At 35.5% G+C, this 131521-nt stretch overlaps 1 protein-coding gene across 1 annotated transcript; it reads right to left on the bottom strand.

Moving 5' to 3' along the window:
* Positions 1-25275: 25275 nt before the first annotated feature.
* On the bottom strand, positions 25276-111122 carry TRAPPC8 (trafficking protein particle complex subunit 8). Its single transcript, XM_008691010.2, has 29 exons — positions 110510-111122; positions 103247-103441; positions 94226-94315; positions 93244-93418; positions 90640-90793; positions 88446-88539; positions 87548-87807; positions 86863-86978; positions 85786-85936; positions 81507-81607; positions 77173-77278; positions 68048-68179; positions 64139-64363; positions 63077-63185; positions 61103-61297; positions 60365-60495; positions 58101-58175; positions 57487-57613; positions 56922-57076; positions 50575-51017; positions 46887-47034; positions 44903-44999; positions 43622-43690; positions 43473-43531; positions 40795-40968; positions 37622-37723; positions 33950-34095; positions 27293-27382; positions 25276-26320 (listed from the first exon to the last, which is right to left on the bottom strand). Exons 1-29 carry the CDS (start codon positions 110664-110666, stop codon positions 26086-26088), a joined length of 4311 nt encoding a protein of 1436 aa, XP_008689232.1. The 5' UTR covers positions 110667-111122; the 3' UTR covers positions 25276-26085.
* Positions 111123-131521: the final 20399 nt, after the last annotated feature.

Genomic DNA, 131521 nt, shown 5'->3' with positions numbered 1-131521 from the left:
ATGCTTCCTCGTAATAAACTTGTTACCATTACCATTTTAGAAAATTTAACATTTACAATACCTCTGTTTAAATGTATTTAAATATGCTATGCAGTTTTGGTCATAATTATTTTAATAGTGTAGCTAAATCTTCCAGTCATTTACTTTTTTTCTAAAAACATGTATCCTACACCCTTCGGGCTGCTAGAATAAAATGCCATGGGCAAGGTGGCCCATTTATTTCTCACAGTTACAGAGGCTGGCAAGTCCAGGATCAAGGTGCCAGTGGATTTGGAGTCCAGTGAGAGCCCACTTCCCTTCTCACAGACAGCATCTTTTCTTCGTGGCCTCTGTGTGGAAGGGGCTGGGGAGTTCTCTGTGATCTCTCTTGTAAGAGCACAAATTCCATTCACAAGGGCTCCCCCCTCACGACCTAACCACTTCCCAAAGGGTCCACCTTCTGACACCATCACACTGGGCCTTAGGATTCAACATGTGAATTTTATGGAAATGCAAACATTCAGATCACAGCACTGGTGTGAGGAATTTTTCATTTTCTAATGAGGAAACATCAGAAGGATCTGAACATCACATCAAGGTCACCAACTGGTGGAGATTAAGGCAGGACGTGTTTCATATAATTTGTTTTTCCCCTGACTAAATTACAATCCCTTTCCTGTCCTTTGTTCCAGAGTAATCTAGATTGGAAGACTGCATATTTGTAAACTTTTCAAACATTGAATGTACTTAGAGTTCGCTCCCAAATTTTCTATCCAAGATATAACTTCTTCATGAGACAGGTCAGTGCCGTTGAAGATTTAAATTAAAAAATAAAAAAATAACTCTTTGTGCTCTGACTCTATACTCTTCAAACAACATTTGGGTTGGAATTTGGCCTCTGTAGTAGCTTGCCTGCAAGAAGCCAAAGGACAGCTCTGACAGTGTGAGCATTCCGATCCACCTGTCGGTCCTACTGCTTTACATTAATTAGTAATGGGCATACATTATACACTCATCTCAGCGTGTGTGTGTGTGTGTGTGTGTGTGTGCATGTGCACATCCCTCAGTCTATACACATAATACATCTCTTCCTAGCTTTCTGTCAAAGCCTAATTTCTGAGAATTCCCGGCTTTGGAACAGTCCCTTGAAAGCAGTGAACTGGTTGAGGCAAATACAACTTTGTGGAGAAGACCTCTGGGAGTAGCAGCCAGTCCTGGCCCAGCAGCAGACAGCCTCTGCAACTCCTGGGCTCCTACCTTAATGGTCAAAATGGCAGCAGTATAATATCAGGTGTTTTAAGAGAATTTAACAGGTGAATATTTGAAATGAATTTAAATAAACAAATTAGAGAGCTTCTTTGTATAAAACCTCAGCGTCGGTTCCAATCACATAGGGACGTAGTTTTGATCATTGCAAATATTTTAATTTTCAAAACAGCTATTTCTATGAACCACTAAATAAATGTACACATATATGTATTTTAATGTTACAAACTAGGAAGTGTGTATCACACCCACATGTTTTTTAATTCACAAAGTGAAGGACATAGAATTTTAATTCCCAAAGCCATAGTCACTTAAAAGTTGACATAAAATTCAGAATTCAGCTTATTCAATTAGGATGGCTTGTCTCTTTCTTTCTTTTAAAAACTGTATCTTTCCCATCATATTATTCCATCCCAGAAAAAATATGAAAGAACTAAAAATAGTATAAATTATGAGAGTTGTGGTATTTCCACCATAAATAAGGGGCTAAAGGTAAAGTTACTTCAGCTGGCAAGAATTAAAAATTCTCTATAACATCACACCATTTCACATGGGGGAAGAGTCACACTAAATACAGAACATTTTGAATGCATACAAAGCCTAAATAGGAAACAAGAAAAAGGAAATAACAAGCTGCAGACCAGGTGTGAGCCTCCCCAAATGCAAAGGTTCGTGTGAACTCTGGGAAGCCTGGAATTGCATTATCTGTCATTTGAGCACATACAGACTACAGAACAATTGTCTTCATCTGCAGAGAACGTCTGATTATCATCAATCGCATTGTGATGCCAAGAAATAAATGTCTAGCACAGATGTTACGATGGAAAACGAGAGGTTACAAATATGGTTACTAAGGCTATCCATATTTCCAGGTTCTTGTCTAGCAATCCTAACAATTTCTTGATATAACACTTCCTCTTTTCTTTAAGACTATATGCTATGGATAATTTTCCAGGTGGAGTACATTCTAGAAGTGTTTTGCTGCGCTTAATATGACTCAAGAAAGTGTCTTAAATGTCCCACAAGGGACATAATGGCCTTCTGTTGGGAGGCAGTTCTCCGTGGGTCCCTCATTTCTGCATATCCTGTGAGCTGTTCTAGTCATCACAGAAGCCCGGAGTCTGGGAATAGCCATGGAAAAGGAGAAAAGTAGACAAATTCATGTGATCAGAGATAGTATTAACAAGACGTGACAGTTTATTGGCTGTGGACAATGAGGGAGAGGAAGAAGTTAGGGACAAGTCTCTGCGTCTTGGCTTTGGTGTGTGGCTGAAGCATAGTCCCATATACGAGATAAGAAAGTTGGTAGGAGCATCAAGGTAGGGGAAGTGGGATAGTTTGGAACATGCTGAGTTTGAATGTCTAGGGCTAAAGCTCAGAGAGAAATTTTGGTTGGACATATAAATTTGTAATTGATCATCGTGTTCAAAATGGTGGATCTAAGCTCACCTATAAAAATAATTATAACTGGGGCACCTGGGTGACTCAGTTGGTTAAGCATCCGACTCTTGATTTTGGCTCAGGTTATGATCTTAGGGTTGTGGGATCAAGCCCCGCATCGGGCTCTGTGCTCAAATGGGGAATCTGCTGGAGATTTCTCTCTCTGTCTCTCTCTTCCCCGCTGCCCCTCCCCCTGCTGGTGCTGGCGCTCTCTCTCTAAAATAAATAAATAAATCTTAAAAAAAACAAAATAAAAATAATTGTAACTGACAAACGTGAGTTTGTGGAAAGTGTCCAATTCCAAATTCCTATTTGGTAGATCTAAATTCACACTTAAAAATAATTATAATAGGCAGATGAGTGTTTGTGTAAAGTAGCCATTTCCAACTTCCTATATATAAGAACATAAGAATTATTACATTACATTAGTTACATTATATTATTATATTAGCAATAATTATTTATTATAATGTGATAATACCTGACTTGCAATTACCCATTTTCTGATTGGTTCAATACATTAATGTGAAATATGCAGCATAAAAAATTTACTAAGCAGATAGTCCCAATTTTTAAAATATTAAACTTAACAAGGACTTTTGAATCTCCCCAAACTACAATTCATTTTAGGCTAACAGACATTTCCTAGATTTTAATTAACTTTCCCTGAGTCGACAATTCTATTTTTCATAACAGAGGAATAGCTTTCTAAAGAATAGCATCAGGCTTACCTCTCACTTATTATATAAGAATTTTTTTTTAAGATTTTGTTTATTTATTTGACAGAGAGAGAGACAGCCAGCAAGACAGGGAACACAAACAGGGGGAGTGGGAGAGGAAGAAGCAGGCTCCCAGCGGAGGAGGGAGTCTGATGCAGGGCTCGATCCCAGAACCCTGGGATCAGGCCCGGAGCCAAAGGCAGACACTAAATGGCTGAGCCACCCAGGCACCCCCATAAGAATATTTTAAAAATTTATTTTATCTTGTTACTCTGGAACTTTTTTTATTATAAAGCTATTCCTGTGTTGTCTTTTTATTAATTCATCTAGTCTTGAGCACTGTTAATTTTTAAGTGCTTAATTATGCATCCTAAAAATTCAGGAGAAAAGTCACTTTCCCTGTGATTGTCTATGATTACTAACCCGGGATTCCATGCAAACATGGAAATTAAAAATAGGAGTAGAGCAAAGCCTCTCCTTTTAATTGAAACCTCATTTTGTGCCCAAACCAGTCCACTCTTTAACAATTAGACCCAACTGCTGATGGTTGAGTAAAGAAAAATGAGCTTAAAAAGGTGTCTCATAAGGAGCATCAAAAGTATTGAAGGAAAACCATAAGGGTGTTCTGCCATGAAAGTCAAGATGAGAGTCCCTCTTTGAGTTTGAATCTAATAAAAATAGAGAAGGTAGGGCTGGACAAGAAATTACACTGACAAGTCTTTCCTGTAAGAAATAAAAATCTTGCAATGCGGCAGAGTGGAGGCAAAATATTCACAAGGAATTTCCACAGCTATTAATCTCGGCTACAAAATCGCCAAGGAAAATGACTGGAACATACACACATGCACACAAAATTACTGCAACACAGCATTAACAACATAACCATCTCTCCATGAACCTCTTGCAACCTAGTTGGTCAAGGAACTCATTTCTTTTGAGGATGACTTTAGAAACCAGACTAGAATATATATAAAAAATACCAGAAGGAAAAAGGAAAACAAGAAAAAGTACCTGAATAATGTTTCCATAGAGCAGACAGAATATGTGACTGAAGATATACCCATCAAATTTTTAGAAACACTTAATGAAGCAATCCCCTCTACATAACAAGAGCATGAGGCCAAGAGATATAAGATCACAAGAACAAGACGAGAATGACATGAAAAAAAGTGGGAAATAAAAATACACAAGTGAAGTCTATAAAATGAGATTTTGCTGAAAATACAGGGATATTGAGAACAAAATTGAAAAAATCAGGAGAAATGAAACAGAAGTGAACAGAGTAAAATTCCTTATGAAGAGCACAGTAGCCTCAAAAATTCTGCTGGGTCATTTTGGTTGTATTACCTTTAGGAAATGGCCAATATACAGTAATAATGACATGAAGAAACTTAAATTGTTCTGTATAATGAATGAAATGGGACTCCTCCTGTTTTCATTTTCACTGATATGCCAAATTCCAAAAATAACACAAATGGAGGAAAGTACTCCCATATTCCACAGGAAGGCACTAAATAGTGTGTGCAGGATACACAGAGAAGGTCAACATCTAGTTGACTCAACACGCCCCTCAAGGGTATAAAAAAACGGTATGTCTAGAGGGCTTTGGTGGAACTTCTCAGACAGTGTGACCTGGATCTCGTGGAGAATGGTAGGGAAAAGAGTTGAAGGTCAGGCCCATGGACAGAAAAGCCTAAAGGCAAGAAACGGCTAGTTCCTCCAATAGAAGAACAAGGAGAGAGGTGACTGCATTGGGAAGAGTCTGCATTTGCAGTTTGCTGGCCCTGAGTACCAGACACTGTGGGCCATGTACAAGACAGAGACAACTGACAGCTGGATTTAAAAGGGGTTCACCTAGGGGCGCCTGGGTGGCTCGGCTGGTGAAGCGTCTGCCTTCGGCTCAGGTCATGATCTCAGGGTCCTGGGATGAATTGCGCATAGGGCTCTCTGCTGAGCAGGGAGCCCACTTCTCCTTCTCCCTCTGCCTGCCGCTCCCCCTGCTTGTACTCTCTCTCCCTCTCTCAGTGTCAAATAAATAAATAAAATCTTTTTTTAAAGAAAGGAATTCACCTAGAGGGAAGTGGGAGCCATCAACAGCCACCCAAGGAGGTACGCCCACATTAGGTGAGAAATCTCTACCAATGACAGTTCTCCCCAAAACACAAAACATTCCCTGATAGAATCAATGTGAAACAATTGCCAAGACCAGAGAACCCAGAGAACATCAATGCCAGATTGCCACATGCCACGGTACCAGTGAGGTGAGAATTTTCTTAACCCTTGCTTCTACTACTCTTAGTTCTCTCACCAAATTCTGGAAGATTTGGAGGCAGCCAGGTATACCAAGACAGAAGGGGAGTAGACACAATAGAAAAAGGGACAAGTTGGCCATGCTCCTCCCCAGTTTAAGGCTTCTTAGTAGAGAAACAAAGGCCTAACTTTATGAAATTCAGAATGCTGGTTGTTAAAGCGCTTGGAATAGAAGTGTTGAATCACCCACCATATTGCACATCTGAAACTAATATAACACTAGGTTAATTATACTGGAATTAAAATTAAAAACTTAAATAGAATAAATAAATAAGGTACTTGGAAACTTTAATTATTTGTTTAAGGCTGGGTTTACCAAGACAGTTGTGTGATTCTTTTTTTTTTTTTTAATTTTAAGTAGGTTCTATACCCAAAGTAGAGCTCGAACTCACTACCCTGAGATCAAGAGCCACAAGCTGAGTCAGCCGGGTGCCCTGGAAATTTTAATTATTGAAATTGAGGCTGTTCTTGAAATTTAAGGTGACTGGAGGACATTGACTGAAGGCGTTATGGTGCCGAATTTTGTTCAATTCCCCTGGGTGGGTTTCGGTGTGTGTCCTGGGGAGGGGAAGGAAAAGAAACAGAATTGTTTTCTGCAGCATCTTACGGTGTCCATGAGTCTGTAAGACATGAATGTTGCATTTCAGGAGGCAGACGGAAAGGGAGAGAGTAAGGTTTGGTAGCCAGGTGATGAGATGGAAACTGGGAAAGCAGGTCAGTGGAAAATGATGCCTGGGGTAAAGGTGGTCAACGGACTGCTGCCTGGATGGCAGTTGCTGTCGTGTTGTGCTCCAATATAACAACCCTCCATTACCACACGTCTTCGAGTGTCCGTGAAACATAGAGTTTGGGTCATTGGCACTTCAGAAAGTGAAACAATTGGTCATTGCATGAAGAAATGAGGCATGTTTTGTCCATAAGTTTTATATGAGTGATGTAAAATAATTCCTGAGAAACAGAACTCACAGAGAACAGCTTGGTGGTTTCCAGAAGAGCGGAGGTGAGGATGGGTGAAATGAGTGAAGAGGATCAAGAGATACAAGCTTTCAGTTATCAAATAAATAAGCCATGGGGATGTAATATACAGCATGGTGACATAGTCAGTAATATTGCATAGCATATTCGAAAGTTGCTAAAAAGGTACATCTTAAAAGTTCTCATCCCCCCCAAAATTTTTTTATAACTTTGTGTGGTGACAGATTGTAACTAGACTTACTGTGGTAATCATTTCACAATGTATATAATTTTTTTAATTGAAATATAGTTGCCACACAATGTTACATTAATTTCAGGTGTACAACATAATGATTTGACAGACAAGTCTCTACATTATGCTGCACTCACCACAAGTGTAGGTAGCTACCATCTGTCACCATACAACTCTATTCCAATATCATCGACTATATTCCTTTTGCTATACCTTTCATCCCTGTAACTTACTCATTCCTTAACTGGAAACCTGTAACTCCCACTCTCCAATGTATACAAATATTGAATCAATATGTTGTATACATGTCAGTTATATTTCACTTAATTAATTAAATCCTGAGAATCTCTGTGAGAATACTCCAGTTCCTTGTTATCAAGGGGAATGGATCCAAAAATGTCATTTAGAGGCAAAAACTAGATTGTTGATCTAGTTAATGTGAAGACTATGGTAATTATCAGTGATGAATGGTAAATATTGATACCACGCATTCATTCAGGAGATAATTTTAAATTCTATCATACATTCATAAAAATGTCACATTCCTGAGGAAACCTAAGAAATGAACATTTTTATTGTTAAATATGTACATTCATGATTCCCTACTCAGATCTGCTTAATTAAAATATGTGGCATAGGGGGTGGAAATTAGCTTTTGTTTTTAATTATTGTAATTTAAAAAATAAAGATATTTGCATGGATTGATATATAAATGGTAACAAAGAATATAGAGTAAAAGGAAGTCTCCCTTCACCCTCTCTTCCTGTCCCACAAGTATCCCCTCCCCTTTCCAGTCCAGAGGCAACCACCATTACCAAGTTCTCCTCTAACCTTCCAGAAATACAGCCTAAAAAGCATGCATTTTTCCAAATATGTATTTAAATAGCTGCTACAGTCAACTCCTGTTGGCTTGGAGGTTATAATTCATTCAAATTTTAGAGAGCAAACCTAATTTAACATTTGCCATGGTTTGGGGGAATTTTTTTTTTTTTTTTTTTTTTACAAAATAAGGTTGTTATATTGTTTTAAGATAAAATACATTTTGGTGCAAGAAACCAAGAAATAATAAAAGCTCATAATAATAAAGGCTCAAATAATAAAAGCATGACGTCACATTCTCCTTGATATATATTACAACCCTTAAGCATCTAATGAAGACAAAATTATTTTCCTTATAAGCAAAAACATCCAGAGAGCCCTCAAATATCAAGAGATGACTGGATTCACACACATAATAACAATTAGAGTACAAAGGGTGGGTACCCACCACATTAACAAAAAAAATTTTGGAGGAGTCCAAGATGGCGAAGAAGATCTTAGTTTTGTCTGGTCCCAGGAATTCAGCCAGACAGCTATCAAATCGTTCTGAACACCTGCAAACTCAAACCGAAAACTAAGAAAAGAATTGCTGCAATTCTACAAATAGAAAAGGTAGGAGGTGAGGGGAAGTGACTCTGAGGTGATATATAGGAAAATAAACTCCGGGGGAGGGCGGGGAAGGGAGCCTCCGGCGGGTATGCACCTCAGGAGTCTGCAGGGTTTGGAGACTCCAAATGGGGTCGTGTGCCTGAGATAGGAATGCTGGGTCATAGGCTGGGTGAGCATGGAGGGCAGATGGAGAAAAGGGAGACAGGAGTGATTGACAGCTTTTCCCTAAGGGCTCACTGAGGAGTGGGGCCCCGAGCTCTTGGCTCTGGGGTTGGAGACAGGGAGGCCACCATTTTCATTCTCAACCTCTAAAGCTGCACAGAACTCCGTCAGGGAACAAAAGCCACATAGAAGAAACCAAAGCAAATTACTTAGCCTGGCCCTATGGCAAGGGTGGTGCAATGCCGGGCAGGGCAAAGACACCTGATAATCAGTGCAACAGGTCCCTCCCCCAGAAGATCAGCAATAACACCCGGCTAAGACCAAGTTTACCAATGCAAAACTCCAGTGCTAGGGGAAAATAGTATATAGAATTCATGGGTTTTTTTCCCCACAATTCTTTACTTTTTCTATTTTAATTTTTTTTCTATTTCCTTTTCCAACCAATTTATTTTACCAACTCTTTTTTCCCCAAGTCTTTTAATTTTCATTTTTACAGTTACAGGCTATCCTTTTCATTATATTTAAATTTTATTTCTGTACATATATGTTTTTCTTTCTTTACAATTTTGGGATCTAGTTTTCTAACAAACAGAACAAAATACACACAGGATCCAGTCTATTACTCTGTTCCTGTCACCTGCCTGATTATATTCTTTTTTTTTAATATTGTTTTTAAAAATTTAATTAATTTATTCATTTATTCATTTATTCATTTTGGTTTCGGGTCTCTTCTAATTTGTTTAGTGTATATTTCTCTGGGGTTGTTGTTGCCATTTCAGTATTTTATTCTCTCGTTCATCTATTCTTCTCTGGATAAAATGACAAGACAGAAAAAATCACCTCAAAAAAGAACAAGAGGCAGTACTTACTGCCAGGGACCTAATCAGTATGAATATAAGTAAGATGTCAGAACTAGAGTTCAAATAATGATCATTAAGATACTAGCTAGGCTTGAAAAAAGCATAGAAGACAATAGAGAGTCCCTTTCTGGAGAAATAAAGAACTAAAATCTAATCAAGTCAAAATCAAAAAGGCTATTAATGAGATGCAATAGAAAATGGAGGCTCTAACTACTAGGATAAATGAGGCAGAAGAGAGAATTAGTGATATAGAAGACAAAATGATGGAGAATAAAGAAGCTGAGAAAAAGAGAGATAAACAACTACTAGATCATGAGGGGAGAATTTGAGAGATAAGTGATACCATAAAGTGAAACAGTATCAGAATAATGGGGATCCCAGAAGAGGAAAGACAGAGAGGGGCAGAAGGTATATTGGAGCAAATTATAGCAGAGAACTTCCCTCATCTGAGGAAGGAAACGGGCTTTCATGTCCAAGAGGCACGGAGAACCCACCTCAAAATCAATAAAAATAGGTCAACACCCCAACATATAATAGTGAAACTTGCAAATCTCAGAGAGAAAGAGAAAATCCTGAAAGCAGCTCGGGACAAGGACTCCTTAACCTATAGGGGTAGGAACATTAGATTAGCAGCAGACCTAGCCACAGAGAGCTGGCAGGCCAGAAAGAACTAGCATGACATATTCAGGGTGCTAAATGAGAAAAATATGCAGACAAGAATACTTTATCCAGCTAGGATGTCATTCAAAGTAGGAGAGATAAAAAGCTTCCAGAACAAACAGAAACTAAAAGAATTTGTGATCACTAAACTAGCCCTACAAGAAATATTAAAAGGGATCTTTTAAGCAAAGAGAGAGCCCAAAGATAACACAGACCAGAAAGGAACAGAGACAATATACAGAAACAGTGATTTTACAGGTAATACAATGGCACTAAATTCCTATCTTTCAATAGTTACTCTTAATGTAAATGGACTAAATGCCTCAATCAAAAGACACAGGGTATCAGACTGGATAAAAAAGCAAGACCCACTGATATGCTGTCTGCAAGAGACTCATTTGAGACACAACGACACCTCCAGATTTAAAATGAGTGGGTGGAAAAACCATTTATCATGCTAATGGACATCAAAAGAAAGCTGGGGTGGCAATCCTTACATCAAACCAATTAGATTTTAAACCAAAGTCTATAATAAGAGATGAGGAAGGACACTATATTATAATTAAAGGGTCTATCCAACTAAGATCTAAGAACTGTAAATATTTATGCCCCTGACATGGTAGCAGCCAATTATATAAACCAATTAATAACAAAATTAAAGAAATACATTGATAATAATACAATAATAGTTGGGGACTTTAACACCCCACTCACTGCAATGAAGAGATCGTCTAAGGAGAAGATTAGCAAGGAAACAGGGCTTTGAACACACAGGACCAGATGGACTTCACAGATATATTCAGAACATTCCATCCTAAAACAACAGAATACACATTCTTCTCTAGTGCACATGGAATATTCTCCAGAATAGATCATATCCTGGCTCACAAATCAGGTCTCAACCAGTACCAAAAGATTGGGATCATTCCCTGCCTATTTTCAGACCACATACTTTTAGACTTGAACTCAATCACAAGAGGAAATTTGGAAAGCACTCAAATACATTGAGGCTAAAGAGCATCCTACTAAAGAATGAATGGGTCAACCAAGAAATTAAAGAAAAAATTTAAAAATTCATGGAAACAAATGAATATGAAAACACAACTGTTCAAAACCTTTGGGATGCAGCAAAGGCGGTCCTAAGAGGGAGGTATACAGCAATACATGCCTATCTGAAGAAACAAGAAAGGTCTCAAATACACAACCTAATCTTACAACTAAAGGAGCTGGAGAAAGAACAGCAAATAAAGCCTAAACCAAGCAGGAGAAGAGAATTAATAAAGATTGGAGCAGAAATCAATGAAACAGAAACCAAAAGAACAGTAGAACAGATCAACAAAACTATGAGCTGGTTCTTTGAAAAAATTAATAAGATTGATAAACCTCTGTCCAGACTTACCAAAAAGAAAAGAGAAAGGACCCAAATAAATAAAATCATGAATGAAAGAGGAAAGATCACAGCCAACACCGAAGAAATACAATTATAAGAACATATTATGAGCAACTGTATGTCAACAAATTAGGCAATCTGGAAGAAATGGATGCATTCCTAGAGATGTATGAACTACCAAAACTGAACCAGGAAGAAACAGAAAACCTGAACAGACTCATAATCAGAAAGGAAATTGAAGCAGTAATCAAAAATCTCCCAAAAGTCCAGGGCCGGATAGCTTCCCAGAGAAATTCTACTATACATTTAAAGAAGAATTAATACCTATTCTTCTGAAGCTATTTCAAAAAATAGAAATGAAAGGAAAACTTCCAAACTAATTTTATGAGGCCAGCATTCCCTTGATCTCAAAACCAGACAAATACCCCACCAAAAAGGAGAATTATAGACCAATATCCTTGGTGAACATGGATGCCAAAAGCCTCACCAAGATATTAGCCAATAGGATCCAACAGAACATTAAAAGGATTATTCACCTCAACTAAGTGGGATTTATTCCTGGGCTGCAAGGGTGGTTCAACATCCACAAATCAATCAATGTGATACACCACATTAATGAAAAAAGGGCAAGAACCATATGATCCTCTCAATAGATGCAGAAAAAGCATTTGACAAAGTACAGCACCCTTTCTTGATTAAAACTCTTCACGTAGGGATAGGGGGAGCGTACCTCAGTATCATAAAAGCCATATATAAAAAGCCCACAGTGAATATCATTCTCAGTCAGGAACACAACAGGGATGTCCACTATCACCCCTGTTGTTCAACATAGTACTAGAAGTCCTAGCCTCAGCAATCAGAAAACAAAAAGAAATTAAAGGCATCCCAATAGGCAAAGAATTCAAACTCTCACTCTTTGCAGATGACATCATACTCTATGTGGAAATCCCAAAAGACTCCACCCCAAAATTACTAGAACTCATACAGGAATTCAGCAAAATGGCAGGATATAAAATCAATGCACAGAAATCAGTTGCATTTCTATACACTAACAATGAGACAGAAGAAAGAGAAATTAAGGAATCGATCCCATTTACAACTGCACCCAAAACCATAAGATACCTAGGAATAAACCTAACCAAAGAGGTAAAGGATCTGTACTCAGAAAACTATATAACACTCATGAAAGAAATTGAGGAAGAAACAAAGAAATGGAAAAACATTCCATGCTCAGGGGTTGGAAGAATAAATATTGTTAAAATGTCTATGCTACCTAGAGCAATCTACACATTCAATGCAATCCCTATCAAAATACCATCAACTTTTTTCACTGAACTGGAACAAATAATCCCAAAATTTGTATGGAACCAGAAAAGACCCCAAATAGCCAGGGGAATGTTGAAAAAGAAAACCAAAACTGGTGGCATCACAATTCCGGACTTCAAGCTATATTACAAAGCTGTAATCAACAAAACAGTATGATACTGGCACAAAAATAGACATACATCAATGGAACAGAATAGAGAACTCAGAAATAGACCCTCAACTCTATGGTCAATAATCTTTGACAAAGCAGGAAAGAATATTCAATGGAAAAAAGACAGTCTCTTCAACAAGTGGTATTGAGAAAACTGGACAGCCACATGCAGAAAAATGAAACTGGACCTTTTCTTACACCATTCACAAAAATAGACTCAAATGAATGAAAGACCTAAACGCGAGACAGGAATCTATCAAAATCCTAGAGGAAAACAGGCAGCAAATCTGTGACCGCAGCTGCAGCAACTTCTTGCTAAACACATCTCCAAAGGCAAGGGAAACAAAAGCAAAAATGAATTATTGGGACTTCATCGAGATAAAAAGTTTTGCACAGCAAAGGAAACAGTCAACAAAACCAAAAGACAACTGACAGAATGGGAGAAGATATATCTGCAAATGTCTTATCAGATAAAGGGCTAGTATCCAAAATCTAGAAAGAACTTACCAAACTCAACACTCAAAGAACAAATAATCCAATCAAGAAGTGGGCAGAAGACATGAACAGACATTTCTCCAAAGAAAACATCCAAATGGCCAACAGACACATGAAAAAATGTTCAAAATCATTCAGCATCAGGGAAGTACAATTAAAACCACAATGAGATACCCCCTCACACCAGTCAGAATGGCTAACATTAAAAAGTCAGGAAACGACAGATGTTGGTGAGGATGCAGAGAAAGGGGAACCCTCTTACGGGGTTGGTGAGAATACAAGCTGGTGCAACCACTCTAGAAAACACTATGGAGGTTACTCAAAAACTTGAAAATAGAGCTACCCTATGACCCAGCAATTGCACTACTAGGTATTTACCCCAAAGACATAAATGTAGTGATCAAAAGGGGCACCTGCACCCCAATGTTTATAACAGCAATGTTCACAATAGCCAAACTGTGGAAAGAGTAGAGAGGTCCACTGATGGATGAATGGATAAAGAAGATGTGGTGTATATATACAATGGAATACTAAGTGGAATAAGTCAATCAGAGAAAGAATTATCATATGATCTCACTCATATGTGGAATTTAAGAAACAAAACAGAGGAGCATAGGGGAAGAGAGGGAAAAATAAAACAAGATGAAACCAGAGAGGGAGATAAACCACAAAAGACTTTTATTCATAGAAAACAAACTCAGGGTTGCTGGAGGGTAGGGAAGTGGGGGGATGGGGTAACTGGGTGATGGATATTAAAGAGGGCATATGATGTAATGAGCACTGGGTACTATATAAGACTGATGAATCACTGAGCTCTACTTCTGAAACTAATAATACATTATATCTTAATTAACTGAATTTAAATTTAAAAAATTAAAAAATTTTTGACGTGATTACTGTTAGAAAAATGCTAATTAGTACTACAAAGAATGACCACTACACATCAGAATGGCTGAAATTAAAAAAAAAAAAAAACTGATGGGGCTCTTGGGTGGCTCAGTTAAATGTCTGCCTTCTGCTCAGGTCATGATCTCAGAGTCCTGGGATCAAGTCCTGCATCAGGGACCCTGCTTGTCGGGGAGTCTGCTTCTCCCTCTGCCTTTCGCCCCACTTGTGCTCTTTCTCTCTCTCTCTCAAATAAATAAATAACTAAAATCTTAAAAAAACACTGATGAATAGAGAAGGTGTGGTATATACATATAATGGAATATTACTCAGCCATAAAAATAATGATATCTTGCCATATGCAACAATTTGGTTGGAACTAGCGCATATAATGTTAAGTAAAATAAGCCAGTCAGAGAAAAACAAATACCATATGATTTCACTTATATGTGGAATTTAAGAAACAAATGAGCAAAGGGAAAAAAAAAAAGAGCCAGACAAACCAAGAAACAGACCCTTAACTATAGAGAACAAACTGCTGGTGACCAGAGGGGAGGTAGGTAGGGGATGGGTGAACTAGGTGAAGGAGATTAAGAGTACACTTATAACAGTTCAAGTGTCCATCAACTGATGAATGGATAAAAAAAAGATGTGGTGTACATATACAATGGAATATTAGCCATAAAAACAAATGACATCTTGCCATTTGCAACAACATGGGTGGAACTGAAGAGTATTCTGCTAAGTGAAATAAGTCAGTCAGACAAAGACAAATACCATATGATTTCACTCATATGTGGAATTTAAGAAACAAAAGAAATGAGAGAAGGGGGAGAAAAAAGGGAGGCAAACCAAGAAAAAGACTCTTAACTATAGAGAACAAACTGCTGGTGACCAGAGGGGCAGTGGGTGGGGGGATGGGTGCAATAGGAGATGGGGACTAAGAAGGGCACCTGTGATGAGCACTGGGTGATGTATGGAAGTGCTGAATTACTATATTGTACACCCAAAACTAACATAATACAGTATGTGAACTGTACTGGAATTTTTAAACATTAATTAAAAAACTGGAGTTTTTAGACATTAATAAAAAAGCGGACAATACTAATTGCAAGGATGAAAAGCAATAAGAACTCTCGTTCATTGCTGGTAAGAATGCAAACTGGTACAGCCACTTTAGAAAATAATTTGAGTTTCTTATTAAGTTAAACATACACTACCTGCACATTCATGACACAATAACCCCATTCCTAGGAATTCACCAAAAAGAAATCAAAACTATTTTCACATAAAAACATGAATGTGAATTTTTATAACAAGCTTATTTATGATCTCCCAAAACTGGTATAACTCAAATGTCCTTCAACTAGTGAATGAATAAACAAACTTGGCACATCCTGGAATACTCAACAACAACAACAACAAACTACTGATACATACATAAAAGAATGTGTATGGGGACACCTGGGTGGCTCAGTTGGTTAAGTGTCTGCCTTCGGCTCAGGTCATGATCCCAGAGTCCTGGGATCAGGTCCCACATCGGGCTCCTGGCTCAGTGGGGAGCCTGCTTCTCCCTCTGCCTGCTGCTCCCCCTGCTTGCGTTCTCTCTGTGTCAAATAAATAAATAAAATATTAAAAAAAACAAAACAAGCAAAAACATCCCACAATGTGCATGGATCTCGTATGCAGCACATTAAGTGAAAGAAGCCAGAGACAAGGGTATAAATACCGTTTAATTCTATTTATATGACATTCTGAAAAAGGAACACTTAGAAAACAGAACGGGTCAGCGGCGGCCAGAGGCTGAGGGTTAGGAGAGTGGCTGACTACTGTTATGGGTTGAATTGTGTCCCTCAAAATTCGTATGTTGAAGTCCTGAACCCTCAGTACCTCAAAATGTGACCTTATTTATAAATAGGATCACTGCAGGTGTCATTATTTAAGATGAGGTCATACTGGAGTAGGGTGGGCCCCCAATCTCAAACGACTGGTGTCCTTATAAGAAGGGGAATCTGGAACACAGACGTGCACATGGAGAGAACACCACATGAAGATGAGGGCCTCTACACACCAAGGAACAACCAAAGATTGCCGGCAAATCAGCAGCAGCCAGGGGAGAAGCATGGAAGAGAGTCTCACTCACAGAGGGAACCAACGCTGCCAACACCTTGATCTTGAACTTCCAGCCTCCAGAACTGTGACAATAAATTTCTGTTGTGTGATCCAGCCTGTTTGTGGTCCCTTGTTACGGCAGCCCTAGCAAACTGAAGTAAAGGGGCAGCAGGCGGCAATTTGGGGAGGTGGTGGAACTGTTCTGTGTCTGGATTGATGGCAGTCACAGGACTACATATGTTTGTCAAAACTCAAAAGTATATACAAAAAGCAATTACTTTTACAGTATCCAAGTAAAGTGAACAAAAAAATTTAAATGTAATAACCAGAAAAATGTGAACAAAAGAGTTCACTGCTTGGTCTAGCAAATGCACATAGCAAAACATTTTCCTGTATCTTTCAAAATGAAATTTTGGTTCTTCACAAATACAATATTCATACAGTTGTCTGAAAACTGCTATCTCTGTTAAGCTAAAAATTAATCTCTTAAATTAACATTAGATATCCCTGCAGCCAATGCTCAGGATAGTGTTTCTAGCACTTAGAATAGTGCCACAGAAAGACTCTATTAATATTTGTTGGATAGATGATATATTATAACTTCTATACTTGTGATCACTTTTAATGACAATGTGGCAAAAAAGCACAATACGGAATCAAATGCAATGTTTCCACTTTCCTGAATCCCTTAAACTTTTTGTCAGGGGTAAAAGGCTCAGTTGTTACTGTTTTTCCCATTCTTTTAACAAGAAAATGAATTCCTGTGCACACAATTATGTGAATTCAGTTTTGAAAGCTCATTTTTGTAAACTAAATGCCAGGATTACAAATTTTTGTCATTTATAAAGCATTCCATACATGTTATATTAAAACCATTGAAGAGTTGTATATTGGCACTTCTAATCATGAAATTCATTCAGGTTGTATAATAGACAAAAGGTAATTTAATCAATTCTTCAATTCAAAAGCATTTCTAGCGTGCATCCTGCACTGCTCTGGGTATTAAGGGATGATATGAAGGAAGCAAATCTCATGGTTAACGTGCATGAGGCCCAAGCCTGCAATCAAAACAAAGCCTATAATCTTGAACAAAATTGGAAACTTAAAATAGTGTAATGGTTGCTATAGATAGACTAGATTATGGGTTTATGGTTTATATAGCCATTCCAAACTGCATCTGTTAGAGGGCCTTATGAAGGGCATTCTCAAAGGGAATTTAAGTAAATCGTGTTTAAAAACATTTATTATTTACTACCTGCTGGTCACTGAACTATGACATTTATGGATTTAAGTCATTTGATCTTCACAATGACCCAGTGAGATAACTGTTGTTGCTACACTCTACCGATGAGAAAACTAACATGGCTAGTTAAGTTACTTTTCTTTTTGCCAAGGTCTCATACTTGGTAAGGACTAAAGGTGTGGATTCAAACCCAGGTAGTCTGATATGTTCTAGCCTATTATCCACAAGGAAACTCAGAAGTCCCAAAGTATAGATCCTTACTTTATTGCTTAGAAAATACTTTTAAATACGTAAAGTATTCAAGTAGTACACTTGATACCTCAATCCTGGCATTGATCTTGAAATCAAGATTTTAGTTTATAGTACTGCAATTTCTGTTTTAAAATTTTATAGATTATTTATGCCGACAGAGTGCCAGATTTTGACTTTTAGGTAACTGTGAGATACTTCAGAAAGCTGTCCAAATGACTGAATCAAGCTGGTTAAAATTTCCTATTCTCCCCAGCAGCCTGGGGACCCTTCTGGCTTCAGTCATCTTGCCCTATAATATCATATCCCACTAGAAGGAATTCTGCAGGTACTTTGAAACCCAAATATGCAGCTTATCCACATATGATTTAGCCCATACATATTGGACACCAAACATGTTCTGAACACTTTAAAACCCATTTTCTCACTTAAATATATACCATAAAAGAATCCTGCATTATAAGGAAGTAAAGAGATTAAGAGATTTGTCCACAGCCAAGAAGTGGGGATGGAAGAATTCTTTTTTTAAAAAAGATTTTATTTTTAACTAATCTCTACATCCAATGTGGGGCTTGAACTCACAACCTGGAAATCAAGAGTCTCATGCTCTGAGCCAGCCAGGCACCCCCAGACTGAGGAATTCTTACCCTCATCTTTTATCAGAGGTTTTGCTGATTTAGCAATTTCCCATTTTAGCCTCCATTTTATATTGCACTATGACAAATTAAAATGACTTTCTGATCAGTAAAATTTTACAGTGTCTTAAGATACTAAAAGCTTCGGTGCCTGGGTGGCTCAGTCGGTTAAGTGTCTGCCCTCAGGGTCCTGGGATCAAGTCCCCCACATTGGGCTCCCTGTTCAACGGGGAGTCTGCTTCTCCTGCTGCCCCTCCTCTGCTTGTGGTCTTTCTCGTTCTCAAATAAATAAATAAAATCTCAAAAAAAAATTAATAAAATAAAAGCTCAGGTGTCTGGGTGGCTCAGTTGGTTAAGCATCAGACTCTTGATTTTGGCTCAGGTCATGATCTCCTGGTCATGAGATCATGCCTTGCATCAAGCCTGATTAAGAATCTTTCTTTCCCTCTCTCTCTGCCCCTCCCTGCCCAATTAAAAAAAAAAAAAGATATTAACAGTTTCAAGAAAATCCATTCATCTTGATTCTCCGAATGATGTAAAGGCTACAAAAAGTCCATAATAGTTTTAATTATGAAATATTTCCTGGGTTAATATCGTTAATATGTTAGGTTGGTAAATTATCATTAACTTGCCTGATTCTAATTCTCTGTAGCAGAAGAAAAATGCTAAGCCAAACTCCACTAAGTGCTACCTCATCATATGCTAATTTCAACATTTTAAAGGCAAATGGTAAGGATGGCACCCATGTAAAATTGCATTCCTGGTGCCCTCTAGTGGACATAGTTGGTTTTGAGAATCACTTGCCAAATCTTAGTGAAACCTGCCATAGAGGACTGAGACATTCCTTCTCCTTAGGCTCTGTCCTCTCTCCTCCTTTATTCTCTGGTTTTGTCCAGGTTCCCAAGATGTACTAACGATGTCACTCAGTGTTAAAACCAATAACACTGTTATTATTCTGTTGTTTACAGAAACAGGTGTTTATTTACAAAAACAGCCACACCCATTCATTTACATACTGTTTGGCAGCCAGAGATTGTATGTACTCCCATAGACCTGAAAGCTTACTGTCTGATACTTTACAGAAAAAGCTTACCAATCTTTAGTCTATGAGCACATCACTAGTTCTGAAAAATGCTTGATGAGGGAGGACTGATCCCTTGTTGAATATGTTTGGGAAATTCCCGTGAATGCACATGAGCCGTAAAGAAACCTCTAATTTTGTTTAGTCAGGGAACTCTTCTTTTTTTTCACCTAATATCTATTAACATCCCACTTAGTGAAAAACATTTTGGGATATACTATTTTATAATATTGTGCTTAAAGACTTAAGTCTTGTTACAGTTCTTGTCAATCTTAAGGGAAATACTCCATCTTGGTACATCTATAGGCATTTACTTAAGTTACAACCAAACGTTATGTTGAGTATAATTCACTTTAAAAATAGTTCACCAGGTGGCTCAGTTGGTTAAGGGTCCGACTTTTTTTTTTTTTGAAAGATTTTATTTATTTATTTGAGAGAGAGCGAAAGCGACCACAGAGGCAGAGGGAGGAGCAGACTTGTTGCTGAGCAGAGAGCCCGATGCGGGGCTTGATCCCAGGACGCCGAGACCACCACCTGAGCAGAACTAAGCCACCCAGGTGCCCCTCTTTTTTTTTTTTTTTTTTTAAGATCTTATTTATTTGTCAGAGAGAGAAAGAGAGCACAAGCAGGGGAAGCAGCAGAGGGAGAGGAAGAAGCAGGCTCCCCGCTGAGCAGGGAGCCCGATGTGGGGCTCCATCTCAGGACCCTGGGATCATGACCTGAGCCGAAGGCAGATGCTTAACCAACTGAGCCACCCAGGTGTCCCACAAGCATCCAACTCTTGACTTCCACTCAGGTCATAATTTTGGGGTCATGGGATCGACCCCTGAGACAGCTCTGTGCTCAGCAGGGAGTCTGCTTGAGATTCTCTCTCTCCTCCCTTTCCCACTGCTCTAAAATAAATAATCTTTTTAAAAAAATAGCTCAGCAAAGACAGGGTGATATATAAATTAAGTTCGTTTTAACCACCTAGGAATAGTTAAAAAACATTTGATGTACCTAACCCAGGGGTGGTTATTTAGCCATTGAAAATCTTGTCAGTCCATAATCCAAAAATGGCTATCAAAACCTTTCAAATATCAGCTCTCTCTCTTAGAACTAGATAGAGAGTTTTATCAACATAAAGGTGATATAAGTTGTGTTCAAGATATGTGTATTGGCTAGAAATATTAAATATGTACAAGTTCTTCCACAATTACATGGAGAGGGTTTAAGAATCTAGACAGGCCAGTGGCCCATACCCAGTGGAGTGGCATTCTTGGCCTAGGCTAAATTTCAGTCCTGGTTCAGGCCACTGAGTATCAAGGAATTCTGCCACCTGATTCCAATCTGAAGATTAGCTGAATCTTGCCACTGGTCATCACATCTGAATTGAGTAAACATTTCTGCCAAAAAAGTGGGGAACCAGAACTTGTCCAAGCATCTAGGAACGAGCCTTATGGCTGCTTTATCAATGTGTATTTGTTCGTGGAGCAGAATGCATTGTAACGTACCAGTCAGCAAACAGCCTGAAAGGAAGGAAAGCCTAAGCTAATATGAACACATATGCCAGCGTGCCTGCAACAGACCCAGTTTATGCCTGTTTGTCCCACTGTAATTATTAATAGTGCCTCCTTTCACTCTCAAATTATCTCATTTCGGGTGAAAACTTATGTGGTCATCCTATCTATAGCTCTCATCTACCCATACCTAGCAGAGACTACAAATACCTGCCCCAAAGAATCCGATTATTGTGAATAGCAAAACTGACAACACCAAAAACTAGTAAGATTTGATAGTTGTTTATGATCAACAGTCAAGAAATAACAAAGTGACAGGCAAGCGAGGATTGAACATCAACCACAGCCTAATTGTTTACTCTAACTAATTGAGCAAATGCGCTACTGTAAACTGAATCTTTCTTTCAATATCCTTAAGTAGGAAGTTAATCTTTGAACAATTTGCCACATTTTAGGGGCATATGTTTAAAACACTGGCCTAGTCACCTAGAACTTTTGAAGAAGAATAACGTTTCCATGATGTGACTAAACACTAGATAGAAACAAACTTAATAAAAATCTGCAGCCAGACACTTCTCAGGCTCCCTAAGGCCATGTTTCCTAAAGTGTGGTGTACAGGTCCCCTCTTCAACATCAGGGCTTGTTAAAACCACAAGATTTAAAACAAATAAACAAACAAACAAACCTCAACAACAAACAGGATTCCATACTCAAACCAGACCAACAAAATTGTCTACGTAGGCAGGTAGACCATCAATTTCTGGGGAAGTAGCCTCCGGAATTACATTTTTAGTAGTGAATGATTATGCCCATACACTTTGAGAACCATTGCCCTACTGAGTCCTAAAGCCTGGAATATTCCTGGAGACACTTCAGCTCCTGACTAACTGCAATGCAGATATCAGTCAGAATACTAACTTTTTTATGGTCTATGCCCATACCCAGAGGTATGCTGGAAATGTTTATCAAATTACAGGAAAAAAATAAACTTTTTAAGCAGATATAAAGTCTTCATAGCACACAACTTACAAATAATAATAAAATATGCAATATTCTATATTGCAAATTCCATATAGCTCAGTGATCCTCACAGAGGGCCTCTGTTGAGTTTTGCCAAGCTCTTGACCAACCAACCTATCTTGCAATTAAAAATGAGAACAATTCCAATATGAATGTTGATTGATATTTTTGTTTATGTTAAGGGGGAAGAGGAAAGTGAGAAGATATGCTAATTCTCACCTGATATTGTTCATCAATGACATGAGCAACTTCTTTGCTGATCTGGATAATAGTTTTCAGGTACTGGAGGAATATTTCGTCAAATATTTGTGCTATTCATAATGTAACGGCTACCTTCATGCAACACTTTTAAACTTAATCTGCATTATTAACATTTTCTCCATTGCTTTCGGAGATCTAGAGTAAACAGCAAAAATCAACACATCAAGCCCTATTACGTAGCATTTTATGCCCCTGGGGTAAATATTCCACTGTGGGCAATTTCAAGCTTTGCCAGAGCAAGACGTCATTGAATGTAGAGTTGGGGACAGTAGCGTAAGACCCAGAAGTGCAAGCAGCAGGGGCAAAGAAGTGCTTAACAAGAGTTGTTCTGCGCCCAGGTTTTGAATCATTGACGATGTTTTTTGAATCTGGAAAATGAGCTCTTTCGAGCTCTCCTCACTTTTGTGCAGTTTTCCCTATAGGGTTGCTGGGATGCATACTAGAATAAACCATGGCAGCCATGGCATGCACGTGGGCTGGGACTCCACCTGCTCCAGGCCTGGCTGAGCCTGGCTCCCTCCAGCTCACACCACACCCCACAGCCTGTCCTCCTCCTTCAATTCTTCAATTACAGAGACCTCCCTTGGAAACACCTCCTCCTCTTCCTTTATCTGCAGGTACCAACGTTCTGTAGTAAAATTAAATTTGCCTCTCCCAGCCAAGTGCCCCTTCTCTGGTTAAAAAGTTATTTTGAAATCAGACTTTCTAATTAACAGATAGTAATAGTCTTCACTGAACCAAGACATACTATTCAAACGCAAAAAAGAAAACTCGTTTTTTTGCCTTTCACAAAACATCTAATTCTCTGATGTGTCCCTTTCCGCCACCAAGTACAGCATAATTAATTCAATTACTAAGGAAGGGAAGAACTGTTGAAGTTAGTAAAGCTGACTTCCATCACAGCTTACAAATCAAAACAGAAACATGGGGGAGAAAGGGGAATACAGGACATGCAAACTCTTCTCCTGAGGCCAAATACCACAGCCCATTAACCCTGGGAATGAGCAATAAAATATTATCAAACAGGGTTGACCTTAAGCAAGAGTCTGTAATGGGCTTTTTCTTTGGCTCTTTCAGCCCCCTGCCCCCATTCTTGCTCCTCCCACCAGCACTCCTCGCCTCCCTTTAAGCACTGTGCTGGTGTCCCATTCCAAGTAAAGCCCTGGTTTCAGAAGCTGCGGGGCAAATCTTATTGAGGGCAAATCAGGGTACTGACAGGTATTAGCATTTTAATGGAGTCTTCTGGAAATCAGGCCTAGAGGTATGAATCTTAATGGAAAAATTTCAGTTGAGTTTGAAAGTTCTTTGAGCTGCACAAGCTTCAAAATACTCAGTACTCTTCTAAGTAGCCAATTTATAAGATTACTCCTGTTAGGAGGCATTTCCTGAGCTGCCTGATGAATTGACCCTGTCCCCATTGCTCCTACAAGGCCCACTACAAAGCCTGTCATCAGAGCTCTATCTGCCAGATCTCTTGTTGAGTATTTCCACAGTTAGGGGAAAGACTTGCTTTGTTTCAGATTGACTTCAGCTCGCCCTTAAACCCTGAGGTCTCTTGTCTCCTTTCCACAATTCCTTCTGGATTCCTGTCTTCCCCACCTCCACTCTCTACAAAGGCTTGTTAAGTAGATGCTTGAGATAACTTGTTGGAATTCAGTGCTAAATTCTCCATTTACAGATAATTTGAAGTTAGTAGTAATCTCTATCTAGTTATGCCAGAAGTATGAGTTAGGTGTGGCTTCATTTGCTCTTCAATTTGTATATTTAATTGCAGAATGAATGGAAAAATTAAGATTTAGGTAGACACCATTATCCTAGGGCCACCTGGAAATAAACTGTTTTATTTGTCTGAAAATATCTTTGTTTCATTTCCATTCTTAAAAGGTATTGTTGCTGAGTTTAGAATTCTGGCCTAGCAGTTCGTTTCTTTCAATGCTTTAGAGATACCCCCCCCAACGCTTAGACCCATTTTCTGGTTTCCATGATTTCCGTCAAGAAGTCTGCTATCAGTTGTGCTACCACTTGTCTTCTGTATTCAAGACTGTATTAGCCCTTTTTAAAAATTCCCAGCAGTTTCACTATGTGGCATCTGGATATAGTTTCTTTATATTTATGTTGTTGGGATTTACTAAACCACTTGAATCTGTAACTTGATGTCCATCTTGGAAAATTCTCAGAGAGTCCCTTCAAATACCACCTCTGCCCTACCCTCTCTCTCTTTCTGGAACCCCAAATAAACATAAAACTTTTTCACTGAACCCAGTAGGTCCCTTACCTTCTTGTGCCTATTTTCCAAACTTCTGTCTCCTTGCTTCAGCTTAGATGACTTCTCCTGACTTGTACTTCTTGTTTCAAAGCGCATCAAACATAAGGCTCTGCCTCTCAGCTGTTTCTTCCTAAGTAGATAAACACTCCCAAGGCAAAGTAGCCCCAAATGGTGGTCTCTTCTCTCTAGACTTTCTTCTCCTGATTTTGGTCCACTAATAACTGATTATATTGTCAACACTTTGTTTTTAGTAAGATGTTTTCTTCTCTCTTGTTTAGACTGTTTACTTTTCTTCAGCAGGAAGACTAAATCACCTCGTTACCACACCCAGCTTCGCAGTCTGCAATGTGGTTATTTTCAACAGTTCAGTAAGCAAGATCTTCCTTTTTCCCAGGATATAAAACTATTATCCAAATTTGTAACGGGGCATCAGACATGACACATTTAAAGACGAAATTCATTTGCTTGTGTAAAACATGGCCACCAAGGGCTGTAGGAACAAAAATTGTACTTCCTGTTTAGAAACAAAGCTTTCTCAGGAAATTGGTTTGGCCTGCTAAAATTAATACGGTTGGCATTCATTTTAAATAAAGAATATTTGAATTTTTAAAAAAAGCACCTAATAAATCTATACAGTGAATAGCATGTCTTTATTCTATTTACATTTGTTATAAATATAATACATTTTTGAAAAGCTTATTTTTAATTAACTTGAGTAGATTTATATTTTAAACAGATCAACTCAATTGTTAAAGTTACATAATAAAGAATATGATAATTTAAATGACAAAAAAATTTCGTATTGTGAAATAGTGCACCCTATGCTGAGATGAATGAGAAAAAAAAGTCAAACTCCTTTCAAAACTATATTCAAAGCATCAGAAAAAATTTTTTTCTTTTTACAAAGTTATGTATAAGCCATAGGAACCACCAGATACTGAAGTATGAAGACTCTGTAACCAAAGTTCAAAACTGATTTTAGAGAATTGTGTGAAGCAAGACAGGAAAACTTGTATTTAACACTCTATAGAACTTCACAGTAAAGCTGGAATTTATAGACTAATGGCTTAACAGGAGTATTGCCAACAAGGCCTTTCCTTCCTCAGAATCATCTGGTAATATTCATATACCATCAATAAGTTGTAACAGCAGACTTAGACATGGTTTTTAAGACAGGGCTTAATAAGGTGCGTGGATATGTTGAAACTCTGTATTATGAGTATGTAAATTATTACCAGGGTTTAAAGAAATACAAAAAAAGAATGTAAGTGTTCTCAGTCCAACGTGCTTTGCATCATCAACACATTGACAAGTCGAAAGTATTTTGCAGCAATCCGACACCAACCTCCATAACAAGTTAGGTATTTCAAATACTGCTGTTAAAACCCATTCAGTAAGACAAAACTGATTCTTGTGGATTTCAGCACAAACGTGCAAGCCATCACACATTATTGATGATGATCAGAGCAGGCATGGAGTTCTGCTGACTTGTTTCAAACACTGTAACTTGGTCCGATAACTTGGCAAATACCCTAGGCGTTCCAAGGTTATAAACACCTGTATGAACGAAGCATGCTTTCAGCTGCAAACTGTGAATCTCCTGGCTTTTAAGCTGAAGTTTGTATTGTGTTTGTCCAAGCCATGTAAATGATCCATGGATTTCCAATGCTTCTGGACTATATGGGAGAAGGAAAATGGTAAGCTGGAGGTTTTTTCTTTATAAATTTTTTCCTGAAGTCCCAGTAACACATCCCTTTCATCGAGAGATTCTACTTCTAGAAACTATTTCATGAAGCCAACTGTTTATTAATAATGACAATAATGGCAATGGCTAGTATTACTATTGCTATAATAGCTAACATTTGTTAACAGTTACTATGTTCTAGACACAAGTGTTAACTCAATTAATGCTCGCAATAGCACCTAGTAAATGATGGAACCTGATTTCAAACCTCAGCTTTTAACCAACTGGTTATCCATACCTAAAAATAGTTTGTATACAGGAATGCTTATAATACTGAAACTGTTTATAATGCTGAAAAATGGAAACCAACCCGGTATCGACCAATAAGGCACTAATTAACTTACGACACATATAATCAATCATATACAGAACATGTCTGGATTCCAGAGAGCTGCCCCAGATCCTGTTTGGGGTGTTATACAATAATAATCTGTATACACCTCACATTATTTTTCTAAAAATCCAAAATTTCTGAATTCCAAAAAGCATCTAGGTCTTGAGATATCAGATATGGGAGTGTGGACCCGTATTTTTTTTGTTAAGTATTATTTTATAATTACAAAAAAAAAAAAAAACAACCTTTAAAAAAAACTTCTATTGCACACTTGCTGATTTTCAATTTTAGAGTTCTTTATCGCCAACAAGCTTTCATAAACATTTTTGTCTCTGATCAAAACAATTTGCTTCTTTTGGAAACTGCTTGTCATTCTGTCACTACTGTAGTGCTGAGACAATCCTCTGTAACACCTCTATAACACTTCTGTATGTCAAACACAAGGCCAGGGCACACCTGAGTAAATTTTTTATATCCATGTTAGGTCATTATGTACGTAATTCAAAATACTAAATTGTTCTCAAATCATTCCTAAACTACAAAACAATCTTGCACTAAATGAATCTTTACCTTGTTGTTTTATGCCGAAGATCAACAATTACATCAACATCAGCCTTAGAACAATTGGACAGTAAAAGGGTGACTGGGACTAAACAAAGGCTGTGGAAGGAAAATAGAGAGGTTAAGCTGTGCATTTTCTTTTTTAAATCAACTTTCTTGAAAGTAACACGAATACCTAACAAGCTCTTAAAAACAATCAGATTCAAGTAAGGAAAAAAATTGGGTTCCAAAATCAATCAAGACACATTATTTGTGTAAATAAGAAGGAAAACATGTTCCTACAATGCCTGAATGCTAAATATCAAAACATATACATCCACAAAACCATTTTGTTTCCACTTATTAGAGCGACTCTTAAAAAATAACCAAAGTGTTTCTCGGCAGTTATTTCTCAAAATGAAAAACAAAAGTTTATAAATAATCTCAACTAGGAAAGATCAATGAAGAAAAAATAAATCGTGAAAATGCCAACAACTAATCCTGTTCTGTTTCTTGAAAATTACTTTATTTTGAGAACTTGGCCTTGACTGACATTTGCTTTTCTACCAAATCTGCATAAAAGCCACCATGTTTTAGAGAATATGAAAATTGTTTCGATACAACAAATTATGAGGAAAGCCTTTTTAAGTGGACACATTTACTCCGGTAATCCAGTTTCTGATATTGCTTTATAATTAATAAATTACTAAAGCATTATTAAGCATCGAATAGACAGGCAGTGACAGAAGAGGACATATGAACAGACTGGTATAAATTTCAAATCCAGAACATAATAAACGAATATAACCTAGGCACGAAAGAAGCCTGGTTACATACTATTAATATTTTACTCTATAAACACAAAGAGTAAGAGATAGTAAAAAATGAAATATAGTAACTTTATACGTTCACACAAAATAACTTTAAAAAATTCTGCTCAATGTATTTAATGCTTTCAGAAATTATACTCTCTTACTGAGAAATATTTTCCAAACAATACCGCAAATAACAGATTTCCTTCCACCAAAAAGCTCAGATAATTTCAAAAACATCTCCTTCAGTTGTGCTGGTGCTATGCCCTTACCTCCCCCACAAACTTCTCACAAGGAAAGGAGGGCAGTGAAGACCACTGAGAGGTTTCCAGTCTGAAGGCACCTCCTTAAATTAAATCCAATTGCATAATTTGTAACACAAAGTAAAACCTCAGGAACTTTTGCTATTCTGTTCCCATTTGATCCTGAAATGTCAAATTCTCCATGCCTTATCTAAATGCCTCTAGAAATGTGAACATCTGGATATTTCCTAGCTCCAAACCAAACTCATGATCGTCATTCCTTCCCTTCCTCCACTCACTGTTTCAGCAGATAGCACCCCTATCTACCCCAGAAAACCTTAGGCACCATACTAAGTGCTTCTTAATTGGGAACGGGAGCTACTGCCTCACTAGTCCCCATTCCCAATTTTCTATAATTCTTCACAAATTCCTGTCAATTCTTTATCCCACACATCTCTGGAACCTGGTTACTTCACTTGATCTTCTTTTCCTTACAAGTTCAAGGCATCTTGTCTTTTGGTGTACTACAACAGCCTCTGGATTAGTCCCTGATGCAATCCATTCTTTACATGGGGTGTTTCTCACATCTGACCTGTGTTTCCCACACTTGAACATGCACCAGAATCACCTGGTGGGCGTGTTAAAAAAAAAAAAGACTGTTGGGCCCCAATCCCAGTTTTGGTTCAGCAGGTCTGGGGTATGGCCCAAAGGATTCGCATTTTAACAAGTTCCCAGATAATGCTGAGGCTGCTGGTCCAAGACCACATTTTAAACACCACTTTATACCACAGTCTTTCAAAAATGCTAATCTGATGAGCCACACACAGTACCTAGAGACCAAACTGCTGACAACTATCCTGCCCCGCCTTCTGCCACCAAATTCAGCATTATTAAAGGCATGTGTTCTACAGTTTGACTAAAGTTTAATTATTAGCTCAACAATTCTGAACCTCAGTTTTCTCAACTGTAAACTTGGAACAATAATTGTACCTATGTCTTGGGCTTATTATGGTGATTAGGTAAGAGATCAAATATGCTAAGCGCTGAGAATAACGCCTAGCACGTGTTCAAAAGCTCCATTAACAACGTCTGAGAGGACTTCTTGCTTTGAAAGCTATCGCAGCTAAACCCAGTATGTTTCCCATCTTTGTTATCTGTGGTCACATATTCTTTCTCATATTCTTATTCCTCTACGGTCTGTGTGCTACTGCCGTAATCAAACCTCCTACTGCCCCATTCCCTCCCACATTTCTGTATTACATGAAGAACACTCCTCCAGGTCCTCAATCTCTTCTCTTTACGTTTTTATGTCTTTAAATTTGGCTGGGTACACAGTTTCCTCTATAGCCCTCTTGACAACAGCTGCTGTTCTTCCAACATCTTCCATATCTCTGGTCAGAATGTATCATTAATGTGGTTCCAACGCCACTTCCTGATGATTTCTTCCTCCTACCTCTTCTATCAAAACACCGATTTTTTGGTCATAAACTACTCCACAGTTTTTCATCTTTTTTTAATGTCCTTATACTGACGTACTAAAACCAGCAACAGTAACTCAGTACATCAGATTCTTTGGGGGAAGGGGAAAGGATGAGTATTTTGAAATATCTTAGGTAAAGATGAGGGAAACATCACTTCACCTCACATTCATCTCACACGTCTGTGAAGCAGGGGCATACCACCTAAATGAGAAACACTGCTCTAGGCTTCTCTTCCGTATCATCTATTGGCTTCAATTATTAAAAGCTTCAGCATGAATTTGCTTTCTTCTTTTTAATCCTGAGTCTTGTCATCATGTGGACAACTTTACTGTCTAAATAGACAACTCACTCAACATCTTCTCAAATTCAGTACTCTTCAAAACTCAACCATCTACCTTCCAGGACCATATTGTGATTTTTTTTAGTCACCTAAAATAGCTACCTCTGAAATGATACTCTGTCACTCCACTCTCTGACAACTATCTCCCATCTCTCCAGCTCTCTCACTCAATTATACTTCTATTCTTAGTGTCACAGGGATGACCAATCACTTTGGCCCTCTATTTCAGTGTTTCTCAATCTCAGTTACTGTGGTATAACTATAACTACTGTTTAGCAGTTATTCACTCCCCTCACTCTTCCCACTGGGGGACTGTGGATCATCCTTGTTGACTGTGAAGGTGAGGCTAATTGGCCAATGGAATATTAATGTCTTTGATGCAAACAGAAGCCTTAAATGTGCTCTCAAAATATGGTTCACATTTGTACTTGAGATATGCCATGAGAAGAACATATCCAAGTAGGGGCTGCCCATTTGGACTGAGCCCAAAATATATGTGGTGCAGACATGAACCCAACTAACCCACAGCTTGAAGATGAGCTTCAAGCCAAATGGTAGCTGACTTGCAGATCCATGAGTGTGAGAATGCCTTGCAGGCTGAATTCTGGAGTGGTCCGTTATGAAGCATTACTGTGGCAACAATGACTGATATGGAAGCATGCTGGAATCACCTGAGGACACTTAAAAAATACAGATGCCTGAGTTCTATTCCCAGAGACTCTGATTGAACTGGCACTGAGCACTGGGATTTTTCAAAAATTCCCCAGGTAATTCTAATGTGCAGCCATGGTTGGAAAAAAACTGCCACATTTTATCCTTATCTAACCTGTCTTGTTTTCACATACTTCCATGCACAGTTTTATTTAACTGTGATACTTTATTTTTAACCCACTACTCTACTTTAGCTTGGTCATCTAGCTGATATGCCCCTGCTTCACAGACGTGTTAAGATGAATGGGAGATGAAGCGATGATCAAACCTGTCCTGCTTCACATACTTCCCTGCACTGACTAGATTCTATGATTCTTTTTAACCCCAGTAGAATCATGTGGAAAACTCCTAAATATCCTAGCTTCTAAAGCACAGCCAAGGTTTTAAACCACTAAGGTTAAAAAGCAGCACTGTGGAATGTAAGATATTCAGGAAGTACATGAAACAGGATGGGTCTAACAAACAGATACAAAGTAGAACAATAGGTTAAAATGAAACATCAGGGAATCAAAACTGCCCATGAAAGTACATGAAGTCAAGACAGGCTCAATAGGGATAAAACAAAATTTTTTTCCTCAACTATGGCTGCACTTTAGAGCAACATTAAGACCTGGACAAAAAAGTTTTATAAATAACTTAGATGATCAAAAATTTTAAAAATCTGACAACAGTGTTTGTAAAGGTATGGAGCAAAGGGAATTCCCATATACTGCTAGTGGGATGTACAAGTTGGTTAAACTACTTTGGAAGAATTCCTGGATAGTATGCAAAAAAAAAAAAAAAGGCAAACACACATATACCAGGAGATTATATACAAGATTATTCATAGCAGAATTCAAAATAGTAGAGTAGATAAATAGATAAATTGTTCCGGTATGTTCAAACATTCATATGGCTAGGAAAATTCTATTGCTTCATGCAATAGTTAACAATTACCAACACAATATTAAATGAAAGAAGCTGGACATAAAAAGAATATACTCTATAATTCCACTTATATAAGAAGTTCAAAGAATGCCCCACACAAATCAAAATATAGAGTTGTATACTTAGTTGGAAAAATTATAAAGAGAAGCAAAGAAGTAACTACCAATAGTGGGGGCACACAGGACAGTGACTGGGAGGGAATACTCAGGGGGCTTCTGTGATGCTAGCAGTATTCTATTTCCCGAATAGAAGTGGTTATTTGGGTGTTAACTTTGCAGGAAAAAAAGAATCACCATGGTCATGCATGTTTTTTTGAGCACTTTTCTGTGTGATATATTTAACAAAGAAAAGGGTTAAAAATGGTTAGCACCATTTAAGTTACTTTTAAATATATCTGATGTTAAGTCTCTGTCAAGGTCTTAATTTTGCCCAGCAATCTGTGTGTCCTTAGCCAGCTTCTTCTCATTCCTCTCACAAGTTACCCTCAAATTTCACTTCTCAAAAATGTTCTACCCTTTATTCTCTTATCTCCTATATTACTTTGAGTAGTTAACCTTCTTCCCAGAAATACTCCCTAAAATGGAGGCACTCCATAATGTATGAACATGTTAAAATTTCTCCCTACTTTCTTCTCTCCCTGTTTCAATAGTAAGGAGGTCTCTTCTGCAGTCCAAAGCTAATCCCATCACTCTTTGGTGTGTGTATCTTTCCATCTGTTAAGGATTCTGTTATTCTCCCTGTATCCCATCATTTCCTTCAAGACCATAAACATAATGATATCCTACCTAGTAAGAAAACAATACTGAATGGATATTCCTGGACCGCTGTTCATAGCCCAGCTTTCTGAAAGGGTGGTCTACACTAGGAGACTACACTTTACTTACTTACCTCCCAATCTTTCCTCAACCTATTATATCATGACTCTACTCCCATTATATAGTAACATTCTTCTAAAAAACCATTAATGACCTCTTCATTGTCAGATCCAATAAATAATTTTCTGGTCCATTTCCTACTTGACATTTCTGCAGCATTTTAAACAGTTAAACCATTTCTCTTTCCTTGAACTGTTCTCACTCAACTTTTGAGATAACACTTTCTCCTCATTGGTCTCTTCTTCCTAATTTCTCTCAACTAGTCTTCTTTGTGGATTCCTTTTTCTTTAGCTTTTCTCTCAGATGTCATTGTTCTGCAGGTCACTATTTTCTTTTTGTTCTATCCCACGCCATCCCCACCCTTATCCAGAGTGAATTTTTCACTAAAATTCATACCTTCAGTTATCACTTATAGACTGGTTCTAGTAGACTTCTCTCCATCTTTTCTTATACCTGCAAACTAGCAACTTTTTGAAGTGTCATCTGACTTAGGACTTTTTATTTTTAGAACCTTAAAGTTTATATAATCAAGCTACTTAACAAAATTACAAATACAGATGCCCCTTGAACAACGCAGGGGTTAGGGATGCTACCCCCCACACAGTCAAAAAGTCTGTGTATACCTTCTGACTACCAGAAACTTAACTACTAATAGCCTACTGCTGGCTCAAAGCCTTACCAATAACATAAACTGCCGGTTAACACATATTTGGTATCTTATATGAATTATATATTGTATTCTTACAATAAAGTAAGCTGGAGAAAAGAAAATGTTATTAAGAAAATTCTTTAGAGAAAATACATTTACAATACTGTATTTATCATGTGTAAATAGACCCACATAGTTTGAACGGCATTGTTCAAGGGTCAACTGAAATCATTCAAGAAGTGTAGCAATTAGCACTTAGTAAATCTTAATAATGCTGTCTAAATTTGAACTGTGTGATCAGTCTATACTATAGTCATTTCTTACATTTAATTTGTACCTAAAACAAAACCAAAATGATATAATATTTTCTCTTGGTTTTGACTTAATGATAAACCTGCTCACCAAAAGGAAACTTTCGGCAACTGAGGTGTCGAAGGCAATATCCACCTCTAACCACAGCTGCAGCGCACAGTAATCATAGTGAAGGGTAAATTATTTAAGAGCAATTTCCACAGATTCAATATTATTCTAAATCTCTTCTTCAATATTGGGGTTAATGCCATTGTTAAAATAAATAAATAAGAGTGTGTGTGTTTGTGTGTGCGCACACGTGCACTGTAGAAAAATTTTAACAAAAATAAACCTCAGACCTTTTTTGATGAAATGGATGATTAAATGATTCTGGATAGTGAAGACTCGTTTTAATGAGATTAGAAAGCTGCTCTACTGATGGTCTTAAAGGAACTGTAGTGTTTTCTGGCCTGAAAAATTTTAATAGTTCCATTTCTGGTGGCTCCTGAGAAAAGAAAAAAAATATATATGACAATAAAAACATTGTCTTGTTAAAATATAGCATATACAAACAAAAGAAGTTAAAACCAGTTGAGATAAAGGAAAGCAAGAACAATATTTTTCTGCTATTATTTAACAGAATCATCTGCGATACAATTTAGGATAAAGAATCTAGGATCAGAATCATTTATTCATTCCCTATTTATTATGTGGTGGAGTTGGACTTGAGTTCCAGCAACTTCACATATTACCTCTGTGATCTTGGATAAGGTATTTAATACTTTAAGACTGAACTTCCTTATTTGTAAAAAGGGGCTCACAATAATTTCAAAATATGCTGTGCTTCTCATTTGGCAAAATTCTTTATTACTTAGTACTTAAGCCACAGACATTGAATTGTATAGCGCCTGTTTTAATAATTGAAGAATATTGCCTTAAAATTTCATTTTGAAAATAGACTGCTGGGTTTTATAGATTATAGCACTTCATCTATATTAACTAAAGGTTAACATGCATGTAGAAGTCTTAATATAGCCAGTGTCAGGCACACTGTAAACATTTCAATAACATTATCACCTAAATGAAAACAGAGAATATCACCCCCCCTTCTACTATTATTATCTTTAAAGCATTTTTCTTTACCATCCAGGAAAATTTTGATTTTTAATTCCCTGCTAGCCTAGTTGGGATTTTGATCTGCACTCGGGATTGGCAAACTATAGCCCACAGGCCAAATCCAGCCTGCTTCCTGTTTTTGTAAAGAAAGTTTTATTGAAATAGCCATATCCATTTGTTTACACACTGTCTATGGTTGCTTTTGGACTCCAACAACAGAGACGAGTAATTAAGACAAAGGCCTTCTGGCCAGCACAGCCTAAAATAGTATCATCTGGCTACTGACAGAAAAAGTCTGTTGATCCCTAACGTATGCAGCTGTAAAAAGCAAGAACTAAATTTGCTTTTGATTTAGAAGTCAGAGAAAAGTGACTACAGGTTTACTTTGGAGGAAAGAAGAGAACAGAAGCAGAACTTCTGGAGTGCTAGTTATGTTCTGTTTCTTGATCTGGGTCCTGGTTATACTGGACTGTTCTTCAATTTGTGAAATTCAATGAGCTATTCAACTATTCTGTATTTATCTTACACTTTAATAGAAAGTTCAAAAAATGTTTTATTGTTTAATATATACTAAACATCAAAAAAAACCCAAGCTATTGTTTGAGACTCCTAAACTATACTAAATTTCCATATGCCACTTATTAGGTGGAAAACACATGAACAATGGCCATAAAAGGATACCAAAGGCCTGAGCTAATGTACTGAGAGAATATTTAAAAGAGTTTCCCCCTTAAAAGTAGCAAAAAGTATTTTCACAACCAGTGCTAAATATCTGTCCAGTAATTTGACAATAAGGATCTGAGTCATACCTTATGACAGTTCCACCACAAGAGAGGCAAGGAGTAAAGAACTATTATCTTTGTCTTGTAAGTGAGTATTAAGCTAAGGTTCATCAAGTTACGCAAGTAATTTGGTCATCAATCTCAAAGTCTTTGGGCTCCAAATCTATTATTCACAGTATTATGAAACTGCCTTATCTCCCAAGCTCAGTTAATCATATAAAGAGAAAAAATATTTCAAAGGTGAAATACAGAGAAATAAAAATGAAATGCCATTCATGGTATGTAAAATGAAAATATAACATGAATAAATTTTATAGAAATCACTTTTTCATTTTCTAAATGCTAATCTTGCCAAGGTTTGAGATGTTCCAAATTATCAAAAGTTTATAACATATACAACTAAAACTTGGGACCTCTGTATTAATCAAAGGTGGAGAAACAATTTTTTTAAATTAAGAAATAGATTTCGGGTTAAATTTGATATCTTCATTAAAACTAATGGAATATTACCATTTGTACCACCAAAATAAAAATTGATCCAAGTCGTAGAATTGCCAATGGATGCTAAAACTAGTGGACCTACATTTGATAAGAAATCAGACATTTACATAGGTCCAAATTATCTCCCCATAAACTACTTATTAGAAAACGAAAGGAAAAACAGTAACTGTACTACAGAGAAATATGGTGGATACCACCCTTAATCAAATGATCCATCACTGATAATGAAACAAATTAATATCAAGTGTTTTTTGATATAATAAACTGATAAGGATATAACATCACTTCTGTAGTACTGTCAAACATGTATAACCTTACTCTAATCATGAGGAAACACACACAAAAAAAATCCAAAGAGGCATTATTCTACATTAAAATAAATGGCCCATGCTCTTCAAAGATGTCAATGACAAAAACCGTCCCAGATTAAAGAAGACTAAAGAGACATGACAAGTAAATGCAACTCATGATCCTGGACTAGATCCTGTGTAGGAAAAAAAAAATCGTCAAGCATATAATGGAGACCTCTGATGACATTTGAATATGGACTAATTGAGTACTGCATCAGGGTTGGACGTCCTGAATTTAATAATGGTGTCTGTGATTATGTAAGAGATTGTCCTTATTCTTAGGAATACTCAGTGAACTAAATGGGGGTAAAGAAGGATGTCTGCAATTTACTTGGGAGTAATTACTTGGGAATGATTAAGAAAAAAAAATCAGGGGCGCCTGGGTGGCACAGCGGTTAAGCGTCTGCCTTCGGCTCAGGGCGTGATCCCGGCGTTATGGGATCGAGCCCCACATCAGGCTCCTCCGCTGTGAGCCTGCTTCTTCCTCTCCCACTCCCCCTGCTTGTGTTCCCTCTCTCGCTGGCTGTCTCTATCTCTGTTGAATAAATAAATAAAATCTTTAAAAAAAAATTTTTTTAAGAAAAAAAAAATCAATGTGTATATAAATAGAGAAAAAATGATAAAGCAAAGAAGGTAAAATGCTAAACACTGGTGAACCTTGGTGAAAAGTGTGAGAGTCCTTTATTCTATTCTTGTAGCTTATCTGCAAGTTTGAAAATTATTTCAAAATAAAAGTTTTCAAAAATAATGAGGAAGCTTGAAATTAAGATCCAATATTTATAAACACAATACAAGGTTGATGTTTGAATTACTGGATGTGCTTAAATTTTGTTCATATACACTATGAGAACTTTTTGGTTAGATGAAATAGTATTTTATGAGAAATCGGAAAACACATTAAACCCTATTACCAGCTGCTGCACCACTCCACGGGCCATCCTCTACATTTTATGCTTTGCCCTCCCAGGAGTTCTGCAGTGGTACAGGCATGTTTCCCTTCCTCTCAAGCAAATTAATTCTTTTTATAACTATGAATTCTAGGTTCAGTATAGCACATTTATTAGAAACCTCAAGATCACAAGTGCATCTTAATACTCTTACGAGATGCTAATAAATTTTCATTTATGTTCATTTCTCATTTTAATTAGTCTTCTGCCACCAACCCCCCACTCAAATCTCAATATAAAAGCCTGCACACACCAGACCCCTTCAAAAACCCGAAAAACCAACCAACCAAAAAATTCCACGGTTCACAAGAAGACGCAAAGAAAACTGTTATTACCTGTTTCTGAGGACATGAAAAGGCTTCTTTTCCTATAGTGTGAAGAATAACATGATGCTGACCTTCCAAAATAAGCTGCTTACTATCTTCCACTACATAAGCCTAAACATACAAAGCACAAAAACGTTACCCTTCTTGGCAGGAACCTCAAAAGTAATGAATGCAATATTTGATGGAAGGTAGAAATATTATGGCTACTTAACAATTATCAACACTATGGATGTGTCAGGATTTCTACTTTAATTTATTCATTTGATCAACAGAGAATCTGTCAAAATCTGTTTTGCCTCACTATAACACAGTTGGCCTGAATATTTAAGGGGCACATCTTAAAATCTTTTTCAATGCTCTCTAGAACTCTTAAGAAACTAGTCCAAAAGAACAGTCCTATAACACAAGCCTTTTTGTTACTGGACTGCCAATATACAGGCAAAACATTTCTTCTCATAATCTTGCTTCTGAAATACCTCAGGGTTTATCACCCAGTAGAACAAAATCAGTGAGTACAATCACAAATCTTGTAAGTGGAAATGTCACACCTTTGGATATCTTAAACATAAGTATATACACTTAAAAAAAAAAAAAAAAAGGCTGACTTCATCTGTCCAGCATATAACGCATCACTCCCTTGAATCGCTTCTGTCCCAGAGAAAATATTATATGTAAATGGCTGATACACTGTTAGCATCACATTATGTAAATACAAAGGCTTAAAAATTTTTTGACAAGCCCAGATTTTTTTACTGTTAGATTCAACAGACATAAAATTTCTCAGTCAAAATGCTATAGAAGTTTCTAAATGTTTCCATTTCATATTTTCAATCTGTGTACTTATTTTATCATGGCTAGGTTTGCCACCCGCAGACCACACCTGGAATAGGGCTGCATGAAGACACAGGACAGCCCGGGACTTGCTCAGTGCACATTAATACACAGCCCAGTGACGTCAGAGTTAAACACCTGCTGGGGTAGGCCTTTAGCTGAGAGGATGAATGCTAACACGGTAAGGTTCTGAGACATGTCGTATGTTTTTTCCAATGGTCTCATGGGATTGAACAAAAATCATCCAAAGTCTTGTCGAATTTTATAATGCATTCTTCTCTCTGCACAAAGGCTTAACTTTTTAAAACAAACCTTTATATTTGGTTAAGACTGGTTAGGAACTGTTCTGTGCCCTTTTTCCAATTATTTTTCATAAAAATGTTGTCTGAGCTCTCATTTTTCTCCTGCATCCTATTTTACTGAAAGACTCCTATGCTTCCTGTTTTCTACTCCACAACTTAAAATGACTTTTCAAGTTTCCCTTCAGGCAGTGTGTCATTTTTGCATTATCTAGAGATCTCAATAAAGAAAATCTACCACTTTCTCAAATGAGTATGTGATAAACTTATCTTAGATACTAGCCACTACCAATTTAATATCCTATTCTTTATTCTATTCAAACTTCCATTTTCTAGCCAAGAAGCATCATAATCTTAGCTTTCTTCTTCATGTAATCAGCAATACCAGTAGTAGTGGGCTGCTATTCGGGGCCGTTTTTTCCCCTAGCCAAAGCAACTGTGGACTTAACAATAAATACAGAGTACAGATACATTATTCAAAATCTTGTCTCAGAAATATTACAAATTGTTACATGGCAGAAATCTGTGGAGTGCAGCCACATACCCCAAGGGTCTAGTATACATTTAATGAGTGGTTGGTTTACATTAAGAGGCAATACCACTGAGCCTGAAAATAGAAGCCTCTTGATTCTAAGCTTCAAGAACATTTGATTTCAACTAAAAATGTGTAACTGATCTTAATATTAAACACCTAAATCAATGAAAGTACCAATTTGTTTAAGCAGTTTTATTAAAACTCATGCAAAAAAAGAAAAAAAAACTCACACCAGCTTGGTTTTAAAAAAGTTTATTAGAAAATGTATGATGTAGTAAAAAAGAATAGAGTATCTGAACCAATTTAGAAATACGTGTATTAATCATTCCCATGGGCATATCTCTATGTGAGTCCTTGTTTCAGACAACACAAAATCAAACCTTTCCACACTGTTCAGGTGAATATCCTTGGGCAAGATCCTTAATTTCACTGTAGAATTGTCTTTTAAAAAGTAATATATAATTTTATTATATATTATATGTAACATAATTTATATGTAATTACAAATTCTTATAATATATGTATAAAATACAAAAGGGTGCACTGTGAAAAACAAGCCTCCTCTGTATTATAGTTCAGTGACTTTAGGGAAGACTAATGTATAAACCATCTCATTCTGGTCTGCCATGTGTGGATCTTAACTGGATGTGATTTTTTAAAACTTAAAATATTTTCAAATAATCTGGAAAAACTGAAAACAAACCAACAAGTATATAATAATTCAGAACTATTGTTAATTTGGTTGGGTGAGATAAAAATACTCTGGGGTTATGTTAAAAAAGAGAATCCTCATCTGCTAGAAGTAAATACAGAAGCATTTACAGATAAAATATTATGCTATTAAAAAAAATACTACAGCAAAAAATAAAGGAAGGTAAAAAGAAAACAAAGGAGAGGGGCTACTGGAACAGATGAAAACGCAGAGCAACATATTAGGGACTACGGAGCCTGAGTCATGGGTACCTGAAGGTTCACAGTGCTATTTTTTCTTTTTTGGTGTTTGAAAATGCCCATAATAAAGAGTTTAATAATGATACCTATTTTCATGGAGCTTATCATATCTACAATGTTCTCAGTACCACTAAAAAGTAACAATAATAAAGACGAATGTTATCTAATTTGAATGAATTCTTAAAGTCATTATGAGGGGCGCCTGGCTGACAGTCGGTTAAGTGCCTGCCTCCACCTCAGGTCATGATCTCAGGGTTCTGGGATCCAGCCCTGCATCAGGGTCCCTGCTGGGGGGGAGTGTTTCTGCTTGTCTCTCTCCCTCTGCCCCTCCTCCCACTTGTGCATAAGCACTCACTGTCTCTCTCTCAAATAAATAAATAAAATCTTTTCAAAAAAGATTTAGAAAATCATTATAGGAACTGTTAAAAAAAGTTATAAAATAACTTAAATATTGAAACTGAACATTTTACACAGAAAAAATATAAATGCCAGCTTACATTTGTTCTTCAGCTTAAGGCTCAAGTATCTACAAGCAAGGCTTGCTGAAATAATTTAATAACACGTACCTTCCATAAAACGACAATATTCAAATCCACCTCACTGCACTTCTGAATTAATCTCACAGCATCCTCTATTGACTGTTTTTCTGCATGCACAGATGGCTGGGCTTGTGGTTTCTTTAATTCAGAAGATAAACTTCGATAAAAGAAGTCTGCACATGGACTTGCTGAACTTATTATCTGTTAAAAGAAAATCACTTACTACATAAATGTTTTCAACTAAATATACCCTGCCAAAATTTATATTTCTCTATATATTTCTATAAAACCAAAAGGCTTATTCAATAATTTCTTGTCAATTTGTCAGTCCAGGGAGGCTGTTAGACACATGAAGACAGTTGAACACCTAAAACATTTGGTACAAATTACCCTGAATCTTAAAGCTATTATCTCAAAGCAATTAAAGTACACTGCCACAACATTAGGTTTGATCTTCCAAGTATCGAGGGATGATAATGGGTAGTTCTAGGAAAATGAATAAAAAATAAATTACTGAAAAGTAATATTCTTTGTACTATTAAAATAACAAATATTTCTCAAATATTTAGAACACTAGACAACATCCAATGAAACAGAATGCAAATGGAATTACTGGTCTTAATATGGCTTTTATACTTGAAGGGAGAGAACATGAAAAAAGAATTTAAAAAAAAATTTTTAATGGAATCAGAACTACAGGATCTCCTTTAACAGAATATTGTGTTTCATAGTAAGATCTCTATACTTACGATTTCCTGCATTATAGGCTATGTTATATAGATGCTAAGTTTCAAGTTAATGATTAAATATTAATAAATATATAAGTTTTTCCCTTTAAGAGTGAACTATTTTCTGGGAAACAATTGTCCCTATAGGTTTCTCATTAACCTGTAGTGCTTGGTGAGTTCTATTTACTCAATCAGATTCATCAAAAGGGAAAATGTCTTTGTTTCTGTTCTTCAGTACTCCTATAGAAAATTATTTGGCAACAAGTACAATAAAAATTACAATCTTAATATAATTTAAGGGTCTTGATTATGTCTCTAAGGATTTTAAGTTTCAAAAAGAAATGAACAGAACAAACAACTTTAATCATGAAACCTAAATTCAAACATTCAGGAGGCACAGTGTTGCCAAAAGTCACACTTGTTTGGGAATTATTGGGCTTTTGGTACTCTGAGATATTTCTAAATAACTATTTCTTCAAGTAGTCAAAAGACAGCCACAAAGAATGTGTCAGATGAAGGCAAATGATAACAGAAATATAACAGTGTAAGAATGTCTACGATTACCAAAGAAAAAAATACAAAGAAGAAACAGTAACTGAAAGAGATGCAATAGTAACAGTAACAGGGCACAACTACATGGAATTTTACACCCTCGGTCCAGTATTTCTCAAAGCAGATCACCAGATCACCTCTTCAGATTATCTGCAGAGCTGGTTGAAAATGCACATTCCCAAACTCCACCCAAGACATAATGAACCACAGTTTTAGAGTTGGGGAGGCAAAGCCTTCATTTTTACAAAATTTCCTAGATCAAAAATAGGGTCTGCGGGGCGCCTGGGTGGCACAGCGGTTAAGCGTCTGCCTTCAGCTCAGGGCGTGATCCCGGCGTTATGGGATCGAGCCCCACATCAGGCTCCTCCGCTATGAGCCTGCTTCTTCCTCTCCCGCTCCCCCTGCTTGTGTTCCCTCTCTCGCTGGCTGCCTCTATCTCTGTCAAATAAATAAATAAATAAAATCTTTAAAAAAAAAAAAAATAGGGTCTGCAGACTAATAACCTCAACATCACCTACGAGCTTATAACAATTTATTATACATATTTTTTTTTAAAGATTTTATTTATTTATTTGACAGAGATAGAGACAGCCAGTGAGAGAGGGAACACAAGCAGGAGGAGCGGGAGAGGAAGAAGCAGGCTCATAGCGGAGGAGCCTGACGTGGGGCTCGATCCCATAAAGCCGGGATCACGCCCTGAGCCGAAGGCAGACGCTTAACCGCTGTGCCACCCAGGCGCCCCTATTATACATATTTTTAATTAAGTAAACTCTGTGCCCAGTGTGGGCTTAAATTCATGACCTCAAGATCAAGAATCACATGCTCTACTGACTGTGCCAGCCAGGTGTCCCAGCTTACAGCAATTTAAACCCTCAGGTCCCACCCCCAGGCCTACTGATTAGAATCTTAATTTTAACAAGAGCCCCACCAGATGACTCATATGTGTAGTCTCTAAAAGTCTGAAAACCACTGCTCCAGGTGATTATTACAAATAATTAAATTGGACTATCACTGTCCTAGACAACGTATTTAAAATCACAAAAAAGTTTATTATTTGGATGTCAGAACCATATGATATACCAAAATCCAGACAATTATCATCTTTATGTTCCATTGTGACCACTTTCCCTAATAAACTGGTTTCCTTGTATAGTCCGGTTTCATTTTTTAACCCCAAGGATTATACTTTTTACCTGTGATACTCTCAAAAGGAAGTTAGTTTTAAATAACTAATTAAAATGGTATAATCCACATAGCATTTCTGCTCTGTTTTTGAACATGAAGGTAAGTTGCAAAACCCAACAAAGTTGACACGTTCATCCACAAAAGATTCTGGGGATTATTAAAGCAATAGTTTTGCCAAATAGTCAGATATTCTAAAACTGTGACTTTTAAAATCAAATGCTGCTGTGCTTATTTGCATACCTGTTCATTTCCAAAGATGATATCTGCAAAGGTATACTTTTCTGAGAACTGTGTGGCAACTGAAAAACAGGGGAAAACAAACTAATCAGTATCATTGGCATGAAATATAAAATGACCCTTAGGAAAGTGTGAAAATAAAATGAATTTACCTTCTTTTTCCTTACATCGTATTGCCTTGAAGCAAAATTTTCCCTTCTCCCTACTGGCAAGTTTGGCATCTAGAAAGAAAAAAAATTTCAAACATCTTTCTCAGCTGCTTATGACACAGTAAAACCTAATTCATTATTCAAACTTCCTCAGTCAAACTGAAAAATAATTTGTAATTAAAAATAATGTTTAATGAAAAACATCTTTCTTTTCATCTCTATAAAGCAAATTTCACTCAGCTCTTAGAAAGGATAAAATTCAGTTTTCTTGAAATACATGTTCTCGTGTGTGTGTGTGTGTGTGTGTGTGTGACATTACAGATAAACAGAAAAGTTTTAAAGATCAGAACCCAGGAACCAGGGAGCCCATAATCCCACCACTCTATCATTTCTTCATTTCCTTTCAGTGTTTTTTCATATGTATGATTTATAACAATATTATTATATGCACATACTGTGCTATGATGCATTTTCTCACTATTGCAAACACTTTAAAAATGTTAATATATTTTAATGACTAAAAAATAATCTGCATTATAATTTAATTTACTTAAATCCACACTGAATTTTTCCATATTAAACAATACACTGCTCTGTTTTCAATGTATGGATTTTCATGTATTTTGAACTAATCCCTTTGCATAAATTCCAAAGACAGGGACTACCAAAGGACTAAACATGAGTTTAAACATTTTTATATTTTTTTGAAACATACTGTACAATTCTCTAGAAAGAGCAAATACCGTTTGTCAGCTTCACTCTACTCTTACAAGCACTTGGCATTCTCATATTACTGTCAGGATAATAAATGGATAGATATTCTGGAAAACAATTTGTCAATATATATCACAAGTATGTACATTCTTCTGTTTGAGCGTTATACAGGTATGGAAATAAACGTAAAAGTCAGTCACTACAGCAGTATCGTTATACGCAGAAAAACAGCCTACCAATGGCAAAGGAAACAAAAAGAACCTTTCAAATTCTAGTCTGTATGATTCTGTATTGCTTGAAATTTTGAAAGTGATCATGTACTCAGGCACTGATTTTCCAATTGAATAGAGAAAATGCAAACAGAAAGATGTGAAAGGAAATAAAAAGGAAAGAATGGATTAAGAAAGGTAATGTGATTCACAAATAAACTAATGAAAGCACAACTGAATGCTTAAAAAAGTTGATTATTTAAAAAGTACCAACAATCTTATAGTACTACTCTGAAAAAAAAAAATCAAGCAATGAAAATGTGAGAATTTACTATGAAGAGGGGAAAAGTCACAAACAAACCTTTGTTTTCAGAGAGATTTACAGATTTCTGTAACTTCCAGTGTTTGCTACTACTTGATACTTGTACTATATGGAATTCCTTAACACCTGCTTCGCTCTATCAAAAAGAAATAAAAGAGTCATTCAGGATTTAGGAGCACAAACTTAGAGTATTCTTATGAAAACAATATTCTGACACTGCTACCAAAGTAAGTATTGATTAATGTTAAGATGAAATTTTTATTTTGAAATAAACAACATACATTTCAGAAAGCTTAAGTTATTTAAATACTTCCTTAAACATTCTTTTTTTTTTCTTTTAAGTAGGCTCCACACCCAGCATGGAGCCCAACGCAGGCTTGAACTCACCACCCTGAGATCAAGACCTGTGCTGAGATCAAGAGTTGGACATTTAACTGACTGAGCCACACCCAAGCACCCACTCCTTAAACATTCTTAAAACAGAGAAGCCAACATTTTGCCAAAAATTGTATTTAAATATAATGTTCAGTCAGGGGCAAATTTTAAAATATTGAAAGGTAGTCAGTTACTAGAACCTATCATGCTGATTTTATTTATTTATTTGACAGAGAGAGACAGACAGGGAACACAAGCAGGGGAGTGGGAGAAGCAGGCTTCCCGCTGAGCAGGGAGCCCAACTCGGTGCTCGATCCCAGGACCCCGGGATCACGACCCGAGCCAAAGGCAGACGCCCAAGAGCGGAGCTACCCAGGCGCCCCAAGAACCTATCATGAGTTAGTGGTAGTATTTAATAGGTCAAAAAGTATTTGTTATCATTTTTTTTTTGAAGATTTACTTATCCGTTTTAGAGAGAAGAAACAGAGAGTGCATGTGCGGGCATGGGGAGTAAGGGCAGAGGGAGAGAGAGAGAGAAAGAGAAACTTAAGCAGATTCTGCCCTGATTGTGGAGCCTGAGCCTAAACCAAGAGTCAGAGGCTTAATCGACTGCACCATCCAGGCACCCCTTGTTGTCAATTTTGAATCAAAACTGTAGCATTTTCTTTTTATTTCTTCTAATCTTCTCATTCTCATTAAGGCAAAAACAAACAACAAAAACAAATCAGAATCCCAAAGTACAGCCAATGCACATAAAGCTAAACTGTACATAATATTTTATTCTCCTGAATAAGAATTTGAAATTATTAAAATCTTAAAATTTTAGGGATGCCTGGGTGGCTCAGTTGGTTAAACATCCACCTTGGGCTCAGGTCACGATCCCACAGTCCTGGGATCAAGTCCCACATCGGGCTCCTTGCTCAGCCCTCTGCCTGCCACTCCCCATGCTTGTGCTCTCTGACAAATAAACAAAATACTTACAAAAAAAATAATAAAATCGTAAAATTTTATTTTTACAAATGCTACTTTGAAGATCACCAAAGTATCAGCATATACACCCCAAATATCTTAAAAAGAAGCAACCTTACAAGTTAATGAAGCCAAAGCAAAGGACATTACAGAGTAACACTTCAAATAAGTACTTGAACTCAATCAACCTAAAGGTAAGATGCTATTTTAATCATGAGATCTCATTCCCTTCTTTAATATTCATTTTTTATATTTAGAGTATTTAAACAGGAATGATAAAATGTCTGAAATGCTTTATAGGAAGAAAATGATACTCTCAGAAATGTGTAAGTGAAGGTTATCAAGTTAATATGGAACATGAAATCCTAACACAACTTTGTAAATTTAGTTATATCAATAGATTCTCAATAGTGAGACTAGAAAGCACTTTATCAGATCTCTGTGGTATTGAATTACTCACATATGGGGCTATATATCATATGAATATATTAATGCCAGGTCCTTTTTAGACTTAAAATTACAAAGCTAATGGGAAATTAATATGTTTTCACACTCTTGTATATGAACATTCCTAAATTCTTAGCTTACGCTATCTTGCGGGGAAAAAAATCCTTTACTAAAAACAAAGGAAACACATCAAATTTAATTAAAAATAAAATTTAATTTTAAACCAACTTACAGTATTGGTATTTTCCACATCCACAAAGACGAGCATATTGCCCCCTCGGCCCTCCTCATCTTCAAGAGAATTACTTCTGCAGACAGTGGCTCGGACATTCAAAGATCGGCTGGTACAAATAACTGCAGTGTGTCTTAATATTCTGTGACTGAAGAAATACAAAATTGCAAATTTAATGGAGGAACGTCTCCATGTGTTATGATTCTCCAATTCCAAACAAAGCTTTTAAAACCTAATTGCTCTCAGGATCATTTATACCCTAAAACAAAAACAAAACAAAGAGTATAATACAGTAAAATTACCTAGTTAGCATAACTTCATTTCAATTCTTTCTTCTCAGTTTGGCAGGAAACTAATAGCCTCCCAGACTCTAGGCATGTCTGCTCACCAAACTCATCAGTATAGCGCATGAAAATAATTTTCATGTAGCAATGTCCTGATTATGCCACTTCTCTGACAGTGGTTCCGAAGCAACTGATCCCCTATCGAGTAAACCCCAAACTTTCACCAGGCATTGAAGGCCCTCCACAATAGAGCTTTTTACATTCCAATGTTAACTCTCCCTTACTACTTCTTTTTAAAAATATTACCTCCTAATTTTTTTTAAGTATAACTGAAATACAAGGTCCTGGAGTTTCAGGGATAAATCATATTGATTCAGTATTTGTATACACTATGAAATGATCCCTTTGATAAATCTAGTTACCATGTCATCATACAAAGCTATTACAGTATTACTATATTCCCTATACTATAGATTACATCCCCACGAGTTATTTTAGAAATGAAAGTTTGCACTTCTTAATCGCCTTCACCTGTTTCACCCGACCCCCCCAACCCCCTCCCCACTCTGATAACCAGCAGCTTCTTCCTTGTGTCTATGAGTCTGTTTCTTTTTTTTTTTTTTTTTAAAGATTTTATTTATTTACTCGACAGAGATAGAGACAGCCAGCGAGAGAGGGAACACAAGCAGGGGGAGTGGGAGAGGAAGAAGCAGGCTCATAGCGGAGGAGCCTGATGTGGGGCTCGATCCCATAACGCCAGGATCACGCCCTGAGCCGAAGGCAGATGCTTAACCGCTGTGCCACCCAGGCGCCCCTATGAGTCTGTTTCTGTTTTGTTTTTTGGATTCTACATATTGGTGAAAAAATATGGTCTTTCTCTGTCTTATTTTACTTAGCATAATACCCTCTAGGTCCACCTGTGTTATCACAAATGGCAAGATTTCATTCTTTTTTATGGCTGAGTAACATTTGCCACATCTTCTTTATCCTGATAGATGGGACACCTAGGTTGTCTCCTTATCTTGGCTATTGTAAATAATACTGCAATGACCATACGGGTGTATAGATCTCTTTGGATTGGTGATTTTTGTTTTCTTCAGATAAATACCCAGAACTGGAATTGCTGGTTTGTATGGTAGTTCTATTTTAGTTTTATGAGGAACTTCCATACTGTTTTCCATAAGTGGCTATACCAATTCACATTTCCACCAAGTGTATGTGGGTTCCTTTTTCTCTACAACCTCACCAACACTTATTATTTTGTCTTTTGATAACCGCCAATCTGACAAGTATGAGGAGATATCTCATTGTAGTTTTGATTTGCATTTCCCTGATTACTGATGCTGAGCATCCTTTCATGTGCCTGTTGGCCATCTGTAGGTCTTCTTTTGAAAAATGTCTACTTAGGTCCCCTGTCCATTTTTCAATTTTTTATATTGAATTGTGTAAGTTCTCTATATATTTTGAATATTAACCTCTTATTCAATCAATGCATGATTTCAAATACCTTAACCCATTCAGCAGGATGCCTTTTTGTTTTGCTGATGATGGTCTCCTTCACTGTGAAAAAGCTTTCTAGTTTGATGTGATCCCATTTGTTTTAGCTTTTGTTGCCCTTGCCTGAGAAGACCCCCAAAATATTACTAAGATTAATGAATGTCAAACAGCTCACCGCCTATGTTTTCTTCTAGAAGTTTTATGGTTTCAAGTCTTACATTCAAGTCTTTAATCCATTTTGAATTTATTTTTACGTATGGTATAAGATAATGGTCCAGGTTCATTCTTTTGCATGTAGCTGTCCAGTTTTCCTAATATCATATTGAAGAAACTACCTTCTCCACTGTATATTCTTGCTTCTTTTGTCATAAATTAATTGACCACATACACATACATTTATTTCTAGGCTCTCTATTCTGTTCCGTTGATCTGTGCCTATTTTTGTGCCAGTATCATACTGCAGTGATTACTATAGCTTTGTAATACAGTTTGAAATCAGGGAGCATGACAGCTCCAGCTTTATTCTTCTTCCTCAAGATTACTTTGACTATTTGGGGTCTTTTGTGGTTCCATACAAATTTTAGGATCCTTTGTTCTAGTTCTGTAAAACATGTCATTAGTATTCTGATTACATTGAATCTGTAGATTGTTTTGGGTAGTATGAACATTTTAACAATATTAATTCTTCCAATTTATGAACACAGTATATCTTTCCATTTATTTGTGTCATCTCAATTTCTTTCATCAATGTCTTACAGTTTTCAGAGTACAGGTCTTTTACCTCCTTGGTTAAGTGAGGTATTCCTTTATTCCTAGGTATTCTTTTTTATGCAACTGTAAATAGGACTGTTTTCTTAAATTTCTCTGATAGTTCATTATTAGCATATAGAAGTGCAATCGATCTCTATGTGTTAATTTTGTATCCTACAAGTTTACTGAATTCCTTTATTAGTTCTAATGGTTACCCCTTTACTTCTTTTACACATATTTTACACTGTGACCAAACTAGCTATATTCAGTTTATATTTCCTAATATTTTCTTCACTTATATATAGTCACTTCCTGGAATACCCACTATTCTCCTGCCTATCCCCCCTGATATCCAAATTCTGAAATCTTTACTTTCTTTGGAAGCTCATTTCACCACTACTATATTCCATGAAGCCTTCCCTGACTGCCTTGGCCAGAGTATGCTCTACTGTCTTCTGAAGGAGAGTTAATATTTATTGTATCTAAAATGTCCCCATGCTTATAAATACTGTATCATTTTGTCCTCACAGGAAGTCTTACAAGATATTTTAAAATTCCATTAATAAATGGAGTAACACAGTTATTCCTAGTTAATTTTATAAAAATGAAAATGGCATTATCACAAATAAAATAATCTGTTGTTTAATAATATAGGCCCCCGACCCTTGTGAGCACCAAGATTTGATTTCTTCAGTGACCGTCATTATAACACCACCCTAATCATCTGTTCTACAAATACATATTTTCCCCCCATACATTCTCAGGGGTCAGGAGAGGGCACAAGGGAAAAGGAAGGGTAAAACAAAGTAATTTTCTTGAAACAGGATGACTATAAGCAGGTCGTCTTCATATACAAATGGTACCTGTGAATTTCATTATTATGTGATAACTTTGGCCAGAGTACTTAGTTGTATCAAAGAACCATGAAGTTTATAGATAGAAGCCACTAAAAAGATTAAAGTAGCCTCATTTTTTCTACTTTTGGCTACTTAGAACTTATATTAGGGACAAGCTTAAATATAAACATCATGCATAATTTGGAAGGGGGTAATTTCTTAAGAAACAATGACATATGTTAACAAATATCAAAATGTTTATTTGAATTTGTATACATACATTAAACATAGAAGTTAAATCAAGAAAGTTTTATAACTCACCGTATTTTAGGCTGCTTTTTAACACTTTCATAGTAAAACAAAAAGTTAATTTCATGGACACCTTCTTCATCTGGCCCACGTAACCACATAGGTAGCTGAACTGAAGCTCCAGGTAGTAGAACGGTGTCAGGAAGGGGAACAGGAATCACCTCTGGCTGACTCCCTGTGCCAATGCCAAAGTCTACAGAGGAAGCTGATGATACGAGTGCTGTACACACAGAGGTAGAATCTGTCACAACAGTCTTGTAAGCACTACAGTTCTCAGAAGCTGAGGGACTTAGTGGTGTTAGAACAGCTGTGTTACCACCAAAAGTAAAGAACTCTGGACGTTTAGAAACAACCTTCAATCCAGTAAGCGGACATTTGCTGACATTCACAAATTCTACGTATGCTTTTCGGATTTCTCCACAGAGGAGCCCTGTAGGAAAATGTATAAAGAACACCTGCATTGGAGGGAAAAAATATTATTATATTGTCTGTTAAAAATTCCGAATCTTTAAAGAATAACAACTTAAGATGCTGTATTTCTTTACTAAAGGTTTACAATTATTTTATTAATTTTCTTTGATATCTCTCCAAATATATGGCAATTAACAACTCCATTTTAGAAAAGATGAGACAGAGACCAATGTGATTCAACAGCAGATTGCAGGGTTATGAATTAAAGATAAAACATCAGTGACAAGTGAGCTATCAACAAAACTCTGACAACTGTGTACACCATGAACAAGTTACCAGTAATTTAACATGGCTATCTGAATTAAATAATCACCAGTTGAAAAGCCATTATCAATGTCAACTTGAAAAATAATTCAACTATTTTTTATACATCAAGATGAAAATATACACCAGAGATCTTAAAAGGGAAGAATGTACAGATCCGTGATTCCATATCCATAATTTTAAAACCGAAAAAGCTCTGAACAACCTCAAACTTTGAGTAACTCAATGGGAGTGAAACCTGATCTAACAGGCTTTTTATACCCTTTCCCATTCAGTATGACATTCATGTGGTTTACTCACGCAATATTAATGTGCTTGATTTCCAGATGCTACCAAAAACCCAACAGGGGTTACATAACACTCTGGATGTAAACACACACACACATATACACACACACAATTTCTAAAAATTAAGGATAAAAAATGATTTCCAACACACACCTGGCCTCAGGATTCAGATAAGTGAATGTGAAGCTGTACTAGAGAGGTAGAAATATGGGTTAACAAAATCATCTAGTAAGTTATTTGCATTTAAAAGATGCTTAAGTGTAAATGTCAGAAGTGCACTGACAGTATCTAAGAAAGGAGGAGTATATAAAGGTATAAGTATGAAAAAAAATGTCCTAATAGAGTTATGGCTGGTCCCACAGGAGTTATTAAAATCCAGTGGAAATCTTATTTTTCTTTCTTTCTTTTTTTTAAAGATTTTATTTATTTATTTGAGAGAGAGAGATAGTGAAAGAGCATGAGTTGGGGGCAGGGAGAGGGAGAAGCAGACTCCCTGCCAAGCAGGGCTCGATCCCAGGATCCCAGGACCACGACCTGAGCCGAGGACAGACTGAGCCACCCAGGCACCCTGGAAATATCTGTTTCTTCATCTAAATTTGAACGGAATTCACTAGGGCCATAGTCTTAAGGAAGCAAATAAATTCGGTGGACATCAGAAGCTTTAAAAATGGGTATGGGAAATAAGGAATTAATGTAGAAATCCAAAACACAGGTTAAGAAGAAAAAAAAACAGGCATAGGATTATATTAAGGACACTGACTATGTACCGATCAGACACTGTCAAACACTAAAGTAAGTTAAAATTTGTGAAGGAATGTAAATTTTGAGATATGTCAAGAACAGCTGAAAGAGTACCACAAAGACACACTAAAATACACAGACACCTGAACACCATCAGGAAGGCTAAGGCGTTGGTAAAATGGGAAGGGTGCTGCAATTAGCAGAGCAGTGATGCATCGTATGTAGATACTGTGGAATGTATCTTCAAAATAAAAATTTTACTAAACATTGGCTCTTTAAGGATAATTAGTATATCTAGTCTTTACTTTAAACATATAGATGCTAAAAGTCCTTTCTGTGACAGCTTCAAATTTAAATGGCCAAGACTCTAACTTCCACTAAGTTATCCTAAAGATATATGTGTGTGAGTAGAACATGATATGCATATGGATATTCACTGTGGTTTTGTCTGTAAGGGCAAATGACTGGACACAAATCAAATGTCTATGACATAAGTCTCACTGAATAAACTATGGTACATATACACAATGTAATGCCTACACAGTGGGGACTCCAAGAGGCCTGCTCTTCTCTCTACTTTTCTTTCTTTTTTTCTTTTAAGACTTGATTTATTTATTCGACAGAGAGAGCACGCACACAACAGGGGGAGCAGGAGAGGGAGAAGCACGCTTGATGCAGGGCTTGATCCTAGAACCTGGGATCCCAGGATCATGATTAAGCTGAAGGCAGACACTTAACCAACTGAGCCACCCAGGCACCCTTTACTTTTCTATATTAAAATTTTTCCTAACAAAAAGTAAAAAGAAAATAAATGATGAAAGTTCTGGAGTGACACCACTTTCCTGAATACAACTTAAGAACAAAATATTTCTAATTCCCAATTTCTAGTAAGTAGATATAGCTCTGGTTTGCTTTCAGTATGCTACACACACGGTAGTCTACACATGACACTTTAATTTTTATCTCTTCTCAATGAACTTCAGTAATTTTCATCCTCTCTTGTCTCGGTAAACACATATTATAAGAGATTATTTCATCAGACACTAGACTGGTCACTTCTTTCACTACTCCCTTAAATACTTCAAATTATATAAAATACTTCTGACATAAGATATTAGAAATAGGAATATGCCATGAAATCCCTTACCAATATTAATGTCTACCATTGTTGATCCTAATAAAAGGTCTTTTTAATTGACTTCATATTGTGGTTTGTTAGATTAACCAATATCTCTAGTACCTCAGCAGAAAATACTGAGTGATGTTTAAGGAAGTGAACATTAGCGACTTAAGGCTTTCTACTATGTCCTCCTTCTTCTCCTTATCAAGAGTTACTATTTATTCTCAGACTTGTTTAATTAAATTATTATGTAAATTGCTTCTATCTTTGCCTGAAAGTATTGCTTTCATTAAACTCTAATCTAGATATATATTGTACTTAAACTACTTAATAACGATCTTCAGATTCTCACTCTAATGAAACCAAAACTGGAAACTTAAAATGACAACTTACGAATGTGGGTGAACGCATGAAAGATAAACAATATTCATATTAGGAAACCTGTACCAATACAAAGAACTCAGAGAAAAAGTCTCTGACCTAAATCCATCCTCTCCCTCAAAATAATGAATAAATGTGTACATTTGTATGTTTTCTTAAGGTAAAACATTTAGGGTATGGACCTATTGTGGTTTGTTATTCACTTTACAAGCTTTTTGGTTTAAGCAACAAAACACCAGTTGTTATTATGTAGAGTAAGAGGTCCTGTGTTAAAATACCCTCTTCAAGGAGAATTGCATCTATAACAATAAAGTTTTTTAAAAATCCATTATGGTACACAAGAAGAAAATTAAGTACAGAACTAGCACTATCAAAACCAAAATAAATTTAAAGACTATTGAGTTAAACAGATTTAGAATCAAACATCATCTGGTTCAACTTCCCTCATTTCGTAAGAGAAGAAACTTTCCAAGGTCAGATAGTTAGAGACAGAGCTTAGAAAGAAGCCTAAAAGTAAGCCTCTATACATAATATGTCATCTGAGAAGTACTGCACTTAAAAACCATTTGTACTTTTACCAATCTTAATAACAAAGACCATCATAATGATATGGTACAATGAAAATTAGAAGCTAGTACAATCAATAAAAATGGAATATTTTGGTGTCCTCTACTAACTGATCTCAATTTAACCAGAGTAGTCAGAATCTTCCCTCTTGAAAGTAAGCTCTAGCAAATGCTTACGTATAGAAATTCCAAGCAAACTGTTTATTAATTAGTGATTTCTAACCTAAAATGATGACTAGACCTAAAATAAAATTTGGATCCCAACTCATTTCAATCCATCTTCAGCCTTAGAACCCCTAGGCATAGCAATGCAAAACCTAATAAAAATCCAATGCATTACTACGGGAACTTGACAAACTTGGGTAAAAATCACACAAGTATTAAGAAAAAAGAAAAAAATTAAAGATTATGGGAAACATTTGGTTAAGAAAAATGATAAAGCAAGCATGTAGTATTGACATAGAAAGATGAGGAACAGAATAGGTATCATCAAACAGAACAGGTATTCCAAGGAAAATCCCCCCAAAACAAAAAAAGGTGTGCATACTTTCAGGATATTATTGTATTTGAAAGATGGTATAATGAGTTGCCAATATTCAATTAATGGTCATTAGGACCAGGAACAAATAAAGTTTGATTCCCTACACCTAGACATTTAGAAGAGTATTATTCCCTTGGATTTAAAAAAGAACATAGACATTAAAAAATAAAACTATGAAAGTTTGGACTACAGAAGTCTCTGTAAATAATAGTAAAACTCAGAAGCAACAAAGGACAATCAGGACTCTATGTATGTTAAAAATATTAACATGGTGAAAGACACCAAATCAAAGTTAAAGTATGTGTAAAATATTTATCAACCAGAAACTAGCACTGAAGTCAGTCTATAAGTCTTTTATCTGCCCTACTCTTTAAATGAAACATAATTAAGCAAGTGTAAAACCTGGGCAGAATACATGTAGCTCCCCTCAACAAACACACCCCACCTTTTCATGAACATACCTACCCTGACCCCACTATAGGCACAGGATTAGTGCCCATAAAAATCATCCAATGAGAAAAGGGAAATGATACCTAATTCAAAGGATATCAACAGGTAATCATATGGACACACAGAAGGAAAAAAATCATATGAACAAAAAACATGAAGACTGATCATCTTAACAGACATTAGAAAAATGTAAATAAAAAGAATGTCATTTTTCACCAACCTAATTCACAAAAGTTAAAAAAAAAATAAAAGTAATAATACCCAGTGTGGCATAGATGTCAGGTAACCGATACTCCCATTCTCAAGCAAAGTGCAAATTACTATAGCCTCACTGAAGGTAATTTTGTAGCATGTTGCAAAATGTTTCATTTACCCAGATATTCCATTTTAGTCTAAACTAGAACATGGACAACATATATACATAATGTGATTTACTGAAGAACTGTCAGTAATGACAAAAAACCAGAACTACACTCATCAACAGATAAATGGTTAAAATACATTACGATGTGTCTAAATAAAGAATACCATATATAGCTGTAAAAAAAAGGAATTTTTACTGAATGAAAACAAAGACCAAGCAAGTAAGGGTAAAATATGCAGTATGATTCCATTTATAATTACTAAAACTATAAACGAATGTACAGTGAAAGGCCTGAAAAGAGAAACACCAATTTAATAACACTAGAACTTTTAGAAGGTAAATGGCTAAGCTTCTAACTCCCCTACTAGGAAAACTTGATGAAGAAGGAAAGACCTTCTGCCAGTGTTTGTAATACTGCATGACTCTGTCATTAGTTTGCCTCTCAGATACACAACTGATCCAAGGTAGGCCAGATTCCTCTCCCAGAAACTTGAAATTTGTAATAAAGTGGTACAAAGACTAGAAAAGTTGTTAGACTAAAGTCATATTAAAAGCAATGCTTTCTAAAGCTTACAAACATTTGCTGCTAAATTTCCTGAAGGTGCCAAGTCCTTATTCTTCTTTGAGACTTATTGTTCTACAATACTTCAGTTTCTAAGAGATGCTCCAATATCCAACTAAATAATAAACATTTTCTCTTTTTTGGCTAATGCTATACCTAGTGATCAGTTTCTATCTTCTGTAACTAAAAAAGCTTTAACCTAGATGGCATGAAAGTAGGACGGGGTGGGAAACAGAAAGAATGAAGGGAATATTGGTTTTTATTCATATATTTATCTATTTTGCTTAAACTTTTTATAAGCATTAATTCCCATATTATTTTTGTACCTTATGAAAAAAGAGCCATTGATTTTATTAGTCATTGATTTTAATAAACAAAGAGTTCTTTAAATGTATTTTCTCAATTTCCATTAATATTTTGAGGTTTATATTTTATAACCTGGCTGTGATTTAGCTTTGTGAATTAGATCTATTTAACATAGATTAATAATAATTAAAAAGTATGGTTCAATGTAATATCAATAACTTCAAAGTCTAAAATTAATTTGTTGAAAATATTATCTGATCTTATAGACAATTTATTAAAACATGAAATTTTAAAAAGTGAAATACCTCCAATAGTGGCATTTCCTCCGTGATAATGGGATCTAAACGTCGATCAGGACCATATTTAATAGATGTTTTCTCTTCTTTTGTATTGTTAAGTCGAGGACCTTGAATTTCTAAATCCTGTCTCCCTCGGACTGACATACTCAAGGAATGTTTTCCTGAAACAAAAAACAATCAATGCCCTAAAATAATTTGATATGTTAAATGATATCTAAATTGATATCTGTAACTTTCAGATTATTTCCAGAAAAATTATAAACAATTACTGAGTAGCATGGTTAATCAAAGAATTAAACGTGTTTTATTTTTATGTTTAACCACACCTGCTGTATGCTGATTAATTTCTCATTAGGATTTACTTACTTTGCAGATACAAAATACATTAGAAGGGAATAAAGTTGATTATCTTTGAAGCACTGGCAGAGTTTAAAATAACCCAAATAATCTGACTAAATGTCTTTGTTAAGGTACATTAAACCTATTTTAAAAACACCTCATTTTCATTCATTTTATTCTATGGAGATTTAATTATTAGTTTTGTATCTGTTTAGCAATGCTATAGCTTTACCTGTGTGGCATCCAGGAAGAGCACCAATGCCATCTACTGTCATGCAGCCCTGAATAGTGCCAAGATTATAAACAACTCCCAGAATATGCAGCTCCCCTATGTGATGGGGAAAGAGCTTTAGTCTTGCCTGTGGAGATATTTAAGTCACTATTATTATCTGTTTTCATAATATTTTAAATAGTGCAATACCTAAATTTTGTAATACTGCAAAAATATAAACTCATGAGCTAAACTTTTGAATAAGCAATTAATTTCTTATATTGGAAAGCATTTTCTTCAAAAGAAAATCTGTGAACAAGCATGGATCTTCATTAACACTTTGAAGTCAACAAAAAACAAAATATTCTGGGAAAGCAAATGTCATATGAGATTACCACATGGACCGCACCCAAAAAAGCAAAAATTTTTCACCAGGCTTCTTTGGAAATTAACAAACCAAAGACCACTGTAAATCTACTCTTCCCACCAATTTCCTCTTGTGCAACTCTTGCTTCCTAATCTTCTAAATTTTAGCATTTAAGAAAACTAGAATATAAAACACACTGAATAAATCATTTAAAATTTGTATCTTACTTTTTGAAAGGCTTAAGACAAAAATATAATAAAATAGTTACCACTTTAGATTCTTCACTATTAATTAAAAATTCTGAAATAACTTCAGTTCCAATCATTTCAGGTTCACCTGTTACCTGAAAAACAAATTATTTTGTAAAATATACATTCTAATGAATAAAGTATCAGAATATTAACATTCCTATATGTCAATACTTAAGAACAGTAACAATAATTATAGTTAGCATTTATTAGGTTCTTACTATGTGCTAAGCGATATGCAAAGTGTTTTACTTTCACAAGTGGAGTAAAGCTACACAGTAGCAGAACACATGATACATACATTTTTTTCATTTCATTCAGTCCAATTCAAGTGAGGAGGGTAAGTGACCTACTCAAAGTTGCAGCCACCAAGAGGATAAAACCTCAAGAGGTAAAGTTCAGTTACTAATTGTCAACAATGGCCAAAATGGCCATTTAATCTTGCAATCAGAGCAAATTTCTCCATCTTTTATTCTGACTAGCCTCTTTTTCCGAATTGGCCAATTACACAAAATAATGGCACCTAAGCAAGATGCATAAAAGACTGGTGGACAATAAGGGCAGTAAGAGAGAGCAAAAAAGGCCTGTGTCCTCTGAATCAAGGACTTCTGTAGGAGAATATATCATCTCTGGTCATCTAACAAAGCAGAGTTAACTGAGTCACACTTGGGGTAAAGCTGGTCCTCATAAACACTGTTTCACTTTTACCATGAAGTTAGTTATTTCACACAATAAATAAAAATTACATTTCCCTAAATTCCAATTCAGCATCTTAGCCCATCAGCAAAAGCTTATGAAGAAATCCAAAGAGTTTGAAATTTACAGGAAAAAGTGTAACTTAATTACACACAATGAAAATTTTCACTCAACTTTAATATACCTCCTTTAAAATCTAATATATTAAACAGACTAATATACTTAAGAAGCTAATGGATCTTTAAAAAAAAATTTTCCCAAGCTTCTATAATTTGTGTTCCAGGCATCTAAATAACATTAGAAAAACTCAAGAGGTTGCTAAAATTCCCAGACTAGAGCCTCCCAAATCTCAATCTTTCAAACTATTCATAATGAGTGTAAATAATCACAAAATGTCTTTAATGGACTTAACCAACAAGACTTTAAATAAGGCAATCTTTAAAAATCAAAACACTTCAAGAGAAATAATTTCTACTGGCGTTAGTATGACATACATCTTCTTTCAAGTTCTCCCTCCATTACTCAGTGCCAAAATCTTGGGGTATTTCCTAATTCAAAAATAATATTTACCACATTTCTAAAGCATATAGCAAGGCAGTATAAAAAAGTAAAAGTTATAGAGTAGATATTGGTGAATAACCTAATACATGGGTAAAAAAATGTACTGTCCCAGTTATTTCTCTTAGAATCAGTTTGATAACAAAAATCATTTGTTCAAGTCATTCCTGCTTCAAAAATTACCAACTCAGATAAAGAGCTTATTACAGACAAGAATAAGAAAAGAAAAAGATAAATATGTACATATAAAGACAATACACAAAAAAGGAAATACAAGAACTTCAATTTCACCAGAAATTAATGAATGAGATAAAAAATAAAATAGCATTTTTCTTACCTATCAAATCAGTAAGATTTTTTAAAAATAAATAATTAGAATACTTAATGCTGCAAAGATGAGATATGCAACCCCATGTGCTGTTAGTGAAAAGCTTGTTGGTTATGACCTTTTGGGAAACTAACCAAGTACCAAAATGCTTATTCCCTAAAATGTTTTAACTTCATGCCCAGGAATCTTCACCACAGAAATTATCAGGATAATATACGCCCAAATTTTCAGCACTGTATTATGATGATAGTAAACAAATGGAAACTTCTAAAACAACTATGAGTGGAAAGATATTAGAAGAGCTTACAGGTCATCCATGATGGAATATTATACAGAAATGAATATTGAGATGATTTAATATCAAAATATGCATATGAATCAACACAGAATGAAAAAAACCCAACATACACAATATGAAAGAATCCCATGAGAGAAAACATACAAATGGAAATGACTGGAAAGATACAGAAGTGTTAAAGTGTTTATTTCCAAATACTGAGAAAACAGTTTTATTTTTATTCCTTATGTTTTTTGTATATTCAATTTTCAACAATAAGCATTTGTCATACTTTTTATAACTAGGGAAAAAAAGCACAAAAAAGAATAAGTGTAGCTCACTGAACAGAAAAAAAATTGAAATGTTATGCATCTGTTAGGCTATTACTGAAACATGCTTATTACAAATACCTTTTAATAACTTACTAGTTCTTTAACTTCTTCATTATCCTTTCCACTACTATCTTTTGGTTGGAACTTCCATAGCAATGACAAATCAGTCAACAAAAGTGGAACCTTCAAAGGATTTCTAAAAGCCACTTCCACTGTTATTGGCTCTACAAAAGAAAGGCCTAAATTAATAACTTTAATAAAACACACCTATTACCCTATGCTTCAATTCTCTAAACATACCTTACTTTCACAGCTCTGCATTTCTGCCTAAACTATCCTTAACCACCTTGTACATTTCCATTTATTCAAGATTCAGTTTTAAAATGAATTTAAAAATGACTTCCTCTAGGGACGCCTGGGTGGCTCAGTCGGTTAAACCGTTGCCTAGGCTCGGGTTACGATCTCAGGGTCCTGGGATCAAGCCCCACATCGGGCTCTCTGCTCAGCGGGGAGTCTGCTTCTCCCTCTCCCTTTGTGCTCTCTCTCTCAAATAAATAAATAAAATCTTAAAAAAAAATGACTTCCTCTAGATTTCCCAATTTCTATGTACTAACGAATGTCATTCTCTCTTCTATATTCCAATAGCACACTGTATACACTAGTATTAGAGCCCACAACGCCTGGTTTTATAAATGCAGCTCACTAAGTTATATTTCCTCATTTATTTTTTCATGCCCAGCTTCCAGTGATTTTTGGCACATAGAAAATTATCTTGTATCTGCTGTAAGTAAAACAAACAAAACACCATGAATAAAAATGCAAGCATATCACCTTCTACAACTGCCAGTGGAAATCTTGAGTTATCTGAATAACTGTTCAAACAGTATTGTGTGGGGTGGAAATTGGATGGAATTACTCCTCTGTTAACCACAGCTACAACCTGTTCTTCAAGTTCTCGCCACTGCTGAGAGGATTCAGAATCATATTCTTGATCAAGACTTACATGAGTAGCTGCTTGCTTTTCACCTAAAAAAAAAAAAAAATCACAATTAAGCACCCATTTATTAACATCTGCCCTCAAATGAAACATATTTTAAATAAAAATCCAAGGTAGCGAAATAAATATATATACATACTCACTCTTGCCTGTTTAATTACCTGAGAGAAGAATATCCTCTTATTAACCCTAGCCTAACTGGAACTTGACTTATAATACTGATGTTCTTTTCTTCTGAACTCTGAAAGAATATATTTTTCCTAATATTCCACAATTTTATATGAAATACTTCAAACGTACAGAAACACATGGAGAATAACAAACATTTATATACTGAAATTTAACAAATGTCAACATTTGTCATAAGATCCCAAATATTTGTAAGATAAATGTTACAAATAATTACTGTCCTCTGTATAACCCTCCCAAATCCTATTACTCTCCTTCATCTCCACAACTTTTTACTTTACCACATATTAGCATATACATAAACAATGTATGCATTGTATGAATTGGTTTGTATGCCTGAAACTTATATAAATGGAATTACATTTGACTGATCGTTCTATAACTTTTTCCACTCAACATTATGGTGCATTATCCATATTGAAGCATGTAGAACAATTTCACTCATGTCCTACAGCATGAATCCATCATATAAATATGCCAAAATTTAACAATTCATCTCCTCTATTGTTATTTTTTTTTGCTATTAAAACCAATGCTGCCATAAACATTTTGATAAATATATATATATTAAAGATTTATTTATTTATTTGAGAGAGAGAGAGAGAGGAGCAAGGAAGGGCAGAGAGAGTCTCAAGCAGACTCCGCATTGAGCATGGAGCCCAATGTCCTGATCCCAGGATGCTAAGACCACAATCCAAGCCGAACCCAAGAGTTGGACACCTAACTGACTGCACCACCCAGGCACCCACTGATAAATATTTTTAAATAAAATACTAAATTAAGTCTTAAGGAGAAACATATTAATAAGCTCAAATATAAGAATGCTTAGAATTATAAATTTACTTTAACATATTTATACTTTTGGCCCAGTACTGCTATTTTAAGGCTCAATCCTGAGAAAATAAGCCTGTATTTTAAAAGGTCTTATAAGAACAGCAGAACACTGGCAACTGTTCTCGCTTCTATGTATATTTGAAATTTCCATAATAAAAAGTTAAGAAAACAAGTTTTATCCACAAAAATGTCCATCACAACATAATTTTATATAAGAAGGAAACAGTCCAACTATATAACAAGCAAATATTAAAGTTATATGTACTGAATAGAGTATCTTACAGCCATCAAAAATATTTAGTAAGACTATATAATAACACGAGCATTCTTTATACTATATGAGAAAACACATTATAATTACAGCTATTTTATTGTTATTTTTAGCTTTTAGAGCTGGAAGGAAAACCACTGAAGTAGTGGTTACCTTTAGGTGGCAGGATAAGTGATTCGGTACAGTTATTTATTTTCAAATATTCTTTTTTTTTTTTTTAAAGATTTTATTTATTTATTTGACAGAGAGAGAGACAGCCAGTGAGAGAGGGAACACAAGCAGGGGGAGTGGGAGAGGAAGAAGCAGGCTCATAGCGGAGGAGCCTGATGTGGGGCTCGATCCCATAACGCCGGGATCACGCCCTGAGCCGAAGGCAGGCGCTTAACCGCTGTGCCACCCAGGCGCCCCTCAAATATTCTTTAACAATTACAACATCATTTCTTAAATAAAGAAAAAAAAGACACTTAAAAAAAAATAGTCACTAGGTAACAAGGCCAAATAAAATTTTACAAACCATCTGCTGGTCGTCTGTCATGGCCAAAGAAAACCCGAGTTGCTGAACTGTTAATATACGGTAAAGGTAGCTGTGGTAAAGGGCCATCTGGTGATAGCTGACTTACATTCTAGGAGAAATAGAGAAGAAAAAGAATTTTTTGAGAAAATTCCACTTTCTTTATATTTGCCTCCTCATTTTTTAATATGCAAGGTATTAAAAATACGTTAAGGAAGAATATTAAGAAAAAGAATTACTAGTTTTACTTAATATATCAGCCATAAAATTTTAAATAACATTTATTCTGGCCAAGAGAATCTTCCTAAAGTTCCTCAGCTAATTAGCTCTCTTTGGATGGAAAACTTCCAACTGTTATTCTGCTATGCACTTTACTTCCTGTGACTCATAGCATCCAATCTGCCAAAATTCTAACCCATATGATCTCAAATTAATAAAGTATCAAAGGGTATTTTCTGCAGGATAGATAAAATATTCATTATTCACAAGTCTTGAGGAAAAATTTTTTAAATTTGAAAAAATTTTAAACTTAAAAAATTTGAAATGTAAATTTTTCTGTAAAACAATGTTTTGTATTTTCTAACCTCCTGTCTCAGTGAAGTATTTTTCCTTCCTATTAATTTTTCTGGGTTAGACCATAATACGTCCACTTCCCATAGACACATGCCTTTTCATCGTTCATAGGGAAAAGGAAGGAACGTACTTTTTCCAAAGGATGGTATGAGGACCCAATACATTATAAAATCAGTTATGATTCAAAAAATTATAATAATAATGAAGCGGTCCAGAAAGCTTGTGTTATCTCTTCTTTTTTTTTTTTAAGTTCCAAGAATAGGCACAGATAAAATGTTTACTGGAATATCAAAATTCCTTTTTAAAGATCTGTAGAAGGACAATGCAACTCAGATCTATGACCAAAGGGCGTACTGCCACACTTTATTATGGCAGATAATTACATAAATTCTAAGAAAACCATTTTATTAAACTACTAAAGGAGTTTTTTTTTTACTAAAAATAATGACTTACATATAATTTTAATGCCTACTACTGAAAATAAGTATTCACCTTGTAAACATAAAGATACTCTCTGAGGAAGGCCCCTTGTTGAGCAGCAGACTGTTTACTTTCATTGATTAAAATATGCCTAAAAGCAGACACAGCATTGTCCAGTTGCCTAAGGGTATACGACTGGCGTCCAATAGTGAAATTAATGTGATCCTCTGCAAGAGACCAGCCTTTTCCCTTGTAAACTTGCATGGCTTGACAATAACAGCGTAAAGCATGCTTTTTCTGAAAGAAAATAAACAAAACAAAGTATTACAATCCAAATTTCTCTTGGACTAGAAAAAATAAGCACACACACACACATAATAATGATCCTGGTTAACTGGTGCTTCTTCTAACAGACTGGAATGATGAGAAAATGAAACTAACATTCATGAAGACGCCTTTGCAATTATTACTAAAAAAACAAAAGGTCCTGAAGCAGGCAAGTGACTGTTTTGTCCAAGGGCAGGAAGTCAAATAAGTCAAAAATAATCATGACTTTATGAAAACCCATCTGGAGTTTTCAGAGCAGTAGCATACAGAGTCATGAATTAGGTTGTTATTTTATAACTGAGAACTATCTTACTAATTTTGTTATGGTCATCTCTCTACCACTGCATTGGGCTGACTGCTAACTAAACTACTGTTTAGTTTGGTATTAAGAGTATGGCATATTCTTTTCTTTTGCCCACCTGCAGCCTGCCACACCTGTGAGCAGATATTTGACATTAATTACCTATCACTGCCACCCTCTGAATTCAGACAACCTTTATCTTAAAACTGGGATTTGGTACCAAGGAAGAGGCTTCACTCCACTAAACCTTTTGTTTCAGAGTATACTCTTGTACCTACTCCCCTCTCGAGGGTGGATTACAAACTTTGTACCATGTATATCTAGGATTGCTTGTTTTTTAAAAGAAATGTTTTCTTGGTAAGTAATTAAAGCAAATTAAAATCATCTGCCACTTAACAGCACGCAATATAAGAACTCAGTCTCTCTTCTATGGTATTCCTACAAAGATACCCAATTTGAATCTCATCATGAGGAAACACCGAATTGAGGGGCACTCTATAAAAATAATTGGCCAGTAGCCTTCAAAAGTATCAAGGTCATAAAGTCAAAGGATCCTTCTGAACAGGATCTTTATGCTATAAAGGACATTTATGGGACAAATGTCAAAATCTACATAAGGTCGGAGGATTAACTAGTGGTACTGTATTAGTATTAAGTTCTTGATTTGACTGTTGTATTATGGTTATAAAGGAGAAAAAGTCTTGCTTCTAGGAAATGGGAAATATGTCCTGAAGTATTTGGGGTTAATGAGGCACCACGTAGAAAAGTACTGAATCACTCAGGTAAAGTTTCTGGATTGTACTTGTAACTTTTTTATAAGTTTGATACTGTTTCAAAATAATTTTTTAGTGATGTTTCTTGAAAAAACACCCCCAATCTCCATACTGCTTTTAGTAAAAAGGAACATAAACACTGAGTCTTAAAAACTAAGAGATATAAAGAAACAACTTAATATGTCAAAGTGTTGAGTTCAATTGCATTTTTTAGGATTTCTTCGAAAAGCATCTAAAGAGATTCAAAAAGTAACAAGGATTTAAAGTCTGCCTTTTAAAGTAAAAATTGAAACACTGTCCAGGAATATACTGGACACAAACACATATACCCTCTTTAGCACCTTCTTAAATTTTTTTACTAATTTTAATCTTTGTAATGTCAGTTCTTTTTTTTTTTTAATGCCTTTTACTTGTTCATATTCTTAATGGAAAACTAATGGTAAAACAAGGAACTATTAAGAAATGCTGGGGACAAGATAAGTGATTCAGCACGAGCTCTCAGTCAGAGAAGCCTGAGAAATGGCCTTTCTTTATACATATGATCTTCTCTAGTGTCTTCTCATCCCTGCCAACAACATACATTTTAATGGAAATGTCATGAAAAATTGATGCTTCTCAGAAACAACTTGGCCTCAGTCACAACTATTTGTGTTCTATGTCCCACCTTCTAAGGAAGATACTGTTCTTGATCAACTACAATAGGACACATATTTGTTTTTTCAATAGAAAAGCATTTCTAGTTATACTTTCAGTTTCTACATACTGTCTGAGAAAGAGATTTTCTGGATGCAGGGTATATACAGAGTGGTCACAAAATACAAAACTGGGTACCCTGGAATCATTAACTCCATGAGATAACTACAGTTAAAGATGATTAATAAGAGGGCACCTGGGTGGCTCAGGTGGACAGGGATCTGCCTTTGGCTTGGGTCATGATCTCCAGGTCCTGGGATCAAGCCCCATGTTGGGCTCCCAGCTCAGTGGGGAGTCTGCTTCTCCCTCTCCCTCTGCCTCTCCCCCTGCTTGTGCTGTCTCTCTCTCTCAAATGAATAAATAAAATCTTAAAAAAAAAAAAAAGATTAATAAGCCAAATAGTAAATGTATGTCAACCTACTACATACAAATGTAGCATTTTTAATTTGCATGCATTTCCTAGAAGCAACATGCCCTATAATTTCAGAAGATGAAATATGAGTGGCTGTTTCCAGTTCCAATGATATCTCTGTGTTCATAAATGAAACCATTCACAAAAGTGGACAAAGATGTGGAAAAAGGATGACTTATTTTTAATGAGACAATGGACCATTCCTAATGGGGTATTTAATTTTCCTCCCAAGCAAAGGGAACCACATGCTTATTAAATTTTGTAAATTTTTGAATAAAACACTTTTAAATGACAGTAAACAATGGGATAACATGTTTCAGATGCATTTGCATTTACTATGGAAGAAGGGCTGTGAAAAATGGTAGTTTAAAATTTTGTTCCACTTTAGAACCTGAGAGATTCTAGTTGATGGAGTGTATCATTTATTATAAAAGGTATTAAATTTTATAAATATTTTTACACTTTCGCATCTAATAAAAAGCAAGTTCACCTATTTTCTAACTTGCCGGTTTCCAAAAATAGACGGAGGACCCCAATCTTGAAATACTTGTCTTTTAAAATCATGGCATTTTTACATGAAATTGAGAGTAATTTTTGAACACTTTTGTTTCTTTGCACCTTTGTAAAACATACAATTTAAAACACTGACATGCCTGGTTAGCACAGAATCTGAAAAATGTAAGTATGTTCATTAAAATTCATTATTAACCAAATTTTTTTAAATCCTCATATTCCCCTACCAAGTAAAAAGCTACTTAAGAGAATAAGAGCATGGTTTTTTGGGTACATGCTAAGCTCCTTGTATAGTCCCAGGAATACGGAGATGATTCTTCAATCCACACTTATCTATATTTACAGTAAACCACCACTTACTACTGCTACCACTTTGCCTCTAGCAATTCTCCCTCCAACTGATACTTAAAGGGGCAACTGGGGTTGGAGAAATCGCTCTAAAATAATAAAGATCTCTCTAATCCAACTGCTTCCAGGGACAAGAGAGAGATGATTTCTACTCATTTAATATTTAGTAAATATCATTATAAGGCACTTTGAGAGATAACAGAAGACCAGAGCTGAAGCAGAGAGAGTGCAACCACTGTGAAGGATAATTAAAATTGCTTAAATCATTCAGTATATCCAGCCCTTCATATATATGATTTGTTTTAACCTCAGAAAAATTTGGGCAAAATTCCAAAATAAATACAAAAACCGAGGCTCAGAGAAGTAACTTAAAGCCAGGTCAAGTTGTGAACAGAAGATCAAGAATGAAACCCACAATTATCTAAATCTAAATCTCATGCCCTTACCAATATAACACATTACCTCCGAACAAAATTTGCTTCCATTTTTAAGATTAATTTTAAATCATAAAAAATTGATGAATGACAAAACTTATAATGCAAATAACAAATTATAACGAAAATTAAACTAAATTATCTATTACAATATTTATTTTTTAAAGAAAATGCACTCACCTGCCCGGCTTTACTAAACCGATGGCCTGCCAGTATCATATGAAACGCGTATTTTCTAACCATGGGACTCTTCATGTTTATAAAGCAATGTGCCGCCTGTTCCAAAAGAAGTGCACTTCGAAGATCAGAATCCTATTGAATGTTTAAAAGAAAATAAGGTTAATTTCACAAAATTAAAAGTAAAAAGATAACTGGTAAAAAAAATTTATTTTCTAAAAATAATATATAACATATTCACTGTTTAATATAAGAGTATCTGAGGGCAGATATCAAGGGGCAATCCAATCTTGACGATTCTTTCTTCTAATCAAGCACAAATTTTTCTCAAAATCCTTCAAAAAATTCCCTACTATGAAATATTTTCTTTTGCTTTTCATAAAGCCAAATATCTGGTTATGATATGCAGCATGTAATAAATCTCTGAAGAAATGCAATCCCTTTTCAAATGGCAAAAAAAAAAAAAAGTATATAAACTGAGAATTTAATATAGGCATACAGATTAAAGATAAACCAGAAAGGAAAGCACAGAAAACAACAGATTCACACTAATCTCATTTCTTCAGGAAATTGATCTGAGATATCCAATAGCATATTTCCATCCATCCAAGAAAAAAAGGAAAGATAAAAGAGAATGTGTGTAGATTATGAAATAATCTAATCTACTGCTTTAGCCTCTATTAAAGTTTACTGCATCTAAAAGCAATTCTCAAAATTTGCTTAATTCAAGAATACCAAAATGACTGCTTCTCATTAAAAAGTTTAGAAGGTTTCCCCTTCAAAGATTATCACCGGCTATTAGCATTATTACTAAATGCTACAACTCAAATTAGTTTCCACTTCAATGGACTCTTACAGCAGTGTCTACAAAAACCACACACCACATTTACATCCTCATCCATAAGGACAACCTTTTAAATGAAAGAGGCATCATCACTTTACAAGTAACAGAGAAAGTAGTGAAGGATGCTGATCAAGTATCAACAACGTTTTCACCAAAACTTTCTCTAGGTTTTCAGCTGTTCTCAAGCTGAACTTACCATGCCCTTCCATGTGTTCTGCTGCCATTATTTTCCCCAGGGAGAGTTGAAAACAGAAAACATTTACTTTAAATGCAATAATGTCAACAAATTATAGTTACATCAAAAAAGTGCTCACAGATCATTGATTATTATAACTATCTCTGCAGCAATCACAAAATTAGAGTGGAAACAGATCTGAGGAAACAATCTAGAAAGCATTCAGTAAATGGTAGATATTACTACCTATTTCAACCCCCTTGCGACAAAAACTAAATGATCAAATGTTTCTGTCCAAGTAAGACCCAAAAGCTAGTAAAAGTGGGAAAATCAGGAATGTATAACTGACAAGCAGTTCTTATCCAAGGGTTTACATCAGAATTACTTTGGGAAGCTAGGGAGTGCATTTTTAATTTTTAGGAAAATATTTTCTTCTTTAAAAAATGTTTTTTTTTTTTCCTGAAAGAATAAATGGGGGAAAAAAAGCGAACATCTTTCTTCCCCATTCCATGCTTCATCCGACTTGCCAGAGGTTAACTATAGTTACCAGCTTGGTGGTGTTGTCATTTCTCCCTCTCTATACTTGTGCTTTTATGTTAAGTATAAATAGTTTTCTAAAAATACACATACTTTTTCATACATAAATGGTATTATACAGAATATTCTTTATCTCATTTTTTGGACTTAATATAGTATCATGGACATCCTTCTAAGACATCTACGGCTCTTATTTCTTTTAAAGTTACATTGTATTCTGTTATATAAATATACCACAATTTATTAATACAGTCTCCAATTGATAATTTAATATTGCTTCATACTTTTATTACTTTTGTTCCTACAAAAAATGTGCTTTGATTAACATCTTTATAAAACCATTTTTGAGTGATTACATATTTTTACTAGACATATTTCTGGAAGTAAAACTGCTGAGTTAATGAAAGCTATGTATATATTTCAAATTCTAATCAATAGAGCCAAACTGCTACAAAAAAGTAGTACCAAAATATAATCTCATCAACAGAGAATGAGAGTGTATGTTTTCCATTCTACTCAGCCAAAAATTATTTTAAAAATTTTTTACCTCTTCTATAAAAAAAAAAAAATGGCACTTTGCTCTTCAATATATATTTAATAGTAAGTCTGGCAATCTTTTCATATGTTTAAGGGTCTTTGTATTTTTTCTGTGAATTGCTCATGTATACTCTTTTGTGAATGGGTTTTTGTGATTACGTGGTTTGTAAGAGCCCTTTGTACACTTAATCAATATTAGGCCTTTGTCATACATTTGCAAATAGTATTTCCCAGTTTTGACATGAAAGAGTTTATTCTTCAGTATCAAGCATACTAACTTTTGCCTCTATGGCTTCAAGATATTGCGTCAAACTAAGAAAGGATGTTATTCCTAGATTTTTAAAAAAAATGCTTTCCCATATATTCTGCTATATATATTTATTTCATTTTTTCATATTATAACTTTATCAAGCTATAATTACATTATCATGTAGCAAGTAAAATAGGATTCTAATCCCAAACAGCTAGATGTCACAATACCACTTAGTGACTAACCTAACATTCCCCACTAATTTTAAATGACACCTAATCATATGTCACATTTAAATTCTCATTCTACTCCATTACTCTTTTTTATCACTGTAAACAGTTTCAATTTCTGTAGCTTTATAATACATCTTCAATATCTGGAACAGGTAATTCAATTCCCTCTAATTACTTCTGTTTCAGAATTTTATTTTGCCTTTTCAATAGTATTTCACAGTCTTTTTCTTTAAGTGCTATAAATTTATTCCTAGTATGTACACACAAACACATGGTCACATACAGACATACAGCATAAATACATACATATTTTTTTAACTGCCTATGAGGCTTCATTAAACTAGAAAACTTGGAAGGGCAGCAATCCTGGACATTCTGATTAAGATAAGGACCATGCCCTAGACCCCTTTGATGGTGTGTAAATGATTCTAATGTACAATCCATTTAAGACCAGCACAGTAAACCCTCAGCATTGTCAAATTTAATACTCAAGGGCTGACCAATTTAGGAGAAAAACCAGGAGGTCCATGGCATATATTAGTCTAGCTGAAGTAAAATTTCACACTTGTATCCAGTATGGCAGTTGTCTGAGAAAGAAAGTCATCTGCTGAGCTGAATGCCCTACCCCCATGACTCACTGCAACTTTGTTCTTCTGCAGTCCCTGTCTCTTACAATGATACCTGAAGTAGAAAATATATTGCTTTAAATAAAAAAAATAGCCTTGAAAAAAAACAACTGTTCTCAGCGTTGATGGAAAAAAAATGAAAGAATTTCACAAAGTGAAAGTGTTATCTGGAAAGCAGAGGCTTTTAATGAGTTGAAGAATAAAGCTTTATTTTAGTGGTAGTTCATATCTATGATATGACAAGTCCATTACATATGCTCTACAAGGAACTAAGAAAAAAAAAAATCTGTGATACTATTTCAACAGGAATTCCAGCCTATGAACTTTGCCTATAACCCAGGAGATAATTTTAACAAAAACTGCAACATTAACTTAAAGTAGGATAATTATTGGGGTTGGTGGGGGGGAGTCATCTGAAGTAGAGGATTCAATAAACGTTTCCATAAAAACACAACTGATGCGGGCACTTGTTGCATAGACTTCAATAAACCAAATCACAAGGATGGCTTTCAGATTTTTTCCTTCTGTAACTGAAGTTAGTAGGGAAGGTGCTATGAGCTGATCAGTTTACCACAGGAACAGTTCCTGCCAAGGTGGAGAAACTTGTAAAAACTGCTATTACTATCCCTGATAGGAAAAAACTGACTTACTGTGTTTAAATGCAGTAACAGACAAAGGGGACCAGAATAAATACTCAAGACAGAAACATAAACACAGTAGAGAAAAAACATCACCTCTTAAGCACCAAATTCAGACATACTGTCCTATCTGGTGGTAATTGTGCCATGTTTTATTATTAGCTGGGTTTGCTCTGTCATCCTGAGAATCCCAGCACATAACAAGAATAAGATCCACCTGCCCATAAATTTGCAGTCCAAAAAATAAAGCCAAAGTATAACTCTTTCCACCCAGGCCTCACAGCTGTCTTTTCCAAAACCGTGCTAACAAAAATCTTAGAAACCTAAATCATTAATGTCAAGAGTATGTAACTCTGTTCCCTATCCTCAAGACAAGTGCACTTTTCACATATTATAAGCCTTTTTAATTGACAGAATGCATACATAAACACAATTAGTAGTTAAAATTTAACATAACTTTATACATACTATGCCTAGTAGTTTTTACTTTCAAGTTATCACAAAGAAATATCTGAAAAGCATAGCACAAAAAAACCACTGAGAATGACAGTTTCTGGGGAAATGTCCCACCACTCATCCCATCTCACACCCCGAAACAATGATTATGACAAGTTTCTTTAAATTTCATGACAAAACAAATCATCCAGGTTTGAAAAGGTGAAAACAAATTTGGAAAGGAAAAAAGAATAATGGTAGAAAATAACAAGGTTGCAATGCAGACAGAAGAATTTGCTCCAAATAATTTTTATTCAAGCTCCTAAAACCATAATTTCCCTTTACATTCACTGATAATCCCTAGATTGAAAAACAGCAACATAGTCAAACCCAAGTTAAGATTATTTATAACAATACAAAACATCAACACACTCAAGAATCTATATTCAGCTTTACCAAATAGTTTATATCTAACAACTGTTCATATTGGTCAGTATCCACGCAATATCAATTATTTGACATTGTTAATATCATTGCTTAACCTAATTAGTAATATCTTACAGAAACCCTTTTAGAATAATTAATGGTTCAGTTCAACAAGCATATGTAAATTATATACCATATGCCAAGGCCAGCACCAGGCACTGAGGATAATATGTACAAGACAACGCAATTTCCTACCCTCAAGAACTTAAATATAATTTCCAATATAATATGACAAGTCAGGTCTTATAGCATTATATGAGAGGGGAGGATAGAGACACTTAGGATAACCTGGGGTATTGCAGATGACTATCTGAAGGACATGACTGATATTATGACTAGTAGACAAGGGAACAAAGAGGAAAAGGGCCACAGTCCAGAAGGACATTATGGACATGAACCAGGTCAGCAGGAGGAGGGCTTTAAATGGGGGAAGGGAAGTGAATTACTTGGAGATATGGAAAGAAAACATTTTTAAGAAATTAAAAAAAAAATGGATTACTGGTAGGACAGGAGACTACAGGCACATCTCAATTTCTGCCTGGAGCAGATGAGGAACTAGCTGGTTATAATATAATTTTAAATCATGATCAACAAGATAAGCAAGTTTATGACTTTAGTATTGATATGTTGCTTTGGAAACATCCAAGTAGGTAAATCTAAAAGGCAACTGGCATTACAAATCTAAAGGTCAAAGAGAGGTCAGTGTTGGAGACAGATTTAAGAGTGAAAATCACTAAGAACTGATCACCCCAAAAATGTGTAGAATGAAAGTATAGTGATCCAAGGATTAAAACCATAGGGTGTATTAACATTTAAAAGGCAAACGAAGGAAGTGTTTGATTTTGTTCTTTTGTTCTCAAGCATCCATCTAAAAATTCTGTCTTTAGCCATACTTAAGAAAAAAATCACTACCATTCGTTACAAGCCCGGAGTCGATGCAATTTAATGGTATCTGCTGTGGTGTATATATATGATGGAATATTACTCAGCCATCAAAAAGAATGAAATCTTGCCATTTGCAAAACATGGATGAAACTACAGTGTGTTATGCTAAAAGAAGTAAGTCAGATAAAGACAAATATCATATGATTTCATTCATATGTGGAACTTAAGAAACAAAACATATGAACTTAAGGGAAGGGAAGGAAAAATAAGATAACAACAGGGAGGGAGGCAAACCATAAAAGACTCTTAACTACAGAGAACAAATTGAGGGCTGCTGGAGGGGAGATAGGTGGCGGGATGGGCTAAATGGCTGATGGGCATTAAAGAGGGCACTTGTTGGGATGAGCACTAGGTATTGCAGGTAAGAGATGAATCTCTAAATTCTACTCCTGAAACCAACGCTACATTATATGTTAAATAACTTGAATTTAAATTTTAAAAAGGAAGAGGAGGAGGAGAAGGCGGTGGCTTTTCCGGAACTTTTCATCTACACACAGTCTTTGGGGCATGTGGGTGGTTTCGTCAGTTAAGGGTCTGACTTTTGATTTCAGCTCAGGTCATGATCTTAGGGTTGTGAGATCAGGCCCCATGTCAGGCTCCATGTTCAGTGGGGAGTCTGCTTAAGAATCTCTCTCTGCCCCTCCCCCTGCACTCTCTCTCTCAAATAAATAGATCTTTAAAAAAATTAAAAAACACACTCTTTTACCCTTAATATTAATGTATTACCTATCAAATTTTAACTATTAGATGCTTTTATTACCAATCAGATTCAAAGTAGGAAGAGGGTAAGTTAGATGCTGTAAAAGTAGCTTTGAAATTGAGCCCTAACCAACAATCCCTCCCTTTAACTACATATCTTTGAGCTTATGGTCAGATGTTTCTGAAACATCTGACCCTAAGCCACCTGCAGCAGATGCCTGCCATGCTGACATTAGATGTTTATTCTTTGAGATTAAGGCAAATATGGAAACACTGTTGGCCAGTTTGGAGATGAGGTAGAAAAGTAATACATTACATACCTATTAGTGATGTGAAATAATAATAATAAATCGGCTTTACACTTTCAATAGCAACTATAAATGGATTGCTTTTCCTCTTCTGAAATATTCATAATATAGATTTTAAATGCTTAAGATGTTTTTACAAGTTCATACTAGTGAAACTAAGATTAAAAATTCCTCAGTAATTACTCATTTTAAGTATCAATTTTATATTAGGATGATGCACAGGCATGTTGCTTTAAATATTGCTATGCATAAGAAAATTCCATTTACAACTGCACCAAAAAGAATAAAATACCTAGGAATAACGTTAACCAAGGAGGTGACAGAGCTGTACTATGAAAACTATAAAACGCTGATGAAAGAAATTGAAGATGACACAAATAAATGGAAAGATATTCCATGATCATGTACTGGAAGAATTACTATTATTAAAACTACCATACTTCCAAAACAATCTACAGATTCAATACAATCCCCACCAAAATACCAACTGCATTTTTCACAGAAATGGGACAAATAATACTAAAATTTGTCTGGAACCAAAAAGACCGCAAAGCAATCTTGAGAGAAGAGAACAAAGCTAGAGATATCACAATTCCATATTACAAGACATACTACAAAGCTTTAAAAATCAAAACAGCATGGTACTGGCACAAAAATGAGAGAGTCTGACCAATGGAACAGAGTAGACAGTCCAAAAATAAATTCCTCCTTATATGATCAATCCATCTATGACAGAGGAGGCAAGAATATACAACAGGGAAAAGTCTCTTCAATAAATGGTGCTGGGAAAACCGGACAAGTACCTGCAAAAGAATGAAACTTGACCACTTTCTTACACCATATACAAAAATAAACTCAAAATAGATTGAAGACCTAACTGTGAGACCTGACATCATAAAAATCCTAGAAGATAATGCAGTAATTTCTCTGACATTGACCGCAACAACATTTTTCTAGATATGTCTCCTAAGGCAAGGGAAACAAAAGCAAAAATAAACTATTGGGACTACATCAAAATAAAAAGCTTTTACACAGTGAAAGAAACCATGAAAACAAAAAGGCAACCTACTGACTGGGAGAAGATATTTGCAAATGATATACCCAATAAGGGATTAATATCAAAAATATATAAAGAACTTAACAACTCAACACCAAAACATAATCCCATTAAAAAGTGGGTAGAGGACCCAGACATTTTTCCAAAGAAGACATACTGATGGCCAACAAACTCATGAAAAGATGCTCAATATCACGCGTCACCAGGGAAATGCAAGCCAAAACCACAATGAGATATCACCTTACGCCTGCCAAAATGGCTAAAATAAAGACGAAAAGAAACAACAAATATTGGCGAGGATGTGGAGAAAAAGGAACCTCCATACCCTGCTGGGAATGCAAACTGTTATGGCCACTGTGGAAAATAGTACAGAGTTCCTCTAAAAAACTAAAAATAGAAATATCGTATGATCCAATAACTCCACTAGTGGGTATTTACACAAAGAAAATGAAATCACTGATTCAAAAAAACTATATGGACCCTATGTTTACTGCAGCATTATTTACAATAGCCTAGATATGGAAGCAACCCAAGTGTCCGCTGATAGACAAATGGATAAGGAAGACGTGGTTTACATATATACAATAGAACATTACACAGCCATAAAAGAGAATGAACTCTTGCCATTTGCAACAACATATAGATGGTCCTAGAGGGTATTATGCTAAGTGAAACAAGTTAAACTGAGAAAGACAAAGACCATATGACTTCACTCATATGCGGAAACTTAAAAACAAAACGAATAAACAAAAAGCAGAATCAGAACTATAAATACAGAGAACAAACTGAAGGTTGCCAGCGGGAAGGGAATAGGGAAATGAGCAAAACGAGTGAAGGGGAGTGGAAGATAACAGGCTTCCAGTTATGGAATGACTAAGTCACAGGAATAAAAGGCAGCATAAGGAATATACTCAATGATACTGTAATAGTCTTGTATGTGACAGATGGTTACTACACCTGTGGTGAGCAGAACCTAATGTATAGAGAAATTGAATCACTATGCTGCACACCTGAAACTAATGTAACATTGTATGTCAACTGTACTCAAAGTAAAAAATTAAAAAACAAAAAAGAACCTAAATAAATCAATATTGCTATGCATAAGTCAAAATCTAATTCATAAAAGATGTACGATACATGTTTGTAGTTAACAATAATGTGTACTTAAAATCTAGAAATACATTCATAAAATATTTCTAAAATACATTTAAAATTAATTCAACAAATAAGCAGCCACATTGTAAATTCCCAAAAAGAAATTCCCCTCTACTTCTATGTTTTGCACACCCTCTCAAGAAAAAAATATTTTTTAAAATTTATGAAACGTTACTAAAGTAAATACTACACATTTTCAGTACCTCACTAGTCAACCGTATTAGGAGAGCTGCAGCTTCTGAGTATTTGCTTTGGCTTTTTAAGATTTCAGCACTAAGCAATACACATCTCTCAGCCAATACCATATTCCTAAAGAAAAAGAAGACGGGAAAAATATAATTAGCACTACAGTAATACCTTAATACAGCACAGTAACTAGGTGTTCAACAAAAGTTCCAATTCTAGTTTTTGAGTAAAAAGACATCCATGCTCTTGTTTCCCACTTACCAAAAAGGTTAGAAAGAAAACTGCAATGAATTCTCATAACTATTCAAAACTTTTTATCATCGTATAATTTCATGGTAAAAATACAATGCAAAGGCACATTCTCCATACACAAAAAAGCTAGAACCTAACTGGTATATCTGAACCAGCTGCTGGTTAACAAATTAAACTTGCTATGAATAGAAAGGAATATAAATATTTCACCCATATTTCTTTATCCTTCCTCACTACAAACTGTAGTCACGTGTGTTTCAATTTACTGGCTACTTCTAGGAATATTTAGGTGCATTCCATCTAGTAGTACCATTGAGATATTTCAACTGGAAACAATAGCATGGGAATCTGATTGATTCCTGAGCAAAATCTTTGTATAAAAACAATCAGCCAATTTCCCCCCAGGGACTACTAACATCAATAACCTAGAATTGCATTATTCATTATTAAAAATAATAAAAATAAAAATATTCTTACTATGAAATTATAAGATGGAATCCTTTTGCTGGGAAATAGCCAAGATTTTTTCTTTTTATTTTCTAATCTTTATATCAAAATTCCGTTTGGCTTTAAAATTAAAAAGATTACTAACTTGAAGGTCATTCTGAACAGTGATATTTTAAAAAAAAACAATTTACTACTTTCAAAAATTACCGTAGTGACTTCTACAAATCATGTTCTCTCTTAGGTTAGTATTATGAATATCTATGATTATTTTTAATGAATACAAAAGACTACCTCCTAATTAATAACACCTACTCATATATAATATGCTCAAATATGCTCACTTCTTAAAGAGTTTTCTTAAGTAAACTTTATAAACACCATTTAAATCTTTTTTTTTAAGATTTTATTTATTTATTTGACAGAGAGCGAGACAGCCAGCGAGAGAGGGAACACAAGCAGGGGGAGTGGGAGAGGAAGAACCAGGCTCCCAGCGGAGGAGCCTGATGTGGGGCTCGATCCCAGAACGCCGGGATCACGCCCTGAGCCGAAGGCAGATGCTTAACGAATGAGCCACCCAGGCACCCCTATCAACAGCCTTAAATCTTAACACTATTGTTTTACTTATTTATGTTTGATTCCTCTTCACCTATTTATCCATGTGGTCAGTTATTAAGTTATAATGTTAACAAGTCCAAGATTTTTTTGTTTATTTAAGCAACATTTTAAAAACTCATTTGGGTTCAATATCCGCATATCAAGGGCAAGTGAGTGGCTCAGTCAGTTAAGTGTGTGCCTTCGGCTCAGGTCATAATCCCAGGATCCTGAGATCAAGTCCCACATCGGGCTCCTTGCTCAGTGGAGGGCCTCCTTCTCCCTCTCCCTCTGCCTGCTGCTCCCCCTGCCTGTGCGTGCACACACACTCTCTCTCTCTGTGTCAAATAAATAAAATCTTAAAAAAAATATTCACATATCAATCTATGTGATACATCATATCGACAACAGAAAGGATAAAAACCATGAAATCATTTAAACAGATGCAGAAAAAGCATCTGACGACATCCATTCATAATAAAAACCCTCAACAAAGTAGGTTTAAAGGGAACGTATCTCAACATAATAAAGGCTTTTTATGAAAAACCCACAGGAAACATCATACTCAAAAACTGAGAGTTTTTCCTCTAAGGTCAGGAACAAGACAAAGAGGTCCACTCTTACCACTTTTATTCAACATAGTACTGGAAGTCTTAGCCACAGCAAGCAGACAACAGAAAAAAATAAAAGGCACCCAAACGGGCAAGGAAGAAGTAAAATTTTCACTATTTACAGATGACATGATATACTATATATATATATATATATACACACACACACACACATATATATGTTTGCAGATGACATGATATACCATATATATACATATATATATATATATATATATATAACCTGTAAGACTCCACAAAAAAACTATTAGAACTGATAAATGAATTCAGTAAAGTTGCAGGATAGAAAATCAATGACTAGAAATCCATTGCATTTCTATACAATAATAATGAAGTAGCAGAAAGAGAAATAAAATGATCCCATTTACAACTGCACTAAAAATAATAAAATACCTAGGAATAAACTTAACCAAAGAGGTGAAAGACCTGTATTCTAAAACCTGTAACATACTGATGAAAGAAACTGAAGATGACACAACCAAACAGAAAGACATTCCATGCTCATGGATTTAAAGAACAAATGCTGTTAAAACGTCTATACTACCCAAGACAATCTACAAATTTAACAATACCTATCAAAATACCAATAGCATTTTTTACAGAACTAGAACAAATAATCCTAAAATTTATATGGAACCACAGAAGACCCTAAATATAGCCAAAGCAATCTTGAAAAAGAAGAAAATTGGAGGTATCAGTATTCCAGAGTTCAAGTTATATTACAAAGCTGTAGTAATCAAAACAGTATGGTATGGCCACAAAAACAGACACATGGATCAATGAGAGAAAGCACAGAAATAAACTTCAACAAAGGAAGCAAGAATATACAATGGGAAAAATACAGTCTCTTCAACAAAAAATGCATATGTATAATTAATGTAGTGTTTCTCATTTATCCCAAAATACCTATTAAATTGATGACAAATTTTATCAATTATGGTAACAGTATAAGGATTCCAAGGTAAATTTTTTGCAAGACAGTTAAGTGCAGATTTAGAAAAAGCTGGTAGTCTATTACAGACAGGAGGACAAAACTGGATTGCCAGACTTATCTGGCTATCTGGGTCATTAGGTATTATTCCTTTTCTTTCACATCATTACATGCGCATCTTGCCAAAAGCTCTGTGCTTCATGAAGACAAGGAAAATCTTTTCAAAGAGAGAATATTCAAACTTCTTGAAAGTTATTTACTACTCTAGTTTCTGTAACACGGCATTCTCCTAGTTCTTCTATCTTCTGAACCTCTCCTTTTCAGAATCCTTCAATGGGTCGTCTTTCACAGAGGGCTGTATCTGCCACCAGAATCTCCAAATACATTCTCAAATAGATTGCAAAGTTTAATAGGTGGGATCCAAAACTGGCTCCTAAGGCCAGTTAAACTCTTCAAGTTTCATTCTCCTCATCTATAAATGAACATAGTACTGGTACCCACCATTTCATAGATTTGTTATGAAGATTCAATGTGCGTAAATTATTTTGGCATAGTGGCAAATGCTAGGCACACAAAAAATGTTAATGATTATTAGTACTGTGTTGTAAACACACTGCTATTACTACTATCACTACTCCTTAAACAGTATTATGAGACAGAATTACCTCTCTGTCTTCCAATCCACCCATTCTACATAGAAAAAGTCAGATCAATCTTTCTGAAAAATATTATTATGTCAAGCCTATACAGAATATTCAAGAATTTTCCATCTGCTACTATATAAATCTTAACTACAGTTTAACAATAACAATGATAAATGAGAATGAAGGCTCCCCACACTGATACCTCCCAAAACACCTTTTCATATACACCCTCTAAACTAGCCAGGGCTCTATTCCCTTGCACCAGTGATGATGAATCCAAAACATTATTTCTGCCAGTCACAATTCCTGAAATGTCTTCAGAGTTGTCAAATCCCAACCACCTTTCTTCAGATCCATTCCTCAAAAGTCCTATGACACCTCCTCTGACCACTTTCTGGAACAGTTCAGTCTCCTCACAGGTGGTGAGTTCTAATTCCTACGGAATTCTGACAGAACTCAATACGTGTACAAAACACTTCTCATTTTCTTCCCTGGACTATTATTTAACTCTTTGTGTTCTGCCTATTTAATAAGAAAAGTTCAAAATGGCAACCCCTGGCTTAACAGTAGTTTAGGTCAGAAAGGTCCGCCCAATAAAATCACCCTCACTATAACATATAACCTCGACATTACGTATAACAAATTCCTAACCACAAATCCAAACAAAATAGGAAGAGAAAGGACATAATAAAACACCAGTTTAAAAAAATCACCATCTTGTATATTAACTTGATTCGGGAGTTTGTTTAAATTTAAAGAATGAAAAACAAAGAACAAAGATCCATTTATACCTAATAACAATGTAAGCATTAAATTTACCTCCAAATGGATAAAACATAAATATTCTAGTCACCTACTTGCAGATATCCCTGTATGTCTGGATTGCTGTATCCATGTAATGTGCAGGGTATGGCCTAGGTGCTCCTGGCTGAAGAAAAGCTGATACTGCTGCCATCTCCTAAAGAAAAAGACATTATTTATACTACTTCAAAAGGAGAAATATTCTTATAGTTAAGCATTTGGAAGCCTACAAATTGGACTGAAGTTTGCTGGAGCTTTTTATGTATGCACATGTATAAATTTCATGGATTAATGCAGACTTGAAAAATTAATTATATGCTTTTAGTTTTTAAATTCTCTAGTCAAATACCAAAGTCTGTCATTCAGTATTTAAATAAGATTTTTCAAGAGACTGATAAACACTTTGAGTTATGGTATATACAACTACCAAGTACCCCTAGTTTAAGATTCTGCTACCACCTCCTCCCCGTTCTTCCCTCTCTCAATGAGTCTACAGACTGATGATAGGACCATCGAGAGAGACAAGGTAAAGTACATCTCTTTCTAATTACTAGCATCAGAACATGACAACAGAGCTCACAACTCGCACTATATACATTTTAGCTACTTACAAACTCCAGTTCATATCCTATACCACCAAAGGCACAAAAGGCCATTTCTTAGATCTATATTACTATCAATTTTCTAGTTCTTTTTATTTCACTTTAAAAAGCCATTCTATTGTCAATGTCTATGCTTTTAGTTAATGATGCAAATAATATACAATGGTGCTAGCGAATTTAGAAATGAAGACTCAAAATACTGGGTTTTGGCCTTCTTAGTAAAATACACTACTATGTCCTCTTATAGACCAAGTTTCAATAAAATTTAACTAAAAATAAATGAAACTTTCATAAATTGGGGGAAAAACTGTTAATACCAATCCAATTTTAGGATGAATAAATGTATTTCTCTGGAACATTTTTTAAAATAGAAAAAAATCAAGTAATTATCTAAAAATTCAGGGGAATGATTAACCTTTAACCTGACAGACTATAGGTTCCATGACAATATAAACTACATCTGTTTCAGGATGCATTTCTATTCTCGGTGTCCAGCAGTATTTGCTCCAAAATTTAATGAATAAGCTGAATGAAATATATTATATCCATGTGACAAAATATACTACAGCTCTGAAGCACGTTTTCTTAACGACTTTATATTTTAACTAATGCATAATGAATATACATATGCTCCTATATTATACAAAAAAGCAAATATGTATTGAATATATGGTTGAATACCATAATGTACAGAAACACATATCTACTATATACGAACTATATATATTACATATCGATACATTAATAAAAGGGTACTAAAAAAATCCTGCAAAAAAATATGCCCCCAAATTCTAAGTTATTTTCTAACTTAATTCTTCAAGAAAAATTAAATCAACATACATTCAAACAAAACTGACGTAATTTCTACAGATCTGGTGAGAACATTCAAAATGATCACCCCAAGTTACCATATGATGGTCAATAATCCATTAAAACCATTAAATCATGTCTTATATAGTCTTTGATATGGATTAATACTTTTCACAAAGATTTTCATCAAGAAGGAGTGATCTACTTAGCCTCCAGTTAGTTAAGGTAGTTATGACAGATTAAACTACAAAAAGACCCAGTATTTCTTTAAGAATTCCTATTCCTGGGGCACCTGGGTAGCTCGGTAGATTAAGCGTCTGACTCTTGATTTTGGCTCAGGCCCTGATCTCAGGGTTGTGAAATCAAGCTCTGTGCTCAGTGTGGAGCCTATTTAATATTCTCTCTTTCCCTCTCCCCTCACCCCCCATTTGCACATGCACGCACGTTCTCCCTCTTAAAAAAAAATTCCTATTACTGGTTTTGGTATGATATATATTTTAACTTAAAGTTACCATAACTAAGTATCTTCAATTTTCAGCTAAAAAGGCAGGCAGTATGGTCTGTTCTACTACCACACATTTCGACCTTATCCATTAGCTAATATGTGAATGGTAAATAGGAAAGTGGTAGCAGTACAAATAAAATTTGTATTCATTTATAAACAATTTTTCTTAGGCAAGGAGATCAAAAATAGCAAATATAAAATTATAACCTTCAGCAGGAAAGGAACAAGCCCGGAGCTCAGCTGTTGCACAGCCAGGAGCTCTTTCCATCTGTATTTTAAGAAAACAGAAAACGACCACCTACACTTTGGTGCACACGGACCCTCTTTCCAGAGAATTACATGCCCAGTGTACTTGCACAGTTCTTGGCTCAAGGCCGCTGTACTTCCCTCCATGTTCTACTTCATGGCATGGCCACTGGTTAGGAGCTACTCTGCTCCACCTCTACTCCCAGCCAGTATTTACATGTTGGTTTTGTTGTTTTTATTCCTTGAGGTAACTTCTAGCCATGCTGGAGTAGCCTCACTACATTACACAGTTCACCTTGCAAGGTACAAACACATTTTATGTTTTGGTTTGTAGTCTGGTTTCAAAGATACATATACAGGTTTTAAGAAATGTCCCAACCCTATTTTTCTCCAAGGCCTGTTATTTTTAGGCAGCTTTTATAGACTACAAGGATTTTCAGGTATTCATATATTATGTTATAGCAGATATGACTTTATTTTCCAGTGTAAAACTATTTTCTCTCATATAGTTGCTACCTAAATGGTTTAAATATGGTATTTGTCAGACTGTAGATAAAAATGAAAAAGCTTACATACCATAAAACCACAGAAATCTTTTGCCATACCTTTATAAGATTCTCCCTATATACAAACATTCAATTTGCAGGTACATAATGTACATTTTATAAATTCATACTTATGTTGTATTTATGAAATACATTAAGTATTTATGATTTCATATTCATATAGTCATTAATTTAGATAACTATAATAAAAGATTACAGAACATCTAGCCAAGGACAATTCATTTAAGTTTTCAAGCACTTCAACTCATAAAGATTTCAGTTCCTGAACAAGGTTTTCAAAAGTTAGCAGATGTTTTTCATTAAAAATATTACAGAAGTATTGCTGGAGGGGAGGGGGTGGGAGGATAAGGTGGCTGGGTGATGGACATTGAGGAGGGTATGTGTTGTGGTGAGCACAGTGTATTGTGTAAGACTGATGAATCACAAACCTGTACCCCTGAAACAAATAATACAATAAAAAAAATCTTTAAAAAAAATTACAGAAATAAAAAGGAAAATATCATTTGCTATTTTAACTTTACATTAAGTTATCTATTTTAGTTTTATACATACATAATATTAAAACAAATGCAAAATAAATGGCAATTATTAAACAAGTGTCTACATAATAATTTCCAATGACATATTTATTCTTACACATTTTTGTTATTCACACTTTTGTTTACAAGCTTATATATTTTTAAAGTGATTATGTAGAAAGAAACAGTGTTAATTGTACTCTTTTCTAAACACAGAAAGCAGATTACGGCATAACAACTTTCAAAAAAACTTAAAATGTTACAAGGCAAACAAGTGTAGAAAATTCTTTCTGGGGGGCGCCTGGGTGGCTCAGTTAAGTATCCAACTCTTGATATCTGCTCAGGTCACGATCTCAGGGTCATGAGATGGAGCCCAACATCGGGCTCCCTGCTGGGCATGGAACCTGCTTAAGATTCTCTTTCCCCTCTATCCTCCTGCCCCCCCCCCAACTCGTTTTGTGCTCTCTAGGGAAAAAAAAAAGAAAATTCTTTCTGACACACCAAGGTTTACCTATCAATTATAAAAACTAACACAGTTGATGCTTAAAGCTCCTTACATACAAGGCAGTGTGCTAGACACATCACATGCCTTATACCTTATCTAACACTACACCATTAGGATTCACATTTAACAGGCAAAAAGCTGAGGCTTAGAGATGCTGAATACTTGCCCCAGATGACAGTCTATCTCAAACCAAAGTACAAGTTCTTCACTGATATATAGTCATACATCAAAGAAACAAAACATTTACGCAATTTTAAAAGATTTTTCAATATATCTAGAAGCATCTGCTAAAAAAAAGTTACACTCAGTATAACAACTGAAATTCAAATTAAATTTTGCATACACAAAAATTAGATGGTACTAGCCAAAGCTAAGACATCAACCCTCATATATGACTATGCTTAAATATATTAGTTTGAGGAAAATCCATCAATTCAGCATAAACTAATTCAAAACCTATAAAGCATTATATCCTCTTTGAGTACAACTTCAACCCTACGTACTTTGCTTTCCATTTCATAAACAGAAATTTCTAAATCATTTATGATAACAGAAGTAAGAAATTATATTATAGAATACCAACCAAGGCACCAGCTGCATAAAGCATTGCTTGATCATTAAGAAAATCTTTCTTTGCAGTATGATAGCAACTATAAGCCAAATCATAATGCTGCACCAAAAAACATAAGTCAGCCATTTTTCGTATTTGAAGCTCTGGTGCTTCTGGTGGATATCTGTAAATATAAAATAAGTTAAAAAAGTAATTTATAATTTATGATCCTTAAATCATTAAACATTATAAAATGTCTAACAAGCTGTTCAACTGTCTAAAACATTAGGAAAACTAATCTGGTCTTACAAGAATTCTATCTCCAAAGAGAGACTGTCATTTCCCAGAGGTATTTGGAAACAATTTTATTTATATAATTTATAGCCCTATACTGAGAACTTCTCAACAGCAGGCAAGCATTTTCTCCAGGGTCAAATTATGAAGCGAATGGTTAATTCTAGGTGACTCACTTTATTATTTAACCGCAAAAAACATAAAAACCCAAAATGAATTTTATTTTCCCTTAAAACAAGATTTTATATTAAAGAAAATTGTCTAAATGTATGCCATGACTCAGAATTGCTAGACGACAATATTTTAATTTAGATGAATTATTAATGAATACTTAATATAACTCCATCTTTTACAAATAGGGAAAGAGACCAAAAGTAAGGGACTTTCCCAGTTCTTCTTTATTTTTATTTATTTATTTATTTATTTAAATGTTTTTTTTATTATATTATGTTAGTCACCATACAATACATCCCCGGTTTCCGATGTAAAGTTCGATGATTCATTAGTTGCGTATAATACCCACTGCACCATGCAGTACGTGCCCTCCTTACTACCCATCACCAGTGTATCCCATTCCCCCACCCCCCTCCCCTCTGAGGCCCCCAGTTAGTTCTTATTTATTTTTAGATATCTAATTACCTAATGGTTTAAAAATTTTTTTTAATATAATTAAAGTCACTGTTCCTATCTACCTAAGTTTTAACCAATGTGAAACTAAAAAACTAAAAAGATAATCATTTTTTGCCAGACATCACAGAGTCAAACACAAGTCAGAGTTAAACACAGAAAAAACAAAAACAATAATATTTTACTCACAGCAATCCAGATGTACTTTTCAGCTCGTTAATGCTTTTTTCTGGAACTTTACTGCCACTAAACCATTTTTTAGTTGCAGAAAATAGAGATCGACTTAAACCTTTTCTTGATATTAACTACCAAAAAAAGATTGTTACAAATATGAGAATTTAATGTTTTACTCTTACATATAAAAGAAAAAATTCTAAATAACTAAAAAGCTTTAAAAGTGAGCAAATATTCATTTTAACAACATTGATTTAAAGAAAATTGTTCAGGGGCGCCTGGGTGGCACAGCGGTTAAGCGTCTGCCTTCGGCTCAGGGCGTGATCCCAGCGTTATGGGATCGAGCCCCACATCAGGCTCTTCCGCTATGAGCCTGCTTCTTCCTCTCCCACTCCCCCTGCTTGTGTTCCCTCTCTCACTGGCTGTCTCTATCTCTGTCGAATAAATAAATAAAATCTTTAAAAAAAAAAAAAAAAAAGAAAATTGTTCAGTATGCTAGCAAAATCCCTAGTGTAAATGAATAAATATCTTGCAGGATTTAACAGAATTTCATTACTAAGTGACACCAATAAAACCTAATAGTAGTCTATCTTTAAAAAAAAAAAAAATTCAAATACTTTAAATAACTTACACTACTATATTCCCAAGTTTACTCTTCATTGAAATTTTAAAAATACTAATCCGAACAATTAAAGCTTACCTGATCATTTAATTGCCGAATTGTTTTCTCTATATGCGGCAAAAGGCCCCGAAATGTGAACTCTTGTATAAACTGTCGAATTCTATCATGATCAGTAAGAGTTAAACATGCACCATGAATAATTCCAGTATTTGCTTTCTTTGTTTCGTGTAATGATGAAGCAGATTTTACATGATCTGGGCCATCGACGCTGTGAGAAGGGTCACTGGATGAGTCCAACTGAAGTGGGTGAGCTCTAAAGTTATTTGGTAAGCCATCAACTGAAAAACAGATCTTTCTTTTACTCTCAGAATGCAACAGAAAATTGTGATATTACTACCATACTGCTAAAGAAAAAAAGAACAATGTTGGAACACTTTATCCTTCTGTTTATCTTGTTAAGTCTAACATACTATACCATTAACATTTTCCCTCCTAAAATTACAGGACCTGGGTTAATACTTGTTATACATAATAGAAATTAAAAGATTCTTGTAAATAAAAGAAAAATACAGTGTAAAAATAATATAATCATTTTAAATAACAGCTAAGAAGAAAAATTTTTAACAAAATAAATTTTAGAGCTATCACTATCAAAACTGTAATTTAAAATATAGAACTAAAGTTCTCAAAATCACATCAACTTTGGGAATAATTAATGCTGCACACAGTATCTTACCCCTTGTTTTCTACAAATTGTTTAAAAAGAAATATATTACTCTTATAAAATAAATGTTTAAATGTCAAAAAAAAGTCAAACTCAAATGATTCAAAAAATTCTTCAAAGAAAAAGCTAATCCGCCCATTTTCTTTTTTATTATGAAAATTTCCCCCATCTTTTATCTGTAAGGATGAGCATGCTTTGAGAACAGTGGATATTTTCAATCAAAAGAGAAACTTAGAGAAAGTATATCAAGACCTTTGACTTCGTTATCTAATCCATCCAATGAAAGCAAGTTACTATCAGAATTCTTATTTGAAGTTATAGTACAAGGGCCATCTTCATATGATTCCTATCAAAATAAAATAAAAAAGCATTAGTGGTTATAGTTAATTAATCATGTTTAAAATACCACCAAATCCATCAACAACTTCTGCTAACTGTAAGCCTCATTTGTTTGTTTTAGCAAGACACTTACTTTCGAGTCCTCCAAATTCTTAACTTCTTTCATATTACCTTACCATTCCAATCCACACCTCCTATATTCCTAACTTCCCTTTCATATTCAATCTACTACCCTAATTCTTCTGAATTCAAATGATCTCTATCTCAGTTTTCCTGTTCACATGTGGTAAGTACATGCCCAAATGAATACCTGTAGAAGTGTCTGAAGTAAGAAATGCCAAGAGAGATGGACTACTGTCAGGAAGGGGAAAATAAGAGGGATGGTATGGAATCTTCTGGGTCATATATATAGTGTTAATAGGTTGGAGTAAATTCTGAATACATCATTGTGCGTTAGAAAAATATCCAATGCGACATTTATTTATACAAAGGCGCTGGTTTCTCAGTCAACCAAAAAACCCAAACTACTCTATGAGAGTAGTAAATTTGAGGTACTGTTCTGAGTGTCTTGTTTTCAGGGAAATATATAAGCTGGAACTTAACAAGATAAAAGTGATAAGGACAAGAAACAGTCTGAAACCACCACTCAAGAAAGAGTTGAAAAAACAGGTATAGTCAGCCTGGAAAAAATATAAAAGGGGACATGAGAGCTATCCTATATTTTGAAAGTTGACTAAATGAAAAACCGGTCCCAAAGGACCAATGAGTATAAGCAAAGGGAGATGATTTTTGGTTGATCCTCCAGCTGTTCAGACATGGAACACGTCACTTGAGAAGAGAGTGAGTACTAGATGAGGTTATTCATAGGTAAAGGAAATGAAAGCATTAGATTAGGGGGTTAGATTTGATAAGCTTTAAAACTATCCTCCAATACGGGGCTTCTAGGTATAGAATTTCTGATACCTCTGTCTTCTATTAAAAGTTCTCAAACTGGACAATCTGACTTATGCTTCCCTTCCTTACGATGACTGGACTCCTTTTTTCAATATTGTTCCTATTCTGAGAAATCTATTCTGAGTGTGGCCCGGAAAGACCATTTTTAAAAATAAAACTCCTTCATATTCAACTGGTTCTTTTTTCCTTCACTTTTCCCCAGCATTATCTTAAAGTAAATATCAGTATAGCACTATATCTGGATCAAAAATTCCATATATACGATAGAAAAATAAGGCAAATAAACAGATTATTAAACAATATTTATAATAGGACATCAAAAATTACATAAGCTTTATAACTGATATAGTTTTTTAAAATATCACAGAGTACACAATGCAGTTTAAATGTACAAAATACAAATACATTCCCATTTACTTACGAAATCCCCCTTCTACATAGAAAACAGTCAACTCTTGATTATCTGAACTAAGCATGGGAAATTGGCATCTGACTACTACCAGGTGGCATACAATTCTATCTAAAAAGTTTGACAGACCATGAAACCTTATACCTACCCACTTCAACCAATAGACAACAATTAATATTAGTCTAGAATTCTAGATTAAGAAAGGAGCAAGTTAGGAAGAAATAACACTTCCTGAAAATTCAGAAGGAAAGGAAATCAAAAGAAAGTTAGGGAAAAAAGCCCACCCACCTAAAAAGTATGAGCTCCAAAAGGTGGCCATAAGAACAGCGTGTTGAAAATGAAGGAAGGCAACCCCAGAGCATGTGGATAATAAAGAATTGACTGTAAGCATTCATAAGGAATTAAATGTACAAGTAAAAAATTCTATTCTCTACATGTCTAGCCAATCTAATTCAATTTTGATGTAATTCACTTTTCATCTTTTAAGAAAAGATCAATTAACACTGATATTATAAACCTGAAAGGAACACACATAAGGGATTATGTGTTAGTTAAAACAGTGTTAAACCACTGAATTAAGAGCTCACATGCTGATGGATCAGAACTAGCCAGATTCCGCAAAATAAATATTAACAATGCTACCAGTTAAATGAAGACATAAAAAATTCTACAGTGATACCATTATGTCATAAAACTGAAATACAGCTTTTGTGGTTTGCTTCATTGGTTTTTTTTTACATATACCTGGTTTTGAATACTATTTTTCTGGAGATACTGACTCCAAGGATCTGGTATCTGTTCATCTGATGCCCGATTAGATGTTCGAGAATTAATTTTAAGTAAATAGCAACCCTGAGTTCCATATTTCTGTTTCATTTCTTCATAAATTGATTCAGCTCTAAAATAAAAAATGGAAAAAAAGTTTGTAGTAAATGGAGAGCATATCTTAGGCAATAACAGAAAGTAAAATAAAGTAAAAATAATCCCCAAAAAAGGCAGAACAGAAAATCAGAGATAAAAGTAAAAAAATTAAAACAAAGATCATGATCCTAATTGAAATTTAGCTAGCTTGGATAGCACTTTAAAACAGAGTTATCAAAACATGCTTAATGGAATAAAATTTTGCAAAATACTCCTACATCATTCAAGGAGAGGGTTCTGGTGGTCAAACTAGTTGGAGAACCACAGTAAACCAAGCCAGAAGACCACGTCAAAGCCTTCCATTTGCAAATAATATACGCTGCGAATTTCCAAAGAACCGCTTCAAACTTAACAGATCAGGAACTCTTTAAACTATGAGAACCAGGATTTGGGAAGTAAACTTTTGGAAATTCCATCTTAGATAACAAACATTTATCAAAAAAAGTAAGTGCTAAACAGAAAAGTATAGCACCCCAAAACGCCATAAACATCTTTCATCGCCACAGTCTGCCCTTCCCTTATTTGTCTTCAAAGGGACACAGTTCAAAGGAAGAAAAAGAGAGAAAATTGAAGAGCAGTGAAGGTATTTATTCCATAAAATCCACCCTTTTTTCCTGCAAAATTTATAATAGCCGAATTCATGAGTTACATCTCAAATACAACAAAAAGCATTTTTATTTACATACTTTATGCTAGTTGGTAGGTGAAAAGATAATTCAAGTGATAAGACAGCCTAAGAACCAAACAGCATATTCCGATGAAAAATGAAATTTTAGTACACAGAGCTAACCTAATTTAAACAGTATCTTTTTACTCATTAGCCATTTAGTTCAAAAATAAAAAAACCCCAAATCCAGAAATCTTATATCCTATTCAAATATAGGATATATTTGTACTATATATCCTATATTTGTACTACACAAATAGCAGGCCTGACAAACTATTAAATCATATTTATATACTATAAAATTAAGACTAGATAAATAAAAGTTACAACCTTGCATAAACAGATACAAGTATATGTGTGTATACACACACACACACACACACTTAAGTACAATAAATTGCTCACTTTACCAATGATACTGCTAAACATACGAACGACTGATCTAACACCTGAATTACTTACATTTCCTAGTTACAACTATACAATATGAAAGACATATACCATATCCAACTGACAGAAATTAATTTTAACAGCCAGTTCAAATTATTTCTATTTATACAGTATACTTTATCCACAGGCTACAGACTGTTTATGATTTCAAAAAAATCCTAAGTAATAATTATTCCTCAGAAAAATTTTTTGGCTATAAAGGAAAATTTATGGGGTGCCTGGCTGGTTCAGTCGGCAGAGCATGCAACTTTTTTTTTTTTTTTTAAGATTTTATCTATTTATTTGAGAGAGAGAGCACAAGCAGGGGGAGCAGCTGGCAAAGGGAGAGGGAGAAGCAGCTCCCCACTGAGCAGGGAGCCTGATGTGGACCTCGATCCCAGGACCCTGAGATCATGACTTGAGTGTAAGGCAGACACTTAACTGACTGAGCCACCCAGGTGCCCTAGGGCATGGGACTTTTGATCTTGGGGTTGTAAGTTCAAGCCCCACATTGGGTGTAGATTATTTAAAAATAAAATCTTTTTAAAAAATGAATAAAAATAAAAAAATAAAAATTAAGGAATATTTCTCTAAAAGATAATGGTATATGCTCAGAAAAAGGGCAAGAAACAATTATTTGACTGCATATCCTAAATGGCTTTGAGACATCACAATAACAGTTTGAAACAAAAGATTAATTTGATCCACATCTTGAATCAAAAGTCAAAATAAACTTCAAAACCATAAAATAAAACTTTATTTTATGTTATCTTATTTTTCAAGACTTATTTTTAAAGATAAGTTTTCTTTTGTTCCAAAGATAAAAGGACTATGGCAACTCACTAATAAAGATTATTAAAGGGCATGTAAGAAAGAAATGTCTGGATGTTTTTGAGACTGTGAAAATATCAAGGCTAAAAATATGAAGTGACAAGAGGGTGAAGAGTGAAAAAAAAAGTGCCTTTAAAAAACAGTCAATAAGTGAAAAGTAAGAGAAAAACTGGGAAAGGGAAAAGGAAAAAAATAGGAAATAATTTAAAGTAAGAAATAACAGCTAAGACCAATAGGTATAAAATGAAAGGCACTTTTGTACAAAGACTGTAGTAACAGAGATCTATATCGAAAGGGAAGTTTGGATAAGCATATGAAATCTAACATAAAATGACTTAGTTGTCGAATATAACACTGGAATGAAAGATACAGTTACATTTTTTATTAATAAGCTTTTACTTTCTTAGATAAAAAGTACATCTAAAATTTAAACAAGGCATGTCCAAACTAATTTAGTCATTTAACAGGGAAAATTTTTGAATTAAAAAAATAAAGCTTACCTCTGTTCATCTCCTGCACTTACATCATGTAAAAGTACATAATATTTAAGTGTATTTGGTATAAACCACTTGGGGTAGGAATAGTCACTGTTGTGCTGAATTCGATGCTGTTCTTGTGATAACTTTGAAAACTGTTCCACAGGTTCAGCTTCACTAGATGATGCTACCAACATACCTTATAAACCATATTAAGGTAATTATCACATCACTAAATGATAAATAGTATCCTATTAAAATAAAACTCTAAGGAGACTTTTCAGGCTAAAAAAATCTGATTTCATAGATTTTCACTGGAAACACAAAATAATTCCTCCAACATTTCCAAATAATTCAAGGTTTTAAATCTTAGTTTTTTTGTTAACAGTTTTTTATTTACATACATAAGGGAATCCATGAACATAAAAACAAACAATATCAAAATTATACATCACCATCCTCAAGAATCTGCTGAATCTTGTTCCTCTCCAATCCATCTCACTGCAATTTCATACACTATCCTACCTCTTAACTTCTCTCTGCAACTTCATTAAGAACACTAAAAAGCCATACTGGTCAGAAGAGTTTAATAGCTGTAACACAGGTTACTAAAAAAATGGAAAACTATCTTTAAATATGAGCTTTTGCATATGCAATTAATTCTGAGGCAATCAGCAAAAGCAGTTAACACTGACATTTTACCCTTCCTCTTTATAAAATGGCTTAGAAACTTAAATGTGGAATATCTGAGCTGGAGAAAAAAGAAAAACAATAAGCAAGTCCTCAGTATTCTTACTTTGCATAAAACTAATTTATTGCAACCAGTCTTGTATCTAGGATGCCATTTAACAAAAACAACAGTAACAAAAACTTGAAGCATCACCAATAAAAAATAATTTCTCCATTCTCCATGTCCTCTCAACAATTTTGCCCTCATAGAACTATTTCTGAGATTAATAACTTCTAAAACATTTCATTTTAAGAAAACACAAAGGTCAAAGGATACATGCTAAATAGTGGTTCAGAAATTCATGATCTGATGCTGGCATCGACTGAAGAAAGGTCTCTCTATAAGACTCAAACCATGGAGTAGTAGCTAAAATGAACAATACATAAAATAGTTAAAATTCCTCAGCAGTATCAATTTACACCAGACAATATTTCAATTCCATACTCCTAAAAGGTGTGAAAGATAACTCCCAGCAGTAAATAAACATTTTTCACTTGTAAAACATTTTTCACCTCTTAAGATTTCACCTCTTCTTTTAGATTTACATGTGTATGTGTGTGTATATATATACACTTGTAAAAATAAAACTGACTTATTCCTAAACCTATAAAAGATCCCAGAATGTACTTACCTATTAATCCTTTAAATATTACCTATATGAGTAAAAAGATTCCAGAACTAAAGTTTTGTGCCTCTGCCACTAGTCACATTGTGACAAGTGGCTCTTCTTCATAAATATCATTTCAAAGCAATGGTTTCTCAACCAAGAGTGATTCTGACCACCAGGAAATATTTGGCAATGTCTGGAGATACTCTGGCTTGTCCCAACTAGGGATGGGGATGGGTGCTACTGGCTTCTAGGGAAATATACCAGGAGCGATGCAAAACATCCTACAATGAAAAGACCAAGACAGCTCCCCACAAAAAAGAATTATTTGGTTCGGAATGTCAATAGGGGTACGGTTGACAACCTCTACTTTATAATTTGATTGAGTATGACAATAACAAAACTTCAAAGTATACTTACCTTATAATCAAATATAAAGAGGTGTATTGGTGTATTTTCACTTTGTAATAAATGTATATATTGTAATCCTTAAAATGTCAAACCTCTCTTGCTCCATGATAAGCATTTTACAACTACTCTTTTTTTTTTTTTAACTTACCTAAAGTCAAGTCATTAGACTGTCATCTCACAAGGTTTAAAAAGATTATCTGAATCAATTTTCTAAAAGACACTCCATTCCTAGCTATTTATGCCGAGTACCAAACCTTTCACCTTAATCACTGAAAACAGCAAATATACTTTGTTCACATTATATTACTACATTAACCAACTGGAAGGTAAAGGGGAAAAAAGGCCATTCATCTTAACCAAACAGTAATATCTAATCTGGTGTCATATATATATAAAAAATGTTTGCTCCAACAAATACCTTATGAGAATAACCCATATATTATTTAGGAGCGCTATCACTGTAACCATTTCATGTTCATTGCTGTAAGAGAAAAAGCATTCCCAGAAATACTATAATCTATATGAAAAGTGGCAAAAATTAGAGAATAAATGACAATACTAGTCTCTGTTACAAAACCAATTTTCTTTTTTTTTTTTTTTTTTTTACAAAACCAATTTTTTTTTTTTTTTTTTTTTTTTTACAAAACCAATTTTCTAACCAACCAGTCTTCCCCCCAAGTCAGTGAAAATTAGTCTGTCTAGAAAATTAATGTATATTTTCACTCAGCCAAGGACAAGAAAATTTAATCAAATAGGAAGGAATCTTCACCGATAAGGGGAAATGATGTTCTCTATCTACTTTGATTATTTTTCTAGTTACTTTGCTGTTTCACTGCTGCTTCAATTTAACAAACAATAGGTAAGTTGTAGATATATCAAAAGGTGTTTGTTTCATGATGAGGTTGAAGAATTCTAGATAAACAAATCTTCCAAAATGGCTATTCACTGTAACACTATTGTAATAAAAGACTAGAAAGCCCATATTGCCCATCAGGAGGGGACTGGTAAAATAAAATACAGCATATCCATTAAATGGATGCACCATGCAGCTGTAAAAGAAGGGGGGAAATCTTTATACATTACTATGAGGTGTTCTCCAGGATGGGGTACGTGTGTGTGTGTGTGTGTGTGTGTGTGTACAAATGAAATCTTAAAAATACATACATATATATATATATATATGGAGATTTTATTTATTTTTATTTGGGGGGGGGCATGCGCAGAGCAGAGAGGGGAAGAGGGAGAGGGAATCCCAAGCAGACTACACCCTGAGCATGGACCCCAACTGGGGGCTCCACCTCACGACCCTGAGGTCATGACCTGAGCCAAAATCAAGAATTGGAAGCTCAACTGACAGAGCCACGCAGGCACCCCCAGGATATATTTTTAAGTGAAAAAAGGCAACAGCTGAAAAGTATGCATTTTTGTCTAAGAAAGGGAAGAAAATATACAGCCACACACATATTTGCTTATACTGCCAAAGAGAAACAACAGAAAGATAAATTTAATGAATTCAATTATGTATAAAGGAAGAAGAGAGAAGAGAAGAAAGGGGACAGGATAAAAGCTAGCCCTCCGTGAATGTACTTTGTTCTATAGTTTTGACTTTGAAACTATATAAATGTCTACATAAGTAAAAATCTAATCTAATCAGAAAGAAAAAAGCAGGGGCACCTGGGTGCCTCAGTCTGTTAAACATCTGACTCTTGATCTCAGCTAAGGTCTTAATCTTGGGGTGGTGAGTTTAAGCTCCGTTCCATGCTGGTCATGGAGTCAATTTAAAGAAAGGAAGGAAGGGAAGGAGGACGGACACATACATACACAATGGCTGAAATAATATTTTCTAAATACTGGTGCAAGAAGATACCAGGTACTCAGCTAAGGTTATAGGATTGAAAGAAAATTTTAAAAATATATATAGAAGTGGGTTTTATCCTTCAGATAGGTCACATTTAGGCTGATACGGTAAGTTTTCCCTTTAGCCACATGTTTTCTTGAGGGGCTAATTAAGAAGTCCTCCTTCAGTTTTTCTACATGCCAATAAATCAACAGCATCCTTCCCTTTTTTGCTTTCTCAAATGATACTTTTGCAGAAAATGGGAAAAATGATAGGTTAAAAGATTTTTGTTAACAAAAGACTTCAACACTTAGTGACAATTCTTTCTCCTTAAAAATTATCTTGTACTATTTTGAAATGAAATCAGCATTTTGCTCATACCCCTTTTCCATTGCCACATGTTCATATGAAATTGAAACAGCAACCATGTTATCCTACCAGTTAAAATTTTTCTATGCAGAATGTACTTTGTCTTGGCAAGGAAGGGTAAAGGAGGAAGCTAAGAGCTGAAAAACGTAATACTCTATCCTCCACCCACACTCACAAAATGCAGCTTTCTCTGTCTCTTCTTTCTTCCCTTCTTAGTAACTTGGGACACAGTTATTCGTGTGCCCAATACATATCTATCAAAGGTTGCCAACAATGAGCTACAGACCTAGAGAAACTCTGGACCTTGTTGTATTAAAACCAAAAATACTTACTAACCCCAAATCTGTAAGAGAAAAACACTGGATATCCTAAATAAAATCATATAAACATCATCTGTAAATTACATTTTTCCCTTCCTAACAATTCACAAAAGCTGATATTGCCAGCAAAATCACTATTCAAAATTAACAAAAGCACTAATAAATATTAACAAATTCCAAATAACATTGGCACTTATGACTATACAACTTTAAACTGTTGTAAATACACTAAAACGTATTTTCAGAATGAAAATATTCAAGGGAAAAAATGAAATAATTAGATGTTGTATAATTATTTAATTCAATAAAGGTATAGCCTCAAGGTCAAAAATATTTGACACTAGTCACTGAGATTATGAGAAAACATGGCTTAATTCAAGGCTCTTAGAACAAGAAAGCTATAACAAACTAAAACTGGAACTATGATGTAAAATTTATTAGCATTTTTCAAATCATTAAAAAACTTTAAATAACATGAATAATTAAGAAATATTAACTTCTTCTATTTCAACAACTCCCTTGAGAACTATTTTGAGGAGACTATTTCAAGTCTTTTCAGAAAAAATCAGCAAAAAATCAAAATACTCTAAAGAGATGTTTATTTATGCCCAATTTTTAAATTTTAAGCTTCTCTGACACCACAGTGGGAGATTTTTTTAAGTAAATTGTCCTCTTTTAAACTATACTCCTTTTAACCCTTAGTATATCAAGAAAAAAATAGTCATTGTCACTTATCATCAAACCTAATTGATCCTTGATATTTTACTGTATTTTTATTTTACTTTTATTTGCAGGATTATGAATAAAGGCACAGTTAACAAAACAAAACACAACATTATTAGAAATTTTAGTAAGAGTTTAAATGTAGCAAACTCAAATTTGTATTCCCAGCTTTCCTGATTTAAAGACACACACGCAGGGGCGCCTGGGCAGCTCAGTCGTTAGGCATCTGCCTTTGGCTCAGGTCATGATCCCAGCGTTCTGGGATCTAACCCCCCTCCCGCCCCCCCCCCACATCCGGCTCCCTGCTCATCAGGAAGCCTGCTTCTCCCTCTCCCTCTGCCCCTCCCCCTGCTTGTGTTCCCTTTCTGGCTGCCTCTCTCTGTCAAATAAATAAATAAAATCTTTAAATAAATAAATAAATAAAGACACACATGCCTCAGTTACACAATGTCCCTTAAATACAACTAACTGTTCAATGGTCATTCATTAACCTGGAACACATCCATCATGTAAACACTGATTCCAGAGTCAAATACATCTCTAAGTCCAGTTTATCATTACTTCTGTTCCTTCTTACACTTGCATAGTCAAGATGCAACACTCTCAAAAACTTTGATGGCTCATAATTTTGGTGAAGAGAAAAATGTCATTTTATTTGCTCCACCACTACAAAACATCTTCATTTTTAGACCTCTAAATAACAAACAAAATGATCAATAAACCCAATGACTTTTTCATTTCTACATCACCTAATCACTTTCAATCTCCTTCATACACGCACCTACCTGCCTATCTGCCTTCAGCATTTGTCCACATACAAACTATACCAGGTAATTTTGTTATACGAACATCATATAGGATGAAAGAATACTGTCACATGTCCTTTAACAAAAGAGAATGGTCTAGGTTCTTGTCTCAACATACTGTGTGAAATCCTTCCTGTTAAATTACTGACTAGCTAGATGAAAATACTATATTTCTTTTTTGTTCTTAGACATATATTGCTCACTTATTCTTGAGCTTGAGAAAATCTGTATTGGATACTGTCATCTCAAGACTCACTGACTGGGATTTCTGTATATTTTAAAATTCCTGATCAATTCCATCATTGTCATTAGAGTTTAACACTAGGTTGTCCATGAAGGTCAGTAGCCATTAGCCACATATGACAACTGAAATGTGGCTTTTCTGAATTGAGATGTGCTGTAGGTATAAAATATATGTAAGATTTCAGATAGTACCAAAAAAAGAATTTTACACGGATTACATGTTGAGATAATATTTTGTACATGTTGAGTTAAATAAAATATATTAAAATTAATTTCACCTGTTTCTTTTTACATTCTTTTTTTGGTTTAATTTTCTTAGTAATCTCTATACCCAACACGGAGCTTGAACCCACAACCCCGAGATCAAGAGTCCCATGCTCTTCCACTGAGCCAGCCAGGTGCCCCTCATTTTACATTCTTTACTGTATTACAAAATATTGAAAATGATGTAAGTGGCTCATATATTTCTACTGGGCAGCATTAGTCTAGAATATTACTGTTTCACTGTATTCACCTTCTGATTTGCCTATTAACCAAAAAAAAATGTGTTTACCATAGTCTATTTTCTTTCTGTTGCCAATTTGGATTAAAAATAAAAAATCCTCAATACTCAACTATGCTCAATGAAAGAAAAAAAAATGAAGACAAAGACAGATTACAAAGATGATGTGTTCCAGATTTCTTTTATACCTTCTTAAAGGAAAACACAGTATTTTGGGCAATGTGAAATTAAAAACTAAAGGATGATAAAATAAAAGTGACTTATTTCACTACTGCAACATCCTTCTATACAATTTCACCATTCTTCCACTTTCTTGTAGTTGGGTGTAATTGATAAATAATTCCTAGGATGATGGAAAATAGCAAAAGAGTTCAAGATACTAGAAAAACTAGAACACTAAGTTCCTCTCTTCTACTAGCCATTTTTAAAATAATTGCCACTATATTAAAGTGCTCTTTATGCTTTTTGCTCTTAAGTAAAAACTTAGGAGAAAATATTAAAGAATAAACAAGGGCGCCTGGATAGCTCAGTTAAGCATCTGCTTTAGCTCAGGTCATGATCTCAGGGTCCTGGGATCCAGCCCCATACTGGGCTCTCTGCTCAGCAGGAAGCCTGTTTCTCCCTCTCCCTCTTTCTGCTGCTCTCCCTGCTTGTGCTCCCTCTCTCTCTCTCTCTCTCATAAATAATAATTATGGGTACCTGGCTGGCTCAGTTTGTAGAGCATGTGACTCTTGATCTCAGGGTCTAAGTCCAAGCCCCACGTTGGGCCTAGAGCATACTTTAAAAAAAAAAAAAAAAAAAGGCAAGTACTAAGTTCTAAAAAAACAAAATGATGTATAAGAACAAACTGAGCCCAGTATTTGGCTCTAAAATGAAGAAGTGAATAATATTTAATCTTAATATTATAAACAGTGAATATTAACCAAAAATTATAAAAACTACATTAAGAAGATGGGGAAGGGAGAAGAGGGAATAATTAAGCTAAATCTTCATCAATTAGAATAGAAATCAACTAATAAAATTTAAAATTGATTAAGTCATAGATAGCCATATAGAGATATTACCTAAAAACACTAAACAAAGGGACACTTGGGTGGCTCAGTCAGTTAAGCATCTAATGCTTGATTTCGGCTCAGGTCATGCTCTCAGGGTTGTGAGATCAAGCCCTGCATCAAGCACCACACTGGGCTCTACACTAGGTATGGAACCTGCTTGAGATTCTCTCTCCCCCTCCCCCTCTGCCCCTTCTCTTGCTCGCCCTCTCTTTCTCTCTAAAATAAATAATCTTAAAAACAAAACAAAAAACACTTCACTAAATACCAGAGGAAACCACTAAAAGAATTGGGGGGGGGGCGGGGCACCTGGGTGGCTCAATTGGTTAAATGTCTGCCTTTAGATCAAGTCATGATCCCAGAGTCCTGGGATCCAGCCCGGAGTCTGGGTCTCTGCTCAGCGGGAAGCCTGCTTCTCCCTCTCCCTCTTCCTGCAGCTCCCCCTGCTTGTGCTCTCTCCTTCTCTCTGTGAAATAAATACATAAAATCTTTAAAAAAAAAAAAAAAGAAGAAGAAGAATTGGTAGGACAGAGACTCAGGGAACACATCATGGTTTTTCCTTGTACTCCTTTTCAGCATTTTATCTATGTGCACAAATCATTTTGATAATTTTTTTTAATTTTTTTTAAGATTTTATTTATTTATTTGACAGAGATAGAGACAGCCAGCGAGAGAGGAAACACAACCAGGGGGAGTGGGAGAGGAAGAAGCAGGCTCATAGCAGAGTAGCCTGATGTGGGGCTCGATCCCACAACGCCAGGATCACGCCCTGAGCCGAAGGCAGACGCTTAACCGCTGTGCCACCCAGGCACCCCTGATAAATTTTTTAAAAGTAAAAGGTATTGTGGGCTTTGGAGGTTAGGAAGGTATTTACAGTATAAAAAAGATATTTTTGTTTTTAAATATGATAGTTAATCCCACTCTGTGCCCCCTTAGCATTGTGGCATATCAGATATGCCACATCCCTGTTATAATGTATTATGATTATAAAGTATTATAAATTAGAATGTATTATGATTACTGACTTACATGTGTATCTCCCCATCAGATTATGAACTCATATAATGTCTTATTCATCTCTATTATTGCAATGCAAGGCATATAGTAGGAAATCAATAAATATTTGTTGCATGAATAACAAAAGTGTTAAAGACCCTATGAAATCAAATCACAGGATTAAAGTTCTAGGAAAGCCTTAAGAAAGAATCAAAACAAATTCCCTTGTTATCAAGAAATGAAACCAAGTCGAATAAGTGACTTACTCAAATTATACGATTAACTAATGACTACAGTAGTATAAAAACTTGGACACTCTGGCATTTATTGTCCTTCATGTTTCAACATGTATTTCCCATGACAACAGGGAAACAACAGTTTAAATTCCAACACCTACTCCCAGAAATATCCAAATTTTGTCTCGTGTTAAACATATTATGCCAGGAACTGTTCAGAATACATAACCTGAAATTCAGAGTCTTTTAATGTGTAAAAGATAACCATAATATTCTAAACTTAAAATAATCAAATTAACTTTTTGCTGGAATTAAAGCTAATAACATAGAAAGACATCTAAACAAAATAATTCTACAAACATTTCTAACTATACGGGTGCAACCAACTGACTTTATGACCTAAAGCATATCACTTAAATTCTCTTTGAATGTTTAAGGAAATCTTTAAATATGCAATTAGGTGTTAAAATATTAAATTATAAATTGTACCCACCTAAAAAGATTATTTTATTAGGTTGCTGAAATATCCTGATGATGTACTTTTAATCTTTTCCCCTCTAAAAGTCTATTCCTTGACTCTAGTACGTCTTTTTAATACTAGAAAAGAGTCACACCAAACACTGCTAACTCATTTAACATATTAATATATTTCACCTACTAATCTTATTAAGAAGACATTTATCATTTAAATCAGATTAATAAGCACTTAAAAAGATTAAATATTTACTCATATATTATAAAAATGTCTTCAACTTAACACTAGGCTTAATAAAAAGTAAAATAAACTTAATGCTCTTTATTATTACTTATGTCACAAAAGAACACGCTGTTTTTTGACTACTGTCAGTTCTTCCATTCGAGATATATTTATTATGCATATGTTTTTAGACATTACGTTAAGCCCTGGAAAGAAAATAAAGAGCCAAAGTTCCTGACCTCATGTAGCTTTCTATTAACTTTACAATGAGACCTATAAAAACATTTTCATTATAAAAAAATAAAATGAAATCATGTAATTCATAGCTGGCTGCCTACTTGACTATAACCTCCATAAAAGGACTGTTTTTTCCACAACTGTATTCCCATCCCCTAGAACCTAGCAGGCATTTAAGTGTTTGTTGGATATTTCCAAGATACAGAACTGCTTTTGCTAACAGAAGAAAAGTTCACTTAAATAATAAAACTTATTACATACCACTGATGTTGAGGTCATAATCTCCTGCTGTAATCACATTAGCTACTAATCCTTCCGCAGGCTGACTGCCAGAAACAACATCATTCAAAAGCTTCCGAATGGCTCCAGGCTGAGGTGGTTGGGTGATAATGTTGCTTACTGCTATCTTCAAATTTTTGATTACATGAAGCTGATTATTAGGATCTCTCATATGAACTTTAAAAAAAAGGAAAAAAACTTGAAATTAATTCTACACAATGCATAACCCAATTATAACAACAATAAAACAATTGCGTTATTACTTCACAAAAAGAATGCTCAAATTAGAAACCAGAGGGGGCACCTGGGTGACTCAGTCGGTTAAGCATCTGCCCTCTGCCTTCAGCTCAGGTCATGATCCTGGGGTCCTGGGATCAAGTCCCACATCCAATTCCCTGCTCAGTGGGGAGCTCCCTCTCCCTCAGCCCCTCCCCCCTGCTGGTGCTCTTTCTCTAATAAAAAAATAAATAAAAATAAAAATATTTTAAAAAGAGAGGGGGTGCCTGGGTTGCTCAGTAGGTTGAGCATCTGCCTTTGGCTCAGGTCAAGATCCCAGGGTCCTGGGATGGAGCCCCACATCAGGCTCTCTGCTCAGCGGGGAGCCTGCTTGTCCCTCTCCCTGCTACGTCCCCTGCTTGTGCTCTCTCTGTCAAATAAATAAAATCTGAAAGAAAGAAAGAAAGAAAGAAAGAAAGAAAGAAAGAAAGAAAGAAAGAAAGAAAAGACAGACCAGAAATTCCAACTGGAATAGTCTTCCAGAAATACAACTGACTTAGAACCCTTCCTTATATACCAAAAGGGCTAGCTAGACAGTCTAACCTCCCACAGTGCTACTACTGCTCACAACTTTTCTATTTGTAGGTCCTTTCCTTCCCCCTATGTTTGGACTTGCCAGGGACCAATCCCCATCCATACCAAACCCCTAATTTTCACCTCACCCTCAGGCCAGTGCAGGGCAGTATGACCTATGAGATCTGTGGTATCAATGCTGAAAACAGTAAAAGGGAAGAAAGGGAAATCAAGCGCTGCATTTGGGCTTACTCTTCTTCTCCTAGAGTACTGCCTGCATTCTCAGCCCTATTCCACCATCAAAAAAAGTCAGTGGCCACCCTGGTGCAGGATATTGATAGTGGGGAGGCTGTGCATGTGCTAGAACACGAGGTATATGGAAACTCTGTATTCTCCATTCAATTTCGCTATGAAGCTAAAACTGCTCTAAAAAATAAAGTCTATTAAAAAAAAATACAAAAAACCCCCACAACACCCAGATCCCTTCTTCCACCGCAATACCTCCAGACTCCTCTACCCTGGTATAGGCCTTGCCTCAGCCTATAGGATTTATAACCAGTGGTTCAAAACTTCAGGTGAAAATAGATTTGTAGGAGGCTGTAGCAAGAAGAGTATCTACGGTGCACAGGAGGAAATGTGAGCAAATTTTTTCACATAAATATAATCGGACAAGATGATTAGTTTCCATAACAATATTAAAAGCAGTCCATCATAGTGATTAAGAACTCAACTTTCAGAGTCAGGCTTTCTTTAAATCCTAACCCACCACATGTTAACTGGGTTATCCTAAACAACTTTTTAACTTGTCTATGCTTCAATTTCCTCATCTGAGCATGTAAATTCATGCCTACTTCACAGAGTTATTTTCTAAGAATTTAGACGAGCTACTGTTAGATGAGACAGTAAATGTAAAGCACTAAGTACCACACCTGCCATATACATAACTACACAGTTAGGCACTCAAGAACTGATGAGAGCGGCAGGTACCACATACGCTATTTCAAGTACGGCATGGATCATCATACACAAATAAGAGGAGACTTGGAAAACTGGCTCTGGGTACCTACCCATAAAAAGTCAACACTTTTTTCTCATGGGAGGATCTTTATACCAAGCTTTTAAGCTCAGGCCTGCCTACATTTTAAATAAAGTTACATCAAATGTCTTCCTAAATCCTAGGTGTCTTCTCTGTTGACATCTAAATTTTTAATTAACAAACATAAGACAATCTTTTAGAAATAGTATATATGGTATAAATATGTGCACTTGTATTGTAAGAATAAATACATATACAGGAAGTATACATGCAAATTCCATTATAATGACTGCCCACAATAAAAGAAAGAAAGGTAGGAAAGGGGACTTCAAATGTATAATGTGTGATTTCTTGTTAAAGGAAAGGAAAAAATATAATGTAAATATGAGAAGAAGATTAATATTAGTTGGTTTTGCGTAGTGGGAAGGTAGGTGATAGGAAATTCACTTCTCTGAATTCTTCATTGTTTTCTAATTTAAACAAACACACACAAGCCTCTCTCCCTAATTAAACTTCCCACCTAGTCTATGAAATAGAGAAAATGAAAAATATGAAAATACTGTGTTGTTTTTCTGATATTTTAAGAACATAATGTTTAAGTATTCTCCCTAAAGTTGGTCTATAATTGTCAAATAAGTAGCCATGTGTGTATTAAACATCTCTCGAAATTTTAAATTTGCTAATTATCTTTTAGTATTCCTAAGTGTTGACACACAAAAAAGACATTCTAGGGATACCTGCCTGGCTCAGTATGTAGAGCACCTGACTTTTGTCTGGGGAGTGGGGGTTGTGAGTTAGAGCCACACACTTAAAGTAAAGGTTACTTTAAAAAAAACCACACACACACACATTCTAGTTTTGCCCTATGTTCAGAGGTAGTTTATTAGGTAATCCTACTAATTTACTAGGTAATCCTACTAATAAATCCAGAAATGAGTTCAGATGTGGCAGCCAGCTTCTGAAATAGTCCCCAGTGATGCCATATTTTGTGTTATATATACTCTTGTGTAGTCCCTTCCCACCTCCCAGGGTTGGCATATGTGACCAACAGAACACAGCAAAAGCAAGGATATATTACTTCTGAAATAACCTTACAAGAATATAGCTCCTATCTCGGGTTCTCTCTTTCATCACTCCCTTTGAGAGAATCTAACTGACTCCCCATGGGGACACTCAGGGAGCCTGTGGAGAGGCCTACATGGCACAAAAGAGAAGTCTCAGGACAACATCTAGTGAGGAAATGAGACTTGCCAACAACCACATGAGTGAGCTTGATCCTCCAGCCCCTGATGACTATAGTCTCTGGCGACAGTTCCACTGCAACCGTAAGAGAGACACTGAGCCAGAACCACTCAGCTAAGCCACTCCCAGATTCCTGAGAAACTGAGAGATAAATGCTTTATTTTTTCTTCCCAAGGAGCTAAATTTTGGAGTAATCTGTTATCCAACAATAGGTAAGTAAAACACAGGAATATCATAAAACTAATAAAGAGGAAGATAAGAACTAAGAATGATTAAGAGAAATGGTCTTTAAAAATCACACACAAAAAATTCAAAAGCTTGGCTTCATTAAGAGTACAACGTCACAAAGCAGACTTTATATATCACATAACATCTCAATTTCAAAATGAAATTCAGCTCTACCACTGTCTTACTTTTATAGGTTACCACATAAATACAATTTCTTGAATACTGTTATTACGAAGTAACATTTCCCAGTATGTGCAGTTCCATGGAATACTCTTTCTTCAAGCTAGTTAAGAGTTGTTTTAGAAAAATCAATTCCAGGTTCAAATAAATTTGAGAAATATAGGATCAAGGTTTTTAAAGGTCTCTTTACACTAGATCTTCCCAGAACCTTTAATGTGCTAAATGACACTGTAATTCTCCCAAATACATCTATCTGAAGGAAACTTACTTGATCACAAAATTCATTTTCTGAGAACATATAACACATTGGGTGTTCTATGGAATATATTTTGAAAAATGAAATAATGATATCTTTTATGTTTTTACCTAGAACAAGAAATTTTACTGTATAAAGCAAATCTCAATTGCTGGAAAAAAATAACTTGCACAAAAATGACACAAACAACATATATATCTAAATTTTGAAAACTTGACTTGAATTTATCCAGTCTGGTACTTGACGTAGTTATGACTGATTAAATATTTTTTTGATGAAATACTTTTAAAAGAAACCTAGAGGCAGTAAGTACCCTTCAAAGGTCCTTCAGAAATTATTCAAGATTTACATAAAAATTACATCCTGTTCTTTTTAAACCCTTAAATAAATTTAATCCATTTAAAAATAATAATATATACCTTTTCAAAGTAAAAACCAAATTCTTCCAAAAGTTGGTGTTTAAGTGAAATTTTCTTAAGTCTTATAAATGTCTAAATGTGTTGAAACACTGCTTAGAATTACTGAAGAACTATCAGTATGACAGCAAAAACAGTGAGGTTTGGTTAAGTAATACCACCACCACTACTCTTTGAAATGGATGGCCAGTGGAAATTTCTCAAGCAGTATTAAGATTACAAACTTTGTGTTGAAATGATGAATATATATTAAGTCTCAAACATATATCTAGCATAATGATCATAAAAATATATATAATCACCATTACTTAATATAAAGAAATACCTGTCGGGTTTAAAAAAATGTATCCAAGGAATCTAGAATGGCTCCCCACTGCCTAATACATCAAGTCTAAACTCTATTTTTAAGGCTCTATACAAGCATGGTATTCAAATTTGTTTTCTCAACCCTCCCTCAGTACAGCTTTAAACCATGTTTTCTCTACTGACATCTAAAAAAAAAAAAAAAGTCCCCTGGAAATAACTCAACAGTGTACATTGATACCTCAGTAGTCAAAGCAAGTTTTGACCTCAAATACCCACAGGCCAGAAATGGAGTCCAACCATTTTTTTTAACATTCTTTTCTCCTTCTAAGGAAATTTTAGCTGTTTTGGTTAGTTGTATTCTTAAATTATGTGCCTGAAGTTATATTCTCATGCCTCACTGCCTAAAGATAAGCTACCTTCAAGGAATCCCCACACTTGACACCAGAAAAAAAAAAAAAAAGTAGCCTTTTCTGGATGGCAAAGAACCCCCAAATTTATTTACCAGCAAAAAAATTAAACCACAGAAAAATTAAATTCTTTTCACTGAATTTCTAATGCCACCACCAGTCTATACCCTTATCACCTTAAACTTTGAAATGGTTTTCAACTCCTATTTACCCTTATAAACCAAACAATTCTAATCTCTCCAATTTGATCCTTGCTCAAGAATCTATGACTGCTGCACACTTAACCATTAGATATGAAACCCAAAATCCCTTTCCTAGAATTCAAGACCTTCCCTTACCTAGGCACCTTCCCTTACTATCCTGTACTATGAAAGGGACAGGTTCCTCACTGTTCCTCAATCATTTTATACCTTTTGCCCATGCAATTCTAACCTCATCCCCCTGCTCAATAGGGAATGCTGGCACTTTTCCTTTCCACCAACTCTCTACTTAACCATGAAAGTTCAATTCATTATATTTCTTCCCGATATCTTCTGCAGTTTACAGAAGAAAATCAGAATATTGAAGTGAGCCCCTACTGACTGCACCATTCAATGCAGAAGGCAGAAGCCAGATGTGGCCATTGGGCAATTGAAATGTCTAGTCCAAACTAAATTATATATCATAGAAATGTCTAAATGCACACCAAAGTTCAAAGACTTGGCAACAGAAAAAGAATGTAAAATACAAAGACGTTTTATACTGACTACATGTTGAAATGTTAACGTTTTGGAAATATTATAACAATTTGGAAATATTAAAACTAATTTCACCTGTTTTTTTACTTTTTTTAATAATGTGACTACTAAATAATTTAAAATTGTGTATGTGACTCCCATTATATTTCTACTGGATAGCACTGCTCTCTAGTGTGAATACACAATCCGACTGCCAAGAGATAAGATGATTTAAGAACACCTTGAGTCACACTGCCTGTTTTTAAATCTTTCCCACATGGAAGACTGGGGACAAGTTAACATCTCCATGCCTCAATGTCCTCAAATTTAAAATGGCGATAAGTTAGCTACCTCATAGGATTCAATGAGAACTAAAAGAGAAAAGCTAAATACAGCAGGTATCAGGTATTAGCATTATTATTCTTTATTAAAGCAGGAAAGGGCATACACATCAAAGTCAAACATATTCTCACATTTTCTTAAAAGACTTTAAGAATGTAGGGCACTTTGTTGTTCTTGTTGATTTACTATAACACTGGAAGAGCTGAGATTGATAGCTAGGGTACAAGAAATCCAAGAGTTCCCAGGCTTTTTTTGGACAGCTCCTGCTCTCCTTTAAATAATAAAGTGAACTTATGGAGCTTTTCTCCCAAAGAATACACACCTGTGGCATGTAAATACATACATTTATGGCACAGCACTATTTGTGGAGAAATCATCATAACCAAATAAACATCATAGTTCGCTTGACACAGCCTTCTTAAAGAACCCTTCATTTTATACAGACCTTAACAAAGAACTTCACCTATACTTTATGTTCTGTTCACAAAGGCAGATATATTATTGGTTAAATACTCGGGAGTTTTATTATGCTTATTTCTCCCTAATAAAAAATCTAAAGGTAGAGAAAACAGGTAGCTCTTAAATAAAAGACACATTTCTCCTGTTAATTAAACTTTTATCTGAAAAACTAAATTTTAGGACTATTCCATGTCTATAAAGCTATTCAACTCCAACTATTTAGATTAATTACAACGTGTCCTTACTTCCGCGTCCATCAAGCAAAAGGCTATTACAAGTTATTATTTTCGTAACATTTTTTTCGGAAGAGGTTAAATAAAATATTATATACCTTCTGTTTATATTTTCAAAGAAAATACATAACATAACCAAACAGAAGCTTAGAAAGAGACAGCAGGCCCCATTACCCGAAGAATGTAATATTCAAGACAACTTTGAAAGTCCAGTTTAACACCCAGAGGAAAATGATTCGTCTTCTTTACTAAGACCTCAGCAGTTTAAGAGGCAGCATCTTCCTACCCTTACCCACCTTGCAACTTCCTAATTCCCTCCCTATGGCGGTTGAAAACCGTCTCAACGCCCTTCTCTGGGGCTCATGTTTTTCTTTACACGGATTACCGAGCAGCCCGGCTTGTCCCGGGAAGGAAAGTGCCCAGAGAAACTGGAGGTCAGGACCGCGCTGTCTTGACAACCTCACTCATGGCCCCTCCCCCAGCCGCAACCGGAGACACCGCGGAGCCCCAGCCCCAGACGCCACTCTACCGGCTCCAAGATGTAAACATCGCCCTTTTCTTCCCTGCCCGCTCCCAACTTCTTCTCCCGGCCCGGCTTCGAGGGAGCACAGTGAAAAAGGGAGGAGACCACATACCCTCCGAAGTGAGGCGAGAGAAGGGCTTAAGCAACTCCGCGAAGCTAAGGTGATTGAGACGAGTGAGTCGCTCGGCTTCGTCGCTGCAGAGAGCGGCGACACAGGGAACGAAGGAGTCCGGGATTAGCTCCTGCACTGATTGTACACACTGGGCCATCGCCGCGGCACAAGCAGCGGCGGCGCCCGCCCTCCGGCCCACTCTCAGAGGCCGATCCTGCGGCTGCAGCAGCTACTGCCGCCGCCCGCCGGCCTAGCCCGGCCGGGCGGGGCCCCGCACTGAAGCCTTGAGACCAATACAAGGAACAGACGCCGCTGCCTCGGCTCCCGGGCACACAGCACCGACCCCTCCCCGGCACCGCCGCTCCTCAAGGCTCGCCTCGGCGTCCTCGCATTCCACCCAGATAGGTGGAGACGCCGACAATCGCCAGTTAATCCTCCCGACGGCAAAACCTTGGTCACTGCCCGACCGGAACCGCCATATTGAGGCCGAACCCTGACCCACCGGCAGTACCCGTCCCGGCAGGCCCCGCGCTCGCCCCTCACGTGACGGAATTAAAGGAGGCGATGGGGGCGGGAGGAAAGAGCCGAGGAGAGGGAAGTGAAGAGCGACGGAGGCCGGTGGGAAGGCTGGCGCCGGAAATGGAGCGATGGGCGGACCCCTACGGGGAGTGGAGGGGCGGGGCTACCAGCGTGGTGGGCGGAGCCAAACCGGAGACGCGCGACTTTAGGCCTAGTTCTCAGGCGGGCCTTTGTCAAAGGCGGGAGAGGTGCTAGGGGCGAGCGTAGAGGTCAGCGTTCGAGATCCGTGCTGTCCCAGTGTTGAAGGCGCTCGCTCGCCTTACGCGCGAGCCTTCTCCAAAGGCTCTCCCTAAAAACAATAGGTAAATAATGTGACTGTTCCCTCTGCTTCCAGAGCTCCCAGAACAGCAAGGGGCACCTGCTCGTGAAGAGTGGTTCCCGTGGCGCCGGCCTGAACAGACCTGGTATCGCTTGAACACAGCCATGCTTTTAGAAACGGACTACCACACGAACGTGGACTCAACCAGTGAGCAGAAATGTGTGCTCTTGTGGGTGCTGCAGTTAACACGTGTGTAAGGGAAAACTTGAGCTACTGCGTTTTTGTTGGTTGCAGGGAGAGTGTGCTTGCAAACGTCTGAGTCTTTCGTCCGCAGCCGCGTCCTTTATTTCACTATGCTGGGAGGTTTTCTTCGTAGCCATGGAGGTGCGGGAAGCCAGTAATTCCTTACCAAATGGAGTCCTAAGTTGGCTTTCGTTCTTAGCGTTCCTTTTTATAGATTGTTCCTTTACCTAAGTAGAAGGGAATGAAAGGGATTCTACTACCCTGTCACGGAATTGCTTGAATCCCTTCTGAATTGTTTGCCAAAAATATAAAGCAAGGAAAAATACAACCCTCTATCGCGGTTTTATGGTACCTTGATTTAAAGGAGGCTTCCCCAACACGAGTATCTCAAATTGTCGGATTGTTGAGCGCCTTGAGGTTTTTGCCATAGTAAGAATTTATGACAGGCACGAGGTATGCCTTCCTCCTGTAAATTGAGAGATGGTAGGTAGGAAAGGACAAAAGGACATAATGACTTGACAGCTTAGCCATGAATCACTTTAGAAAAGATAACGTGCAAGTTGGGGATCTGGAAATTCATTTTAAAACTGTTTGTGCCTGAGCACCTCTTGGAAATTCTTGTATCCCCAGGTGTACACATTACCTTTTGAATTCCTCGGATCTCAATCCCTTATGTGAGAATCCTGGACAAGTGAGTATGACTCAAGTTATGTATTTTTTTAGTTAAGAGGGCGCCACAGTGCAAGCATACTACTTTATTTAGCACTCAGCTCAAAGTAAAAGTTAAAAAGGTAACATTTTTTACACTAAAGTTAAAACTAGTTATATTAGCCTCTCTGAGAAGGACTTTCAAGAGTAATTTCGCCTAAATGAATTTTTGAGATAGTCACATTCCATAAAATTCACCCTTTAAATGTACATTTCAGTGGCTTCTAGTATATTTGAGGTGGCACAACCATTGCTTCTAATTCCAGGGCATTGTCATCACCCTAAATAGAAGCTTGGTACACCTTAGCAGTCACTCCCTACCCCTCACCCCTTCCAGCCCGTGGCAATCACTAATCTATTTTCTGTCTCTATAGATTTACTTATTCTGAACATTACACATAAATGGAATCATACAATATGTGACATTTTGTGTCTGTCTTCCTTCACTTAGCAGATTATGTTTTCCAGGTTCATCCATGTTGTAGTGTGTATCAATATTTCATTCCTTCTTATGGCTGACCCTAAATGGATTCTTGTCTTATGCATTGACTTTACAGTCTAGCACCACATTCACACCTAGTGTTTCCAGTGAGTAACTCACTATAAAAATCTATTTCTTTCCTAGTCTCTCCTGGTTTCCTAAGGTGTTCATCCTCTAAGGTGTTTTCCTCATCTAAAGGTTAATGCTGAGTCACTGCCACATCTGCTTTCCAGGCTGCAGGAATGGAGAAAAGAGAATGGAAAAGTGCATGATTAATGGTTTGGGATCAAATTGTATTAATGGCATTCAGTAATTTCACTCACATCCCACTGGCCTCAGGGAGTCTCATGATCATACGTATCTCTAACAGAGACTGCAAAACATAGTCTTCTCTTGTTTAAACAAAGAGGAGGAGAGGGAATATTATTTAAAAAGTTCAGGCCACACTTTATTAGGAGTGAGGTATCCTGCAGATTGTATTTGTATGGGGTCCAAGATACCACACATCTCTCATTTCTCTGATTCCTCTGGACACTGGCCCTTTATCATCACACATCCTCTGGACTATTCACTGTGTCCAGCAAAAATGAGATGCTATGATTGTCTAGGCTTTGGCCATTTACCCACCCTCAAAGTCAAGAAGATAGGGTCTATCACTAAAAGAGAGGCAACTTGTTAGACAAAATAGTAACAATAATACAAACAACTAAGGACCCTTTTCCAATATTAAATATGAGAACTAGCTTCCTTCTCTCCCCAAAATCAAAGAATGCCATAGAACTTCTGCTAAACCAATGGGCTTATATTTATATCTACACTGTGTTATCAAACATTCATTGATTGTTTTATTTTGTATATATGGTATTGCCAGTCTCTTCTGATGGCTGGCAAAGTCAAGTTTAAAGAACACAGACGCTGAAGTCAGAGAGGCCTGGATTTGAAAGTAGTGCTACCACATGTGAATAGAAACAGTATCACCATTACTGGATACTAGCTACCAAGTACAATGCTTGATGTTTACTACGTCTGCTTCTCACGCAAACCCTGAGAAGTCCATGCATCGCCAATTTTCAGATGTAGAAACTAAAGCACAGAACAGTTAATTAATTTGCCCAGAAATAATCAGTACTGGAGCCAGGAACAGAACCAGCACAGTTTAACCCTAGAGACTTGATCACTAGGTTGAATTGCTTTTCCATGTTTTCTTCCTTTAAAAGCACCTCCAGAAATTTTAGTTTGCAACAGTATACATAGTTTTAGCAAGAAATCTGTGGCTTTTGACAAGTCCCTTATCTTTTCTGAGCCTCACATTCTTTATCTGTAAGCTTAGAAAGTTGGGGCTAGAAGATTTCTTGTATTTGTTTCAGTGTGACGATCTGAGAATCTATTATTCTTTCCACTATTATTAAATTTCACTGTGTCAACAGTAGATGGTGCTATTGAGTATTGGCTTTAAAACCCAGTAAAAACCACTCTAATTACTGAGTGCATAGATATCACATAGGAGATACCTACCTGTATATCAGGGCACTGGAGGTCAGGGGATGCCCAGCATATTTATACATTAAAAGTTTTCTAAGCTCAAGATTTTACATTATGTTGCTTTAAAACCCTAGGGGGAGAAAACAACTTAAATATGTAATCCATATATTGGCCCACATTTTTTATCTTATTTACTGCACTGGATGTTTTAAGATTATTTACTAACATTCTAAAATTAACATGACATCCATTTCCTGATTATTTAAGGATGAATCGTAACTACAATTTTGTACTCCAAAGCCCGTAATTCTATTTTATACTTATAGGTATTTAAGCTCCATATAAGTCTTCTCTGATTAAATCTACAAGTAAAAATCTTTTATAAATATTTTTCTCCTTTATGCTTCTAAAATAAGAGATAATATTAATGCCTGACTTTTTTTTTTTACTATTTACTTTTAAATGATATATTAATGCTTCCAAAAACTGGATAAAAATGTAGCAAAAATCCATATTATACTCAATGGTGAAATATAAGAATCATTTACTTTAAAATCAGGATAAAACAAAGATGTCCATTATCACTATTGCTATTCAATACTTTTCTAGCTTTCTATAAGAGCAGCTAAAGAAGAAAAAAATAAGCAAAACTTATAGGATTTCAAAAGGAAGAAACAAGAGCCCCCTGGGTGGTGCAATCAGTTAAGCTTCTGACTCTTGATTTTGGCTCAGGTCATGATCTCAGGGTCATGAGGTCGAGCCCCATGTTGGGCTCTGAGCTCAGTGAGGAGTCTGCTAAAGTTTCTCTCTCCCTCTCTCTCTGCCCTTCCCTGCGTTAGCTCTCTCTCTCTCTTTAAAATAAATAAATCTTAAAACAAAAAAAGGAAGAAACAAAGTTGTACTCATTTTAAGGGTGCTTGGGTGGCTTAGTGGGTTAAGCGTCTCAGTTTGGCTCAGGTTGTAATCCCAGGGTCCTGGGATCAAGCCCTGCATCTTGGGCTCCCTGCTCAGCGGGGAGTCTGCTTCTCCCTCTCCTGCTGCCCCTCCCCCTGCTTGTGCTCCACCTCTTCTCAAATAAATAAATAAAATCTTTTTTAAAAAGTATACTCATTTGGGAATGATATAGTGAACTAAATATATAGGTACCTTCATCACATATATGTGGCTATTCGTCTCTTCATTTGCTCTCCCAGAAGTAGAAGGCAGAACTCATATTTTTATTTTTGTTTTTTTATTTTTTTTTAAAGATTTTATTTATTTATTTGACAGAGAGACAGCCAGTGAGAGAGGGAACACAGGCAGGGGGAGTGGGAGAGGAAGAAGCAGGCTCCCAGCGGAGGAGCCTGATGTGGGGCTCGCTCCCAGGACTCTGGGATCACGCCCTGAGCCGAAGGCAGACGCTTAATGACTGAGCCACCCAGGCGCCCCAGAACTCATATTTTTAGCTCTTAGACTTAAGGCATCATCATTTTACTTGGTTTTGGTCAGCCAGACATATACTTGCAAGAATCCTATCTGAAAGTGTATTGTGTGAGAAAACATGTTTTTGGAGAACTTTAATTTGTTCTCTTATTGGTAGTAGCAGAGGCACCATAAAGATGTCAGTTCTATCAAAATTAATCTACAGGTTCAGTGCAATTTCAATCAAAATACCCACAGAGATTTTATGGAATTTGACAAACTAATCCTAAAATCCATATTTAAGAGCAAAGGTCTAAGAGTAGTTAGATAATTTTGAAGGCAAATACCAAGGGATTTATTGTACCAGCAAGTCAGACATACTAAGGTTATATAACACAATTATTAAAAGACAGGCATAGATGAGTAGGCCAATGTAGTAGAATAGAGAGCTTCAGGATAGACCAACTTGAAACATGAGCAAAGCAATGCAGAAAGGTTGAATTATTCAATAAATGGTGCTTTAATAATTGGTTATCTCTTTGGAAAAAAACCCAATTCATGGGGCATCTGTGTGGCTCAGTCGTTAAGCGTCTGCCTTCAGCTCAGGGCGTGATCCCGGCATTCTGGGTTGAGCCCCACATCAGGCTCCTCTGCTGGGAGCCTGCTTCTTCCTCTCCCACTCCCCCTGCTTGTGTTCCCTCTTTCACTGGCTGTCTCTATCTCTCTTTTAAAAAATAAATAACATCTTTAAAAAAAAAAAAAACCAATTCATTCAAAAAATCCAATCAGGTAAAGATGCAAATAATAATAGCAAATGCTCACTTAATGCTTATATGCCTGCTATAGTTTTAGGCATTTTACATACATCAACTCTTTTATTCCTCCTAACAACTCTATGTAATAGGTACAGTTAATATCATCTCATTTTATAAATGAGGAAACTGAAGCAAGAGAGGTTAGTTAAATTGTCTCAGAGCCCTAAGTGGAAGAACTGTGATTTGAACTTAGGTAATCTGCCTTTTGAATCTGTTTTAATATGCTATACACTGATATGCTATACTGCCTTCCTTTCACACATCTTTTTTTTAAAGATTTTATTTGTTTAATTAGAAGAGAGCAGGGGGAAGGGCAGAAGGAAAGGGAGAGAGAGAATCTCAAGCAAACTCCACACCAAGCATGGAGCCCCATCGGGGCTTTATCTCAGGACTCCGAGATCATGACCTGAGCCGAAATCAAGAGTTGAATGCTTAACTGACTGAGTCATCCAAATGCCCCTAGGAGGGACAGATTTCTTAAACAAGATTCCAAAAGTGCATATCCTAAAAAGAAATATTGATAATTGAGTTTAAGATCTTCTTTTCATCAAAAGACCACAAAGATAGCAAAAATACAAGCTACAAATATGAAAGATACATATCTATACTAAAGAACTATGATTAATAAGAAAAAAAGGAAACAATACAATGGAAAAATAGACAAGTGACAGTCATTTCACAAAAGAGGAAACTTGAACTGTCAATAAACATTTAAATATTCTCGAAGTTAAAAAAAAAATGGGCAAAGGATACAAATAGTTGGTTCTCCAAAGAAAGATAATAAATAGGCAGTAAGCACACGAAAAGATGTTCAACATCATTAATCACCTGGGAAATGAAAATCAAAGCCATACTAAAACACCACCTCACACCCACTAGGATGGCTACAATCAAAGAACAAAGAATAACAAGTGAGAAAAGCACGTGGAGATATTCGAGCCTTCCTGTACTGCTAGTGGGAAGGTTAAAGCGGTGCTGTGGTCTGGAAAACAGCTCCTTAAACATAGTTTCTCAGCTACTAAACATAGAATTACCATATGATGCAGCACTTTTACTCTTAGGAGAAATGAAAATATATGTCCACATTAAAACTTGTATATCAAATTCATAATGGTATTATTTGCAATAGCCAAAAAGTGGAAACAATCCTAATGTTCATCAACTGATGAATGAAAAAGTATATACCATGCAACAGAATATTTTTATTAATATTACTGATACATATTACAACATGGATGAACATTGAAAATATGCTAAGTGGAAGAAGCCAGTCATAAAGGACCACATATGATTCCATTTATATGAAATATCCAGAATAGGTACATCTATAAAGATAGAAAATAGGGTAGGGTTGGGGGGCAGAGAGGGTAGGAGGAGTGGAAGAGTTGGAAAATTATGGCTAAGGACTGCCAGGCTTCTTTTGGGGTGATAAAAATATTCTAAAATAATTGTGATATGATGCATAACTCTGACTGTGCTAAAAAGCCATTGTATGTTATGTGAATTATGTTTCAATACACTTGTTACTTAAAAAAGTACAATTGCAATAATTTGCAATTAAAAAAAGATTAGAGATGAGGAAAAGCATTACAATTTGTGTTGTAAAGTTTGGTGAAAAAACCATAAATGGAAAGAAATTCTAGTCATGGTTCTTCTACTGTCTAGTTGTAAGATCTTGGAATACTAGTCACTTAACCTTTATGATCTCAAGAATCATCTCTTACAGATTAAGGATTGTATGAATGCTAGTAACTCATGATTCTAAACAATGGTTCTTAACTTTTAGGATCACAAATCTCTTTGAGAAGCTGATAAACATCAGGGGCATTCTGGTGTAAATCAGGAACAAAGCACTGTTAATTACTATTAATATTTAATATTCTGAAAATTTGGGCAAATGAAATAAAAATAAATAGTGTAAATATTGGGAAAGAAAAAACAGGTTGTTATATACTCAGAAAATCCAGACAAATTTACTGAAAAAAACTATGAGAATTAATAAAAGTATTCAAGAAAGGGTCCTAAATTCATAAAATCAATAACAATGAACAAGAATAACCTAATTAGAAAATATGTTTTTCTTAAAAAATATATCACATTCAAATCCATACTCCTGAATTAGAAGGTTATCTCAATCAATGAAAATTTCAGTTATTTTTCAAATATTTGGGATTTTTGGGATCTGTTTCTATTATTGATTCATAATTTAATACCATTGTGGTCAGAACATACTTTGTATGAATGAATAACTTTAAATTATTGAGAGTTGGTTTAAGGCTCAGAATATGGTCTGTCTTGGTAAATGTTCTGTGCATACTTGAAAAAAATTATGTGTCCTGCTCTTGTTGGGAGGATGCTCTCTAAATGTTAACTAGGTAACATTGATTGGTCTAGTTCTTCCAGTCTTCTATATCTTTGCCTTGTATTCTTTTATCTATCTGTTACATTTATCTGTTACCTTATTATTATCTGTTTATTCTAAGGGCTGCTGTAACAAAAAATTGTCACAAACTGAGTGACTTCAAGCAACAGAAATTTATTTCCTCACAGCTTTGGAGTCTAGAAGTCCAAAATCAAGGTGTCAGCAGGGCCATAGTCCCTTGGAAGGCTTAAGGAAGAATACTCTTCCTCTTCCCTTTTCTAACTTACATTGGATACTGACGATCCTTGGCATTCCTGGGCTTGTGGCAACTCTAGTCTCTGACTCTATTGTCACTTGGATTGCTTCCCTATGTCTCTGTGTCTTCAAATCTCTTTCTCCTTATAAAGGCACCACTCATTGAATTTAGCGCCCACTGTAATCCGGTATGACCTCATCTAACTTGATTACATCTGCAAAGATCCCATTTTCAAATAAGGTCACATTTATAAGAATAAAGGTTAGGAATTCAACATACCTCTTTCATGGATGCATTTGAACCCACAATGCTATCCTTCTATCTATTCTTATATCCTTACATCTATCCTCATAGAAGGATATGTCCTCCTTCTTCTTTTTTTTTTTTTAAAGATTTTATTTATTTATTTGACAGAGAGAGAGATAGCCAGTGAGAGAGGGAACACAAGCAGGGGGAGTGAGAGAGGAAGAAGCAGGCTTCCAGCGGAGGAGACTGATGTGGGGCTCGATCCCAGGACTCTGGGATCACGCCCTGAGCCGAAGGCAGACGCTTAACGACTGAGCCACCCAGGCACCCCAAGAATATGTCCTTCTGTATCTTTAAAGTGGATTTTTTGGTGTACGTCTATTAATTATTGAGAAAGAAATATGGAAATCTCTGACTATAATTGTGGATTAGTCTATTCCTCATTTCAGTTCTCCCAGTTTCTGCTTTATGTGATTTGAAGCTCTCTATTTGTTTTATTTGTGCATTAACATTTGGTATTGTAAGTCCTATTAATAAATAGGCTTTTTAGTTAAGAATGCACACTATCATTGCTCCTATTCAACATAATACTGAAGTTCCTAGTTAGCATAGTAAGGCAAGAAAGAAATATATGGTTTATGGATCAGAAAGAAAAGTAAAATAAGTCATTATTTGGCAGATGATATTACTTAGAAAGAAAATTTATTTTGTTATCATAGAAAAATTATTTACAACAGAAAAGAGTTCTACAGGTTTGCTAGATAAAAGATCAAAAAATCAATTGCACTTTTATATATCAGCAACAGAAAATAGACATTTAAAAAGATACATTTTTCAATAGCAATTAAGTATTTGACCCTATTGGAATATATATATATATTTATATATATGTATGTATTTATATGTATATATTTATATTTATATGTATCACATACATACAATTTTTAAAACATGGAAGTATTTTGTGAGGAAAACTACAAAACTTTATTGAAAAACTAATTTTTTTTGAAAAGCTAAATAATTTAAAAGAATACTTAAGTCAATAGATATACTTTGTTTATGGACTCAACACTGTGAAGATACAGTTCTTCCCAAATTAAGCTGTAAACTCAATTCTAAATATAAGAATATGAGGAATCACAAATCAGTAAATTTTACTACTTCAAAATTTAAAACTATTATTTAGCAAAAAATGTAATATTCAGAAAATAACATGACAGGAAGAAAGATTTATCATAAATATAACAAAAAGCAAATATGTTTTGGGACATCTGGGTGGTGCAGTCAGTTGAGTGTCGCACATTTGGCTTAGGTCATGATTGTATGAGTCATGGGATCAAGCCCCACATCAGGCTCCACTCTGAATGCGTAGTCTGCTTGGGTTTCTTTCTCCTTCTCCCTTTGCCCCTCCCCCCCAAACAAATAAATAAATCTTTTTAAAAAAGCAAATGTTTCTCATATACAATTTCTATAAAGTCTTTCTATGAGAAACATATTTGCTTTCTGTTATATTTACGACAAATCTTTTCTCCTATCTTTTTGTTCTTATGCATCTCTCAAATCAGTCTGACTTCTTTCCATTCTCAGTTATTGCCTCACTTTCCTGGTTCATTATACCTCACCTCAATTTTTCAATAGCCCATTAATTGCTCTTTCAGTCTCCAGTCTTGCCCAGCTTCAATTACATTCTCTAGAGTGAACTTTCTAAAATGAATATCTAAACGTATTATTCACTTCCATAAAAATTTTCAGTGACTCCTCATAGCCCAAATCCCTGTTATGACATATTAGGATATATTTGGACCTCACCTTTGTCCTCCCACCAGTCTCTCCCTCCTCAAATGCATTCTGCTCAAATTTCACCTTTTAGTGAGATAGAATTCTGACTTTCAAGTTTAGCCATAACGTGTACTTCTCCGTGTCTCATAGCATACTTTAATATAAAATCTATCTCATTGTAATTTAATCATTTGTTTTCTTATTTGTTTCCCCCTCAAATCTTTAGTTTTTTGAGAGCACTTACACAGTAGGCACTCATTTCATCACCCACGTAAGATAAATGAGAGAAGGTATAAAAAGAGAAATCATGGAAGTTTTACTTGGCAGCTCTGTAAATTATTGTCCCACTTTTGAAAAGTAATTTAGTGGCATGTATCAAGAGCTATGGAAGTGTTCATAGTTCTGCACAAATAGGTTTAGAATAAGGCCAACAATCCTTCTATAATCATATCGTGATTACTGAAAGTTTGAACCATATGGGCTGCTCTCCATGGTTCTGAATGGTACTTGACCATCAAGACACAAGTCTACCTCACTAATATCTCCTGTGTAATCTTTCCCCTGAGATATGAAGCAGAGTAGGAAAGAGGAGGTAATAAGAAAGAAATGTAAAAGACAGGTGAAGAGAGCTTATTACAAAGGCGTAATCACTTAGAGATTCAGGTAGAAAAAGATTTATTTTGAGATTATTTTCAAATAGTTTCAGCTGCAAAATTCCACTCTAAAGGAATCATTGTAAAGGAACCAATAGAGTGAAAAGACAACATATGAGATGGGAGAACATATTTGCAAACCATATATCTAATATATCCTACAACTCAACAGCAAAGAAACTAATAACTAATAAAATGGTCTAAGGACTTGAATAGACATTTCTGAAAATATATATGAATGATCAACAGTCATATGAAAAAATGCTGAATGTTACAAATCACCAGGGAAATGCAAATCAAAACCAAAATGAGATAACACCTCATACCTGTCAGGATGGCTGTTATCAGAAAAACAAAAGATAAGTGTCAGCAAGGATATGAAGAAGTTAGAACTCTGTGTACATTGCTGGTGGGAATGCAGAATGGTGCAGCTACAATGGAAGACAGTATGGAAGGTCCTCAAAAAATTAAAAACAGAATTACAATATGATCCAACAATCCCACTTCTGGGAAATTATACAAAAATATTAAAAATAGGATCTTGAAGAAATGTTAGTACACTAATGTCCCACATAGCTCTATTCACAGTAGCCAAGATGTGGAAATAAACTAAATGTCCATTGACTGATGAATGAATAAAGGAAATATGGTATATACATAGCGTGGAATATAATTCAGCCTTAAAAAGAAGAAAATTCTGCAACATGCAGCAACATGGATGAATCTTGAGGACATTTTGCTAAATGAAATAAGCCAACCACAGAAAGACAAATACTGCATGATTTCTCTTACGTGAGGTATCTAAAAATTCGTGGAAGCAAAGAGTGAAGTGGTGGTTGACAGGGGCTGAAGGGAGGAAAAAATGGGGAGTTACTAATAAATGTGCATAAAGTTTCGGCCAAGCAAGATGAATATGCCCTAGAGATCTGCTGCACATCTGGTCATCAATAATATATTGCATACTTAAACATTGTTAAGAGGACAGATCTTATGTTAAATATTCTTAAATAAAATTTAATTTAATCTAAAAATAAAATAAAAATGACGTTGTTTGCCTAATAATACAACCTCAAAATATACAAAGCTAGTATTTGAAGGACTAGGAAAAAACAGACAAATCTTTTTAATAATTGATAAAAACAAGTAGAAAAGGGTCAATAAGGTTATTTAATATTTGAAGAAGGCAATTAACAAAATTGACCTAATCATTACATAAAATATAGTCCAACAACTGTAGGATACACATTCTTTTAAAATACACATGGAAAAATTATTCAAATAAATCATATGCTAGGTCAGAAATCAAGAAATCAAATATTGGGTGCCTGGGCGCTCATTTGGTTAAGCGTCTGCCTTCAGCTCAGGTCATGATCCCAGGATACTGGGATGGAGCCCTGCATCAGGCACCCTACTCAGCGGGAACCTACTTCTCCTCTCCTCTTCCTCCTCTCTGTCTCTCTCTCTCTCTGTCAAATAAATAAATAAATAAAATCTTAAAAAAAAAGAAATCAGATATCAAAGATTACAATCATAGAGAGTATGTTTTCTGACTACAAAGAAATTAAGCTAGAAATAAATAACAGTTAACTGGTGAATCCACAAATGCATACTTCTTATTTATTTTTTAAGATTTTATTTATTTATTCATGAGAGAGAAAGTGTGAGAGGCAGAGGCAGAGGCGAAGCAGGCTCCCCTGGGAGCAGAGAGCCCGACGCGGGACTCCATCTCAGGACCCCAGGATTATGACTTGAGCCGAAGGCAGACGCTTAACCAACTGAGCCACCCAGGCACCCAATACATTCGAATATTTAGATGAAACTAACAAATCCCTTACAAAATGGAAACCAAAAGAAACAGAATATATGTATAATATTATACTATTCAAGAAATTGTATCTCTAATTAAAAAAAAATCTCACAGAGCAAACTCCAGTCCCAAGTGGCATTATTAGTAAATTCTATCAAACATGTTAGAAAAAAATGTATCCTAAACTCTTCGAGATAAGTGAGAGAGAACACTTCCCAACTCATTTTACCTAACCACCGTAACGTTGGTATCAAAACCTGACAGTCAATTGCAAAAACAAGGAAATTTCTGGTTTATTCATAAACATAGGTGCAAAAATTATAAATAAAATTTTAACAGATTAAATTCATATAGTTATAGGTGTTGACACAATGACCAAGGTGGGCTTTTTCTAAGGAACATAAAGTTCATTTAACATTTGTAAAACCAATCATTGTAATCTACCACAATAGCAAAGGAGAGAACTTATTTTTAAATACAGGTATAAAAAAAGTATGATATTGATTCAAATGTAGACAAATGGATCAGTGGATTAGAGCACAGATTTGAAAAACAGACGTCAAAAGTCTATGTCATACTTAAATGTCTAAGAGAAAAAAAAACTTTTTTAAATATAGCATGGGAGAATATGCCCAAGACTTTAGGATATGCAGATTTCCTAAACATAACACAAGACATATAATGAAAGAGATTGCTAAATTGTACTTGACTAAAGTTAAAATTTCTATTCAACAAATATACTATGAAAAGAGTGAAAATGCAAATCATAGAATAGGAGATGATATTCACAATATAGATATATGACCAAAAAACCTTTGTATCCAGAGTGTAGTTGGAACTTCTACAAATCAGTAAGAAAGACCAACAATGCAATTTTTAAATAGGCAAATGATTTGAACTGGTACTTCACAAAAGAGGACATTCAAATGCCTAATAAAACAAATGAAAGGGTGCTCCACATCACTTGTCACACAACATGATGGCTAACATTATGCTATTGCCAATTCTTGGGTGTTCACAATAATGTGGAGTAACTGGAACTCTCATTTCCTGCTGTGGGAGTTTAAGTTGATTCAGCCCCATTGGCTGTAGCTCTTTTACACTTAGAATTCTGCAAACTAAATAAATCCACTACTGGCCTGCTTATCTGGACCAGAACCCTCTCAAAAACACTATGTCTCATTTATCTAATAAAGCCTAACACAGTCTTACAGACCCAGCAATTCCATTCAAATACATATTTAACAGATAGGCATATATGCTCCAAAAGATTTGTACAAGAAAGTTCATAGGAATTTATTGATAGTAGCTCTAGACTGGAAAGACTGAAAATGACTATTGACAGTAGAATGGATAAATTGATAGAATGATATGATACGATAGAATACTGTATGATAGGATACTATACAAAAGGAATGAACTAATACTATATGTACAAAGACATGCTATATGATCCCATGTTTATGAAATAAGAAAATAGGCAAATTAACTACAATGACAGATGTCAGAAAAGTGGTAAACTTTGGTGAAGAGATATTGACTAGAAACGGGCATGAGATAGGCTTCTGGATGTTGGTAATGTTCTTGATCTTGATGTAGGGAGTGGTTGCATAGATGTATTCATTTATAAGAGTTCAGTGATCTATAAATTTAAACTTATATGTTTTCCTTGATATTTTATAATTTTATTTTTTTAAACTTACCCCCCAAAACATACATCAAGGTGACGTAAGTTTTTTCCAAGGTGTTCCCTACAAGTTTTATAGTTTTTAGCTTTTCTGCTTACATATATGATCCATTTCAAGTTAATTTTGTAAATGGTTCAAGACAGAGTCAACATTAATTTTTTTTCATAAGGATAGCAAGTTATTACAGCATCAATTGTAAGAGTACTTCCCTTTCCTACTGAATTGCCTTGGCAACTATGTAGAAAATCAATTTGCCATATATCTGACATTCTAATTCTGGATTCTTTATTCTGCTGCATTGATCTATGTCCATCCTTATACCAGTACCTTACCATCTCAATTACTCTAACTTTATAGTAAGTCTTGAAATCAGGTTGCTTAAGTCCTCCAGTTTTGTCCTTTTTGTTTTAAAATTACTTTGTTTCATAGTACCTATCAATAAATGTTCCTTGAATGAACATTTAAAAAATTTTACTTTGGCTGTTATAAAGTCATATTTTAGAATCAGCTCATTAATTTCTGCAAAAAAATAACGCCACGAGCATGATGATTGGGATCACGTTGCATCTCTCAGTCAATCTGGGGAGAACTAAGAGCTTAACAATATTGAGTGTTCTAATCCGTGAATATAGTGTATTTTGCCATTTATTTAGGTCTTTAATTTCTCTCAGTAATGTTCTATATTTTCCAGTGAGGAAGTCTTGCACATCTTTGTTAAATTTATTCCTAGTTGTTTAATGTTTTGTAGTAATATTGTGAATGGAATCTTTTCAATATCCAATTGTTTGCTACTAGCATATAAAAATATAATTGACTTTTGTACATTGACCTTTTACCTTATGACCTTGATAAACTCCTTTATTTCTAGCAGGTGTTCTTTAGCGTTTTAGAAGTAAATAATCATATCATCAACAAACAAAGAATTATTCGTTTCCTGATTTTCATGCTTTATATATATTTTTTCCCCTTATTGCAAGGACTAAGACTTCCATCACAAAGTTGAATAGAAGTAATGAAGAAGAGTGTCCTTTACTTGGTCCTAACTTTTAGAAGGAAAACATTCAATATTTAACCATTGATTGTGTTCATGATTGAGACTGGTCTCACACTTTTTTCTGCGTCTACCGAAATGATGTTATTTTTATTCTCTATTCAGTTAATATGGTGAGTTATAGTGATTATCAAGTGTTACACCAATTCTGCATTCCAAGGTAGAACTCTACTTGATCATGATATATTATCCTTTTTATATATCGTTGGTTTTTATTGACTAATTAAGAATTTTTGAGTATGTGTTCATGAAGGATATTAGTCTTTAATTTTATTTATTTTTTATATTTGTCTGGTTTGTGGTTATGCTGGCTACATAAAACAAATTGGTAACTGTTCTTTCCTCCTCTATTTCTAAAAGAGTTTATGTAAGATTGGTGTTATTTCTTTCTTAAATACTATTGAAACTGGGGCTTTCTTCATGGAAAGGTTTTTTGATGAAAAAGTCAATTTCTTTAATAGATACAGTAGTTCTCCCTTATCTTTGGTTTTGCTTTCCACAGTTTCAGTTACCTGCAGTCCATTGCAGTCTGGTATCAGATGATCCTAATTCTGACATATGGGCAGAAGGTCAGTAGTCGCCCAATGTTATGTCACAATGCTTACATCACTCATCTCACTTCATCTCATCACATAGGCATTTTATCATCTCACATCATAATAAGAAGGGTGAATACAATATAGTAAGACATTTTGAGAAAGAGAGAAACCACATTCACATAACTTTTATTACAGTATTAGTAATTGTTCTATTTTATTAACTCTTGTGGTTAATATCTTACTATGCCTAATGAATTAAACTTTATCATAGGTGTGTATGTATAGAAAAAACATAAGATATATAGAGTTTGGTATATCCTATCCTCAGTTTCAGGCATCCCCTGTGTGTTTTGGAACATATGCCCTGCAGATGCGGGGGGAGCTACTGTATGGCAGTATTCAAGTATTATTTCATCCTTTTCAATTTTGGTGAGTTATATTTTTCTAGGAACTTTTCCATTTTATATACTGCATCAAATGTAGTGGTAAAATGTTTTAATAATATCTTTTTATTGTTACTTTAGTATCTATAGGATCTATGGCAATAATTCCTGTATCATTCTTATTATTGGTGGTAATGTGTTATTTCCTTTTTTTCCCCTTGATTACTTTTCTAAGGCTTGACTAATTATGCTAATCTTTTTAGCATTACTAGTGAATAATGTAAAATCAGCTCTCACCTTTATTAACTTTCTCTGTTGTTTGAGGTTTCCTATTACATTGATTTCTGCTCTTTGCTTTATTTCCTTCCTTCTACACTTTCAGGGTTTGCTTTGCTCTTCTGTTTTTAAGCTTGTTAAGGTGGAATCTTAGATCATTGATCTTAGACCTTTCTTCTATTTATTTATTTATTTGTTTATTTTTTAAAGATTTTATTTATTTATTTGACAGAGATAGAGACAGCCAGCGAGAGAGGGAACACAAGCAGGGGGAGTGGGAGAGGAAGAAGCAGGCTCATAGCGGAGGAGCCTGATGTGGGGCTTGATCCCATAACGCCGGGATCATGCCCTGAGCCGAAGGCAGGCGCTTAACTGCTGTGCCACCCAGGCGCCCCTATTTATTTATTTTTTTAAGTAAACGCTATGCCCAACGTGGGGCTCGAACTTACCACCTGGAGATCAAGAGTCTCACACTCTACCAACTAAGCCAACCAGGTGCCCCAGACCTTTCTTCTATTTAATATAAGAATTTAAAGCTATAGGGGTGCCTGGGTAGCTCAGTCGTTTGAGTGTCCAACTCTTGATTTTGGGTGGAGTCGTGATCTCAGGGTTCTGAGATTGAGCCCCACATCAAGCCTGGCATTGGGGCTCCCTGCTCAATGGTGAGTCTGTTGTAGAGTCTTTCTTTCTCTCTTCTCCCTCTGTCCTTCCCCCTGCTGTGCTCTCTCTCTCTCTCTCTCTCTCTCAAAAAATAAGTAAAACTGAAAGAAAGAAAGAAAGAAAGAAAGAAAGAAAGAAAGAAAGAAAAAGAAAGAAAGGAAGACAGAAAGAATTTAAAGCTATAAATGTTTCTCTGAGCACTGCCTTGGTTGCATCTTCCCTAGAATGTATATCCTGTATTTTCAGTGTAACTCACTTTGAAATATTTTCCAATTTCCCCTGTTATTTCTTCTGTATTTTCATTGTTACTCACTTTGAAATATTTTCCAATTTCCCCTGTTATTTCTTATTTGATCTATGGATTACTTAGAAGTTTGTTTTTTAACTTCTAAATATTTGAGGTTTTCCAAGTATTATGGATTGAACGTTTGTGTCGTCCCGAAATTCGTACATTGAAGTCCTAAACCCCAGTGTAGCTATATTTGAAGATGGGACTAGAAGAAAGTAATTAAGGTTAAATAAGGTTAAAATAAAGTTAAATAAGGTCATAAGGGAGGGGTGCTCATCCAATAGGATTAGCGTGTCCTAAGAAGAGACATCAGAGAGCCTTCTTTCTTCTCATGCACCCATGTGAGGACATAGCAAGAAATTGACTACGTACAAACCAAGAAGAGAGGACTCACCAGAAACCAAATTTGTTGGCACCTTAATCTTTAAGCCACGTACTCTGTGGTATCTTGTTGTAGCAGCCCGAGCAACCTAATATACCACGATCTCCTGTTTGTGATGTCTAATTTAATACTACTATGGTTAAATAGCATTTTCTACAGGATTATGTTTGACTCATTAGATATTTTTTAATATCTAATTTAAAATATTAATCTAATATCTAATACCGGGTCGATATTCATAAGTAAACATGAATTTGAAAAGAAATTTGAAAATATGAAAGGTGCAATCAAAGAGAACAACTCTATCATTGTTAGGTATAGAGTTCTGTCAATATCAGTTAAGGTAGTTGATAGTTTAGTTCACATCAACTATGGTGACAAATACTTTTTAAGGGGTTTCTACTATTTTTAAATAGTGGCAACTAATAATTGATTTTGCTCTAGCTTTTTCATTTCTATGTGTAATAACTCAATTATTTTCACACTAGGTGATTTTAGGGTTTACATTTTGGACTAAATCCAAGGCATGTGTATTGGAAAATTGGGTCCTTATGTGTAAAACCTTTTCTCCCCTGAGACAAATATTTAGAAATCAATGTGCTAGCTTTGCTTTCTGCTGATGGGCAGTAGTGACACTGCACTATCGAGTTTTGGCTGATAGCAGCTTAGAGTGAATATCTTAAGAATAGCAGTACTTTTTAGATATAAAATTTAAATGGAAATTTTGCATAATAGTGAAATGACAGGATCTAGGGTCCTTATTTTGGGGTAAAACACTTTCATAGCACTTCCTATTATCTGTTTCAAGGGTCAAACACTGATTGTTTCTAACATTGTAAAATTGAGACAACTGTTTGGAAAATTCAGTTCTTTCTTCATCCACTTTTCTTGCTGATCCCCCAGTTTCCAAAATGAAGCAAACAAAATAAAACACAACCAAGTTAGTCATAGTTATTTGGACAGTTTAGACCAAAGGGGTCATTTGGTTTGAATTATATGGTTTGCTTTCCCCAATTAATCCTTCTACCTTGCCTATGTATAGATAATTGTCTTAAGGTTGCTAGCATGGAAAAACAAATGAGTACATTTTCCAGAAGGTAAGATGACTCAAGTTACTCATTTAAACTCACCTTGGAATAACTCATCTTGCATTTAAAGCTGTGTACAGGGGCACCTGGGTGGCTCAGTTGGTTAAGCATCCAACTCTTGATTTTGACTCAGGTCATGATCTCAGGGTCCTGAGATCGAGCCCCAGCATTAGGCTCCATGCTGAGTGTGGAGCCTGCTTAAGATTCTCTCTCTCCCTTTGCCCCTCCACGCCACTGCTCATGCTGTCTCTCTCTCAAAACAAACAAACAAACAACAACAAAAGAGCATAATAATAATTTTTAAAAATAATAAATAAAGTTGTGTATATAAAAACCCCAAAAGGTACAAGTGTTAATATATCTGTGATCCAGAGTTGGCTCTGGGTCTTTATTTACTTTAGCTTGCATATTATTGCTTACATGTTTATGCAATGCTCTAAAGATTATAAGAAGACCGAATCCCTGATATTGTCTTTGTCTTTCGAATCTTGGGCAAGTCCCTTAATCTAAATATACCTAAATTCTCTCATTTTTTAAAATGAAAGTCTTTCAGTAGGGCAGTCCCAAAGGTCCCAAAATCTAACATCCCTTCCCAATACTTGAAAATATATGGTAAGAAAGACAGCATGGTACTGGCACAAAAACAGACACATAGACCAATGGAACAGAATAGAGAGCCCAGAAATGGACCCTCGGCTCTTTGGGCAACTAATATTTGATAAAGCAGGAAAAAACATCCGGTGGGAAAAAGACAGTCTCTTCAATAAAACAGTAGACAAAGGGCTGCCCTGCGGGACTGGGGAGCAGTCCTGGCAGCCTGTGGGTGGGTTCCCACCAGGATTGAATCTCAAGGGGTCACTGCGAACAAAGTGCTAGCTGTCTCCTTCGTGGTGGGACAGCGGACCTTCAGCAGATGCTGCTGGCATGCCAGGCCCCTACCAAGCACCTTAGAGCTGCCTGCTTCATGTGGCTACTTAAATGTAAGTTAAAATTCATTAAAATTAGCTAAAACTAGGGGTGCCTGGGTGGCACAGTGGTTAAGCGTCTGCCTTCGGCTCAGGGCGTGATCCCGGCGTTGTGGGATCGAGCCCCACGTCAGGCTCCTCTGCTATGAGCCTGCTTCTTCCTCTCCCACTCCCCCTGCTTGTGTTCCCTCTCTCGCTGGCTGTCTCTCTCTCTGTCTAATAAATACATAAAATCTTAAAAAAAAAAAAAATGGGCAGAAGAGATGAACAGACACTTTTCCAATGAAGACATACAAATGGCTAACAGACACATGAAAAAATGTTCAAAATCATTAGCCATCAAGGAAATTCAAATCAAAACCACACTGAGATACCACCTTACGCCAGTTAGAATGGCAAAAATAGACAAGGCAAGAAACAACAATTGTTGGAGAGGATGTGGAGAAAGGGGATCCCTCCTACATTGTTGGTGGGAATGCAAGTTGGTACAGCCACTCTGGAAAACAGTGTGGAGGTCCCTTAAAAAGTTAAAAATTGAGCTACCCTATGATCCAGCCATTGCACTACTGGGTGTTTACCCCAAAGATACAGACGTAGTGGAGAGAAGGGCCATATGCACC

The sequence above is a fragment of the Ursus maritimus genome, unplaced genomic scaffold, assembly GCF_017311325.1.
Source record: "Ursus maritimus isolate PB19 unplaced genomic scaffold, ASM1731132v1 scaffold_18, whole genome shotgun sequence".
In the NCBI taxonomy this organism is placed as follows: Eukaryota; Metazoa; Chordata; class Mammalia; order Carnivora; family Ursidae; genus Ursus; species Ursus maritimus.
The sequence above is the reverse complement of the archived record's forward strand: the minus strand, read 5'-3'. Positions and strand labels throughout refer to the sequence as shown.

Bases quoted from the DNA above. Each gene is read 5' to 3' on its own strand.
- TRAPPC8 (XM_008691010.2), bottom strand. From the start codon at position 110,666: ATGGCCCAGTGTGTACAATCAGTGCAGGAGCTAATCCCGGACTCCTTC. The intron at 64,364-68,047 runs GTGAGTGCATTT...ATTTTCTTTCAG, and splicing joins GGTTTAGTAAAGCCGGGCAG to AAAAAGCATGCTTTACGCTG. The intron at 51,018-56,921 runs GTATTTCACTTT...CCTCCAATGCAG, and splicing joins AGGAAATGCCACTATTGGAG to GTGTTCTTTATACATTTTCC.